This window comes from Myxocyprinus asiaticus, chromosome 43, assembly GCF_019703515.2.
Source record: "Myxocyprinus asiaticus isolate MX2 ecotype Aquarium Trade chromosome 43, UBuf_Myxa_2, whole genome shotgun sequence".
NCBI lineage: Eukaryota > Metazoa > Chordata > Actinopteri > Cypriniformes > Catostomidae > Myxocyprinus > Myxocyprinus asiaticus.
The window spans coordinates 6002662-6146840 of NC_059386.1; the positions used below are offsets into that span (position 1 = coordinate 6002662).

General features: G+C 38.5%; 1 protein-coding gene across 1 annotated transcript; it reads right to left on the reverse strand.

Annotated features, from left to right (window-relative positions):
• Window positions 1-5790: 5790 nt before the first annotated feature.
• On the reverse strand, window positions 5791-101571 carry LOC127433393 (phospholipid phosphatase-related protein type 1). The gene is made up of 8 exons (XM_051685259.1): window positions 101384-101571; window positions 57029-57125; window positions 34076-34264; window positions 24582-24714; window positions 13891-14141; window positions 9795-9971; window positions 9320-9451; window positions 5791-6495 (listed from the first exon to the last, which is right to left on the reverse strand). The coding sequence occupies exons 2-8, from the start codon at window positions 57086-57088 to the stop codon at window positions 6463-6465; spliced, it is 975 nt and encodes a 324-aa protein (XP_051541219.1). The 5' UTR covers window positions 57089-57125; window positions 101384-101571; the 3' UTR covers window positions 5791-6462.
• Window positions 101572-144179: the final 42608 nt, after the last annotated feature.

A 144179-nucleotide genomic window follows, 5' to 3' on the forward strand; every position in this document is an offset into this window, starting at 1 on the left:
GAAGTTTCTCATTTGTGCAGGTCATTCAATAATGACATGTGGTATTAAGTCACTACAGGCAGACTAAAAACACTAATACTAAAATGTCTTAATATATCAAGAAATACAGTGCCAAAAAAAAGTATGTGAATTAGCTGGTTTTCTGCATTAATTGGACATTAAAATATGATCTCATCTTCATCAAAGCCACAAGTATAGACATACACAATGTGCTTAAGCTAACACACAAACTTATAAACTTTCATGTCTTTTTTAAACACATCACATTAAACATTCACAATTCTCCGGAAAAAAAAAAAACAAGTGAACTCTTGGATTTAATAACTGGTCGATCCTCCTTTGGTAGCAATAACCTCAACTAAGCATTTCAGGTAGATGCGTATTAGACCTGCACAATGTTCAGAAGGAATTTTGGACCATTCTTTTTTACAGAACTCCTTCAGCTCAGTCATATTCTTTGGATGTCTGGTGTGAACAGCTCTCTTGAGGTCATTCCACAGCATCCCTATTGGGTTAAGGTCTGGGCTCTGACTGGGCCACTCCAAAAGGTTAATTTTTTTAAGCATTCTGTAGTGGATTTACTTCGATGTTTAGGGTCATTGTCCTGCTGCATCACTCAACTTCTACCGAGCTTCAGCTGGTGCACAGCCACCCTAACATTATCTTGTAGGATATCTTGATAAACTCGGGAATTCATTTTTCCCTCGATGATGGCAAGCAGTCCAGGCCTCGAATTAGCAAGTATCCCCAAATCATAATGCTCCCTACACTGTACTTCACCGTTGGGATGATGTTTTCATGCAGGTATGCTGTGCCCTTTTTACGCCATATGTACTGCATGTTCTTTCCAGACAATTCAACCTCAGTTTCATCAGTCCACAAAACATTTTCCCAGTAACATTGTGAAGTGTCAAGGTGGTCTTTGGCAAAGTTCAGGTGCGCAGCAATGTTTTTGTTAAAAAGCAGTGGTTTCCTTAATGGTGTCCTGCCATTTTTCCCATATAGTAGACTCATGTAATAAAATATCGATATATCGATTATTGATCGGCATGTTATTTTATTGATATATTTTTGAGGCATCGATATACTAAAATTAGCCAACATTTAAATTAGAAGCCCAATTGGCATGCTTTCCAACTCACTCAGTTTGCCTCTGTTTAACAGTCTGGCATAATAGCATTAGGAGACCAAAAGAGGGCGATATACCATTTACCGAAGCCAATCACGGTCATGATCACACACACACACACACAAACACACACGCAGACAGGAGGAGCTGAAGCAGTGCAGATTACAGTCGAAAGTTTCAAATGTTTTTGTACTTCTTCAAGAATTAACAAAGTGACGTGCAGCTTAGTGAAACTGGTGTAACTGCGCCAAGGTTTATTATGCAATTTCTCTGTATGTAGCCATGAATAAGTCTTTTATTCAAGCAGTCAAACCACAAAAAGACATACTTGTTACTCAGAATAATAGGCTCTATGAAAGATATTTATACACAATATATCATTCAGTTATACTAGAGTAAATAACCTTTGATAATGGTTTGGGTCAAATTTAATGGAAAACTATGCGACTTGCGCTCCGTGGCACTTAAGAATGTTGATGGTGAACACTGGCGGCGTTTCTACTGCAGTGTTTCTACCTTTGTAGAAAATTAATAATTGTTTTGAATTTTAGAATGCACCATGTCGTCCACCAGATCGGTCCGATGTGCGACCCCGTTTAATTAACCCTGCAACTAACCAGTGGCGAATTCTCAGGGCCAGCAAAGCCTTCTCTGCTGGCCTAACATGCCAAGTAAATAAATATTTTTCATCCTTTCATTCTCAATCACCTTTTTGCCTATGTATTTTTAATTGCTTTCCACTCTTAATTCATCTACAAACAAATAGAGAAAAACGAAAAGTTTATCCAGTCAGAATTTATTGCTTGATGTTTATAAGCAAAGTGTGACAACTGTTTCACAAATCGCATGCCCAAAGCCCGAAGCCCGATGCCCGAAGCAGCATGTGACTTTGAGCTCCACCCAGTCAAGCCTTCAGAATTTCCACAGAATCCCTCAACAGTGCAAATGAATGGGCAACTAAAGTCAGATTGCCAGATTCATCAGTCAATCAGACTGATTTATTTGTTCTTGGTGGGTGTGATCTTTAGGACATGTCCCAGTCGAGGCCTTCTAGCTGGCCTTGAGTGACGCAATAACGCTTTAAGTGATGTAATTTGAAAGCGAAGAGCGCGAGATCTTGCTAACAGTTGGCTGTCATCACTGCCACTATCGCCATTGAGGAAGAGATCCTTATGGATTTAAAATCACGAGATGTTCTGCATGATCGTGTGATTGCTTAATTTATTAAACAGGAAAGGATGACTGATTTTCAATTCAAGCAAATTGGTAAGTGCTTTTTGCATTGTTATAGCAACATCAGGAGTTTTCTAAGTGTATATTAGGCTGCTGGAGCATTCAGTGTTGAATCAAGTTTTGAAAAGTAGTGCTGTGTTCCATTCAACTCGGAAAGTCAGATTTTACAACTTCCTACTAGGAAAAGTGCAATGGAATGCATCTTGAAGTCAGAATTACAACTTTTAGGCTCATGCAGAAATTCTTAACTCTAATTTCGCCAAGATGCAGATGCATGATGTCACACAAACATGTCGACACTCAGGGAGATATACAAAGTAAGTGATAAATATTCACTTTATTAAGTAATATCGATAAATGAGTTCATTTCCACATTACATGATACTAAAGCTTGTTTAACAAACGCCTGTAGAAACAGGTGTATAAAACATTATAATCTCTTTTGATAATCGTACACCTGAAGCACAAATGCTAGCGCTGCAGCATTTTTTAGCAGTTGGGTTGCTAGGAGACATCTCTAATTAGAGTCAAACCCCTGATAAGCTAATGGGAGCGTTGCAGTTACGAATATTGGGGAATGGAATACATTTATGGTCGGAGATATCAAATAGGAATATCCCGCATCCAACTTGAATGGAACGCAGTATAACCGTGTACCCTGACGAAATGAAATTTATTGCAAGCAACATTTAAATCGCAAATATTATTAGATAGAATTTTCCAGGTATTATAGGCCTCCTTGGTAGATTCATATGAAAAATTATGATTTTTGAATGTCTGTTCAGGAGACTTTCATTTCACAAAACAAAGTCATGCTGCAGTTAAAATTAGGCTTGCTTGAGCATTAAGTGTTGTTTCAAGTTCTAGCTTTTGTGCGTGGACGTGTTTTTAAAATGTCAGTTGGTATTACTAGTTAGCTGCGATATAATGTATGATGCCCAAAGGCATAGGGGGTCTTATTCATTGTGAAACTGTGTTTTCTTAATGGCATGAATCACACTGAAGGCCTAGACTTTAAATGCACTGCCCGCCGCTGCCACTAACAGTTTACCAAAGTTGTGTTGATAAATATGTATGTCTGAGGAGACAAAGACTATTGTGCAATGATCAGCCCTATTTATATCTGAAAATAAAATTATATATATATATATCGATAATCATCAGGAAAATCTTTCAATTATCGATGTGTAAAAAAGGCATCAATACCAAGCCTAATGTTAACTAGTTCTAATAAATCCTTCAAGTCTTTAGATGTTACTCTAGGGTTCTTTTTTTTACCTCACTGAGCATTCTGTGGCGTGCCCTTCTAGTGGACGGCCACTTCTAGGGAGAGCAGCCACAGTAATAAATCGTCACCATTTATAGACAATTTGTCTAACTGTGGACAAATAAATATATCTAAGCTCTTCGAGATAACTAACCCTTTCCAGATTTATGCAAAGCAACAATTCTTGATCTTAGGTCTTCTGAAATCTCTTTTTTTTTTTGCCAGGCATGGTCCATGTCAACAGAGGTTTCTTGTGAATAGCACATAATAATTCAAAATGTTTGAGTGTTTTTTTATAAGTCAAAGTAGCTCTAACCCACGCCAGGCTTGCCAACTCCTGACTAATTAGCTTTTATCATTATCCTAGGGTTTCACATACTTTTCCAGCCTACACTCTGAATGTTTGAATGATGTATTCAATATGTTCCAAAATAAAAATAATAATGTGTGTGTTATTAGTTAAAACAGATTGTGTTTGTTCATTAATGTTACTTAGATGAAGATCAAACCATGTGCACATTTCTTGCCACTGTATGTTGGCTCGGTGAAACTGACTTAATCTGAATAAAAGACATGAAATTGCTTGTAAAATGTTCTCAATACCTGTCCAATTAAGGCTTAATTGTTTTCATTGTTATTGTTTAAATTATTTGTTCAATGTTTTTAACTGCAAAACCTGTTAAAGACACCTCAGTATAGTTATGACGATTGAAGATCAGAAGCCGTCCAACTAGATCAACAAGCGTTTTGCTTTGAAAAGTTTTAGAGAATTTACATCTTATTGAAATGACATCCAAAGACTTAATCAGAATAGGTAGTCTGGCAAGTTTTAGAGATGACAAGCAAAAGCGCAAAGGTGCAGTACAGGTACGAAGTAAAAAAATAAAAAAATAAATTATAATATGTTATTATAATAATTGTTATTTCTTGGAAGAAAAAGACAAACAGAAGATGACGCGGTGAAACCAGTTACTAGAAATAAGACTGCAAAGTGGAAAAAACGAATGCATGCAAACTTTGCTGGTGGTATTTATTTTGAACTAAATGTTTAAAATATTTTAAACACTTAACTCACTGCATTTTACTTTACTGTGCAGACTGTTTTCATCCCTTCTTTGGCCAGTAGTGTCTTTTTTTTTTTTTTTTTAGATTAAAAACTTGGTTAGCTAGTTTCCAAAGTTCTTGAGTTCCTTACTTTCTAAGTGAACTTTCTCATGACAGCAAAACATTCAGAAGTATGGAATGGATTTTTCATACCTCACTCATCTATTTTAAGAAAGGGGGTTTTACCCAGCAGACAAACTATACGGTACAAAACCAGTTTTTACTGAAGCTTTCTGAAGCCTTAATGAGTTTTTGGCAGATAAATGGACTGTATAAGCTATATAGCCACAGGTTTATTCAATTTTTATAAATATTTAACACAAACATTTTAATACCAAGAATTGTGAATAACATGATTTTATAACATTAACATTTATATTCCATGTCTGCTGTGATTAAGGACAGTTTCAGGGGTGTTTCTAGGGTTGGAAGAGATAAAGGGCTTAGCCCCTAGAGAAACCATTTCCGTTATTCATTTTGAAATGTGTTAAAATGAGTATACTACACCAACATTATGCATTTATTGCATTTTGAACACACACAAAGTTATGAATCCCAGTACTCTTGTTGTCTGTATTTGTTTTTACCCTCTTTCTTCATTTTAAAGAAATCAGACAAGTAAATAAAGGGTGTGGTGCTAAACGGTCTTTCCTCACTATGGCTGAAATACGATTTTGGTAAATTGCATTATTTATTGGACTGAATTTGTGCTGCTGAGCTACCAGTGAGTTACCTACTGGATGTTGCCCACATCATTGATGCATGATCTTTTATTATCTCTTTATGGACTCATATATTGACAGAAATTAAATGTAGTAAAAATGCTTTGTTTTTCTTTCCAAAATGGTTGCTGGACACCACTCTCTGAATTTAACATGCTATTATCCTATATTTAACTTCTTTTAAAGCTTATTAAATCTGTTCCCATCCGAAAATGTAAACGTGACCCAAAGTCCCATAGAGCTATTCCTTAAAATACCTTAGAAACATCATTAACTTCAAAAACAGGCAACAAATCATGCCTTCCTTTAAAAAATGAAACCCACTCATATTATTGGACTATTTATTTGACAGACTATACTCAGGAAAATATATTTAGCATTTCAAATGAAATGCAAACTTTAAAGAAAAACAAAATACAGTCAGGAATAACATTTTATTCAAACAATTTTGTGTATTTCATGCTGAGCACATGGCCATTTAAAGATGCCCACGGAGAATCAGATACAACGACGTGTAACAATTCGACATGTTTCTTTTTTACATCTTACACCAAAAATAGGTATACCAAAAACATTCCTGGAAAATCAGCAGGCAAAATTGATCAAAATGCTTTATACAGATAACAAAAAGAATACAAAAATGATCTCGGTCAAAAAATGTACAGGAAAGAAATCAAAATAAAATCTTTGTACAAACACCACAGAACAACATTAATGTTTCAATTACATTATATATAGACTGTATATATATATATATATACTTTGTGATGTAAAACATGACAAAGAAGGCATAAATTTGGACATTGAGCAGTGTTGACGTTATGAGGGGAAGCTACAGCACTCTCTTATACAAAATGTACAAAACAGCTGCTTCTAGGTACAACTAGTTACAACATAATACTGTCTTTTTCATTTTTTCTTTTTTTACAGTATGCCACAGTACAAAAAACTCTTTGTGCCTAGAAGTGTTGAGGTGAAACGAACGTGACGAGGTGTTGCCCCCTTAGTCATGTGACTTCAGTCATGGACGCCGAATGGTTCTGAAATACAAATAAAATTACATTAAGACAGTGATACAGAGCATTTACGATTAACATTTGTTCCAAATGTGAGAAAATATGGTTTTGGCGAGTAAAAAACAGTCAACAATGCAAACATGCATGTTTAATTTAACAAACTTGAACCAAACACGACATTTGCTTAGGAAAACATCTTTGCCAATGGAAGTCCATCAGGCGAAATACCTAATTATGACAGATTTCCATCGAGATGGCTGTATTTTGCCTGACTTGTGCATACATTTTGTAAAAATGGATATTCCAACCATTGAAGCAATTCAAGCTTGAAGTTTTTGCAAGTTCACCATCAGCACAGCCCAAGCCGTTACTACAAGCAATGCGCACTGGCAAATTAGACTCACTGAGCACATCATGAGTAAGGAACCATTCTCACAGGATGAATAGTTGCCTTCAAAACAGCTTGACGGAGTGCAATAAAATGGGTTCTTGAGACACGTTTTCCTAAGTTAAACTACATTCATCTTGGCACAGCATCTTAAAAACTGCCAATGATGTTCGCCTGGTGCATGTCTACATGGACCAACAATAAAAATAAATAAATACAAATGCAATGGAAATGCACTGTGATCAGCCCTGAAGTTAACCTCAGAAAGCCAATTTTGTTGAATTCAATGCTATACGACCATTTTCGATTAGACTGATTAATAAATTAATAATTTGATACACTTTTATATGTAATCAATAGACAGCCCTAATTTTTTAGTCAAGTAATGAAAAATATAACTCTTTGGAAGCTAAAAAAATACATGAATGGCTGGTAAATAGTCTCAATTCACTTGCCATTGAATTACTGTACACATTATATAGCATTGTTTCCGATGGTGGTAAGCACTTGGCTGGTTGCCTAAATGCTGATTAACTATCAGGCACATTTATCAAAAACCACAAAGCCACAGTGTAGAACATGTAATCTCAATTCCCCTTGAACAACCATTTCGATTTTTTCACTAGTCCAAATCCCAACAGGACACCTGGTTTTCTTTGTTTATCATCCACATCCACATTGATTGTATGGAACAGCAAGCACTAAATTGCACCATGTTGTTATTTTTGTCTCGCAAGTAAAGGAGAATTCCTCTGGCCCACATCAGTTCCTCAAGTACTAGAGGTATTTTGTTGCTGGCTGTCAATAGAGCCGTCTCACTGAATTGTCAGAATCGTTTTGCAGAAGAAGCATTGTATTTCCCTGTTGTATAAGGAGACAGAATGCAACTGTCTGGGCATCGGTTCATTCATGCCCCAGTTTTGGGGAAAAAACGACAAACTGCTATAATCACTCTGTAAGGAAATTGTGAAAAATATCAAAGCATGTAGTTGGATGTTTTGGGTTTTATGAAGCATTTTTGAAGCTTGCAAGTTTTGCTGCTTGGGGGTAGGAGGGCCTACTGGTAGGTATGGGGGTAGTATTATGGGTAGGTTTAGGGTTAGACTTAGGGGCAACTCAATAATTATAAATGTTATTACACACAGGTATTTTAAATGTAAGTACAATGTAACAATAAGTATGTGCACAATAAGTACATTGTAATAAATGCAGATTTTTTTTTTTTTTTTCCCCAAATACCAATATTAGTTAACTATGTGTAAGACAAATCATGTATGACATAAGTAAAATGAGTAGATGTTGGTAGGCAATATTTAAAACTAAAGGATATTGACTGAACTGTTAGATTAATGATTAAGTCCATCCCGAACTGACTGTGGAAGTGCACGTAGATGCAGTGTCCTTTTATTTGGCTGATGAAGGCTATAACTGTCATTCATTTGTAGTGTATGTATTCCTTTTAAGAGAGTGTAGACCATCCTATTAGAGGTAGACCGATATATTGTGACAATAGTTGCTTTTTGGAACTATCGGTTATCTGCAAAAATCTGTCGATAGTTTTTTCATCATTTCAAAATAAGAGTCCCCAGTGTGTTTTGGACTTGTTTATTCTTAAAAGTCCTAGTTATGCACCAAATCTGATTTTTCTTTCTGGATATTATTGGGATTTTGGTTGAACAAAAAAACTGCATCTGGGATTTTATTCATTTTGGACTCTTTGTCTTTGTCTGTCATAATAAAAAGTATAAGAACTTTTTTTTGACATTCTATAAATATATTTTAAATTAAATTGTTTTAAATTTAAATGGTTGTCGGCCTTTCCCACCACCCTAGTGATCGGTATCGGCAAAATCAACTATCGTCGACCTCTACGTCCTATGACCAAGATGATGCAAGCAGAGGTCAGTAAGGTGTGCCTCGCAGTCCAGCTGGAAGTTGGTGGCAGTGAAGTATCCCTTGTTGTATAGTTGGAGTCGGCAGAAGTTCATCCTCTGTAAAGTCCATTGTAATAGACTGAAGTGATGCAGACAGTGATCAACGAAGCGGCCCTTGCTGTCTGGCTGGCACAGCCTGCAGTTAGTATTTATCACTCAGCGACACATAGTGTTCATCTGCTTTTGAACGCAAGTGTGCATCCTACTGTGTCAGGCTTCTTTTGTTCTCCTCTCAGTAAGTGTGCCTGCACAGCTGGAGTTGCGATTACTGCTCTCTGCTGACTGCTACTCGTAAAAACATGAAGTAGGTACTGCAAGCTAGAATTGATCTGATGGTAGGAAAATACCTATTAGGGATTTTGTGCACGGTCAGGGGGCATGATTAATTGTATAATTGTAACTGATTAATTGCGGGGTTTTTTTTAATAATTAATACAATTAATGTTTTAAATCGTCAGACTTAAAGAGAATGGGTTTGTGAGGGCCAGCTCTGGGCAGGTCAGATGAATGCAGAGGAGGATGTTACCTGTGCACTGAGGGTCTCCAAGGGGCTCTCCACACGAGGGAATGTCATCAAGGGAAGACCACGGTAATCCTCCTGCTTCTGTTTGGTGGAAGTGGAGTGGGTCCCTTTGAAGTTGTTCACTACACAGATTCCCTACAATGAGAAATGAACTTGTTGGACATTCACCTTCTGAATGCAAGCCAAAGCCAAGAAAAAAAAAAAAAGATAAATTCTGATTATCAAGTCGCTATCCTGGAACTTCCATTAATACAAAAATTATTGGATTATTTACATAGTAGTAAAATTATTATGAATCACAACAATTTGTTATCAAATTTGAGATTGCTTGATGCATCACCCTACAAGGTGTAAATAGGAAATATGTAAGAAACAAATAAAAAAATAAAAAATAAAAAAAAGAATAAAAATAGGTGATAAAATAATATATTATTAACCAATAAAGGTAATAAAATTTTAACAAAGCAATGAAACCCACCAGAAAGAGAGCTACAGAGCTTCCTAATATGAATCCAGCGATGACGTCTGAGCAGTGATTGCGGTACTCAGAGACCCGATTGAGACCAGTGAGGAAAGCAGCACACAGGATCCCCAGACAGAGCACAGGCTTTGCCAGACGACTGCTTTTAGTCTTGATAGTGCTCGTGATGTACATCTGAAGACACGCACGCGCACGCATGCACGCACGCACGCACATGCACACGCACACACATTAAGGAAGTGTTTATTTACTGGCTTTATTCTGCGTCAGGTGACAGAGGAAATCAACTTATAAATAACAAATACACAGTGCATGCTCCACTTCAGGGAAATGATGGCCAATTAAGGAGAAAGTAATCGGAGTAAATAACCTCCAATTGCTTCAGAGAGAGAAACCCTCAACAATTTACCATCAGAAATGTGGCTTTAAAACACATTGAAGTCCTATTCACACTATAATCAAATTTAAAAATGAGTCCACATCGACAGTTTTTTCAAGACTCTTTTTGTTCACCTGGTGAAAAAAAGAATCATTAACTGACCAGTAAGGTATAAGCTTTGGGCTCTAAAAACTGCATTCCACAATGAAGTATGCTGTTAATATTGTTTGTCTCAGACTCAAGAGTATAAGGAATATTAGGGCTGCCACGATTATGAAATTTGGCTGACAATTTTCATATTTCTTTAAGATGCAAGTGTGCTTAAGTCTTTTTTACATATTTAACTTCATATATATAAATCAAATAATAAAATAGGGATATATGATTTCCTTTTAGGCTAACTATATGAATGACATGTAAATAATGGTTTAAATATCAACATATTTTGAAATACTTATAATATGTACTGTCTCTTTTTTTGGTCAACTTACGTTTTGGTCAGTTTTACATTTACACTGTTGATTTTGGAACTCATTAAAAATAATAGTGTAATTAAAAAAATATATTTATACACTGATGGCCAAAAGTTTGGAATAATGTACAGATTTAGCTCTTATGGAAAGAAATGGGTACTTTTATTAACCAAGGTGGCATTCAGCTGATCACAATGCATAGTCAGGACATTAATAACGTGAAAAATTACTATTACAATCTGAAAAAAATGTAACAGTAAAAAATGTTCTTCTTAAACTACATCAGAGTTCTCATCAAAAATCCTTCACGTGCAGCAATGACAGCTTTGCAGATCCTTGGCATTCTAGCTGTCAATTTGTCCAGATACTCAGGTGACATTTCACCAAACACTTCCTGTAGCACTTGACATAGATGTGGCTGTCTTGTCAGGCACTTCTTACACACCTTACAGTCTAGCTGATCCCACAAAAACTCAATGGAGTTAAGATCCATAACACTCTTCCAATTATCTGCTGTCCAATGTCTGTGTTTCTTTGCCCACTCTAACCTTTTCTTTTTGTTTTTTCTATTTCAAAAGTGGCTTTTTCTTTGCAATTCTTCCCATAAGGCCTGCACCCCTGAGTCTTCTCTTTACTGTTGTACATGAAACTGGTTTTATCGGGTAGACTTCAATGAAGCTGTCAGCTGAGGACATGTGAGGCGTCTATTTCTCAAACTAGAGACTCTGATGTACTTATCCTCTTGTTTAGTTGTACATCTGGCCTTCCACATCTCTTTCTGTTCTTGTTAGAGCCAGTTGTCCTTTGTTTTTGAAGACTGTAGTGTACACCTTTGTGTGAAATCTTCAGTTTTTTTGGCAATTTCAAGCATTGTATAGCCTTCATTCCTCAAAACAACGATTGACTGACAAGTTTCTAGAGAAAGCGGTTTCTTTTTTGCCATTTTTGACCTAATATTGACCTTAAGACATGCTAGTCTATTGCATACTGTGGCAACTCAAAAACAAACACAAAGACAATACTGAGCTTCATTAAAAAACCAAATAGCTTTCAGCAGTGTTTGATATAATGGCAAGTGATTTTCTAGCACCAAATTTGCAATTTAGCATGATAACTCATGGATAAGGTGTTGGAGTGATGGCTGCTGTCTAGATTTGAGCAAAAATGACTTTTTTCAAATAGTGATGGTGCTGTTTTTTGACATCAGTAATGTCCTCACTATACTTTGTGATCAGTTGAATGCCACTTTGGTGAATTAAAGTAACAATTTCCTTCCGAAACAGCAAAATCTGTACATTATTCCAAACTTTTGGCTGCCAGTGTATATGATATAAAATATATTTTTTTATTATATTATGTTATATAATATTATTTTATATTATATTATGCAACATTAAAATATTTCTGTCTTAATTTCTTCACTTTCACACGTTAGTTTAATGGTCTTTGATTAAAGCCACAAGCCCTTATTTCTCATGAAGCAAATCCTTTGAGATTTCCTTTCATCATTTTATCACCCCACAGAAATAGAGTAAGTGTGTGTCTCATCCTCTGTGTCACTCTGCGTCATAAACACTGCGTATATGAACCCGCTATGACCAGGAACATTTGCCATTACACAATAGCTTAACCCTTTAAGCTCTGAAGGTGTTTTTAAAGATTTCCTGTTTCAGTGAAAAATAAAATAAAATAAATAAAGAAATAAAGAAAAAAATGTAGCCTAATATTTCCTTTTTTTTTCTTCCTATTTTTCATATTTGACTTTATATATTTTTGGGTGTAAATAAGGTGGCTCCGAAAAACTCTTTTGTTTTGTTCCCAATTATGTCAACTGTATCTGAGAAAATGTGTATGTTGATACGACAAAGCAATCAAAAGTTATAGCATTACAAAAATTATTTATCCTAGTGTACAAAAATGTCTCCATGTGTCAAAAAGCCTCCCCAAACAAATAAAACAATAATTTTACATAAAAAACTAAATACACATGCAAACACAACAATGACTAAAGGTTTGCATAGTATGAAGACATGATTTTAGTAATGAGATTTCACAGAATGAGTGCCTTTTGACTTGATGAGTCTGCATTATTGAGTTTGTGTGATTTACTTGGCGCCATCTTGTGGTGGCCATGTGTAACACTGTGCTTCGTGGGGATTATCTAATGATCTATGCATCCGATTACATTGTGTGTGGGCTCATTTGAAAGACATTTATTTAATAATCGCGACAGGCCTAAGGAACATAAAAAGACATGGAGTAACAAACATGAGGGAAATAAGGGCTTTTGCAGTATTTATACATGTTAATAGCATGATAGTACTGCTTTTAACTATTCTGCCCTAAGTGTCTGGGTGCCAGAAACAGTCAATTGTAGAGACCCAAAATTTGGTAGGGTGGTCAAAATCCCAGCAGCAGTCATAAAAATTGTTCTGCCATTTAGAATTTTCTGAAAAACTATTTTCGAACTCACACACATTTAGGAATACATCATCCACAGACCCTGTATGCATGGGAAGATCATGTTTAGATGTGATGGCTGTGCATGTAAAAGCTGTGAACTGTTATCATGGTACTTTGGTGACAATTTGTCTGTTTGTTCCATAAAATAAACATATTATGTGCTTGAAAAGACGTTGACAGCAGCTACTAATGTAAACAAACATTTCAGCACGCATCGGAGGAAGATCGCGCTTGATGTATTGACTGTGTGTATAAGAGATATAAACTTTTTATCATGGTAGTTTGGTAACGAGTTGGATATATGTATATAAAATAAATGTACTGCGGTTTAAAAGACTGTATGAGAAACTGTTTGAGTGAAAATATATTACAGACGTTTGACCAGTGCAGCCTGTGTCGGCACAGAAACCGATTTGAATCTGGCAGCTTGTAACATAACAGGCTGTTGCAGAAACACATACTGTATGTGTGACGCTACTCTGCGGGGCCCAGTTACAAACCGTCACATGTCACATATCAGACTTTATTCCGATACCAGTGTCGGTATCGGGACATCCCTAGTAAAAATCGTAACTTAAGAACACTTATTATTTTATGGATTGTAAAAGCTTACCAAAAGCCTAGTTCTATATTGTGAGCAAAACATAAGACTTTAACAACCCTTCAAGTATAAACCATTTGAAAAATGACTTTCCAATTGAATTACCAGCACATACAGTACTAATACAACAGAAGACAATTGCAGACTATATTTCTGATTCACAATCCAGTTTCTTACAGTGACATAGACTGCTGAGTAGACACTGAGCGAAGCATCTTTGGAAGGGAAGGATCTCCTGGCTCTCTCCACCAACACATGGTTCCCGGTGCAGATGTTGCCATTGGCGATGAACTGGTGGTTTACGTGACAGTCCATCCCCGTGTAATTTGGCTTGCAGACGTTAAGGAAATACGGCGCCAGACTGCCAGTCACTACCTGACCAGCGTTGACAAAGATGTCAGTGGCAAACAGGCCAAATGCAAAGACACCTGTGGTTAGAAACAGCAAAAAACAAAATAATAATTCAGCCTGTTGCTTCCAATCAAGACACAAACACATAAGCAAATCAGACAAGGGCTTAAAGGATGTCCTTGAATACCAATGTAGCCTTAATGGAACAATCTGTTATTTTTATCTTTACCCAGAAGTAATTACAGATGCCCTCTGGAGCAAATGCAATATTTGCATATGCCATTTGGCAAAAATAAAACTACTTTTCTACACTTTATATAATGCATGTAATTATGATGTCCTCTATAATTATGTAAACTCTCTCAGAAGTATATTTTCCAACTCTTTGTTTGATCTTATAAGCAATAATGCTAAAGGAATAGTTCACCTGGAAAGTAAAAATTCTGTCATCATTTACTCACCTTACTAGGGCTGTTAATCGGTTAAAAACTGTAATCAAATTAATTACATAACATGCAGATTACTTAATCGAATGGCAAATTTATCTCAAATGTCATTTTGCTGAGAAAGCCCCCAAATAAAGATAATTCGATATATAATACATAATAATTAAAATAATTATACATATTTTATGTATGGCTTATAATAAATATAATAATTCAGATACTCAGATTGAAATATGTTACATTATTGTGGCAGAAGAGTAGAGCACTGATTAGACAATACAAAAAGTTGCATTAGAAGTCAATATATTGTTTGTTTTATTCCCATATCATTGAACAAGCCTACAGTCGACAGCAATCCATTTTGCAATCAAATTAATCATTTTAAAATCCTGTGTGACCGGCTCTCATTCTGTGGATGTGCTGCTGGACAGGTTTATTGAGGCGAATGGACTGCCCTCTGCTGAAGCAGCTTGTAAAAACAGTTGTACTTAAAGCTTAATTTGCTCCTAGTCGTGATGTCAAAAGTACCGGTACTTCAGTACCATGTCGATATTAAAATAAAAAAGATTTAACGCTACCAGTGTTTCTGCAGTACCTGTAGTACCGAGCACAGACTCAATTCGGTCCCCACACGCCGTCTGACTGACAGATGGCTGCTTTCAAATACTCACACGCCTATGAGTGCGTGCCATTACTACTTTAACACCGAAATTGACAATCAAATCAAAACAGTGATACGTCCTAGTGTGATTATTAAACCGCCAGTTTGATTAAATATAGTCTGCATGTGCTGCGCGCTTCAGCACGCTTACACGCTTATACGCTGAAAACACAGATTGATCACAACACCACATTTTATGAGCATCACGCTTGTTGTAGTAGATGACAGAAAAGTTCACTTTTACTGTAAGGTGAGCAGCACCTGCAGACTATATATTTATATAATTAAATTGCAGTATTTTGCACTTAAAAATCATACTGGATCAACGTCTTAGCCAGAGGACTGAAACAAAGGTCAAAAACACAGAACAGAAAAGATTCAAAATAAAAGCTTGACGGGAAAACTGAAGAAATCGCAACATAAATATATAACTAATGTATAGTACAATCAGGGCGCCCGTGGGTTTGTGGGGCCCTAGGCGAAATCATGAAAATGGGACCCCCGGTGTGAAAATTGTCAGAATTTTAAAACCACCATAGAACCACAGCAAACGCAACGAGCAGATTTTTTTTTTTATAGAAAGCACTAAAAAAGAAGCACTATACTGGAAGATGACAAATAACATGTCCAATAGCTTTTTTTGATGTTAGGTTAAAATGTACATGCATGAATAAGGGAATGTGTATTTAGGTGCTGTGACAAGTCACCATTTTATCACCTTATTTTGATCGCCTGTCAACTTTTTTCTAGAAGTAGAAATAATCCAGTATCTCAATGAATATGAGGTCATGGGAACTGCAATTATGATAATTACTGGGTAACATTTTACAATAAGGTTTGCATTAGGTATCATTATCAATGTATAATACAATTTTCCAGCATTTATAAATCTTGACTAATGTCAATTTATAAAAATACAATTGTTTAATATTTGTTCATATCGTATTAACTATTGTTAACTTATGCAATTGTTAATGTTAAAAATTGACTTGTATAATGTACAAAATTAACATTGACCAAGATTATTAAGTATTGTTCATTGTAAGTTCAAGTTAATGTTAACAAATACAAGTGTAAGTGTTACCCATTTAAGTAACACAAAAAATGCTGTTTAAAATAGTTTTGCTTGAAATTCCATTTCAACTACCCACATATGTTTAAATGTTTATTTAGAGCAACAAAATCAATGAAAACAAATTTGGGGGGGGAGAGCAAATTATGTATAAATAAAATTACATATTTTAAATAGGGCTTATAAACACAACACCCTGAAATACATATTTGTAAACAAATGTAAAGAATAAACACATACCTCTTAGAGAGCAGACATTTTTGCAGATAGGATGGTTTGGTTATTTTCCAGACTAATTGCTCATATTTTCACTCTATTGGAGTTTTTGCATCTTTATATCGGCAGTGTCTGAATTCCTTCCCTGGCAGATTATTCTTGAGAAAGTGTGAAAAGCCCTAATAATTTATCAAGTGCTGTTTCTGCTATCCTTTACACAAGATAAGCTTCAAAGACTCAAATAGCCACAAACCAATATTTTTCACAACTTATTTCCTGTGTTTCTGTCAGGCGTGCGCATTATTCAGCAAGGTGTGGGATCTGTGTCTAATAATACTGTGAAAAGAAGCTGCGCTCCAGATCCCAGTAATGCTTTGCATTATGAATAAATTATGCAGATTAGTGTGTACTGATTAGCTTTACTTCTTGCTGATTTTAGATCCACTGCTGTTATTTTATTTGTTGTAAATTTCAGTTATTTGTCTTTTGTGATTATTCAGAGCTCATTTTATACTTAATATTATGTTTTTAGTTTTCACCGTCATTGTGATTTGTATGTTAAATGATGAGGTCCACACGTGTTGCCTGCTGTACAGAGTGCGTCCGTGGTAGAAACTATTGGACTGCAGAGAATTTCATAATAGTCAAAGTTTCTTAATCTTATAACTTGTTCAATTATTTTATACGTGTTCGAGGGACCCCCAGGCACGTCGGGGCCCTAAGTGGTCACCTGTATCGCCTGTAGGACGGGCCGTCTCCGAGTACAATGCAGTATGTACTGTAGTGATAATAATATTAAAAATGATGATAATTAAGCAATATTTCACAAGCACGAGTGCTGTTGTACTGAATATATGTGTTTATCAATGTTTTCATTAATAATGTGATGCTCTATTGTGCAGCACTTGTATTTGACAAAAATAAGACTAATTTTGTATTTTGTATTATGCTGTGCGGATCTTTACTGAAGTACTTCATTAACTGAGTAAAAAAAAAAAAAAAGAAAAACTTTTGATGAAAAAAAATGCATTGGTATGTTGAAATGTTTAATTGTTAAATTTTCATTTGATTATTTGATTAATTCATTTGATTAGACACTATTTTGATGATGAAATTGATTACATTTTAATACATGGAATGGAAAATGGAATTTAGAAAAAAATATATAAAACTGGTTTCATAGGGTTCTGTTTAAAATAAACAAAGCAATTCAGAATTTGTTTAAGGAAACATGCAACTCTTAATTTATTTTTTACATTGATACATTTAAATTTGTTAAATAGGCTAAGAGTGTGTTCAATAGCATATTACCTTTTTTTTTTTTTGTATTGAAATTGGTATCGAGAATTGTGAAATTTTACTTGTATTGGTACTGACTATAGAATTTATGTAGGGTCAGGGGGCATGATTGTGTAAATTTGTTAAGACAACATTTTTTTATATAGTTAATCACATTAAATGAACATTAAATTGACAACCCTAGCTGTTACAAAAAATTAAATAAAAAAATCATTAAAAAAATTAAAGTGAATGGGGACAGGTCTTACCATATTAAGCCCCATAAAAGCAAGTGCATAAGTGCTCCATACAACTTGTGAGCTATATTCCAAGTCTTCTGAAGACATAAAATGAAATTGAACTCATTTAAATAAAGTCGTTATTTGGGTCATTGACAAATAAGGTGATAAAAATGAGAAATATCAAGTTTAAAACACATCAAGTTCATAGAAATGTAATCTTTGAGTCCATGTCGGTTTCACACATTTCTGAAAAACATTTATTGCATTTTCTAAAAAAAATAAAAAATGTAATGTGTTGTAACCATCAAGAAAGAGGTACTTTCCTTGCACCTTGAATACATGAAAGTGTACACAACTTAATCATTCATTTTAAAAAAGATTTTCAAACATATTTTTTAAGGAAAAATTATTATTGAATCAAGAATATCAAAAAGTTTTACACCAAATGACCTAAACAAAATATGCCTTTTCATAAAAATGTCAAAATATTGATATTTAATGACGTGACACAAGAATGATAAAAAAAAAAAAAACTAAAAAAAAAAACTTCACAAGCGGTCTTGAGGGTCTAAAGAGATTCTCTCTGTTGTTTTTATTTATTGATTGATTTTTTTGCATGAAAACGGCTCTCTCAAAAATGGTCTTTGATGATGGCTAACATACTGTATACGATCATCCACATGCTCGAGGTTGGTTTATTACATAATCGCAATTAATATATAAAATAATTACTTAATTGCATTTCATGTTTATAGTGGATATGAATTTGTACTCATCATCTAAGCATCTGGAAAATGTTTAATTCAACAGAATTTTCACTATACAAAATCAAACTAAATTAATGAACACCTTATTTCTATAGGACTAGTTTTAATATTCTGACTGCATCCCTGAGTAGAGCAATTTACTGAGTTGGGACTGTGCTAGTGAAAATGTTTATTACCTACTTCATAACAGATCTTGTTTTACTTTCATCAGGCTTGTTATGTTTTAATTCATCTTTAGAAATATCTGAAGGCAAACAAGGCCAGTTTATTTTCTCAAATAAAAAAAATCATTCAAACAGAACATTACGTAGGAGGAAAACTTTTTCCATAATTTGTCCATAAGTCTTGATGTTGCAGACTTTAAATTCTTTATTTACTTGCCCTTATATGCACACGGTGTAATGCCGTTGAATATCAAATGTAATAAATAAAAAGAGGGGCATTTATTTTCTGCTTCCACATTTTAATTTTCTGGGGCATTTTTGTCACTTTTGCCCCAAGCCCCCCTTAATTTCTGACCTTGACAAAGTACATTAATTGTTTAGTGTGGATTGCATTTGTAATTAAATTTTGAATGATTTAACTGAGCTGGACATAATCAAATAAAAAAGAGCAACACGTCACTGACCCATTCACTGAAAAATGTTTCCTTTTCTTAAGATCTAAAATCAAATATGAAAGCATTGACTTGAATGACGTTTAATCACAAGACACTAATGCGCCATTTTTGTAGTCCATGCAACATTTGTAGTCCATTCCAGAGCTTTAGCGGAGGGTAAACTACAAAGCTATTGCTTCAGAACATTTGGAACAATAGTCAGATGGGCAACTTTTATTATATTTTATGGTGCTTTTTGTCATTTTGGAGATTGAATGACCATTCCTTATTCACTTTCAGAAAATAGTTACCAGGATATTCTTCAAAAATTCACCTTTTGTGTTGCATGGAAGGAGGTCATGCGGGTTTGGAATGACATGTGGGTGACTAAATGATAAACTTTTCATTTTTGTGTGAACTATACCTTTAAGTGACTTGTCTGAAAATGTGTCTTGGAGTGAACTAGATTATAATTTATGGAGCCTCTCACTGTCTGAAGGGTGGCCATGAACAATATTGAAATGAAAAGACCAAAAAAACAAAACAAAAAACAGACCACCACTGGAAAGCGAAAGAACAATACAGGGCTGTCTGGCTACGATTGCTTGGTACTGTGAAAAAACCTTGACATGGTACTGTACATATAACTGCATTACCAAGTCCCAGTGGACACCATTACTACAGTCCACATTGCATTATGCATCAGGGCCAGTAAATCAAGTTTTCTCTATTTTTATAATTTTCTTTCTCATCAATGCTGGAGTGCAACATGGTGGGCAACATGGCAAATGTGTCCTAAAACCAAGATCCTGTAAACATCACAGCATTAAAGAAACCACAAGTAAATGTTTTATCATTAGGCTTTACTGATTATGTGGGCCATAATGTCTGTAGCAAACATTTAAAATTGATGTGTTTTGGAGGTAATGTTGTGTGTTTCTAATCAATAAAACATCCACAGCTCAACTGAGTCCAACTTTTACCTTAAAATCTGTCTGGTAAGTCATTATACCACAACAGAATCCAAAATTTAGTGGAACTCCTGACAGCTCATTGATAGCTCAGTAGATAGTGGTGTTTGCAGAAGGAAGCATTATCCAAAATCCCTTACATACCAAAGTTTAAGTATTATGAACTGCAATGAACAAATAACCACTAAGAACCACTAAAAGTTGCATGAAAACCACTCAGAAGACCTTATCAATGCAAACTAATGCCCTGGCAACAACCCAAAGCACCCTAGAATTATGGTGTTGAGTTTTGCGTGGGCACTAACAGGTCACATTTACTTCATATGCAAACAATCTAAATGTACATACTAGGGCTAGGCAAAAAGATATAATCGAATATCAATGATATCTGACAAATTTCCCAATGACGACTGCAACCCTCATTGACAGACGATGATTGACAATATGGGGAAATGACAAAACCATGGAGCTGGGATGTCGCCAAATGTATTAGCCCAGGGTATGAAATTAGCACCCGCCACTCGCCAAATGATGCGCATGTCTGATTCGCTGTTTGTTAAGAGGTTGTCTCGTGGAACAGGCGAATGTAAAGACTTCACACTTTCTTTACTGTTTCAGTCGTCTTACAGTATATACCTATACTGTGGCCAAAAATATTGGCACCCTTCTTAAATATGAGCATAGAAGGCTGTGAAAAATGTCTTTATTGTTTATCCTTTTGATCTTTCATTAAAACTATTCACAAAAATCTGTCTAATGGATATTAAACAATTGCAAACACAACACAAGTTTTATTAATAAACAAATATTTTTGTCAAATATATGTGTGGCACAATTATTGCCACGCTTTTATTCAATACTTTGTGCAATCTCCCTTTGCCAAGATAACAGCTCTGAGTCTTCTCTTATAATACCTAATGAGGTTGGAGAACACATGGCAAGGGATCTGAGAGCATTCCTCCATACAGAATCTTTCAAGATCCTTCAAATTCAGAGGTCCATGTTGGTGGACTCTCCTCTTCAGTTCACCCCACAGTTTTTCTATGGGGTTCGGGGTCAGGGGACTGGGATGGCCATGGTAGAACCTTGATTTTGTGGTCAGTGAACCATTTTTGTGTTGATTTTTATGTGTGCTTTGGATCATTGTCCTGCTGGAAGATCCAACCATGGCCCATTTTAAGCTTTCTGGCAGAGGCAGTCAGGTTTTGATTTAGTATCTGTTGGTATTTGATAGAGGCCATGTATCCAAAAGAGATGTCCAGGACCTATGGCAGAAATACAGCCACACAACCTTAAAGATCCACCACCATATTTAACTGTGGACATGAGGTATTTTTCCATATGGCTACCTCTCTGTGTGCATCAAATCCATCTCTGGTGTTTGCTGCCAAAAAGGTCTATTTTTGTTTCATCTGGCCATAGACCCTGGTTCCATTTGAAGTTCCAGTAGTGTCTGGCAAGCTGAAGACGCTTGAGTTTGTTGTTGGATGACCGCAGAGGTTTTTTACGTGAAACCCTCCCAAAAAACTTGTTGTGATGTAGGTGACGTCTGACTGTAGTTTTGGCGACTTTCTGCCCACAAGATCCAACTTATTTCTGCAATTGTCCAGCTGTGATACTTGGAGAATGTTTGGCTACTCGAACCATCCTCACCATGCATGGAGTCAATATAGACACATGTCCTCTTCCAGGCCAATTCTTAACATCTCCAGGTAATTGGAACTTCTTAATTATTGCCCTGATGGTGGAAATGCTTTAGCTATTTTCTTATAGCCACTTCCCATTTTGTGAAGCTCAACAACCTTTTGTCACACATCATGACTTTATTCTTTGGTCTTACCCATTGTAATATATGAATTTAGGAATTTGGCTTGTGTGTTACCTCATATTTATACCCCTGTGAAACAAGAAGTCATTGCTTTCTTTGTAGTCAATTTCATGTTCCTAGTCACTCAGGTGTCCTAAAAAAATGAAAAATATAAATATACAACAAAAATATACTTCAGATATACTTTACTCATAAGAATTTCTAGGGGTGCCAATAATTGTGGCAAGTGTGTTTTGGGTAAAAATATTTAATTATGAGATTTTGCAATTATGAGATTTTTGAATGAAAGATCAAAAGGATAAAAAAAAATAAAAAAAAATAAATAAATAAAACAAATCATTTACCAAGGGTGCCAATATTTTTGGCCACAACTGTGTGTATATATATATATTACAGCTTTCAGAATTAACACGTTAACGCATGTGATTAATTAAAAAAGTTTAAGGCTTTAAAAAAAAAAAAAATCTTTAATCACGTTTAACACATACAGCTAATAAAGAATAAACCAGCATAAACGCTGGTTGGAAGGGCGGAAACTTTGTAATGTATCATGAGACATTACACTGATGCACACTTCACAACATGCACACTCACAACAGTGCATCCGTGTTAGTGATAAAATGATGGAGAAAGCACCTCTTTGATGTGCTATTTGATGTACAAAACAAGCCCAGATGGAACTTGTGATAGAAATCAGGTATTTTTCAGCCTATGTAAGGCACATTTTAATTACTAGAGAAGCACGTCAAGTCTTAACTATCACCAAAACACAAAATTAGATGTTTTTGTCTGCAAGCACTTTTCATGTGGAGTTCAAAGCGGCACTGGACGTGAACTGAATGTGGCTTCATGATTGATGTAGGAAAGTGGATAGTCAGAGTCTACTGGCAGATTAATATTGTGGAGGATGAGAGTTTAAGATATTAAATGTCCACTGCAAAGAAAAAGGAGACTAGATCTTTCAATTAGTCAAACTCCCACTTAGAGGAAAGAAAACAAACAAACAAACAGATAAGTTGCATCTGTTTAAGTCGCACTTATAGCCTAACAGAGGTTGCATGTGGCAGGCATTAGGACCCAGGAGTCACTGACTTCCCATCGGCCGCTCAGCATGTCAAGACGTGCTCTGTGAAGATTACCTCAAGATATACGGATCCTATTACATTGTATTCGGGCTCATTTTAATCAGGAGCATCTGCTAAAAATAATCTTGTGTGACAATTTTTCATATCCTGTTTATGCTTCATTAAAAAAACAAAAAAAAACAAATACGCCACATCTGTTAATAGACACATATATATTTTGATGTAATGCATCGCAAGCCATCAACATATCACAACTGAAGCTGCAGAATTTAGAGTTTAAAATGATCTCACGTTACGTCCTATGAGATAAAACGACTATTCGGCAAGGAAAATGTTTCTGTAGAAATGTTTTTCTTGTTGACCAGTGTTGGGTAAGTTACTTAAAAATAGCAATCCACTACAAATTAATAATTGAAAAGTAACCACATTACTAATTACTTTACTTTAAAGCTACTTCCCAAAACACTTCTATGCACAACAAATTCATAATAATATGTATATTTCTTCCTTGTTCAAGTCATACACTCATCACCTCATATTTCTCCTTGACAATGACTCGTTACGGTGCCATAATGTATTCTATATTAATAATATATTAGAAATAAGCATAACCCTATAATGTACTTAACTTTAATTAAATTAATTGAAAGTCAGTAACTGTAATCTGACTAGAAGAATTAAAATGAAATGCATTACACTACTATTTTATTAAAAGTTAACTAGATTACTGTAACTAATTATTTTGCAATTGTAATACACCCAACACTGTTGTTGACGTTGTCGATAACGTAGATGCGTTTCAGCCCTACTCTATAATAACCACTTCTAAAATGCAAACCAAACAGAACATGCTTTAAAATGGGTAGACTTTATGATGACATTCTAAATGCTTAATATATTAAATATTTGTTTTATTTATTCTAATAAATAATTATTTTCATATTTTATCTTGGGAGCAAAATGTCCATCAGTTGAATCATTCTTTTGGAAGAGCCTTTTGAAGTGATTATTTTTAAACACTTCCGTTTGGAACACCGCATAGCAGTCGTGATTGTTCTCCCTTCTTATGTGCCCTACAAAGGTGTTATTTATGCCATTTGAAATGCAATGCACATTTTGAATGTGTCTTACACACCTGATTCAACTCATCGGTTAATAAATAGAGTGCTTCAAGACCTAAAATGGGTTTGTCAGATAATGGAGACATCAAAAATGTGTATTGTTGGGGGGCCGGCTGGAAAAAACGTGTATACCCATTGGTATATTTTATCACCCTGCTCATGAGATTTTGGACAGAAAAATCCATATCTGTCGACCAAAGAACACTGACACTGATCAAACCAGAAGACTCACCGATAAACCTGATGATTCTGCGGATAAGAGGGTTTAGATAGCAGCATTCCCCCGTCACAATGGTTTTCTCCTGGGCGATGAGAGCTTCTCTAGTGGACTTCATGATATACATGGTGATCTCACCAATAAATATCTACACACAGAACAAGTAATGATTAGATTCAAGCAAATGTGTCTTTTGTAAATGCAATTAAAATGCGTAACTGAACTTGTTAGCACTTCTTTTTTTTTTTTTTTTTTACATTTACTAAGGGATCATATTATGCTCTTAGGCATTTATTTTTTTTCCCCCTTGAAGTCAACTTATTATGTTAGTCAAGGTTTCTTGCACCAAACAATTGAGTCATTTAGTTTTTCCACTGTACCTTTAAAACTTCTATATGCAAAAGGCCTCTATTGATTGGCTTCACACATGAAAATGGACATTCACAATGTTGTTCATGGTCATATAGACATTTTTACATAGTCAATGAACAAGGAGGATAGACATTATTTTGAATTCTTTGAGCGGAAAACAAAAGCTTTTCTGTTAAAAGTGTTTTAGAAAGTAAATTTTAATTATTTAGTATTTTCAATAAGTTAATCAGTAAAGCCAGTAATCTGATTAAAATTTTAGAGTAGCAATTAGCAATTTGTAGTTAATGACTTTTGTGAGCAACTTACCCAACACTGTTCATGATACATCCCCTTTATGAAACAAAAACAGGCTTTCAAAAAAGTCTGTGCTTTCGTGCTGTGAAATTGCTTGAACCTCTAATAATCAATTCACTGTGCCCTTGTTTTATTTTGAGTGCACCAACTGTAACTAAACAAGAAGTTATGCACTAATGGTAATAATAATTCTAATACTGTGAAAAAACAAACATAATTCATGCATATTTGCAATCTGGCACAGTATTAATTTGTTGAACAAAAGATATATCCTAAGACATAAAATGTCAAATATTACAAATATTTAAAGTCAGCACAAAACAATGTTCACAACCCACTTTATTTCTGTAATGTGGCGTATTACTTAGTGAAACAGGATATTCAACAAAAGAAAAAATAGTCGGGACTTTTTACATCAGGAATTGATTGGATGGTAAAAAATTGGTTTATTTGACAGTTGTTTGGAAGGTAGACTATGAAAAATAAGAGGCTTGGCAACAGCAGCTGAAAAGGAAAGTTGTTTTATAAGTTATTTCATTTTCATGAAAGAGTAAGTGCTGCTGTCAGTCGATTGAAATTTGCAATCACGATTAATCGCATAATTTGTCGTAGTTAATCTTGATTAATCGCAAATTTATAAGTGCTGAAATTTGACTCTAAATATCCTCATTTTCCTGTCAAAATGCATTTCTTTCCTTCTTAGGAAAGAAAACAAAACACTATGTTACAATATAATGCTTTATTAACATTTTCAAAACAAAACTTTTCACAGTATAAAGATAGAAATGCACTAAATTAGCACTAATTCAGGTAACATTAAATGTTTCCCAAAGTCTAAGTGGGAGTTTGACTAATTGACATAACTATTTTCCCCTTAGGTTGCATTTTCATTGCAATGGGCATTAAATCTCTTAAACTCTCATCCTCATGATTCGTGTCAGGGCCGCTTTGAACTACATATGAAAAATGCTTGCAGATAAAAATGTCTCATTCAAGATTCCACCCTTCTAACAAGTGTTTATGCTGTATTAACGGTAAATGCGCTAATTGTGATTAAGAAAAAAAATAACAGGTTAAACCTTTCAATTTAATTTAATTTCAACAGCTCTTTTAAGAAAACAAATTTTTTCCCTTAAAATAAATCACACATGTTAACAATAAGCTTAGGAAAGTAAAGGGTCAATATTGATTTGCTGTTGACTTCAAAGGTATATGTAAATTTTATGTAGACATCAACTGTCAAATTCGAGCCCGACGAGAACAGGGAAAAAAAAATAATAATTTATTAAAACAACGTTGGCTTTCAGGCCTGGTTCGGGTTTGTAGTAATGAAAGACAACAAGCCCGAACAGATTAGTTAGGGCTTATTATTTCTAAAAAGTGGAAGGACAAATCAGCAATAAACTGCAATAGTGAAATATAAAACTCAGAAGACATTTTATAGGTTACTTTAAAGTCAGATATTTTCAAGCCACTGACCAATTCTGAAGACACCAAATGTAAATGTGGTTTTATATTTCATTTCATTTGTCCGTCAAATAGAAGAGTGGAAGATAGCTCATAAGAATATTTTATGCCATATAGGGAAGGGAAAAGTTAAAGACTCTCAAGACTTCCATCACAGACTGGTATTGCAGTATTTTATATCTCCTGAGTAAAACTCACTTCAGCCCTGTTTAAAGCTGAAACCACATAATTTGATTTCTGTGCTTGGAACGATGGAATTGGATCGCAGTGTTCACCTTTTACAACAGTACAGATGGTACTGATGAAAACTCCACTCTAGCTATATCTAAGTTATTTCATATTTCATAACACATACAGTATTTCACACACACACACACATGTTGGTGCAGCTATCCCTATGAGGACTCTCCACAGACATAATGATTTTTATACTGTACGAACTATAGATTCTATCCCCTAACGCTACCCCTAAACCTTACCCTCACAAAAAACGTTCCGCATTTAAAAAAAAAAAAAAACATTGTTTAGTATGTTTTTTTAAGCGATTTGAATTATGGGGACACTAGAAATGTCCTCATAAACCACATTTATAGCATAATACCCTTGTAATTACCAGTTTGTAACCTAAAAAAAAGTCCTCGTAAACCACTTAAACCTGCCCACACACACACACTCCTTCATGGCAATGGTATTCCTGATGGCAGTGACCTCTTTCAGCAGGATAATGTGCCCTGCCACACTACACACATTGTTCGGGAATGGTTTGAGGAATATAATGAAGAGTTCAAGGTGTTGCCCTGGCCTCCAAATTCCCCAGATCTCAATCCGATTGAGCATCTGTGGGATGTGCTGGACCAACAAGTCCGATTCATGGCGGCTCCACCTCACAGCTTACAGGACTTGAAGGATCTGCTGTTAATGTCTTGGTGCCAGATACCACAGGACGCCTTCAGGGGCCTTGTAGAGTCCATGCCTCGGCAGGTCAGCGCTGTTTTGGCAGCACGCAGAGGATCAACAGCATATTAGGCAGGTGGTCATAATGTTTTGGCTCATCAGTGTATATGCAAAACCCTTCATCTGGTTAATATATAGACTATAAAAGGCTTAATTTGTAAAATAATTGAATATATAGAGCATTGTAACGGAGCCAAGTCTCCGACAATGCAAAAGAAGAGTCTCCTTGTGTGTTTCAGGCTTGTTTATAGAAGTCCCATGTTATGCACCAAATCGTAATTTTTTTTCTGGTTATCATTTGGATTTTTTGTTGACTAATAAACTGCATCTGTGATTTTATTTATTTTGGATTCTTGTAGCCTCAGTGTCTGAACCCGTCACAGTACGGAAAGACCGCGATTTGTTTTTTATACTATCGTCCGATTAATCGGTTATCTGCCTTTTCCACCACCTTAGTTATCGTATCGGCAAAATCCACTATCGGTTGACCCCTAGTATGGAAAAACAGACATTTATCTTTCAAATAAGAAAATTTATTTGTGTTCTGCAGAAGAATGAACAGAAAAATGAACTGTTCTGCAGTTCATTTTTGGGTGAACTATGAACTGCATTTAATTGTCATAAAAACAATGTCAAATTGGTCCTAAAAATAGGCTTGATTTTCTTTATGCAATATAGTCATAAAATCATATTATATACATATATATATATATATATATATATATATATATATATATATATATATATATATATATATAATTGTTTTTTTTATTATTTGATTTTGGGATAAAATGTGGCTTTTTTGTAAAATGTATTGTCATATTAAGGTTCATATTATCCATTTCAATTGGTCCATATAAAACTTCTATAAGATAAATATGGACATCATTTCTGTTTGTATGGCTACAGTGAATTATCAGCACCTACTATTTCACATAGTTCAGGTACAACATACAAGTATCTTACTCAATTTTAATATATTTTTTTTCCATATTGCGTATTGCAGTGCCCAAATAGGTATCAGTACACGTTTTCAACTTTCATTATTTCATTAAATATCCATGATATAAAAATAATAGAATCAAAAATCCTCATGGTGTATATGATCTAATCTGAAAGAGTTGTGACTTTTATAACCTCTGACTGCTTCAGAGCACTTTTGATAAAGGCAGTAAAAAAGGGACCAACTTTTTATTCATAATCTTTTAGAAAAAAGAAGGAACTTCACTGTCATTGAATTTTAGTGGATGATACTTTATGGTCCATGTAGCCATAAAAAAAAAAAAAAAAAAAAAAAAAAAACACGGGTCATGTTACAGAATGAAACCGTAACAATTTATTTCTATGGAAAATTAAATCTAGTCTCTTGAGTGATTAAATTTAATTCCCCACAGAAAGCATAAGAAAATTACTTGGAAAGGAATAGTCATCCTTGAACAAGAATATATTCTGTAGCAGCCATTTGAAATGTCTCCTAGTATTTGTTGTAAATGTTGATGTCGCAGTGCCCTCTTGTGTTCATGTCCAACACTCATAATGTGTTGAAATCTCACTGGAAACCACTAATTGTAACACACAGTTCACATCTTTCTACTTTAACCCTCTATTGAACAGTGTTGCCTCTGGCTAACAAACCCATTTTCTTCGCTTTGCAAGCATGTAATGCTTATAAGATGGCAATTAAATGGTTAATAATAAAGTGGCTTCATTATTAAAACAACAAAATGCTTCTTCTCGGTCACAATACATCTTTGTGGTCATTTTAATATATTTTCTGGCATGGTGCACTGTGTGGTGGCTGCACTGCAGAACTGACCTTAAGCAATTTTCATGGATTTTTAAACCATCAGAAATATAATTCTAATTTGTTAGTGAGTAAACTTCCTTTTAAAACATTTAGTCATATTTGCTATTTGTGTTTAAATTGTTGCCTTGAACTAACATTGTGTGACAGTGGAATGGATTTAGCTCACCTGTGCAGTGATGTGATCATATGTTGTTTTTTATTTAGATGTTTTTGTCTATATATATATATATTTTTATTATTTTCTTAAAATATTATATTATGTCATATAGCAGATAGTGTAAAATCTATGACACTAATATATAGTGAAATAAAATTGTTTAACAGCACTGCTCTTTTTTTTTTTTTTTTTTACATTTTTAGTATTCTGAAATCCACAAAATGTATAGTCTCTCAATTTCATTTCAAATATTTAAATAAAAAAATTAATTATAAAATAAAATAAAATAAAAAAACAGTCTCTGATTACTTAATCCATAATAAAACAGTTTACATCATGTTTACAATGAAACCATCCACAGACAAAATAATACCTGGTTTTAGAGACTTATTTTTCCTGACTCGTGTAAGCATTAACAGTGTGCATGAAGTATTGAGGATATCACGGTATGTGGATAATATCAGAACCAGATGCGTTTTTCATACAAGTTGGAAGGATCCGATCCACCAGTTAAGTTTATCTTCATATTTATATTCTCATAACATCTTTGTGAAATATTACCCAACGTTTCTATATGCACCGATCAGCCACAACATTAAAACCACCTGCCTAATATCGTGTAGGTCCCCCTCGTGCCACCAGAACAGCTCTGGGCTTGGACTCCACAAGACCTCTGAAGGTGTCCTGTGGTATCTAGTCAAGTCAAGTCAAGTCATTTTTATTTGTATAGTGCTTTTCACAACACACATCGTTTCAAAGCAGCTTTACAGAAAATCATGCATTAACAGAAAATGAAACTGTAATATCTATAATGTCTTAGAGTGATCATTGTGTAGTTTGATAAAATAGCTTGATAGGTATCTGGCACCAAGACATTAGCAACAGATTCTTCAAGTCCTGTAAGTTGCGAGGTGGGGCCTCCATGGATCGGACTTGTTGGACCAGCACATCCCACAGATGCTCAATCGGATTGAGATCTGGGGAATTTGGAGGCCAAGCCAACACCTTGAACTCTTTGTCATGTTCCTCAAACCATTCCTGAACAATGTGTGCAGTGTAGCAGGGCGCATTATCCTGCTGAAAGAGGCCACTGCCATCAGGGAATACCGTTGCCATGAAGGGGTGTACATGGTCTGCAACAATCTTTAGGTAGGTGGAACGTGTCAAAGTAACATCCACATGAATGCCAGGACCCAAGGTTTCCCAGCAGAACATTGCCCAGAGCATCACACTGCCTCCGCCGGCCTGCCTTCTTCCCATAGTGCATCCTGCTGCCATCTCTTCCCCAGGTAAATGACGCATACGCATCCGGACGCCCACGCAATCTAAAAGAAAACGTGATTCATCAGACCTGGCCACCTTCTTCCATTGCTCCATGGTCCAGTTCTGATGCTCACGTGCCCATTATAGGCACTTTTGGCAGTGGACAGAGGTCAGCATGGGCACTCTAAACCGGTCTGAGGCTACACAGCCCTATACGCAGCAAGCTGCGATGCACTGTGTGTTCTGACACCTTTCTATCATGGCCAACATTAAGATTTTCAGCAATCTGTGCTACAGTAGCTCTTCTGTGGGATCGGACCAGACGGGCTATCCTTCGCTCCCCACATGCATCAATGAGCCTTGGCCGTTGCTGGTTCACCGGTTGTCCTTCCTTGGACCACTTTTGGTAGGTACTAACCACTGCATACTGGGAACACTCCACAAGACCTGCCATTTTGGAGATGCTCTGACCCAGTCATCTAGCCATTGCAATTTGGCCCTTATCACAGTTGCTCAGATCCTTATGTTTGCCCATTTTTCCTGCTTCCAACACATGAAACTCAAGAACTGACTGTTCACTTGCTGCCTAATATATTCCACCCCTTGATAGGTGCCATTGTAACGAGACAATAAATGTTATTCACTTCACCTGTCAGTGGTTTCAATGTTGTGGCTGATCAGTGTACACTTATGATTTTTGCGGTCACAATGTTTCGAATTTCTTTATTTATATTGTTGGTACCAGAGAAATGCAGAGCTTAGTTTACCGGTGTCTCCATCCATCATGGCGGCAGGGGCATTTTTGATGATGTAAAGAACTTGTCTCTTTAAAAAATTGTCCAATTGAACTTGATGTAGGCTATTGGGCATTTCCTGTTCCTGTTCCTTTTTTTTTTTTTTTTTTCAATTAAATATGTATACAAAAATTGCATTACATGTGTTGTGCAATCAAAAAAAAAAAGAAAAAAAAAAAGAACTTTCACTATTGTCAGTTTTACTGAATCTTCCCTTGTTCATATTACTCAAAAAATACATGTAATCAAGTGAACATAAAATAACTGTGTTGTTTTAATGCTTTCAAGCTTGACTTAATCTATGTGTTGGGACAACATTAATATGTTTTGTTTAACTAAAATTGGGCAGGGGATTTCTAATTCCCAGCATGCTTTGCATGGCACCTGACACGGAGGGTAAATGTTAAAATTAAGTGTTACATAATGTGTCTTTGTGCAAGATGAATGTAAATGGGGATAGTTGCTAGTGTTTCATGTTTTGTTGTGTTGAGATTTAGAAGACTTTCTGTTATGTTGGAGATTTGGGGGTTATCATTATGTGGAATAGTGGATCTTGAGCCTGGGCTGAGGAAAGGTACTATACAAGTTAAGAATGTGTATATTGCTTTACTCTTAGAGCAATTGCTTTGCTAGTCAAAGCATAGTGTTTCCCGTTAGCATGCATTCAACATGCTAGCATTCGCCCTACTGGCTAGTTTATTACGAAACGAGATACATTTTAAGTTAATTCAACATGTCTAATTTAGGGTTTACTCAATTCAATTAGGTTTCCTCTACTTGACGCAATTAAGCTGAGATTACACAGTAATTTTAATTTAAGAAATCTAATTTCAAACACTTGGAACCACTGTCCATGATTACATCAAGTTCAGCCAGAGTTCAATATAAAGTTAAGTGCTATCTAAGTGAATGAGTTAGCTTACTCAATATTTAAAGTTAAGTAAGGAATAACTGAAGACAGAAGATAATCACTCTGCTTATACCATGGTTACCACACATTAAGACATCGTTCATATCATCAGAGCCATAGCCTAGCGGGCTGCACTCATGACACGTGGTGCTAATGCATCGCGGGTTACCAGAGTTCGAGTCCTGGCTCGTTAGGTCCTTTCCTGATCCCATTCCCACTCTTCTCCCTCTCATTTCCTGTCACTTCTCTACTTTCCCTATCCCATTAAAAAGCCAAAAGGCCATTAAAAAAATAAAATAAAAAATGACCGTTCATAAGACATTTTCTGGTTTTCGTCTGTAAAATGCTTGAGTGGAACTACATTCTTCCACCACGGATTCAGCGTATTGATTTGATACAGCCCAGGCCTATTTTGCTAGTTCGAAGAAGTCACTTTAGAACTATCAATGGAGGATTGCGCTGCTTGCACTGCTTTACTGGAGCACTTACTGGAGTAACAACGTAGTGCGTTTGTTTATGTGTGAGCATGAGCAAAAGCGAGAGAAAGAAAACAGAGATTGTGTGTTGAATTACCTCTGTTTGGGCTCTCGTCAGCAGAAACATCGCTTTAAATCGGCAAGATGTAACGTTAAGTAAACTTCTCAGTGTTGCCATTCTTGTATATAGCTTTCCGGTTGCTACACAACTGTTTTAATAAGTCGCAGGGTCAGTTGACATCAGGGCTCTGTGCCCGGCTTGCGTGTATGTGTATCTATGTATGTGTGTGTGTCCGTGTGTGTGAGAGGGAGAGGGGGAGGCGGAGTGCAGTTGTGCTTTCCACAGATATTAAAGTTGTTTTGGATTATATAGAAACTGTTGTATTGACAGTTTACACCAAGGCTCTGTTTGTTGGTCATGACTCGAGTCTGTGTGTGTGTGTGTGCGTGTGTGTGCGTGCACGCGTATGAGTATGTCAGCATAAGTGTGTGTGTGTGTGTGTGTGTGTGTGTGTGTGTGTGTGTGTGTGTGTGTCACTAGGAGATGAGAGCGAAAAAGAGTGCAAGGGCGCTGTTCAACTGAAATTGAAATAAATGTAGGATATTATATAATTTTGTTTGTCATTCTTATCCGATGTACTTAGCCAACATCTGTTGTTTTATATTGCGTCGTGGTAGCCTGTACAGCTATTTGAAATAACTAAAATAAGAAATATTAGCCAAAATTGTTTTATTCATTACTGTGTACTGTTTCATATTGTATTTCTAAGAAAAAGTATGCAGTGTAGAGTATATATTATGCAGTAAGCTAGCATTCTTTTTCTGAAAACAGACCTTAGACTTGAACCTGCATCATCTACATGAGCACCATGGCTCAATGTGTCAGGAACATGTGCACTAATCACTGCACCATGGCTCTGACTTCATTTTAGTCAAAAAAACTGCTAAAGTTAGTCTGTCAGATTCCTCTATTAAGCATTTTTAAGAGGGCACAGATATATTTGACTCTACTCACGATGGCTGTGGGTGCAGCTGCCACCACACAGTACAGGATGAGTGGAGGGATGAAGCTACTCTCTTCCGCTCCAGGGTAGGGCTTCATAAGGTCAGCGTCGTTACAGAAGAAGCCCTGGATATGGATCCCAAATGTGTCCGTGCATTCAAAGTAGTACGCCAGAAGCACTGTCCCAGCCATGATGACCAACTGCAGGAGAATGGGAGAAAGAAATGAACTTTAGTTTGGTTTATTCATGATTTTTGTACATATAAAACTTTTCATGAATACAGTCCTTTTTTATGGTCCATGGCTTTTTATTTTTTTTATTTATTTTATTTTTTTTTATGCATTAGAGGCACATATCCCATGGTCTTTGTTGCGAGAACTATTGGATGTGTTAGATCAAGGGTGCAGTGCGCACACTTCTATGGCATGAGATCTATATCATAATGCCATTAAAGTAAGATCTACCATGCACTGTAGGCAATATGACGACTCTCGATACCAAAACTAATAATTTCTGAAACGTAGGATGGCAGGGGAGGAGTCAATCATATTCAAAAGAAAAGCGATACCTGATTGGTCGGAGAAACTATAACCCAACCCTACCCCCAAACTTAACGCTATCCAATTAGGTAGAGCTTTCCTGAGATGGACCTGTCGATCGTGATCGCGTAATGAGCACCCCTGTGTTAGATAACCATTATCTAACATAAAATGATCATGGAAAATATATACGAGGTATAAACATTTAAATTAATAGTGAATGCAAAGCGCTCTAGTTTCACTTTAATTTAACAACCGTGTAATGGCAAATGTTCGTTGTCACTGATGGTTCTGTCCTGTGCCCGGGTTACTTTTGAAGTCTGATAAAATATGAAATACATAACTTACATTTTTTAAATATATATATATATATATATATATAGTCCTGTTCGTTGTGAGGATAGATGTGATGTAAATTCCAAACTAGTTTTTGACAAAATCTGACATATCGACAAAGGATTTATGTGCTAAAGGTAAACGAAAAAATATTATGTTGTCACTTGTGAAATGTTATCGATAATTTATGATTCCATCAGCTATATCGGTAATCATTTTTATGTGCTAAACCTTTTTTTGCAAAAAACAAAAAACAAAACACTACATAGTTAAGTCTTAGTCTTTTTTTCCTTAAATATGGTTTTATGTTTTCTTTGTTTACGTAATGTGTGATATGTCTATCTCTGTATGTGAAATGTAACGGTCCGGTGTGTTAAAATTATTATTTGCTTAAACATCAATATTCCTGAAATAATAATAATAATAATATTATTATTATTATTATTGTTATTATTATTATTAAAATGAATATTGCATTTTTACTATGCAGTTTAGTAATATATTTCAGTCGTAAATTCTTCAGTTTCACACTATTTAAATCAAGCATTTATTTTGATGGATCACTGTGTCCGTTTATCACTTCCGGATAAGAAGTTCACTACATGGACGCTCGATTATTACACCATAATAGGCTGCAATTTAATTAAATAAATAGTCTGGAATATGCTGTGCGCTTCACATTAAATGAGCGTTTTGCTTTCTGTATTCTAATACACAGCGCACCTAGTCATAATGTGGTGTTTTTACATAGCTTATTAATGTATTAATAATGTAGGAATGCTACTTTACAAATGATCAATTAACTATAAACTAATGCTTTACAAATACTGTATAACCGTGTACTTATTATAAAGTGTTACCTGCTTTTGGAGCTTGAAGTGTTGGTCCCCATTGCCTTGCATTGTATAGATATATTCACCTCATATCACCATCAAAATATCTTTGTTTGTGTTCCATGGAAGAAAGTCAGTCACACGAGTCAGCATAAGGGTGAGTAAATTATGAGAGAATTATAATTTTTGGGTGAACTACTCCTTTAACCACTACACCACACAGCACCCTCAAACTATACACACCAGTTGTCTTAACAGAACAGAACAGAGAATATCAAAGCAGGTTGAATGTCCGCTTTAACTTCCACTTCTCACACTCTGTATCAACACAGTCTAACCCCAGCAGCAATGTTCTGAGTCAGCAGCTCACTAGTATTTCATGAGGCTACACATCAGCATTCCTCATGCTTGACTTAAACTGTAATATAAAGGACGGTATATAGAGCTGAAGGGAGAATATGTCTAACCCAATTAGAGTCACTATACACTGACAGCACTTTTCTTTCCAGTATGTTCATTCAAGAAAGCAGCCTCAAACTATATATTGAACAAAAGGTTTATTCAGTTTACTGGAAAGGGCACCTTACAAAAAAGTACTGCAGAGCATTTCATAATTCATAGCACAGTATCAGGTATCAGATGGTTTCAAAATGGTTTAAAATATACCATGGTACTGAATGATTACCACATTTATATTCATGGTATCTACAGGGTACACCAAGGTACTGCAAAGAATACCATGGTGTTATTTCATGTCAAGATAACCACATTTTTAGAAACTTCCCCCAATGAAATGTTTGATTTAGTTAATATTTTTAATTTTATTTTTTTTAATAAACACTTTCAACATAAATTGTATTTCAGACCATGGTTTTTAACCATTGAAAATGGGTACAATTAAACAGTTTACAGATGGAGCCACATTAAGAGCCCCATATAGCTGGGATTTAACCATATAGGGTCTTAAGAATTAAGATACAAAAATGAAAGTTTGTTCTGAACCAGTATTGAAAAGAATATTAACCCTTCAAGCTTGGATGGGCCCGCCGTCTTCAATATATTAATCACTACAGTGTTCGTTTGAAAGCTTTGAAGCTTTACTTTACAATGCATTATGACCAAAACTTAACAGGTGCTTTGAAATTTGCAGACAAATCAGAAGTGTTCCGTTTTTATAAATTAAATAGAAATTTTGCACTGTACATCTTACTGCAGTCAGTAAAAACATCAAACTGATCAAATAGCAATGTGTCATATGTTGTTGGAAAGCCCTCAAAGAGTAGAATACAACCAGCCCATTTATTTTACTCACTGACAAAAATATAGCGAGTAATAGCTAAGTATATGTCTTTGACAATTATGTTGGTGTTGCTTATATGCCCGTTTTCGCTCATAACTTCACGAAAACATACCGTTACTTAGAAGAGGTGATTACCTTTCAAACGAGCCCACACACAAGGTAATCAGATGCATAGATCATTAGATAATCCACACAAAGCACAATGTTAAATACGGCCACCAGTAGATGGCACCAATTAAATGACATAGACTCAATGATGACTCAAAAGGCACAGAATGAAACTCATTCTGTGAAGTCTCATTACTGTTTGCTATGCAAACCTTTAGTCATTGTTGTGTTTGCATGCGTAATTAGTTTTTATGTACAATTATTATGTTTTATTTGTTTGGGGAGGCTTCTGGACACATGGAGATATTTTTGGACACTATGATAAATAATTTTTTGTAATGCTATAAACTTTTGATTGCTTTGACATATCAACACAAAATTTGACAGTTGACATGATTGGGAACAAAACAAAAGCAGTTTTTCAGAGCCACCTTATTTTTACACAGAGATATTTAATGTCAAATAAAAAAATAATAATAATAAAAAAAAGTACAATTATGTCTCAATTTTGCTTGTGATTTTTCAGCAGTTCCTAAGGCTGAGAGTCTCAGAATCTATCATAATCTATATCATAAAAAAAATGGAAAGGTTTTCTTTACAATGATACCAAACACTTGACTCTCTTGATTTTGGTTTTGTTTGTTTTTTGGTCAAGTTATAAGCCTTTAATTTTGGGTATGCCACTGAAACGGGAAATCTTTAAAAACACCTTCAGAACTTAAAGGGTTAATATACCTTTTATACTTCTTGTAACGTTGGTGTCTAAGAGTGGAAGAGGAAGAGAGGAGATGCAGGAGTTGAATCTTTAAATCCTTTAATTATAAACGCTGGAGTGGAACAAATGCTGGAGTGGAACAAACGATAGAGCTAACTTCACAAAATAACAAAACAACATTGCAATACATAAACGCAATGTGGCACTTCATAAACTCAACGCAACACTTCAAGGACTGACAAATGATGAACAAAACCAGAGGGTATTTATACACAGAAAACTGATGAGGGAATGGAAGGCAGATGAGGATGAGGATGAACAGATGGATGTGATTAGGGCAGTGAATTCTGGGAAATGTAGTGCAGGGGAAAACTTCAAAATAAGAGTCCTTGAAGAACATGATGGAGACAGACTGTGACACTTCTGGAGTTATAGGCACTCAAAATTAAGTTTTTTTTTTTTTTTTAGAATTACAACATTGCCATATAATTCAACAAGGTGTGCTGTCTGAAGTCAACTGATTTTAGTAAAATACATACCTTTCTCTGTGTAAAAATAAAATAATGACACTGCCACCTTTCTAAGGTTTTTATTTTTTTTACCTGTACCAGTAATAGGCAAAATTTCTATTTTTGACCCCCCCCCCCCTACAAAATAATGGATTTTGTAACACAGTCAATATTGATCCATAGCATTTAAGATTTCGGCTTTCATGATAATTTATATTTGCTTTTCACTAGTAAAATAATATTATTAATTAATTAATTAAAAAAATAACAAAATTGAACCAGGGACCTGGTTGAGTTGACACAGTATTACAATAGTAGATGCTGACATTTTTTTATTCTAATTTGGTAATTTGTTGGTATTATTTTGGTAGTGCATCATGCAGTAGTTATATAAAATTCCAGTGTTGAGAAAGCTAAAAAATGTAGCAAACTAAACGACCAACTACTCTATGTAAAACTTAAGTAAAAGCTACACTTCAGAGCTATGTAACAAGCTACATGATAAAAGCAGCTAACTACACTGACAATACTTAATATTTGTTTTATAAATGTGTGAACTATCCAAAACATTAAGCTACAATTTATTTTAAAACATTTTACATTTATTTTAATACATTTTAATAATTTCTGGACCTTTTTCACTGCAAGGACACATTTTTTGTCATAATTTAGTAGGGTAAATAGAGATTTTTTTAATATATATATATATATATATATATATATATATATATATATATATATATATATATATATATATATTAATGCCCAACCGGTATATCGGTCGGCCGATATTAGCCTTTCACCGATATATTGGTATCAGCGTATATGTTTACCGATATGCGGCGATATGAAAACTTTTTTCAGACATATAATGCAGAAAACAATGCTTTAGAATTGGTGTCATAGCGTAGTTTGTCCAGCAGACAAACTACAAATTTCTCTGAGCTGACGGTGGCTCTGCAGACAGGGCGGAGTTGAGCGGTCTCTTCACAGTAAGTTGCTAACTAGTTTGTGAAATACATACTGGAAAGTTAATAAACAATGGCCCCATCATTTTCACTTTTCAATATTACTAATATAATGTTAACCCTGTCCCTGACAACCATGTCACTCATGTTTATCTTTGCTATTGTTTGCTATGTTAGCTAGCTATAGTTTGTCAGTGCAGTCAGTAATGTAACAGATTGAAAGGTAAACAACAGAGCATCTTTTTGCAGCTCAGCAGACAACGGTGCGGTGGTGGATTGTGTCTGTTGAGTGTTGATTTCACGCTATATTATTACCTAGTTGGTGAGACGCAATGCTGGTCCGTCTTTTACTCTCTGTGACAATAAGCTTATAGCTAATCACGTAGCTACTTTCATTGTTGTCAGCTGAGTGGAAGCTAATGAGTAAACATGTATTCACCAAACTGTTTTGTTCAGGATTCACAGTTTGGTACCCCCTTCAACCGAACAATTCCAGTCGTTGCATTTACAAAATGTAATATTTAAAAGTCTGGTTTTCCAGCGTTGAAAGTTTCCCCTGAACTTGCATAGCAGAATACGGTGTAACACCGCTGCCGCTGTTTATCTTGACTCGGCAGTATTAATATACTCAGCATTTGACTGATGCTAAACAGTAATACTGATGATTATTTAACTATTTATTTTATTTTTATTTATTCTTTATTTTAATGGTCAGCATTTGACTGATACTAAACAGTACTGATGTTTATTTAGCTATTTATTGTATTTTTATTTATTCTTTATTTAAATGGTCAGCAATTGACACATATTAATCATACAGTACTGATGTTTATTAAGCTATTTATTGTATTTTTATTTATTCTTTATTTTCTCAGTGTTCATTTCTAGAATTTGTTGACAATGTATAATAATAATGTCAAATATTCTTTGATAAAAATATTTAAGAAAGCAGCCTTCTGAGTACCTTTGCATAGTCATATCGGTGCAAAATCAGTGAAAAATCCACATAGAAAAGGTCAGTTTTCATTCCAGCTCAAAAATTAACTATATCGGCCACCATATCGGTAATCGGTGAACTTTCCCTCTCTAAAATCGGTATCGGTCTCAAATTTCATTTTGGTATGGCTTTAATATATATATATATTTGTATATATACATACATACATACATACATACATACATATACCTATAAATATGTTCTATATAGAACCATTTTTAAGGGTTCTATCAAAAGAGCCAGGTGGAAAGGTTCTATATAGAACCGTTTAGGGGTTCCCAAAATGCTACCGTAACATTTGGATTTTGTTTAGTTTTTAAATTTAATTTTGGTTTTATTACCAGAAGAACGTTTAATGGATATGAGAACTGAATAGTTCATATACTATAACACTAAAAATGTGAAATAACCATATAAAATTCATTTAAGCTTTAAGTAAAGCATTTTTAATAGTTTTTATTTACAACACAAGCAATATTTAGCACAATTCAAAATGAATTGTCATATGACAATAAATCCACATGTTTGTCATAATAAGCTAAAAGTTAATTAGTATTAATATTATTTATATAATTTATAAAAATCATAAACATTAAAACATTTAACATTAACTATAAGTTAACATAACCATAAGTAAGATGAATAAACAAGTAAAAAAATGAAGTAAAAAAAAAATGCCTTATGAAAAACTGTTAGCACTGGGGTAGATACAGAAGCATTTTGTTGCCACTGGTCTGACTAAAGGTATGCTCTCTCTCTAAAGCATTCAAGCATGAGTAACGAGATCTCATTCAGTTCCATTCTGTGTCATTTGAGCCATCATTGAGTCTGTATCATGTGCTTGGCGCCAACTCCTGGTCGCCATATGTAATTACAGTGAACAAGCCTCTCTGCCCATATTTGGATGACTTCCACCTCTGGTTGCAATGATCTGAACCCTAATACCATTGGTTTAGCGTTCCATGATGCAGGACAACGTACTACATCATTTCCAATTAAGTCCTCTGATCCAGGAAAGCTAACATGTTTTTAGCCAGATAGCACATTGTGCTTCGTATGGATTATCTAATGATCGAGGGATCAGATTACCTTGTGTGGGGGCTAGTTTGAAAGATAATCACCTCCTCTAATTAATGGAATGCATGGATATTTTATGTTCTGTTTATTTTGCGTGACGTTATAAGCAAAAACTAGGCTTATAAGCGACACCTGTTTACATGTAACATGTATCTAAAAAGACATGTACTATTACTCGCTATATTTGTGTCTGTGAGTAAACCAAATAGGCTGGTTGTATTCTACTACTTGAGAGCTGTCCAAATACATATGATACATGGCTATCACTTTGATGTTTTTAATGATTACAATAATATGTACAGTGCAAAATTATGAAACAATTATCAAAACGGAACACTTCTGATCTGTATGTTAATTTCAAAGCACTTGTTCAGTTTTGGTCATAATGCCTACATGCACTGTAAAGTACAGCTTCTAAGTTTTAAACGATACATATTTTGTTTTGGTCAAGACTGTAGTCTTAAATTCTCTATGACATTGTATTAAATGTGGTATGAGAGAATGCATTGAAGTAGCTTTAAGGTTAAGTGTGTGATTTCTGTCATTAGCAGCAATAAACAGAATTACAAAAACAATGACAATTTTTAAGTAATGTTTTATGTTTTGAAATTACATTTCTGAGAGGTTGTTACATTTCCATTTATGCCTTGGTGGTTTAAAAAAAATAGTTTCAGGAATCCTTTAGAAACCCTGTATATTACCACTTTCAGTAAAATGTTTTTATTACAAAAGTGCCATTAATATGCCTTTTAGTGTCTCATGTCAACACATCTCATGTTTAATGCATAAAGGGTTGATGAGATCAAAATTATTCTGCTGCAGATGTGATTTTATGGAGGATAATTACAGCTCAGTTATTTGGATCTCATTATCTCCCAAACCACATTTCAATAATCAGCCTGGCACAACACATGCTGCCTCTGCTCTCCTACAGGGGGCAGTATGGCACTACAAAGAAGAACAATTTGGCAGAATATAATTCAAGCAGAGTGTGAAATGAGAAAGATAGTGAATGAGAAAGGGAGAAAGAAAGAGTAAGCACAGAGGTGGGCTAGAGGGCAGAGACAAACATAGAGGGACAATTTGACTGAGACAGACACAGAAATTCACTCTGGCTCTGTTCTAACCACTAGTGAGCTACCTTGCTGTCTACTGTCTACATAGGCAGATACCTTCTAAGGCAGCATCCTAACTGAAAGATTAGGTTTAGGGTATAGGGTTAGGTTAGGGTTATCCTTAGGCAGCAACTCTGTGCATCATATAAATAGCTCTCGTCACACAAAGCACACAGGAGCCTCGACTTACAATTGATTTCAGTGAGTTTGGTGATGCAATCTTGCAATATTCTAATAAGCATAAGATACACAGCAACAACAAATATGTGGTCAATCTAAGGACCAGAATATCATAAAGACTTCAGGATGGACTCTTTTGACTTGGGCCAATAATAAAAATCCACCTAGAACACCCTAGGAACTACCTAGCAATGTCATGGCAACCAAGTTGAATTTGGTTCCCTATACTCCCTTAAAGGGCCGGTACTAGGATATGACCTTTAGGCTGGGCAATAGGTTCTCTATTTGTCAGACCAGGGGCATCCCCGCTGATCGTTTCCACCAAGGCTCCCCAAGCCCCCCATTAGACCCGGCCATGATCCCTTATAGATAAGCAAGCACTTTCCATCAGCTTCACTTGACATCCACCCAGAGAGATCAAACTAAACTAAACAGAAGCTGTGCTACAGCTGTTACAACCACAATCAATCATAACAGGCTGTATGCATCATAAACTCAACAAGCCAGCCAATTTACAGTACTGGTGGTTCACTGGGACATGGCCTTAAAGCATACATGATGAACGACTTCAGAGAACACTGATTCATCATTCTGATCAGCACTGAATCAAACCAACTAAAATGCATACATGGTTCACTATTTTTGGACACTGTGCTGTAACAATTGTTGAAAGAGTAGCACAGTGTGCTATGTCATTGTCATAATAATACGAGAATTAAGTTAGGTTAATTTTGAGGTCATGCGATTATGTAGACTTAATTAGGGCTGGGCGATATTCAATATTCAAAATATATTCGCAATGATTTTGCTGCCGGTGTAAAATTAAGCAACATCGCTTGAATATTGCATGATATATCGGCGGCCGATATATTATTGGCCGATAACTGGTAATACCAAAATATTACTATCATGTGATAATGGAATTACCACAGATATTTTCACCGATAATTTGTTACGGTTTATTTGCTTGCAGCTGAAATTCTCTGAATGGGCAACCTTAAGCAACAGAGCACGTGCGCACACACAGCGTGTCTGTTTTAATGAGAGCCAAGCTCATGTCGCTCTGTGAGGATTATTTCAACATCTCTACACCTTGTTACATTGTTTTGTGGCTGGTTTTAGTCATCTGCTGTAAGCTACGACATGTAATTTCCCATATTCTGTTTTATAAGGTAATAAACGAAAACGTGACAAAAGCATGTATGCAACTTGGGGGCAATCATTTTCGCTTATTAATACATGAAACAAACAGAATGTGGGAAATAGCACATTGTTACTTACAGAACAGCATTGTGGTAAAAAAAGTCCAAACACAACCTAACACGGTACATTTATCTTGAAATAATTCTCACAGAGTGACTCGAGATGGATAAAAACACTAGCTTGTGAGTGAAATGAATGTGCTTGTTTTTTACAAGATGAGACTTTTCTAACATTATAACTCAAGACAATTATAGTTACATTATAACAAATGACCCCACCTATTCCCATTATTATTGTTGAGTTCACATTTCATAAGTTATACACTGGAACTGTCACAAATGAGCGCTGTAACAAGCGTCAATGAATGAGACGCACATGAGCACAATGCGCGCACATACAGAATATGACATACACAAACAACCTCTGTATTCAAAGTCTGGCTGATAGAACAAATATTACACCATGTATATCGAGATTAGGGTTAGTATTGTGTGTTTTGTTGTTTAATGTTTGTTACATGCTGTTTATCGCCTCATTTTGGTTTAATGCATTATTACAACTGTTTAAAGTTCATTATCCTCTCTCTGTTAGTGAGTCGTCACGGTTACGGTTATCAGTATCAGCCACAATGAGCTGTAAATTATCGGTTATCGGTATCGGCCCAGAAATATCGGTGCACCCCTAGTTTATGCGCTTTAAAGCTACTCTATGTACGTTTAAAAAAAAACAAATTTTTTTTATTAAAATGAACAAAATTTCTTTGATGACTGAGTACACCAAAAATCTGTCTTTCAAACGGTGTTTTGCCTTACCCCGATTCACTTCGGTAAGCCTATAATTATGATTTATATTTTTAGAGCTGTCAGGACAAACTTCCCAGGAAATTACATATTTCCATCATTTGTCCGTGCGTGTTTATGTCATGTCCATAAATAAAGAAAAGAAGGTTGGGCTACTAAAGCGTGTGTATGGTGCGCTGGAAGGTGTGGTAGTAGCTTAAAGCTGAAAGCTTGTAGCCACAACAAATGAGCAACACTGACCACAGATCATTCAAATAAGGTAATCCATTGTAAAAATAAAGAAACCTCGAACCGAGAAGAGTCTGCAAGCAAAAAGGGAAAGCGACAGAGCCTGTAATAAAACACGAATCAACATCAGCTTGGCTTTTGAGAGGTGGCATTTAACAATTTAGAGGACACCGTGGTTAAATCTTGCTAGTTTGCAAAATGTTTAGTTTGCAGAGCATCACCTCTACAGTGCATTGTTATAGCTTCACAAAACAATGTTTATGCCGGTAAAAATGCCAATCCCTAAACCAGTTACTTCCTTGGTTTATTTGCCAAGAATAGTCTGCTAGCTAAGTTATAATAGTTTCCACTGTTTGACCTTATCTGCATGACTAGCAATTGTTATGTCTAAGTCAAAGCAACAGCGGAAGACATGCTACTTACCTGCTCATAAGACATATTTTTTGGATATCCACGAGTTTTGATTTCGGTAGTGACATTCGCTCTGATAAGATGATCACCTTTACAAAAATCTAGAGTAAATTATAAATGTGTTTATCTGCTAAAATATAACTGACAACTTTGAGGAGTACACTAGCATACAGATGACAAATGAAATGTAAACAGACATCAGTCACAAAACTCCAATTTTGATTTCATCTGCTCTTTTTAAGCTATTTACATTTTATTTAGGTTACTCATGTTAAGTAAAAAATGGCCTTGGCCGACAGCAGATTCAAAGAAACGCATAATGATTAGCTCTGATTTGTTGCAAACATGAAGAGTAGAACCCAAACAATTTATTACTCAAAAAAGCATGATATACTATCTAACTAACATGACTTCACTTCAGAATACAAGAACTCTTGATCTACTTGATTTGAGTTTACAATTAAGCCACTGATTTGTTCCAAACCTGAAACTGGACGTAGTGTGTTCTTGAGGAAGAAGAGCGCTGTTTACTCAGTCAAATTTAATTCAGCTCATACATTTTTAAGTTTATTTTATCTCCTCAAAAATATTCACGAGTGGGTATGCACTAAACTATCATAGTGTTAATTAGATCATTTAGAGCATTTGTCGTCTATTCAGTGTTTAGTTGAACACTCTTGGCAGCGGGAACAGCTGCGTGTCTTGTGTGTGTGTCAACCATTTTTGCACGACTGAATTTGAGCAGTTTTTAATCATTCTTCCAGGAAGACTGCTTTCAAACTGCCTCAGATTAGTTAGGGAGCATCTGTGAACAGAATCTGCAATGTTCAGATTTCTCTACTGGTATTCTATAGAGTTCAAGAGCAGGTTTTGGAGGACCTACTATGTATCAAATGCTAAGTTTAAAATGGGGGTGTTACATTAGAATTGGGTTCATTTATATGGTATATATTATGGCAAAATGTTCTAAAAATGTGTTTTCACTTTGTTGCTGTTAACTGACAGTGAAAAAAAAAATAATAATATTCAATCCACGTTAATAGAGAATTTACCAATTATGGTTCCAATTCCACTTTATGATTCTGGTTCCTTAATGATTCCAATAGTAATTTTGAGGAAGAATGGACAATATTTGGAAAACTACTTATCACATTTACTGCCCTCGGCATCTAGTTGACAAGGAAACATTACTTTCCTTGTTATTTCTCCTAAAATGGGTGAAATCTAGCTAGTCATGTACGCCATATCTGCAAAAAAGGCATCTTTACACTCGGGCTGAGTATTGATACAGATTCACCAGCTTTTAAAGAAAAAGGGACAAGCCCTTGATTGTCCTGCCCCAATGTCCAGCCATTGTTCAAACAAACAAGTAGTCCTGCCCCAAACTCACACCACTGGTTGGGTCAGAAATTGAAATGTAGGAACACTCAAACCAATGTGGTGAAAGAGGCACAGAGCCATACTGTTTGTACTCTTCAGGATGTCAACCTACAGATGGCTTACTTACAGTCTTTCCATCTTAAACTGGGATAGGAGTAATTATTTTAACATCTAAAAATTTCACACTTCACCTTAAAAGATTTAAAAGACCTACATTTATTCTCACTCACACAGAGACACAAATGTGCAGCTCGAACCCCCCGGTGAATATTTCTTGGCTGGAGTTTTAGGATGAATTATTAATTGTGTCTGATGTTATTGGGGAATAGCTGTTTATTACAGGCGACGAATCTCAGAGTGAAGTGGGCAGAGTGTGTGATGTTTCACTGATAGAGGCCAAAATCACTTTTTGTCACACCTGCCAATGCTGGGTGAAATGTGAAAATAATAATAAAAGAAAAAAAAGTGAAGACCCATTCTGATTTTTTTCCTTAGGTTGCATTTTTGTGGTGGTTTAATGCAAGAAATACCCCACATGTGTGTTGCCAGTGACACATGGAATTCTGGAGATAAAAAACACTTTAAGAATCTGATATAAACTTAAGAGGTACATTTTTCACTGAAGTAAAAGTTGTCAATGGAATTGGTCAAAAAGACTCAATTTGTCACAAGTACTACAAGAATAGTTAATGGAGTTGTTCAATTCTCTATGATTCCCATCCCTACAGAACACAACACTTTAAAATATATGGGGCAAACTTAGGGTGTTTCTCTAAGATAAGAAAGCAGAGAATGGACTTGCATTCTTACAAAAACCAATCTTGCAAAGTTACCTTGGAAGAACGAACTTGGAAGGACAGGAGAGACACTGATGTGTGCATTTTCTGTTTGTCTTTTTGATTTGTAACTAGTAGCACCTAATAAACAAGCAAAAACATATATTATATTTTAATTCTAGAGCAAATAGTTTTCCTAAAAATGTATGTCCACATATGTGGACAGAGAGACTATGTTGTGACATTTTAAATAACACTAAGCTACAGAAAGTCAGATTTATTTCATCAAATTGTTTATGTTTCAAGGAGTTTTGGTTATTCATGTTTTTGAGACATTACAGCTGTTTTTCTGTAAAGCTGAATAAATTATTCTTATTCAAAGTAATGTCCAGCATCATCCAATCACTGCCAACCATGTTAAAATAAAATGTTGCATTATAATATTCTGAATCTATGCACTGATTACCATTATCCCATGTCTGCCAAACATATTGAGTGGTCCAAACATCATCTGCAGCCTGAAACAGAACTTTTGACTAGGATTTTAGGATTGAATCCACTTAGATGCATAGAAAGCTATAGGATGATCCCTTGCTACCTATTTAGTGAATGACTTAACCTCCAGTGTGCTGTCTGTCTTCACTGGTCTTAGAACAGTTTGAAATGCACCTTATTTTCATCCTAACTCCATATAAAGCCTCTGAAGGCAAAATGTTTCAGCTTTTGAATGAACCCATTTATTCTCAATGTGAAAATGCATAGTAAATATAGGTATATAGGAATGCATTAACTAATGTTAACGAATCGAATCATACTGCACAGTGATTACAAAATAAAATATAACAAAATGTATATTAAAATGAATCGAAATGACCCACAGATGTGTAAGAGTTGAAAGTTATTCAAAATACTTAACGTGTTAAGTATTAACGTGTCTTTTTTTTTTCTCCCCTTCTCTCCCCTATTTGGAATGCCCAATTCCCAATGCGCTCTAAGTCCACATGGTGGCGTAGTGACTTGCCTCAATCCGGGTGGCAGAGGATGAATCTCAGTTGCCTCCGCGTCAATCTGCACATCTTATCACGTGGCTTGTTGAGCGTGTTACCGCGGAGACCTAGCACGTGAGGAAGCCCACGCTATTCTCTGTGGCATCCACGCACAACTCACCATGCACCCCACTGAGAGCGAGAACCACACATTATAGCGACCACGAGGAGGTTAACCCAACGTTGACTCTACCCACCCTAGCAACCGGGCCAATTTGGTTGCTCAGGAGACCTGGCTGGAGTTACTCGGCACGCTCTGGATTCGAACTCACGACTCCAAGGGAGGTAGTCAGTGTCAGTACTCGCTGAGATACCAAGGCCCCAAGTATTAACATGTTTTTAACCACTGAGGGAAATGCGGTATGAGTTTCCACATATGTAGACATCATGTTTATCAGCGCTCTGACGTGTGAAAAATGAACAGATTTTTGAATGTGGCATATCAAACAAAACTAGAGACTCTCCTCTATACAACCAAACAGGTTTCAATGAAAAACCTTAAAGAGACTTCTTACCAGAGGCACTTTTGTTGGCACTACGTCCGTAGGAACGCTTCAAGGAAATCGATGGCATTCTGTTGCGTCACGTGACTAGGTGCGACAGATGTTAACCCTTTAAATGACAGTCTAGAGTCTTGTGAACAGTATTCAGTCATTTTTTATTCATTTAAATTATGTGTTGTGTATAGCAAGTCAAAATACAATGTCAACACATGTGGACACAGGGTCGCACTATTTTAAACTGAAGTAAGTATGTCATTTCTGGGACACTAGAGCCACCGAATGGAATTGCAGAAATAAACAATGTTTTCAGAACAGCTTTCTGAATATGCTCATCATCTGCCATTGAACAAACAAAGAGATAGGACTAGATTGGATAGGACTTTTGAAGGACTAGTGACACGATGAAGTTAACACTTGTTTCCCCCATGTGTTTACTACTTTATTAAAATGATGCTCAACAAAACAACAAATGTTGACGGAATATGACGATTCTCACAAGCTAATAGACTTTCGCGAGCTTACAACAGGAAAGTCTTGAGGGAAAACACGACAAATGTCCTTCGTCTGCCACCGCAGTGCCGCAATGACTTCTGGTACTACAAATGGGTTCTTGCACACAAGTCACGATTCGATACGTACTCGATATTCGGCCTAATCAAGAAAAGATCTGGGTAATTGGATCTTAGTTGGAATTGAACTTTGGTAGTGGACGACGATGTCGAACGAGTCCATGAGAACGTACGAACACAAAAGAACACACATTGAGAAACAGCTTAAATTTCAAATATCTACTTTCCAGTGTTTCTGACACCGCTTAAATCAATTTTTGTTTATCCAGGTGTTGTCCTTTCCACACAAAGTAACATTTTATACACATGAAAATTATGGAGGGCCAAATTACACAAAATTACATTATTAATAAATATTTAAATATATCATTAAATTAGTGCTGTCAGGCACTAAATGTTTTTATTGCAATTAATCACATAAATTTTCATAGTTAATCGCGATGAATCGCAGATTTGGAAAATATTCCTGCTTAAATTTTACTCTATATACAGTATACATCTTTTCCTGTCAAAATGCACTTACTTCCTTATTAGGAAAGAAAACAAAATAATATGCAATAATGCTTTATTAACATTTTCCAAACAAAGCCTATCCACAGTATAAAGATAAAAATGCACTAAAATATCACCAATTCAAGTAACATTAAACTTTTCGCAAAATCTAAGTGTGAGGTCGACTAATTGAAAGAACAAGTCCCCATAGGTTGCATATTCATTGCAATGCATATTAAATCTCTTAAACTCTTATCAACCACAATATTAATTGGCTGGCAGACTGTGGCTATCCGCTTTGCTACAGCAGCCATGCAGCCGCATTCACGATTTACATCATTGCATCAACGCCAGCCTCAGTGCCGCTTTGAACTCCACATGACAAGCGCTTGCAAACAATGTCTTATTTTGCATTTTCGTGACAGTTAAGACTTGACATGTCTCTGTGGTAATTAAACTGTGCATTACAGAGGCTGCAAAGTACTACATTTCTATTATAGAAATGGGCTTTTTTCGTAAAAAAATAACTAGGTCCATTCCCCATCATTTGATCACTGACACGGCTGTTATGTGTGTGTTTGTGGTGGTGCATCAGTGTAATGACTCCGGGTGGACACATCACAAAGGTTCCATCCTAATCCAACCAGCGTTTATGCTGGTTTATGCTTTTTAACAATAAATCGGTTAATAGCAATTAATACAAATTAACGCAATACATTTTTTTATTAATTGCATGCGTTAATGTGTTAACTTTGACAGTTCTACATTAAATAGATTTTAGCATTATCTTTGGGACATCCTCTTCCATAATGACCTTCTCTCACAGAATCAACATGTCGTGCATTTTCTAGTTGAAAATACTGCTCAATGCTACTAAAAATGGTCCACACACCTAAGCCAATTTTATTTTCATTTACAGCATTTTTTCTGGCCATAAATTTCAAATATGACCTAGACATGTTCTAGACAGGATTGTGAGATTCATCCCTCTATACACTCTTAATAAACCCTTTTCACATTTTTGGCTTTTGGAACACGGAAGTAAATATCGCAGTTTCAACTTCAATAGCAGTGAGTGGGACGACACCACAGCAAATATTATTTTTTCTTACCAATTTGCTCTAACAGGAAAATAAAAAAAATCCACTATTACATTTATATTACAAACGTATTACATTTACATTTCAACAAGAGGAAAAGAATAGAGAGCAATTGGTTTACAGCAGTCAGAAGAGAGAAGATAGCAAATTTACTGTCACTCTCTCAGCAGCTGTTTTAGAAACCCCATCACAGATGTGATAACTATTTATTAATTTTTTTACTAATTCCAGGGTAATACAACACAAAGCATAATGTGATAAATGTACACTAAATAAGGCAGAAATCACAGGCTGTGACAAATGTTCTGTAGACCTATAATGTCTTAAGTTGCCGAATTTTGTCCTCAGTATAAAGAAACATTGATCACACTGTGTTACATTTGTCTTGTAGGCCACTATAGCCCACTGGCAAACACTAAAATTGCATGTTGGCCTTTGAAGCAACACAGTAATCGTGCATAATGTTACGTCATAAGACGTATTCAATGTGGTGTAACATTGTATCTGTTTTGGTTGTGTATATTGGGGTGGGAATATTTAGTTTTGCATGTCTGTTTGTCCCTGGCTTTTCTCCTCTCTCTCTCATTCTCCCTCTCACTCTAATCACTACCAGGTGAGAGCACTAACGAGGAGCTCTCATCTGGCTGTGAGCTGCTGGAGGATAAAAGCTGCTGGAAAGCTTCATTCAACGTCTCCCCTCTCCTGGCTCAGACATGTTGTTGTATTCTCTTGTGAATTTGTTGTATATCACTTGAGACTGCATTTGTGCCTATTGAGTGAACAGTTGTTAAAAGGTGTTAAAAGGTATTGTTCTAAGTCAAGTGTGCCTTGGACTGATTACTTTGGGAGCATTTGTAGGGAGGTGGGTGCCATTTTGTTTAATATCTGTTTGCTCTTGTTTTGGGTAGAAAGGGAGTTAGAGTACAATTGTGTTGTTTATTTCCATTAGAAGTATACTTCGCCTGTCCGTGTTCCGCGACGGTCCACGCACAGTCCGCGTGACATAATTTTCATCATCAGGAGTGTCCGCAGATGTCCGTGCACAGTGTCTGCGTGCAGCTAGATTTTTCTGTCCGCGCGGACAAATGCGCATGCACAAGGTTGACTGTTGAGATAGAAGAGTCCTCTAGGTGGCAATATGCACAGTTGGGCTGTACTGTCAAGCAGTAGTCAAAGAACATATCCTTCTCCATCATTTTGTTGTTGTTGTTGTCGGATGTCCTGTAAATGACACGTCTCGGTGCTACCCTCTAACGTCTGGTAGCATATAACAAAACAATTGTACTGCGCATGTGTCGAACGCATCCATTCGCGCTCATCCACGTGAGGTATACCTTCAAAGCTGAGCGCACAACTGTGCACGAGACAGAACGGAACAGGCAATGTGAAGTATACCTGGGCCTTTAGTTGACTCCCCTTTAGGAATTAGTGAACTTTTGTTTGTTATTTTGGCCTTTGTCCTCTCCTGAAGCCTTTTTGCCTCCTTTCTCATTAGTATCAAATAAATGCCTTATGTTGCATTCTAAAAACTTGACTATTTTTGAGTGCTGGGACGAAAGAGGGGAACCACAACCTTTTTGTTACAGTTTTCCCAACCTAGACTGGGACTAATCATAACAATACTGTATGGTATAATTACAGTCTGTAATGCCTGAATGTTGCTTTCAACTAGGCAAACTAGGAAAACAGGTCAACAGATGGCTGTGGTGTGATCCAGGTATGCAGCACCAACATTACTAGCCAAGGTAGACAAGAGGTTGCTCAGATTGCACTCAGAAGAATATAATGCTGAACTATTTGTACGTTAAAGCTACACACAAGGTCCACGATTTTAAATTGCCAGCCAAATATGTGTTGGTTGTAGGATTAGAGTAGCCCGGCAGAAGGAAATTAAGAAGAATTAAAACAGAATTACACCAAGATGGCTGTAAATTCCTCTAACCATTAAGAAGCTAAGAAAATTCAGACTGAAGCCAGCAAGTCTAAGGCTGCAGCATCTGTTTTTTTCCAACCATCTTGAGAACAAAAGAGATCTGCAGACCACAACAACCTCTACTCGTCCATGTTATATATCAGGGAATACCCCTATGACATGACCAGCTAACCATCTCAGCAGAGAGACCCTAAGAGCAGAGGTGATGGGCAATAAAAGACACAAAGTTAGAACAAGCTCTCCTTGTGAGACCCTCCTGAATTACAATGAACAACACAATGCCAATTCTATGACTCTTTATTCTGGAAAATAACCAATTTTCTAGGCTCCAAATTAGTCATGAGACATCCTCTTTGGTCATTTCCTGGAGATGGCATCCTGAATCCATGAGTTGCTTGAAAATATGTGACTTTACACTTTACAATGCTCATACCAAGTTTTATAAGTTAAAATGTATCAAAAACCTTCACATTATCCTTAAGTGTAGTTAGAATTATAGAATGCATTATCCTGACCTCATGCATACATGATTAATGTATTACAATACATTATTTAGGATTTAATATGTGGTGAACTAATTACAAAGTTAAAGTATGTCATGTTTCATATGTAAATGATTGTCTGTTTATGTAGAGAATGTTGATGTTAACAGATGTCATGTCTCTTACACCGATTTCATTATATAAAATGTATGATTAAAACATGTACTTTTTCAAGCAGGAAATGGGAAAAAGGAACATTAATTCCCTTTAGAAGGAGGGACAGAGAGATGATCCCATGTGACCCAGCAAAAGACACTTCTGACTGGCTCAAGACACCTTTGGGGTGCAGTCAGTGTCGACTAAAAAAACCTCCCCACCTCGGACAAAACACTCTCTTCTTGCTCTTCCTCTTCAGCTCTCTTTGTCTTTCTGTTTCCTCTCTTGACCTGATGGCTTTTAGCTTTCTCCGGCGCCCCTCAAGTTCCGTACAATGTAGAGTCCAGGAAGGCTCGGAATTAAGAGTTCCGAGGAAGCTCTTCTCTTCTCTGCGCTACGACTCACCAACATGACGGGGAGTTGCGAGTCTCCCTTGCGGCAGGCCTCGCTTCAAAGCCCTGCCTCAACATCCCAGCAACAGACATCCACGATCTTAACAGAGGTCCAAAACATAGACGGAACCACCGGAAATTTTTACTGACACAGCCAAAGAACCAAAGCAACGCAAGGAAACGCAATGACACACGAGTACATCTCCAGACTTTTGTTGAAAGTACTGGTGGTCTCTTTAATATAATTTGAAGAATCCGATTGCAAATCGAGTTAGACTCAAAGAAGTATCGAATGGTTCTCAAGGCATTGTCTATAGACTCCATAAAGTTCAATTAATCTGTATAGATAATTTCATTCCCCTTCTGTTACAATTTACTCACCAACCTGTTTGTCGTGTTTGTCTATGTGTTTAGATTAGCAATAAAGTCTTGTATGTTTTCAAAGATAATTAGACTGTGGTATATTTTGATAATCTCGTCACTTGATTTTAAAAGATTGCGCTCCGAAGCTCGAACCATATCTAAACATATTTGTGATATTATTTTCAATAAGCCATGAGAATAGTATTACTTCAATAAGTGAATTAATTATAATTCCCTTATTAAAGCTAATTCCTTACAATAGAAATTGTGAGTGGATACAATGAGCCGTTGTATTACATTTTAATGGTGGAGAATTTTATTCAGACAAATAATCTATTTATTTGACATTTATCCTTCTTATAATGGTGGTGAAATGCAGCTAATTCCATTATAAAATTTCTTACATATTATGGTGAAGGTACGCAGATACTTTAATACATACCGTGTGCATTTATACTACGAAATTTCTCTACATACTGTACAATGGCGTAGACGTACGGACGGTTAATTTAATTCCTAACACACATAAATGTCCTATATGGTCTTTTGCCTTGTTATTTCTTAATCAGTGGAAAACAGGCTCCATAACTGACAGTTTAAATAGGAACAGCATGATCGGAAGATGGCCTGTGTCCAGTTACAGCCCAGTCGGTAACTAGAGGAGAGGTTAGCTGGCATCTGTCACCATATTGGATACACTTCTCAGTTCAGGAGCTTTTTCACAGGAATAATCTCACTAAAGGAAAGATCTGAGCACATGACAGTATTTCTCATTGCCTTAACGTCTTCACTAAGTGAGCATTCGGCTGTGTGATTGTGACTGCGTGGCCTAGTTTCTGTCTCCGATGTGTCTTGAAAGCTGCAAGCTCCACACACACACTTAGTGGAAAGCACTGTGAAACAGAGAATGTGCCATGTTAAAGGCACCTTTGTGACAAGCGTGTTTTTTAATATATTTTATCTCTGTTTGTATGAAAGTACCAGCTGAAGTCTGTTTGTGAAGCTCCTCGCATCGATACATATTATTTATCTCTTACAGTGTTTGGCAAGCTGTCTGGCACTTTTCTGCTAATGTGTAATCCTTCTATTTTACAAGTTATAAAAGGAAAGAACCGCTGGCACTAAAATTCCAGTGCACACTCTAAAAACAGGCAACTAAAAACAATGTCTGGGTAGTTGACATTGACAAAATATCAAGATTTTAGGTTAAAATGCATATATTCTATGCTAATTTACATAAGGGGAATTTTAGGTGCTGTAACCTGGGTGCTCCACTATTAAAATCACCTTTTAGCTTTCTTGCAATTCACTTAAAAGGTATAAAATAGGTTCCAGACAGGTTTCCCAAACAGTCTCTCTGGTTGCAATTGGCCAAACAAACAGATAGTGCCGCCCTAAACTCACGCAATTGGTTGAGTCAATGGCTATTTACATGAACCCTTATAATGCGATTAAGGCAGTACTTGGATGTGTAAACAGAATACGGTATTGTGGTTTTGATCGCACTATACAGACATTCGTGTAAATCTCATCAACGGAATTACTCTCAAAAATGTTCATTGACAAAGTTTTTTTTTTATTTCATTAAAAATAATAAAGATGACACAAAAAATATGCATAATTAGGGCCCTATGATTTCTGTGCTGCAGAAACCACTGACAGAGTCGTGGAATCCAGTCATAAAAATGGAATTAACTATAAAAGTGGAATGTCATGGAATTTGACATATTTGGAATGAAATTAATGTATACAATCAACAGTTCATGAATGTGAGAAGTCACTGCTTCTACACTAACTGCATCATCATCACGTGCACTCTGTGTGTGTATTAATGACAAAGAACATATCACTTTATTCACTGTGAAATGGGTAGCACATGCAGACTATTGAAATTGAAAAAAAGAAACGCGACAGAAATGTATTACTTCTGTATAGTAAAATGTAATTTTCAATGTAGTAGTAGTACTGGTAATGATAATAATATTAATATATCAATAATAATAATATAGCACTGTTCCAATAGGGTAAGTGAATGTTCTGTCAACTGTCCCAAAACACTCTCACACAGGCTATCAAGCCATCCTTATTGTTGAGCCCTGCATACTAACAAAAAGCTCACCCTCTGAGCACACAGCTAAGGGAATCTGGCATCCAGTGTTCATGAATTCATACAAATGGCACAGCGGCTCATCTCCAGTTCACAGACCCTACAACAGTACTGTGAGAGAGATATGCATGACTCTTCTCTCTAAAGGAGACAAACGCTTTGAAGTGCAGACACACAATTCCCAGTGATTAAGCAGGATTTGACAGAGATTTTAATTAAATGCCCAGCCAATGCTATGAACACTGTTTCACAAAGAAAATACGTCTTTACACCATATAAGGAACAGCACAATATCCAGAGAATACAGCATAATAGCAATTGAATGAATACATTCTACACGACTTACCTCAACAAATATGAAGCATGGTATGATGGAATAACTACGTTGTGTATTATCTGAAGCCATTTTGCATTGATTGAGTCAAAGATCCACAGTTGGCAATCTAAAGGAAAGGGAAGAAATAATTGTAAAATTAGTAGAGAATTTAATAACAATACTGAATTTACAAACATCCTGTGAAATACAGAGACAGGAGAAATAACAGTGACTGGATGAGTGATTGACTTATAATCAACATGAAACAGCATTTGCAACACATTTTATTTCCACAAAGTGACATATTTCCGAGTGAAACAGGAAATTTGAGGAAAAACAAAGTGTAGGATGGGAATTTTATCCTTTGCGAATTAATTTAAAGAGGCTTTTTGACCGGAACACGGAGGCTGTGGGTCAAGTTCACCCTCGAGAACATCATTACGTATTTCAACAGTAACACTTCTTTTTGAAAGCTATTTGCTATCATTGCCATAACATTTATTATGTGAACATTAACCGCCTTTGAAATTACTGCATTGGCAAGATTTTAGAAAGGCTGCATCACCTACAACAGTAGTTGAAAACAATGCCTAAAAAGCTATTTGGCTATTGGTTAGCATTAAGTAGTAGCCTGCATGGCCTAGGGCACATCAGCAAAAAAGGAAATTTGTTTCATATGTGGAGCAATTTATGACATTTTGATGGAAGTACGTTCACTGATGAATCCTGCATAACAACACCAAGAATGTGCATTAAGCAAGTGAATAGAGTCAATTAAGGATGGGACACACAGACAAGGTCAGTATAAAAAGTCTCCAGTTACACATGTAACCTCAGTTACCTGAGATGAAGAGAACAGACATTGTTGTAAGAACTATGGGAAGTGTCTTTCAAAACGACCTTGCTGAAACCATTATACAAGCACGCCAATCCTCTGATTGGTAATGGTGTCTGAGCCCCGCCCCTTCAGGCATGCAGTTGGCCTATATAAGAGGGCGCTCAGTCACCATTTCCTCAGAATTTTCTGACTGAGGGACAAGAGTGAGTCACTTGTATTATGAAACTCTGAAGAAGTAGTGCGGCCAGCTTTCGCAATGTCTCGTTCCCTTCATCTCAGGGAACCAAAGTTACATGTGCAACCGGAGACGTTCCCTATCGATTCAGTTAACTTGACATTTCTGTAAGCACTATGGGGAATGATATCCCATCACACCACACTATGTGACATCACACTCCCAGAGTTATAACACTAAATAGAGATATTAATAAGAGTCACAGGCCACAGGCCGATGACTTTTAAGTCATATTTAAGTGTATATGAATAGTTCCACGTAGCGGACGCCAGATGGAAATTAATGTAGTCTGATATTTATATGAACCATATAGCTATACACAGTATGGTTTATTAACCCTCTCACAACATGGTTGGAAAAGTAGGTTTTATTTCTCATGGGAGTGCTTATGGACTTTTAAAGGGGCAGTTCAACAGCATATAATTAGGTGGCCATGTTGATTATAGTCGGTAGCCCACCCATAATAAGGGCTTGGTCTCACCTGCTTGAATGTAAGAAGCTCTCTATACAGAGAGGACTTGTGAGGAGATGGACGCCACGTCCAGGTTATAAAATCTCATGAATGCGTTTTGTGAGGACCATCCTGCTGCCAAACATATGTCCTGTAAGGACATGCCCATGCCCATGACGAGGCCATGCCTCTGTTTGAATGCACTTTGACACCAGTAGGGCAATTTGCGACCTGTGATTCGTAATCGAGGGCGATCGCATCAACAATCCATTGAGAGAGCCTTTGTTTGGAGAAAGACATTCCTTCTGTACATCCTCCATAACAAATAAAGAGCTGATCCGACAGCCTAAAATGACGTGTGCGCTCGACATATGTATGCAATGCCCTCACCGGGCATAACATATGCATAGATTGCACTTCATTCTAATTAAACGGTGGGGGAATAAAGGCTTGCAAACGAACCACTTGAGCCCTGAAGGGCACTGATAAAACCTTAGGCACGTAGCCTTTTCTAGGTTTAATGGTGGCTTTTGACAGATCTAGACCAAACTCCAGGCATGAGCTGTCAGTCGACAGCGCCTACATGTCACCCACCTGTTTAAATGAGGCCAAAGCCAATAGTAGTGCGGTTTTTAAGGAAAGCACCCGCAGCTCAACAGATTCCAATGGCTCGAACTGGGAAATTGTGAGTGCCTTCAGCACAAAGTTTAAGTCCCAAGTCAGCACCATAGCAGGGCGAGGGGGGTTCAAATGTCTCGCTCCCCTAAGGAAATTTATGACTAGATTATGTTTGCCTATTGAAGAGCCAGCCTCCAGGGTGTGGTATGCTAAGATAGTCGCTACATTAACCTTGAGCATTGACAGGGTAAGACCAGCTTCCAGCCGCTCTTGAAGGAATGTCAAAATCTCAGCTATGGGGCAATTCAGCGGGTCTTTACAGTGTGAAGAGCACCAATTTGCAAACATGCGCCATTTATTTGCATAGAGGTGTCTCGTGGACTGTGCTCTAGCCTGTAAAATAGTGTTCCTCCTGAGCCAATACTTGCTTGTCTGATGTGCTCCGTTCAGGGGCCACACATGTAGGTTCCACAGCTCTGGCTGGGGATGCCAAATCGTGCCTTGTACTTGAGAGAGAAGGCCTCTCCTCAGCGGTATTTCCCATGGCTTAGTCTGGAAACCAGGACTGATTGGGCCATTTCGATTCAATTAACAGAACTGTTTCCATATCCACTTGGACTTTGCCGATGACAGAATGAAGGAGGTGCACCGGGGGAAACACATACTTGATTTTCACTGGCCATTTGTGATCCAGTGCATCCATGCCCAGTTCTCCGTGGAGGCAAATAGGTCAACTTCTGCTTTGCAGAATATTTCCCAAATCCTCATCACTGTCTGAGGATGAAGTCTACATTCCCCTGGTAATGCTCCCTGGCAGGACAACAGATCCGCTCTGAAATTCAGACGGCCTGGGACATGTCTCACACGCAATGAGAGATGACGCCCACTCCACTGGAGGAGGCTTTGTGTCATGCTCATTAAATAGGGCAATCGGAGTCCGCCCTGGCGATTTATGTATCGCCACTACTGTTGTGTTGTCTGAACAAATCAGAACGTGGTGATTCACAATGTCTGAATGAAAAGCTCTCAAAGCTAGAAAGACAGCCAGTAGTTCTAAGCGGCTGATATGCCATGCCCGTTTCGCACTTGTCCAGGTGCCAAAAGTCGGGCGTCCATCACACAGCGTGCCCCAACCTGTGCTGGATGCATCTGTGGTCACCACTTTTCTTCTGAAAATTTGACCCAGCAAAACACCCTGTTGGTAACAGGCCGGTGCTGTCCATGGTGCTAGAGCAGCTAGGCAATGGCAAGTCACCACGATGCGCATATGACCGTGGCTTCTGGCGTGAAGTGGAACGTGTGGCTTGAGCCAGTACTGGAGAGGTTTCATGTGTAACACACCTAATGGTATGATGGCAGATGCTGCCACCATAAAACCCAGCATTCTCTGAAATGACTTCAGTGGCAATGTTTTCCCTAGTTTGAACTGAAACAGACACAGAAAAATGGTCTGTACGCACTCATTTGTAAAGTGCAGTCTGGGACAGTCTCTAATGCATTTTTGCGAGGAGACTATAAATCTCTGCGCCCAATAGAAAGTGACCGAGCGAGGTGGCCGGCATACAAACTGAATCGTATAACTGTACTCAATCGTTTTTAACACCCAGTCTGACACGCCCGTGAGGGCTTGCCATGTGTCCGCGCAGCGGGACAGCGGGCTTACTGATTCGCTCGCTATAGGATCGCTATAGGAGATAGAGCACCGCTCACCATAGGATAGCGGTTGAGTATAATGTGTGGGGTATATGATACGTGAAGAGGAAATGTAACTTTTTCTGAGAATGTGTGAACATCCCGTGTTTGTACAACAGGCACTTTTTTCTTTTTTGTGAGAACAATCTTTGAGTAATACACACAGAAGCAACATTTTGAACAATGTCCCGTTCCTGATGAACAGTATTGGGAAAGAGGGGAGAAACACTGTGTGCCTCAAATCGAGCCTTCTTCAGCTCTGGCCTGTGAATAATGGCAAGCTCTGGGCTCTTCTTCACAGGGCTGGGCATGTCAGGAATATTTCTGCTGCCCAGACAAGGTTTTTCCATCGTCGCATTTTCACGCTGAGATGGCGGGTGCTTACGCTTGGGCCACGGTTTACATGGCTTCACAGAGGGCTCAGTAGTAGCTTTCGGCTGCGCTGGGGCAGCAAGAGATGGATTCTTTGCCAGGCGCTGACTAGAATTAGATCGGAAGCGTGCCAGGAAAGGGAAAGTGCTACTTCTCTTTGGCAGAAAGTGTTTCATCGCTTGAGACTGCATTTGCGCTGCGATGAAGCGCTCTGAAAAGCCTTCACATGAGTCACATCAAATAACTGACTGTCTGAAATGACTCCCAACGTTAAATATAAGTGAATTGACCCTACGCCAAGCCCCGCCTTAAAAACATTTCTGACCAATTATGTCTTAGCAACTGTTGCCCTGCTGCCATTACTCTGACTATCGTTTGCTTTTTACAATGACAGCCTATGGGAGCAATGTGTGTTTGAGTAGTTTTAAGCAGGATTTTATTGAAATGATCCCAAAAAAATTAAGAATGTTGTTGCTGGGTCACTTGTAATGACACGAGGTACCTAGAGAGGATACATGCAGTGTTTTTAAAAATAATACAAAATTTATAAAATAAATAAATAAATAATATTGAGAAGGGCATCATTTTGATTTAAGTGTGTCATTCCTCATTCCCATATGAACATGTATAATATAAGCGAGGACACCTACATTTCCTCCAAGGTAAATTAAAGCTAATAATTTAATTAGGGGCGTACGCACCTATTGTAATTGTTAGTGTTCTTATTAAGGGCCAAGCACCGAAGGTCAGTAGGAACCTATTGTATCCGTTAGTTTTCTTATTAGGGGTTCAAGTCCAAAGGGTTGAAACCCTATTGTATTTGTAAGGATTATTATTATTATTATTCTGCCTTAAAACTGATCATGCAGACCAAACTGTAAGGCCTAGAGACTTGAAACTTTGGGAAATGGTAGTACTCCAGCTGGCTAACCATACGCATGGACTCATCCCAATCGGCCAAAGGGGGGCGCTACAGTGAACAAAAAATAAATAAATAAATAACATTTTGGGCCATAACTCTTAAACCATAAGGCCTACGAACAAAATTATTTTTCCTGTGATTCCTTGCGTTATGGCGAATCTTTTGGAATACCATCAAATCTTTTCTCCGCCCTTTCATTTTCCCGCTATTTTGGATTGTTTAAAAAAAAAAAAAAACTTAAAATTTTGCATGCAGTGTCTGATCAACTGATCAGACTGAACAGTGTCTGACCCAAGGTGCCATCAATGTCTATGAGGACAGTCTCATATCTTGAAAAACATGGCCACCATCGACCAATCAACTTTTAGCAGCTATTAGATAGGGTTAGAAAAGGCAGATCAGAATGAAACGTGGTAGGCCTATTTGTCTCTTGGCACAAGAGGTCTGTGCAAAATACGAAAAAAATTGGCCACCAGGAGGAGATATTGTGTTTTTCATGTGTGTAAATCGTTGCATATACCGCTGTTTCACTCAGACACACGTTATTCATACCATAATATAGATTTCCTCATTTTGAACAACTTTGCCTCAAGAAGGATAGGTGTGAATCAAATCATTTGTTAAATATTTAAGATTATTTAAAAAAAATTACTTCTTCAAACTAGTCCTAGGCCGTTCGCCCAATTGGAACCAAACCAGAGAAAAGAGATTCTCTGGAGTCCCAATATCAATAATTATTAAAAAAAGTTTGAACTTTCGATTCATCGTTCAAAAAAATGTTCAAAGTGGCCATGGCCATCCATAAAATCTGATCTGACTGTTCAGACTGAGAAACATTAAGAAAAATCTGATTTTAATCAGATTCCAAATCTCCTATGAATGTGGTTTGGATGAGATTTAATGTGTTTTTGTCCTGTTCAGATTGTATTTGGTGTTTTATGCACACCAGTAAGCAGTTTCATATTTGTTACCAATGTACAAAAACACAAAAACTGTGTACCCAGTTGAGCTGATAATATATTTGTTAAAGTGTTTACACATGGTTATATTTTCAGTTCTATAAAAACATTGCATTAGAGATTAAACACAACAGTTCACGAAAACACTTTTATAAGTTAGAGAGCCACATATGTTTTTTTATAGAAATACATATTTGTCTAAAAAAAAAAGTGCTTGTGGACTTACAAAATTTTGAACTGCAAATTGTAACTTCACAATCGATTGAAATGGGCCTATTGGATCATATTACGTGCAATTCATCAAAATGTTGTTGTTTACTTAGTTGAATCAACATATACTATGGAACATAGAGGTCTGGCCATAAATTCCTTCATAAGATCAAGCTGAAGAACAAACATGACTTATACTCTTTAACTAGGGCTGAAACGATTAGTCGACATTATTGGCAACGTCGACAATAAAAAATTGTCAACAAAAATTTTTGTTGTTGAATAGTCGTTTGATCTTAACGTAACATAAGATCATATGAAACTCTAATGACTGCAAACAAGAGCAGCACTGCAGCTCGCGCCTGACTGAGGAGAGGAAGAAAACACATCTCACAGTCCAGACGCACTCTAAACTTTCCAAACAGCTTCAGGTGATGTACATCGCAAAAATACAAAATAAGTAAATACAGAAGCACTCTTGTTGTGGAATAAGCAGAGCCAGAGCTGACGCTCAGCTTAAGCAAAACTTGCGTGTCGAGTGTCTTTAAAGGAAATACCCCGGCGTTACATCTTTAATGCAGTTCTATTTAATGCGTTCTAGTTTAAACTAAAGTTAAAATAATAAGGAAACTGGCATTTCTCTGTGCGGTCAGCGCCTCTTCTATGAGTTGCGTGAAGTGTCCCGATCTAAGGGGGAGAGATTGAAACTGCACCCGGCTGATGCACACTCTGTTGCAGGGACGCTCACCCCTCGAGCACGCACGCTTAATGCAGCTAGATTATAACGTTATGGCAACTTATTGAATCATAATACGTGTCACTGTGCATATCTTATCGTGAAGAAAATTGGCAAAATGCAGTTTTATTAATAAGAGAGAGTTTGTTTTTTTGTGAGTTAAAGATGGATTGAAGTGAACAGAAAGGTGAGAGAGGGTAGAGTCTTCGCCCCATTATACACTGCAAGAATATACATTTTTTATTTGTTTTTGTTTTGGCTTGTTTTCCAATATAAACATCTAAAACTCCTTTAAAACAACGTACATTTACGTTAGCAACTATACTGCAGAATTTTTTTTTTTTTTTATCTGAGAATGTTGAATATAATATTAAATATACAAATATTTTAAAATATCTAAAAATCAGTCACCTGAGAAGCAGCATATAAGATATTTAGACTTGCTTTTAGAGAATAGATCTTGAATATAAGTATATTTTGTCTTTACTGCATTCGCAGAAGTATAACCAAGTGAAAAAATACACTTATATACAAAATACACTTCTATTTAAGATACATTCTCTTAAAGCAAGTCTAAATATCTTATGTTACTTCTCAAGTAAATGTATCTTGTTTTAAGGATTTTTAGACCATTTTAAATGGAAAAAAAGACAAATACACTTGATAACAATAGGATTTTTTTGTAGTGAAATATTTACTGAATTAAACATAATAAAAATTATTTTTCCCTTTAATTCAGTGAATGTCATTTAGAGGTATTTTTAAAAGATGATTTTGTCCTCTTTATTGTTAGCAAGCAGGTTTAATACAACCTTTTAAGTCAGGGCACAAGCTGAATAGTCGATTTAGAGCTAATGATTAATCGTTGCAATAATCGCCCGAATAGTCGAATAATCGTTCTAATAATCGTTAGATTAGTCGATTATCAAAATAATCGTTAGTTGTAGCCCTATCTTTAACTAACAAATACATTTTTTATCAACTTTACTTTGAAAAACAAAAAACAAAACATAATAATAAAACTAAGGAGAAACATTTTGACCTGCTAAAGCCCTTTCACAATAGCAACCCACATATGAAAACAATGGTCACATAAAAATGTCATGTTTACTTAATAATGCATTTAAATGTAATTTTCTTTTTGGAAAAAAAAAAAAAAAAAAAAAACATAAAATATCTATTCTTCCATTTACTCTATAAAGTATCATCCTATTCAGTGAGGAAAACAAATTGTCCTGCAAATATTAGCCAGTGCAGGAGCCAGATTTGTGTGTAGGTAATCACTGGCTAAAGGAGTTGATGCAGTTCGTGATTGAGAGGGCTGACTCACAGCTGTATAGAACCAAATCAGTATATTTGCAAGTCTAGTTTCACATTATCACTTTTTTACGAGCCCTACAGACCCTGAACAGATGAGACACGCCAGTTTGATACTTCAAGAATAGTGAATAAAAAGCAAACTTTTCAGCGCATTTTCTTTGAACGTTCAGTTTTCATAATTGATTGCTTTTGTTGCCTAATGTGCATACAACATTTCTGTCACAACTGCGGTGATAATTTTTTACATGTGTAGATTTGACTACACTAAGCACACAATTAAGCAACTGCATATAAATATTTGATTGAAAAAGATGCTATGAAATACTCACCTAAACGGTGTGATCCACGTTTAGCAAAGCAGTGTAACTAAACTATCGCCAGAAAAGCTTAAACACACCCTCCAGTCTAAATAACCGATGACGGCTGAATGCTGTTGCTTGCATCGAGTGTTGTTAAACTCACCGCTGATTGCTGAGGCTTGCATCTACGAACACTGAGCTTTGCACAGAGAGCGCTCTGGTATTTCAGAAGGCGAAACAATTTGATCAAAATTCAGTCGGCGTGCCAGACAAAGATGATTGGCAGGCCGGATTTGGCCTGAGGGCCACCAGTTGACTAGCCCTGTTGTAAGCTGTTTCATCAAACCCTAACTTTTCAGTGGGGATTCAAAATTGTTGCTGTTGTTGTAAAAACACATTGCATTTGAAAACATACATGACAATTTTAAGACCTGATAGTCTACTTGAGCTGTTGGTGCTTGGACCCCGATGATTGTCGCTTGCGGCTATATTTCTTCTTCTTCTTCTTCTGCCATTGAAGTCTATGGCAGCCCATAGAATCATAAATAGGAAAATTAGGAAGTTTATCTGACCCAAATTTGGGTCTCTAACTCATACCCTCTAGTGCCACCAACAGTTCAAAGTTTCACTTACGTTTTGGCCTATAACTTTTAAACCATAAGGCCTAGAATCAAAATTATTTTTTTCTGTGATTCCTTGGGCCAAGCCGAGACGGGACAGGTAATGTAAAATTTTAGCTCCACCCCCTAGATTTATTTGAATTTTGAATTATACGGAAAACCTACTTTTTATAACTCATCCTAGACTGTTTGTCCGAATCGCTTGGAATTTGTCGTGTATCATCTAGGGATACTGTTGACAAAAAATTATCACCGCGAGAATGGAAAAATGGACGTGACGTTATAATTATGCAACGCTTTGGTGTATTGACATGAAACTTACTATGTGTCATCACAAGCATGACCTGAAGCTACCTGTAGCGTTTCCCCACTGTACCACCTAGTGGTCAGAAGATATGAAAAATTGCTATTTTTGCTCATAACTTCTGATTAGTTCGGCCTAAAATTATGGGGCTGGTTTCGTTAGATTCATTGGGTCATGCTGGGTATGGTGATACCCAGTTTGCCATGGTCGGCCATAATGCCTGTCCGCCATTTTGAATTTTCATTCTTCCTTTAATTTTATTTATTTTTTCCTCTTCTTCTTGTTCTTCCGCTCGAGTCTGCAGCAGCCCATAGAACCGTACATAGGAACGTTTTTGAATTTGGGCACACTGATAGTGGACACGCTGATCTATAAATGACCCAAAATTGGGGTCTCTAACTCAATCACACTAGCGCCACCAACTGTTCAAACGTTCACTCGCATTTTGGCCTATAACTTTTGAACCGTGAGGCCTAGAAACAAAATTCTTTATACATCAGATTCCTTGGGCCATGCCCCACAAGGATATGTGGCATAAACGTTCCGCTCCATGCACTCGTTTTTCCGCAATTTTTAATTTTGAGAAAAAAATACTTTTCGAACTCCTCCTAGACCATTTGTCTGATTTGCTCGAAATGTATTGTTTATCATCTAGGGACAGTGCTGACAAAAAGTTAACAAAATATTTTTGATAAACTACACCGTTCACGAATAACGCTTCAACGAATTTGACCAAGAACACGCCAAAATATAAGGTTTGTAATCGCTATCAAATGACGCTTTTCTCTTTTCAAGTGACTGTGATAATCGCTTGCCTTAATTCTGATTCACAGTCTGCACAGTTTTCAATCAAATTACTGTGTAATTTATTTTACAAAAAACATAAGATAAATATGTTTTACAATGTCACTCTTCATTCCAGCCCACGTAATAATATTATCCATTCCGTTTATGAGAATAACCGCACCGTTCAAGGCAATCTCCGATTCATTCCTATGGGGAGTTCTGCAGAGCTTGTCAGAGCGAGCGACCATAACCAAGAGGGGTGGAGCTGAGTGAAGGGTCAATTATTTAATTTTATGTTTAATTTACTTGAACTGTATAAAATAACCAATTTGCTTAACACTTCTATTCTGTTAACCCTTAAATGTATGGTAATTTTCCCAAACACTCTTACATATTCGGGTCTTTAGAGACCGGCACTTATATCTATCAAAAATGGATGTAAAATATGCCCAGATAGTGTAAAATTTTTAAAATATTTTCAAGACAAATAGAAAAAAATAAAATGAAATATGTATGTGATGTTTTCTTTTTCATAAATTAAAGAGATAATGCAACAAATCAGGACAAATCAAGAATATGATTCATTATTTTCACACTGAAATTTAATTGGAAACTGGCTGTCAAACACATACTGAGCTACACATAACACATAATCTACACATGTGTAATGTATGTGTAACTTATGTGTATCTTATGTGTATTTTCTTAAGCACTTGTTGAGTCTAAATAGATGCACAACATACATTACTTCAATAGTACACCCAAATGACAATAGTCATATACTTTTCATGTGTTGTACTTGCTATAAGTTTACTTCGATGTTGTTTCTTCATAAAAGCAATGTCAAATGTAAATCAAGTCAAACACTGAAACATCAGTGCCACTTAAGTAAGAAATTGCATGTATATTATGTATGTGTATACACATATAAAATACTGATAATTCACCACTGTTGATAGTTCATTGTTGCACAGAAAGTCAACGTGATATTGTATTTATTTGTATGAAAATAGTAATTATTTATTTTGTAATACACAAAGAAACAGATATCCTGTGATAGTAAACTTAAAAAGATATTAAGTGTTTGGGTATTTTATTACCAGCAAATTTGTGTGATTTAGTTAAGAGTTAATTTTGACCCTTCAATAAAAAGGTTTTCGAGCGATGTGGGCTGGTGGGCTTCATTACATTTATCTATGATTGGGAAGGTTAATGTTATTAAAATGAATTGTTTTCCAAAATTCAACTACCTGCTACAGTCTCTCCCTATAGATGTCCCCCTCTCTTATTTCAAGCAATTTGATAGCATAGCAAAGTCCTTCCTTTGGAATGGTAAATGTCCCTGATTACATTTCAGTAAGTTGCATAAGCCGAATGAAAAAGGTGGGCTAGGCCTACCCATGATTTTGTTTTATTATTATGCATTCGGTCTCAGACATTTGGCTCATTGGTCGCTTCCACCTGAGAGAGCCCTTCCCTGGTTTTGTACTGAACAGAAAGTTATTGCCCCTATTTCACCATTGCAAAGCCTTTCTATCAAACTAATCAGAGAAGTTAAGTTACACCCAGTTATCTCGCATTTGCACTCGGTATGGACAAAAGTATCCAGAGTGTTTAATTCGGACATTTATTTAAATGTTGCCTCGAGGCTGAACCCAAAATTATGTATTAATAAGTCCCCTTTCTGCTGGTCAGAGTGGACTGTGAGGAAGGTTAACACACTCGGTGACCTATATGAGAGTGGAGTGTTGAGATCCTTTGAAAATTTGGTTCAACATTGTGGGATTCCCAGATCTCAATTCTTTATGTATTTACAGCTGTGCCACCTGCTCTGTACTATTTTTGGGAGTAGCATACACCCCCCTAAAGCAGCAGGAGTGGAGATTACTGCTTTTGGAAAAGGTCATGAGGCATCAGTGTATTACTCCCTGCTAATTCAGAGTCTGGGGGACGGAGCTTTAACTTTTAACTTTTAGCTTTTAACTTTTAGCTTTTCTATCAAGAGATTATGGGAGAAAGATTTAAACTTGGTATTGGAGGAGGGAGTGTGGGCTAGGATTCTAAAAAATGTCAAGTCTGACCAAAAAATCCAAAGCATGAGAACTCGTGGAGTTGGAAGGGAATATTAAATGTGCAGAGGCAGATCTGAAGCGCCGAATGTCATCTGATGGCCTCAGAGAATTGACCCGATTGAAATACAGATATAATACTATTTTGTCCGGAAAGTGGAGTTTTGGTTATTCAGGGCAAGACAGTCATACTTTGAGTCAGGGAACAAAGCAGGAAAGCTTTTGTCTAGATATATAAAGCAGAGAGAATCTTTTCTACCATTCCCTCAGTGAAATCTGCTGGTGGTGAAATTTTTTTACCTCAGTCATTGATATTAATAATGCCTTTAAAGAGTTCTATCTTGATTTTTATAGTTCCACATCTTCCTCTACTGATGAGGATATTAGACAATTTGTGGAACCATTAGAACTCCCTAAACTGACGACTGAGCAAAAAAAAACAATTCTTGATTCTGAGACAAACTTGGGAGGAGCTTGACGAGGTAATTAAGACCTTACCTACAGGCAAGGCTCCGGGGCCAGATGCCACTGAATTTTTTAGATCTTATGCTACAGAACTGGCTCCAATTTTGTTAGAAGTTTATACGGAATCATTAAAGAATGGAAAGCTTCCCCCAACCATGACACAAGCCCTGATCAGTCTGATTCTCAAAAAGGACAAAGATCCAAGTGAGTGAAAAAGTTACCGTCCAATTTCCCTGATCCAGCAAGATGTAAAAATTTTGGCAAAAATTTTGGCTAACCGATTAAGTTCTGACATCTCTTACATACATAGATCAGGTGGGGTTTATTTGGGGCTGTAGCTCTTCTAATAACATTAGGCATTTCATCAATATTATGCGGTCAGAAGCAAATGATCAGTCTCCGGTCACTGCCATCTCACTTGACACCGAAAAGGCATTTGATATGGTAGAATGAGATTATCTTTTTAAGAGTTTGGAAATGTATGGGTTTGGGAGTATATTTATTGGTTGGATTAAGTTACTTTATAGACATCCTGTAGCAGCGGTACAAACAAATGGATTAATATCAGATTATTTTACTCTGGATAGGGGCACTCGGCAGGGTTGCCCTCTTTCCCCATTATTGTTCTGTCTTGCCCTGGAACCATTAGCAGCTGCTATAAGAAAGGAGGATGATTTTCCAGGGGTGTCGTTCCCAGAGTGGTGTGTGAAGATGGGGAGGGTGGCTACCTTTGAGGAGGGGTCGAGAAGAAGGATGGGAGTTAGGAATTTTTTAAATAGGAAATGGGGCAGTGATTTGGTGTTTTTGGGGGACTCTCGAGGAGGGGTGGTGGAGAGAGTAATTTAGAGTTTAGTTTTTAATTATACTTGATTATTGTATTTTCTTTTTTGTTGTTGTTTTAGTTTTGTGTTTTTTTATGTGTGTGTGTTGTAGCATCTGGACCAATCAGACAAACAATTATTCATTATTTAATGAATAATCCAACAGAAGTCTCAAGACCGTAACAAGCAAAGGTCCAAGTAGGCCCAAGCAGACTCCGAGATGTCTGCTTTCCCACTGATCATTATCAGCTTTTACTCCCCCTTTGCTAACACTGGTCCAGCAACTAGTGGACCTCAGAGACATTTCAGGTAGGGGAAGGTAGCCACATGCAAGAGCAAAGGAATGTGGGGAAAGTAACTCACTCCATTCCCCCATAGGAAAGACACAAAGCCCATAAAACAGACTTCTCTTCATTAATTTATAGACAAACTGTTCTATAAATGAACATATCCCCAGGACATTATTACGGTCTCATATATTGTCTTTTGTACCATATACCGTTTTATGCATGCTTTATGACAGAACCACTAGATAATGTACAATTATTGGTATCATGCTTCCTATCAAATTAATCCTTGTGTGACGCCCTGCACATTGGAGTATATCACCGCCTTATAGCATGCATTGTGTGCTTGTTATATTAATCAGAGCATAAAGGGGCACAAACTGGCAGCTTACTCCAATCATGCAAATGAGTCAGCTTCCAAACAAAGGAACTTTTCCTGCTGGAAAATTGCACCTTTCTCATTGGTCAAGCCAAACCCGAGAGGAGTGACCTCCCTCAGGAGTTAAAGGGCACTGTCAGAGTGACCACCCTCTCTCTTTCTCTCTCCCTCCCTCCTTCTACTGGTTGCTGTTTGTGTGGGATCCGGAAACACCTGGTCTGACTGCGAGGTCGCGGGCCGACAGGCCTCAACACATCAAGCCATGTGTAACTTCCTCGACCATGACAGAGTCAAACTAACACCACAATTTCATCATCATTTCTTCATTCAACATAGAAGACATTGATTGCAACTTCAACACCATCGACTCAAGGAACCATCAAGACTTTCTCCTGAGACTGCATCCGGGCACTCTTTCAACAGCCAAGGCATTGCAAGTATTGTACAATTAACTAACTAAACAGAATCAGAATCAGAATGAGCTTTATTGCCAAGTATGCTTACACATACAAGGAATTTGTCTTGGTGACAGGAGCTTCCAGTGTACAACAATACAAAAACAATACAAAAACAGCAGCAAGAGATAGATAATAATGATAAATAAAAAATAAAAACTAATTATACACATACATACAGACACACACATACATACTTTCACACATGCACATGGGTAGTATAAATCTAATACAATCTGTTATGTACAGTGTAAATACAAATCTGTTATGTACAGTGCAAATGTTTTGTTTTTTTCAGAGACATGAAATGGCAGAAGAGGTTGGATGTGTTGGATAAATATAAAAAAGACTAAACTGTGTATTGCACATAGTTATTGCTCAATGGGGCAATTTAACTGTTCATGAGATGGTTAGCCTGAGGGAAAAACTACTCCTGTGTCTGACGGTTCTGGTGCTCAGAGCTCTGAAGCGTCGGCCAGAAGGCAACAGTTCAAAAAGGTAGTGGGCAGGGTGAGTGGGGTCCAGAGTGATTTTACCAGCCTTTTTCCTCACTCTGGAAGTGTATAGTTCTTGAAGGGGGGGCAGGGGGGCAACCAATAATCCTCTCAGCAGTCCGAACTGTCCTTTATAGTCTTCTGATATCGGATTTCGTTGCTGAACCAAACCAGACAGTTATTGAAGTGCAGAGGACAGACTCAATGACTGCTGAGTAGAACTGTATCAGCAGCTCCTGTGGCAGGTTGAATTTCCTCAACTGGTGAAGGAAGTACAACCTCTGCTGGGCCTTTTTCACAGTGGAGTCAATGTGTGTCTCCCACTTTAGGTCCTGTGAGATGGTAGTGCCCAGGAACCTGAATGATTCCACTGCTGCCACAGTGCTGTTTAGAATGGTGAGGGGGGTCAGTGTTGGGGTGTTCCTCCTAAAGTCCACAATCATCTCCACCGTTTTGAGCGTGTTCAGCTCAAGGTTGTCTTGACTGCACCAGACAGCCAGCTGTTCAACCTCCCTTCTGTATGCAGACTCATCGTTATCTCGGATGAGGCCGATGACAGTGGTGTCATCTGCAAACTTCAGGAGCTTGACAGAGGGGTCCTTGGCGATGCAGTCGTTGGTGTAGAGGGAGAGGAGTAGTGGGGAGAGCACACATCCCTGGGGGGCACCAGTGCTGATTGTACAGGTGCTGGAAGTGAGTTTCCCCTGTCTCACAAGCTGCTGCCTGTCCGTCAGAAAGCTGGTAATCCACTGACAGATAGACAAGGGAACAGAGAGTTGGTGTAATTTATTCTGGAGTATAGCTGGGATGATGGTGTTGAAAGCCGAACTGAAGTCTACAAAAAGGATTCTTGCATATGTCTCTGGTCTGTCCAGATGTTGCAGGATATGATGCAATCCCATGGTGACTGCATCATCCACAGACCTGTTTGCTCGATAAGCAAATTGAAGGGGATCTAGAAAGGGTCCAGTGATGTTCTTCAGGTAGGCCAACACCAGTCTCTCAAATGATTTCATGACCACAGATGTCAGGGCAACAGGTCTGTAGTCATTAAGTCCTGTGATTTTTGGTTTCTTTGGGATGGGGATGATAGTGGAATGTTTGAAGCAGCATGGGACTTCACACTGCTCCAGTGATCTATTGAAGATCTGTGTGAAGATGGGGGCCAGCTGGTTAGCACAGGATCTAAGATATGCAGGTGAAATGCCATCTGGGCCCTGTGCTTTCCATATAGTTTGTTGTCGAAAGACGCGGCTCACATCATCTTTACAGATCTTAAGTGCAGGTTAAGTAGCAGGAGGGGGGAGGAGCGGGTTTGCAGGAGGTGTTGGTGTTTGTGTGAAGTGATGGTCAGAGTGGGTGTGGGGTGTGAGATTGAGCCTTTCAAATCTACAGTAGAACACATTCAGGTTGTCAGCCAGTTGTTGGTCAACCACAGGGTTGGGGGCAGGAGTCCTGTAATTCGTAAGTTGTTTCATGCCACTCCACACTGATGCAGGGTCGTTAGCTGAAAACTTGTTTTTCAGCTTCTCAGAGTATCTTCTTTTAGCCACTCTGATTCCCTTATTCAGTGTGTTCCTGGCCTGATTGTACAAGACTTTATCCCCAACTTTGTAAGCATCCTCTTTGGCCTGACATAGCTGCCTGAGTTCCACTGTAAACCATGGTTTGTCATTGTTAAATGTTAAATAAGTCCTAGTAGGAATTCACATATCCTCACAAAAACTGATATATGTAACAGTATCTGTGAGCTCATCCAGATTGGTGTCTGCAGCCTCAAAAACACTCCAATCAGTGCAGTCAAAGCAGGCTTGTAGTTCCAGCTCTGCTTCGTTGGTCCATCTTTTTACAGTCCTTAATACAGGCTTAGCAGATTTTAATTTCTGTCTGTAGGTTGGAAGAAGATGAACCAGACAGTGATCAGATAGTCCCAAAGCTGCTCTAGGAACAGAGTGATATGCATCCTTTATTGTTGTGTAGCAATGATCCAGTATATTTCTGTCTCTGGTTGGGCATGTAATGTGCTGTTTGTATTTGGGCAGTTCATGTGTGAGGTTTGCTTTGCTAAAATCCCCAAGAACAATAATAACCGAGTCCAGGTATTGCTGTTCGGTGTCTGTGATTTGATCAGCCAGCTGTTGCAGCACGGCATTCATACACACTCACCAAAATAAATGAGGAAAACTCCTGCGGCAAGTAGAAAGGCTTACAGTTAATAAAGAGTGTTTCCAAATTAGGACAGCACATATTCTTTAACGTTGTTACATCTGTACACCAACTTTCATTGATGTAAAAGCATGTTCCACCACCTCTCGTATTCCAGAACAGAGGTTTAGTATAAGCTGTGAACCCCTTTGTTAACAAAGGCGCTTTGAAGTAAGAAACTGATGGTTCTTTCAGATGGTTAAATGACTCTTTTCATAGCTTCATTCCCCTGTTCTGTTCCGGTTTCATTCACTTTCACTTTTCCATATCCCATGTATGTGTGATTTGTGTGTATGTGTTTGTTTAGAATAGTTATGTGTTTGTGATTTAGTTAAATAAAGCTTTTGTGTACATTCTTGCGAGTTGATTCTGGTCTGCTTGTAAATCAGCGTCAATTGAACGATTTGATCTACATGCTGAGAAAGAGTTATTTTTCTGTGGCCACGAAAAATATCCTTTCTGAGAGTTGATAGACGATCAATACTGAGTGTTCGCTGGACGAACACATTAATTGATTGTAATATTAATTCAGCTACATCAAATTAATTCTATTAACTGATCCAAATATTTATAATTAATTATAACGAGTTATAACGAGTTAATTATTCATATTTCCCTTTTGAGCTAATATGCTACAGTGTCTATATTTTATTGACCATAGGGGTGTTCCTGGGGGAGTCAGGGTGGGGTGGGAGATTGGTAGGGGGAGGGGTTATAGTGGGGGTTTAATGTTAAAAGTGATTGATTCATTATATATATGTTGTTTGTTTCTTTGTGTTAACTTATGAATCAATAAAAAATTTAAGTTACAAAAAGACATCAAGTCTGCATCTAGAGATGCAAGGGTGTGCCTTATGCAATTCAATATATTACATAGATTCTATTGGACCCCCTCTAGATTGTATAGGCTTGGTCTGAAAGACACCCACCTGCTGGCGATCCCAATCAGAAGATGGACACACAACCCATGTTTTTTGATGGAGTGTTAAGATCTAAGAATTTTGGTTAAAGGTTCAGAGTTTTATGTGTGACGTATTGGACACTCAAATTTCATTTTGCCCCAGACTCTGTATTTTAGGCAATGGAGCGGTCATCAATATAGTGGATAAACCAGGGCCGGCCCAGGCTCTGTTGGCACCCTAGGCAAGATTTTTGATTGGCGCCCCCCAGATCAAAATCACTGAGGATGCTTCTGAAAATAGTGGGGGTGCTCTGTATAAAGTGGAGATGTATCGTAATTACACATTTTTGAATAGATTAAATCATGTTTAAATGCTACTAAAACAACGTAAAGAACAGTTTTTCATGTACAAAACATTTATTGCTTCATTTTTTTGGTTTTCACACATGATCTGTTACTGAAAATGACAGCAAAATGCTGCGCCTGCAGATTAAGACATACATTGATGCAGCATTTTGTGTGTTCACAAAATGCAGGGATTTTTGTGTGTTTGCTGGGATTCAAGGAAATCTGCTTGCCAATTTACAGTATTAGTCTTACATATTCAGTTGAGCAGGGGTGTGCAATTATTTTGGTACAGGGGCCACATCAGCCGTTAAGCAGAACATGGAAGAGAGAAGATAAAACTTTCTGCATAGTTGTATCTTTTAAGTCCAGAAGTAGTGGATGATGCAACGGATGATGCACAATTTTCTGAAGTGTTTACAGACTGATGGGACCATTCTGTGATTGCTTGAGGTTTTGCTGCTAGTTTTCTATCATGTGTTCGTAAAACTGAATAAAGTCTAAATAAAATGATTAATTGTTTATTTTACTATACTTCAATGCAGTGGTAATTTAGTATTCAATTTAACACTCTACATCAGGAGTCTGGTTTAATAGTAAAATAAAATATTCAGAAATTATAGATTCTAAAAGCTTATTTTAATGTTTGCCGCAAAGTGGACAAAGTTGTTTTATTCTCAAAACATTATCAATCTGTTTACACACTCATGGGTCACGATGTGGGTCTCTTCAGTGGTTTGTTTGGCATCCCATTCAGCACACAACTGAATAAAACAGGCTGCATGACACCGATAAATGATTACTGCCAGAGTAACATTCAAATACAGGGGTGAGGGACTTCAGCATTTTACAAATAACACAAAGAACAAACATATTCCTCTCTCGCTTGGTTTTGCTTGCATGTCCCCTCCGTGTGTGAATGATGCGAAGATCTATTGGGATTTTACTAAAGTTCATCACTGAAAAGGTTTGCTCGCAGACTTGGCACTAAGCAGCACACGCAGCCTCACAAATGGACATGGAGTGGCTGCATCAGACATTTCTTTAAGCAGAATATTGCACTATTGAGCACTAAGTTTTTTATTATTTTTTTAGAAGAGGAGAGAGAAAGCGCGCACACTCGCATACATGGTTGCCAGATTGCATAAATTATGACATAAGTGAAATATTTCCAATTTGTGCAAGTATAAATCTCTGATTGGGGTGTTGCATCTATTATCTAGAAACCCTGAGCATATTAAAAGCTTGTGGATGCGTGATAGATCCCAAAGCCAGATAAATGAAAGATCTAATAAAAAACATTCATGATAAATTGACCGTGGGCAGTAGTTTGCCCTGGTCTGCAATTGAGGGTGCTTAGCATGAATGCTTTAGACTACAGTCCTAATCATTGTCTCTTTTAAAAGAAGACACTTAGGAGTTTGGTAAAGTGAAAGCAAGCAGCAATATAACTGAAATTAAAACAACATTATAGAAGCTTAAGTTTATTTTAAAGAAAATACACTGCACTTAACTTGCACTAAACTTAAATAAAACAAGCAAAAATGGCCCACAGTGTCCGTGCCTGTTAAGAGGTTCTAAATAAGCTATTTCAAAGTAGTAAATAAACATAAATGGCTGACATGAACAGTCGTTACCTTTATATTGCTCTTTTGTTCTGCTCCTCTTCTTTGTGCCACTTCCTGCCTTGTGCACCTGATAATTTGGTTCTTTTTTCACTAATTTTGTCCACATATGATAAGGATCCGATTATAATATAATCATGTAGTGCTAGTGCTCAATATATGGGTATAGGGGCACACAGTCATCACGAGAGGGTGCACTTCCGAAATAAAAAAAACTCTCGTGCGGTGCTTATCTGTCATTTTGCGCCCTAGGCAACCGCCTATGTCACCTAAGCCACGGGCCGGCCCTGGGATAAACACATAAAAAAATTGTGTCCTAACCAGTGTTATGATCGGCAGACAGATTGTTCTAAGGGGATGGAAGTCAACTGGAGCATCCTCATTTCAAGAGTGGTGCACAGAGATGGGGAAGGTGGCGGCATTCGAGGAAATGTCATGTAGAAGGCTGGGGAACTTAAGATTCATTTGATAGGAAATGGGGCAGTTATTGGGCATTCTTGAAGGGCTTTCGGGGAGGGGCGATGCAGAGAGAAGTATAGTTTTAAATGTGTGTGATTATTATTATTATTATTATTATTATTTTTTTTTTTAATACTCATATGTGACCACAAGGATGTTTGTTGAGGGTCAGGGTGGGGTTGGGGATTGGGAGGGGGAGGGGTAATAAGTGGGGGTTAAATGTTGATTCTGTGAATATATGTTTTGCTTTTCTTTGTTAAGTGTATGAATCAATAAAAACTGTTAAATCAGAAGAATGGGGTGATCCCAGTATCTACGCCTTTTTTTTTTTTAATCCTTTGAGCAAAATAACAATAAAGTCATTGTCGCTGTTGCTTGAAAAGAAATCCATCTTTTTTCAGCTCGCTAGACTCTCATACTGTGATTCCATGGTTGTTTTGCAAACTTTTAATTAGTTGTTCCTCTCGAATCCAGGGCGTGCTGTGTGACTCCAGTCAGGCTTCCTAAGCAACCAGTTGGCCCGGTTGCTAGGGTGGGTAGAGTCACGTTGGGTTAACCTCCTCTTGGTTGCTATAATGTGGTTCTTGCTCTCAGTGGGGCGCGTGGTGAGTTGTGCATGGATGCCGCGGAGAATAGCCTCCACACGCGCTATGTCTCTGCGGTAATGCGCTCAACAAGCCACGTGATACGATGAGTGGATTGACAGTCTCAGACGCGGAGGCAACTGCGATTCATCCTCCATCACCTGGACAGAGGGGAGTCACTATGCCACCACGAGGACCTAGAGCGCATTGGGCATTCCAAATTGGGGAGAAAAGGGGAGAAGATTCATGGCATATTTTCAGCAAACTTGCCGCAAATTCGCCACTGATAATTTTCACATGCAAATGAGCTTTGCGGCAAACTTGCGGCAAATTGTCCATTGTTGCCAAGGGTTTGCCGGAGTTTCATCACTAGCAGCGAAGAGCTGCAACTTCTGGCAAACATATGCGGCGAATCAAAAGCTCATTTGCATGTGAAAATTACGAGCATCAAATTTGCTGCAAATTTGTGGCAAGTTTGCGGCCAGTTTAGATTATTTGTAAAGGCTTGTATAGAAGATACAGTACGATTTGAGTTCAATAAACTTAATGCTTTAGATTGTGGGATATTTCAGATCTTTCTTTTTTTTCTTCTTCTTTTGAAATTAAACAAATAATAACACTGAGTGAATACAGTTAGTAACATACCTCTACACTGGTGGAGGTGATATTTCAGGTGAATGTACCTGCATACTAAGGTGACTGTCAGTGTGAATGATACATGGAGACCAGCAGATAAACAATGCTTGTTGTCATATTGCACTTTAACACACTATAACAGTTTATGCAGTAAACGTAATGTTCATCTATAGACAAATTAAGTGAAGGACACGCATCTGTGTTTTATATACACTGGCGGACAAAAGTTTAGAATAATGTACAGATTTTGCTCTTATGGAAAGAAATTGGTACTTTTATTCACCAAAGTGACATTCACCAGATCACAATGTATAGTCAGGACATTAATAACATGAAAAATTACTATTAAAATTTGAAAAAAAAAAAAAAAAAAAAATCAGAACTTCTTAAACTACTTCAAAGAGTTCTCATAAAAAAAAAAAATTAAAAAAAACATCAATGTGCAGCAATGACAGCTTTGCATATCCTTGGCATTCTAGCTGTCAGTCTGTCCAGATACTCAGGTGACATTTCAACCCACGCTTCCTGTAGCACTTGACATAGATGTGGCTGTCTTGTCAGGCACTTCTCACACACCTTACACTCTAGCTGATCCCACAAAAGCTCAATGGGGTAAAGATCCATAACACTCTTTTCCAATTATCTGTTGTCCAATGTCTGTTTCTTTGCCCAATCTAACCTTTTTTTTTTTTTTTTTCTATTTCAAAAGTGGCTTTTTCTTTGCAATTCTTCCCATAAAGCCTACCCCTGAGTCTTCTCTTTACTGTTGTACATGAAACTGGTGTTGAGCGGGTAGAATTCAATGAAGCTGTCAGCTGAGGACATGTGAGGTGTCTATTTCTCAAACTAGAGACTCTGATGTACTTATCCTCTTGTTTAGTTGTACATCTGGCCTTCCACATCTCTTTCTGTCCTTGTTAGAGCCAGTTGTCCTTTGTCTTTGAAGACTGTAGTGTACACCTTTGTGTGAAATCTTCAGTTTTTTTGGCAATTTCAAGCATTGTATATCCTTCATTCCTCAAAACAATGATTGACTGATGAGTTTCTAGAGAAAGCTCTTTCTTTTTTGCCATTTTTGACCTAATATTGACCTTAAGACATGCCAGTCTATTGCATACTGTGGCAACTCAAAAACAAACACAAAGACAATGTTAAGCTTCATTTAACGAACAAAATAGCTTTCAACTGTGTTTGATATAATAGCTAATTATTTTCTAGTACCAAATTAGCAATTTAGCATGACACAAGGATAAGGTGTTGGAGTGATGGCTGCTGGAAATGGGGCCTGTCTAGATTTGATCAAAATTGACTTTTTTCAAATAGTGATGGTGCTATTTTTTTTACATCAATAAAGTCCTGACTATAGTTTGTGATCAGCTGAATGCCACTTTGGTGAATTAAAGTACCAATTTCCTTCCGAAACAGCAAAATCTGTACATTATCCAAACTTTTGGCAGCCAGTGTATGTATAAATATAATATATATACATATACAGGTGCATCTCAATAAATTAGAATGTCGTGGAAAAGTTCATTTATTTCAGTAATTCAACTCAAATTGTGAAACTCGTGTATTAAATAAATTCAATGCTCACAGACTGAAGTAGTTTAAGTCTTTGGTTCTTTTAATTGTGATGATTTTGGCTCACATTTAACAAAAACCCACCAATTCACTATCTCAAAAAATTAGAATATGGTGACATGCCAATCAGCTAATCAACTCAAAACACCTGCAAAGGTTTCCTGAGCCTTCAAAATGGTCTCTCAGTTTGGTTCACTAGGCTACACAATCATGGGGAAGACTGCTGATCTGACAGTTGTCCAGAAGACAATCATTGACACCCTTCACAAGGAGGGTAAGCCACAAACATTCATTGCCAAAGAAGCTGGCTGTTCACAGAGTGCTGTATCCAAGCATGTTAACAGAAAGTTGAGTGGAAGGAAAAAGTGTGGAAGAAAAAGATGCACAACCAACCGAGAGAACTGCAGCCTTATGAGGATTGTCAAGCAAAATCGATTCAAGAATTTGGGTGAACTTCACAAGGAATGGACTGAGGCTGGGGTCAAGGCATCAAGAGCCACCACACACAGACGTGTCAAGGAATTTGGCTACAGTTGTCATATTCCTCTTGTTAAACCACTCCTGAACCACAGACAACGTCAGAGGCGTCTTACCTGGGCTAAGGAGAAGAAGAACTGGACTGTTGCCCAGTGGTCCAAAGTCCTCTTTTCAGATGAGAGCAAGTTTTGTATTTCATTTGGAAACCAAGGTCCTAGAGTCTGGAGGAAGGGTGGAGAAGCTCATAGCCCAAGTTGCTTGAAGTCCAGTGTTAACTTTCCACAGTCTGTGATGATTTGGGGTGCAATGTCATCTGCTGGTGTTGGTCCATTGTGTTTTTTTGAAAACCAAAGTCACTGCACCCATTTACCAAGAAATTTTGGAGCACTTCATGCTTCCTTCTGCTGACCAGCTTTTTAAAGATGCTGATTTCATTTTCCAGCAGGATTTGGCACCTGCCCACACTGCCAAAAGCACCAAAAGTTGGTTAAATGACCATGGTGGTGGTGTGCTTGACTGGCCAGCAAACTCACCAGACCTGAACCCCATAGAGAATCTATGGGGTATTGTCAAGAGGAAAATGAGATACAAGAGACCAAAAAATGCAGATGAGCTGAAGGCCACTGTCAAAGAAACCTGGGCTTCCATACCACCTCAGCAGTGCCACAAACTGATCACCTCCATGCCACGCCGAATTGAGGCAGTAATTAAAGCAAAAGGAGCCCCTACCAAGTATTGAGTACATATACAGTAAATGAACATACTTTCCAGAAGGCCAACAATTCACTAAAAATGTTTTTTTTATTGGTCTTATGATGTATTCTAATTTTTTGAGATAGTGAATTGGTGGGTTTTTGTTAAATGTGAGCCAAAATCATCACAATTAAAAGAACCAAAGACTTAAACTACTTCAGTCTGTGAGCATTGAATTTATTTAATACACGAGTTTCACAATTTGAGTTGAATTACTGAAATAAATGAACTTTTCCACGACATTCTAATTTATTGAGATGCACCTGTATACACACACACACACACACACACACACACACACACACACACATATACATACATACACACTGATCAGCCACAACATTAAAACCACTGACAGGTGAAGTGAATAACATTGATTATATCGTTACAATGGCACCTGTTAAGGGATGAGATATATTAGGCAGCAAGAGAACCATCAGTTCTTGAATTTCATATGTTGGAAGCAGGAAAATGGGCAAGCATAAGGATCTGAGCGACAAGGGCCAAATTGTGACAGCTAGGCGACTGGGTCAGATCATCTCCACAACTGCGGGGGTGTTCCCAGTATGCAGTGGCTAGTGCCTACCAAAAGTGGTCCAAATAAGGACAACCGGTGAACCGGTGATAGGGTCATGGGTGCCCAAGGCTCATTGATGCACGAGGGGAGTGAAGGCTAGCCATCTGGTCCGATCCCACAGAAGAGGTACTGTAGCACAAATTGCTAAAAAGCTTAATGCTGGCCATGATAGAAATGTGTCAGAACACACAGTGCATCGCAGCTTGCTGCGTATGGGGCAGACCGGTCAGAGTGCCCATGCTGAACCCTGTCCACTACCGAAAGCGCCAACAATGGGCACATGAATGTCAGAACTGGAACATGGAGCAATGGAAGAAGGTGGCCAGGTCTGATGAATCACGTTTTCTTTTAGATCATGTGGACGGCCGGGTGCATGTGCGTCATTTACCTGGGGAAGAGATGGCAGCAGGATGCACTATGGGAAGAAGGCAGGCCAGTGTAGGCAGTGTGATGCTCTGGGCAATGTTCTGCTGGGAAACCTTGGGTCCTGGCATTCATGTGGATGTTACTTTGACACGTACCACCTACCTAAAGATTGTTGCAGACCATGTACACCCCTTCATGGCAACAGTATTCCCTGATGGCAGTGGCCTCTTTTAGCAGAATAATGCGCCCTGCCACACTGCAAAAATTGTTCAGGAATGGTTTGAGGAACATGACAAAGAGTTCAAGGTGTTGACTTGGCCTCCAAATTCCCCAGATCTCAATCCGATTGACCATCTATGGAATGTACTGGACCAAAAAGTCAGATCCATGGAGGCCCCACCTTGCAACTTACAGGACTTAAAGGATCTGCTGCTAACATCTTGGTGCCAGATACCACAGGACACCTTCAGAGGTCTTGTGGAGTCCATGCCATGTCAGAGCTGTTTTGGCGGCACGAGGGGGACCTACACGATATTAGGCAGGTGGTTTTAATGTTGTAGCTGATGTGTGTGTGTATATATATATATATATATATATATATATATATATATACACATACACACACACACACACACACACACACACACACAGAGTACATATTTTTTCCATTTTTCATTTATCACAAATAATAGTCTATTCTGTTATATTTCTCATAAAAGCATCATGGTAATACACTTGTTTATTTATTTATTTTCAGACATGGTCTGTGATAAGTCCATGTTTATGACATGTCATAGTAAAACCATGGTATTTTTTTTTAAGTACCTTGGAGTACCATGACAGTATCATGAAATATGTACATGATCAATCAATCAGTATTATTGCATTAGCCTGATAACGTGGTGCATGGTGCAAAGGCGCGATGAGAAAGTGTGAGCGCGAGGTGATTGACTGTGTTCCGCGAATGCTACAGGGTCCTTGAATAATGTATAACACGTGAGTAAGAGCAGCCAGTAGAGTTTCTGGTGCCCCCCTAGGGTATAATGGTGCCCCCTAGGGAGATGGTGCCCTACGCAGACTGCGTAATATGCGTATAGGGAGTTGTGGTACTGTGGTAGCCTAATGGTATTTTTCTGAAAGTGATTAGTCTAATGGCTTATTAGTTTCCACAAAACCAAACTGGCTTTGGCTGAACCTGACAGCTCCTTCAGTTTATGTGTTTATGTCAATATTCTATAAAAGACGAATTGAATTTATATCACTGAAAGTGACGTGACTGCACTAATTATAATTAATAAATCTGCCAACACTAGTGCTACGTGATGTCGGAAATGCGGTAGCAATCAAGAATTATTCTTTTGATGAACTTACAACACAATACATGGAGTGGACTTTTTATCTGACCTGTTACTCGTCTGAGGTAACGGCACTTCAATATGCAAATTCAAAACTGCATTTTTTGATTCCTTGAAGGGCACTCCTGTGGAGGGGATCGCCCCCGATCTGCTGTAGCGTGCGCTCTTAAAGGCACCTCCACTTAATTTCCTTTAATACGCCCACGATTCACAAAGAAATCTCATAATAACACATTATTACTGTTATTGTGAGATTATGACTAGATTTTAATTTAGTTTAAACTATTTTAATTTAATTATTCAAATTTCTCCCCTTTTTCTGGGCGACCAGTACTTACGCCCCTGCTGCTCCTGTTCTGTGCACGTCAGTGCTGTACATTATCATTTAAACCTCTTTCTAAACAAGAACTCATGAGTGGTAATAGACAATTTCAATGTAGGTAAAATGGTGCTTTTAAGATTATTTGTGGTAGTTCTTCGAAATACAGTGCATCTACTCACACGTCCTTCAAATTTATCTCATGGGACTGAAGCATCGTGCTTTGGTATGTGTATATAGCCCCTGATTTAATTTTAGAATGTTGTTCATGCTATTATAAATAGTGCAAAGAACAATTTGTAGTGAGCTGTTTATTATGAGATTTAATTTTACCTCCCATTTTTTCGTAATTGAAAAAATTAGTCTGGAATTGACTCTTGTAACCAATTCTATCGATTCCAAAACCAGGAATCAGAATTAGAGTCGATTCCCAAATTTCTGGAATCGAACAGCCCTAGCTGACAGGACATGACCAGCTGTGCGCCATCCAGAGGCGGATGACTGTAAGATGACAGTCTTTTCTCTATCTGTTGGCATGAATACTGAACGCATTTGTGGTGAAATGGATTAATCCATGGATTATTCATAAACATACCTATTTTGAACGTATGGACACATGTGAGCTCCAGTTTCCGGGTGAAATGTCCACAGAGGGGCATAAACAACAAGTTGAAATGCACGGTGGTTTAAGTTTTAAATGATGTAATACATATTTTATCAACTGCCCCAAACCTCAACCCTAATCCTAACCATCAGTGTAGGGCTGCACGATTATGGCAAAAATCATAATTGTTGATTATTGCCCTTGATATTGTAAATTAAATTACCGTGATGTCACAAAGTAGGCAACCGTTAAGTTGTTCAGAGTTGCAGATTTCAATGGTGGATATGAGCTGTGCTCCAGTTTCTTTTAAGCATCTTTTAAACATTAAATATAGTGACAATGTTTGTTAATGTTAGGCCTAATAAAAGTTCTTTTAAATGGATATTCAACCAAAAAAACATCCAGTGAGCGGCAGTTCTGTGGACGGAAACACCTTGTTGATGAGAGAGGTCAACAGAGAATGGCCAGACTGGTTCGAACTGACAAAGTCTACGGTAACTCAGATAACCACTCTGTACAATTGTGGTGAGAACAATATCATCTCAGAATGGGTTAGCAATGTTTTGGCAGCATGAGGGGGACTTATACAATAATAGGCAGGTGGTTGTAATATTGTGGCTGATAGGTGTATAGTTGAGAAGATAAGTTTGCATTCACTTTTGTCTAATAAATGTTCACACCCCTTTCATAATTTATACAAATATAAGAGATAAAATATATTTTTTTTGTTTAGTACTGCTTTTCATAATCTACGATATACAGATATTTACATAAAGTATAGTATGCATATAGTAATGTGTTGTCTTCTTGAGCATCAATGAATGTTTGCACCTTGTGTAATAGTTGTGTGCAAGTCCCTCAATTGTCTTAAGTGTCAAAAGCTTGATTATATATATATATATATATATATATATATATATATATATAAATTATTTTAATTATTTTAAAATATTGCCTTAGTCTTTCTTTACTGTTACCGGATGGCCCCAGAAAGAGATACTACAAATTAAACGAAATCCCAGATGCCGTTTATTGTGCTACTCCAATCCCAATCAATAATTACCAGACGAAAAAAGTGTTACACAATATGGGACTTTTAATTATAAAGAAGCCCGAAATACACATGGGACTCTTATTTTTAAATGTCTGCACTCCCAGTTGTGAGCTCTCTGATGGCTGATTCGCTGAGAAAGTGAATCTGATTCAAACTGCTAACCTGAGCTCCTGAGTTCAAACCCTCAGTTCTTTTCGGGTGATTCACGAAAAAGATCCAGTTCAAAAGAGTCATTTGTTCACGACTAGGGCTGAAACAATTAGTCGATGTTATCGACAACGTTGACAAAAAATAAAAATTGTCGACAAAAATTTTCATTGTCGAATAGTCGTTTGATCTCATTTAACGTAACGAGATCACATTAATCTCTGATGATGTGCGAGAGCAGCACTGCAGTTCACGCCTGACTGAGGAGAGGAAGAGTTACACAGCTCACAGTCCAGATGCACTCTAAACTTACCAAACAGCTTCAGGTGATGTAGATCGCAAATTATGAGGAAATTATAATGCAAAAATACAAAATAAGTAAATACAGAAGCAATTTCGTTGTGAAATAAGTGGAGCTGGAGCTCCGCTGAAGCAAAACTTGCGTGTCGAGCGTCTTTAAAGGAAACATCTTTAATGAGTTATATTTAATGCGTTATAGCTTTAATAAAGTTCAAATAATACAGAAGCAGGTCATGTAAATAACTACAAACTCCTAAACTGGCATTTCTCTGTGCGGTCAGTGCCTCTTCTATGAGTTGCATGAATGTCCTAATCTAAGGGGGAGAGATTGAAACTGCACCCGGCTGATGCACACTCTGTCGTGGGGATGCTCATCCCTCGAGCACGCACGCTTAATGCAGCTAGATTATAATGTGATGACTCACGACTTATTGAATCATAATATATGTGTCACTGTGCGTTTCTTATCGTGAAGAAAATTGGCAATACACAGCTTTATTAATAAGAGAGAGTTTGTTTTGTTGTGAGTTAAAGATGGATTGAAGTGAACAGAAAGGTGAGAGAGGGTAGAGTCTTTGCCCCATTATACACTGCAACAAAATAGGTTTTTGATTTGTTTTTGTTTTGGCTTGTTTTCCAATATAAATATCTAAAAATCATTTACCTGAGAAGCAGCATATAAGATATTTAGACTTGCTTTTAGAGAATAATATAAGTATATTTTGTCTTTACTGAACTCGCAGAAGTATAACCAAGTGGAAAAAATACACACAAAATACACTTCTATTTAAGATATATTCTCTTAAAGCAAGTCTAAATATGTAATATGTCGCTTCTCAAGTAAATGTATCTTGTTTTAAAGATTTTTAGACAATTTTAAATGGAAAACAAGACAAAAACACTTGATAACAATAGGATTTTTTGCAGTGAATTTCTTTACTGAATTAAACATAATAAAAAAAAAAATATTTAAGTCGGGCACAAGAATCAGAATCAGAATGAGCGTTATTGCCAAGTATGCTTACACATACAAGGAATTTGTCTTGGTGACAGGAGCTTCCAGTGTACAACCATACAAAAACAATACAAAAACAGCAGCAAGACATAGATAATAATAATAAATACAAAATACAAAATAATTATACACATATGTACAGACACACATACATACATATACACATACACATGGGTAGTGCAAATCTAATACAATCTGTTATGTACAGTGTAAATACAAATCTGTTATGTACAGTGCAAATGTTTTTTTTGTTTTTTTTCAGAGACATGAAATGGCAGAAGAGGTTGGATGTGTTGGATAAATACAAAAATGACTAAACTGTGTATTGCACATAGTTATTGCTCAATGGGGCAATTTAACTGTTCATGAGATGGATAGCCTGAGGGAAAAAAACTGTTCCTGTGCCTGACGGTTCTGATGCTCAGAGCTCTGAAGCGTCGGCCAGAAGGCAACAGTTCAAAAAGGTAATGGGCAGGGTGAGTGGGGTCCAGAGTGATTTTACCAGCCTTTTTCCTCACTCTGGAAGTGTATAGTTTTTGAAGGGGGGGCAGGGGGCAACCAATAATCCTCTCAGCAGTCCGAACTGTCCTTTGTAGTCTTCTGATATCTGATTTCGTTGCTGAACCAAACCAGACAGTTATTGAAGTGCAGTGTTGTAATGCAAATGCAAAGCACAGTAACTAAAGCTGAAAATTCAACCAAAAATGTGAATATATATTACATAACCAGTTATGCAAATTTTTTAAACCAGAAATTAAATACTTCCAGCTAAATCCATCTAATTCCATGATGCCGACTTTGTGTGCTTTCAAGCAAAGCCAAGCGTGGCAATTCTACTCTGTTGGTATTCGGTTCTTGTTGGAGTCATGCAAACCATTCGACGAGGATTTGTGTTTATGGTGGAAAGAAAATGCGAAGCAGTACGAGAAACTTGGAAGCTTATCATACCAGTATGTGCATTAAATATTTGAACACTGGAAGAGTGCATTTTATAAAAAGCCAACTCTCACCATTTGTTTTTCTAAATAATGATGTAAAATTATAACATTTTATAGCCTTTATGTAGACACAGAGTTTATGTATTTGCATTACCCTAATGCCATCAATATTGGTTTCTATGTAAGCTCCAGGTGAGTGCAATTGTTTTTTGCTGTTATTTTTAAATATTTTATTTATTTATTTTTTTATTATTAATAATGCATATTTATTTATTTTTCCCCCAAAAGAAAAGCATAGCTTGCTGAAGTTAGCTAATTTTGAAGCCATTCTTGGTCATGTTTGTGAATAAAAGAGAACATACATTTCACGTACATGTCATTCTTGATTTTTTTGTTTTTTCTGAGTTAGGACTGTGGTTCCCAACCCTGGTCCAGGAGTACCCCCAGCACTGCACATTTTGGATGTCTCCCTTATCCAACACACCCGATTCAACACATCAGCTCGATAGGAGAGGCTCCATGAGCAGAATTGTGTCATTTAAGGGAGACATCCAAACTGTGCAGTGTTGGTGGTACTCCAAGACCAGGGTTAGGAACCACTAGGTTTGACTACTCAACTACAATCAAGAACTCAAATTACTTAAAAATGCCTATCCCTAGTCAGTGATTGTTTTTATTTCATCTCTAGAAGCCGCTGTGATACTGTCGAACCCTCCAGCGCAAAACAACGTTGGAATAATAATAAAAAAACTATAGGCAACTATCAGCTTTAATCCCTGCCGATAGTTCCAAAAAGCAACTATCTGTGCTGATACATCGGTAAAACTGATATATCGGTTGACCTCTATTTGATTAATTTTTCATTCGGAACGTGATGGACACAAACCAAAATCAGTGCCAAAACATCTTCACAATACTTAACATGAGTTCAAACAAAAGACTGTTTGTTAGATGATTCAATGACCCACATGCTGAAGCTATTGCAAAATAGAAATCAGTTAAATGCGGCATGTTGCTTCTCAACCATAAAAAACCTAGTTAAACAATAGCCGTGTTTCCACAATCAGGCCAAATAAGGGCACGTTAGTGTGTGCCAGTTGCGTTCCCACGGTCACTTCCGGGGCTTCATCATGCCTGCTTTAAAGCTTTTTTAAATGCCGATGTGGATGTACCACAGAACATACTGTCAAGTAGACTGACACAGATTTCTCTGATTGGCACATTTCTACCGCTGCATGGTATAAACACAACTTAACCCTAGGTATCGCTAAACCCCAAATTGCTTTGGCTGGATGGCAATTTCTATCTAAACAAATGAAAAGAAATGAATGCTGTTAATACAGCAATCGCAACGACTGAAGTAAGGTATAATATCACATGTGGAATGCATTTACTAAAGTCTTCAGAGAGCTAATCTACACCAATATCATTAACTGCTGTGACAAATACAGGTCATCTGTTGTGTGAAAAAATACAGTTGCCTGTATCTTCTCTTAATTCAGTGTGAGATATTGTACCAAAATAAGAGTCAATTAACATAAAACACATGATATTTGCAAAACTGTCTTGCACTGATACAAACCTCCCTTGAACACAAGAGGAAAATTTTCTCATGCAGCTTTAATGAGAGGTATCACAGCATCATTCAGAAGTCAAGAGTTAGTAGGATATTTTTAATGAATTTTGCATTGTTTGAAGCGGCTCCTTTTGATTTTGAGTACTAGGTACAGGCTTTGGCCTAAATTTTATCTTAACAGTATCTCAGTTTGTATCAGTATTTGTATTTGTATCAGTATCTCAATACTGTGTAAGCTTAAAATTTTGCAGCCCATTTTACTTCTGTAAAGTGACATGTATGGACCCTGAGTGATGTCAGCCAAAAATGATAGTTGTTTCAGAGGTGGAGCAAGTTCTTAAATTATGATGAAAAATTACAAAGACAAACATTTTAGTTGGAATAACATGAACTGATGAATCGTACACATTATCAGAATCAGAATGAGCTTTATTGCCAAGTATGCTTACACATACAAGGAATTTGTCTTGGTGAAAGGAGCTTCCAGTATACAACAATACAAAAACAGCAACAAGATTTAAAAAAAATAATAATTAAAATTGAAAAAAATAAAAAATAAAATAAAATAATAGATAAATATTGAAAAGAAAAAAGTATATATAGAATACACAACAGACAATATATACACACACATATATATATATGTACATATACACACACACACACACACATACATATATACATAAACATACATATATATATATACACACATATACATACATACATACATACATACATACACATACGTAGTGCGAATCGGTTTTATACAGTGCAAGAGAATGTAATGGCAGAAGAGGTAGGATGTGTTGGATAATATAGAAAGACTAAGCTGTGTATTGCACATTAATTATTGCTCAATGGGGCAGTTTTAACTGTTCATGAGATGGGTAGCCTGGGGGAAAAAAACTGTTCCTGTGGCTGACGGTTCTGATGCTCAAAGCTCTGAAGCGTCGGCCAGAAAGCAACAGTTCAAAAAGGTAGTGGGCAGGGTGAGTGGGGTCCAGAGTGATTTTTCCAGCCTTTTTCCTCACTCTGGAAGTGTATAGTTCTTGAAGGGAAGGCAGGAAGCAACCAATAATCCTCTCAGCAGTCCGAACTGTCCTTTGTAGTCTTTTGCTATCCGATTTCATAGCTGAACCAAACCAGACAGTTATAGAAGTGCAGAGGACAGACTCAATGACTGCTGAGTAGAACTGTATCAGCAGCTCCTGTGGCAGGTTGAACTTCCTCAGCTGGTGAAGGAAGTACAACCTCTGCTAGGCCTTTTTCACAATGGAGTCAATGTGTGTCTCCCACTTCAGGTCCTGTGAGATGGTAGTGCCCAGGAACCTGAATGACTCAACTGCTGCCACAGTGCTGTTTAGAATGGTGAGGGGGGACAGTGTTGGGGGGTTCCTCCTAAAGTCTACAATCATCTCCACCATTTTGAGCGTGTTTAGCTCAAGGTTGTTTTGACTGCACCAGACAGCCAGCTGTTTAACCTCCCTTCTGTATGCAGACTCATCATCATCTCGGATGAGGCCGATGACAGTGGTGTCATCTGCAAACTTCAGGAGCTTGACAGAGGGGTCCTTGGCGATGCAGTCGTTGGTGTAGAGGGAGAAGAGTAGTGGGGAGAGCACACATCCCTGGGGGGCACCAGTGCTGATTGTACAGGTGCTAGAAGTGAATTTCCCCTGTCTCACAAGCTGCTGCCTGTCTGTCAGAAAGCTGGTAATCCATTGACAGATAGATGTGGGAACAGAGAGTTGGTGTAATTTAGTCCGGAGAATAGCTGGGATGATGGTGTTGAAAGCCAAACTGAAGTCTAAAAAAGGGTCTCTGCATATGTCCCTGGTCTGTCCAGATGTTGCAGGATATGATGCAATCCCATGTTGACTGCATCATCCACAGACCTGTTTGCTCGATAAGCAAATTGAAGGGGATCTAGAAAGGGTCCAGCGATGTCCTTCAGGTGGGCCAACACCAATCTCTCCAGCTCTGCTTCATTGGTCCATTTCTTTACAGTCCTTACTACAGGCTTAGCAGATTTTACTTTCTGCCTGTAGGTTGGAAGAAGATGAACCAGACAGTGATCAGATAGTCCCAAAGCTGCTCTAAGTACAGAGCGATATGCATCCTTTATTGTTGTGTAGCAGTGATCCAGTATATTTCTGTCTCTGGTTGGGCATGTAATGTGCTGTTTGTATTTGGGCAGTTTATGTGTGAGGTTTGCTTTTTTAAAGTCCCCAAGAATAATAATAACTGAGTGCAGATATTGTTATTCCATGTCTGTGATTTGATCAGCCAGCTGTTGCAGCGTGGCATTCAAACACACGTTTGGCGTGATATACACACTCACCAGAATAATCGAGGAAAACTCCCACAGCGAGTAGAAAGGTTTACAGTTAATAAAGAGCGCTTCCAAATTAGGACAGCACATCTTCTTTAACGTTGTTACATCTGTACACCAACTTTCATTGATGTAAAAGCATGTTCCACCGCCTTTCGTTTTCCCTGTTAACTTCGCGATGCGATCCGCTCTGAACAGCTGAAAGACCGGCAGATGTAACGCGCTGTCCGGAATGGCTTCACTCAGCCAGGTTTCTGTGAAGCACTAGGCAGCAGAGTTTGAAAAGTCCTTGTTTGTGCAGGTGAGGACGTAGTTCCTCTGTTTTGTTAGGGAGAGAGCGGAGATTCGCAAGATGAATGCTCGGTAGCGCTGTTCGAAATCCGCTCCGACGGAGCCTGACCAGAGCACTTGCTCGTCTCCCTCGCCTGCGTCTCCCAAACAACACAGCCACGCCTCCAACTAAAATGTCCAGCAAAACATCTGAATATTCAAAATCCAGGAAAAGATTGACTGGTATATGCTTTCGAATGTTCAGCAGTTCGTCTCTGGTAAAACTGACTGGAAAAAGATTACTAAACACAGGACAAACAAACAAAAACAACAAAACAATAGGAGCGCTCCACAACGAGGCGTTGTCAAATTAAGACAGGAACATATATTAAGAAAGTAGCCTAAATGCTGTATGTGCAATTTTGATTGCATGTCAACTTGAATCAGTTTTCTCTTTTGCCATCTGTGCAGTAATAATACACGCATATTTATTGATTAATAAATTCAAAATTAAATTTCTGTCCTTGTAATACATGCTGAGGCTCTGAAAGCACTTGACCTTGACATCTTAGATGTAGATACACATTTATCTGGCAAGACGAAGCAGAAAGCACAGTATACTCTCTCAGGAGGGGGCTTCTCATTTTTAATCCCAAATTGTCAGAGTCGTACGTTTTTTACTCAACAACTGCAAGGGTAAGTTTCAAATGTCCTAGCTGGGTCCCTAACCTAAACCTTTAAACTAAACCTACACAACAGTGTCATAAAAAGCACATGTGAGGTGATAGAGCAAAAATCTTGTCAGTTTTTCTAGTTTTAAATAAACAAAACCAATGTCCCAACGCTGAAATCCTACACCTAAACCTAACCGATAGTGCCATAAAAGCAAATGTGAGATGAAAAACACAATAGCTGAAGCAACTACGTAATTTCTATGACACTTTCGGCTCACTTGCCAACTTTGCTGGACTTGTACCCCAGTCTTTCGTGTCCAACACTCTATCAGTTGAGCTACCGTGCAACATCAAATTTAGTTGTTCATGTAATGAAAGCGTCAATGTTATTTCTGTGACACTAGCGCCACCAAACGGAATTGCAAAAATAAAAAATTATTTCTGATTATGCACCTCTTCTGCAGTTGAACAAACATTCAGATAGTCCCGCCCCAACTCACACCATTGGCTGAGAAGCATTGTTGGTGCAGGTCTAAGCGGGTCGCTCTAAACAAACACACAAATGTTTATAGTGCCACAGAGACAGGTTTTACAGTTTTCGAGAAAATTGATCTATGAATGGCTTGTCTCTCCATATTAAGCTGGGATAGGAAGTATTTTAACACTGAAAAAGTTACATACTTGTGTCATCTTTAATTCATGTGTTATAGTAAAAGTATTTCAATGTCATAAGATAGCACTGTGTGAGTAACAGAGCAAATATACGTGTTTATGAACTGTTAATATGCCGTTTTACTCAAGATTTGTGTGAAAGTGAATAACACTGATTGTTGTAGCGCCTCTAGTGTTCATTTCACCAGAAAACATGTTTACTTACGTGGTACACACAACAGTGCTTTTCCTCTTAAAATCAAGTTTAGGTTTAGGCTTTAGATAAGGTATTACACTTTATGGTTATGGTGAAGTTTGGGGTTTGAGGTTTGGATTAGGGGTTAAACTTCAGATAAATCCTCAGAACACTGCTTCAAAAGCCTGGTGTTTCTCTTCCTTCCGTACACAACAGTACAAGTCGTACGTTTTGTACGAGCCAACTTTTAGTACAACTTATTATGAGATCAGGTTGGGCTATCTTACCTAGCCATCGTAGGGGCATTCACATTGCACAACTGCGCTGCAAAATTTCTGACACTGCGACTATGCCAAAACTTTATCGGAGGCTAAAATTCATCGCATCGGCCTTCGGTGAAAATGTCGATGAAAGACTACCGATTGTGCCCTACAACAAGAGAAATCTTTTACATCCTCCAAAATTTGTCTCAGATGGAAAAATTGTGGCCAACATTGTATTTAGTAAATACCACTAATTGTATCCTAAAAGCTGAAGTATGTAACATTTTCAGTGTTAGGGTTAGGGACAACTATAAGTATGCCATTCATAGGTACATTTTCTCGAAAACTGTAAACACTTTTTCTGTGGCACTATGTGTTTGTTTTGAGTGACCTGCTTAGACCCATCCCAACAATGTTACTCAACCAATGGCGTGAGTTGGGGGCAGGACTATCTGAACAACTGCAGATGAGGGGCGTATTCAGAAGGCTATTTTTTATTTTATTTTTTTCAACCCTTTTTCCCCCCAATTTGGAATGCCCAATTCTCAATGCACTCCAAGTCCTAGTGGTGGCATAGTTACTCGCCCCAATCGGGAGACGGAGGACATTATAGCGACCACGAGGAGGTTACCTCCTCGTGACTCTACCCTCCCTAGCAACCGGGCCAATTTGGTTGCTTAGGGGACCTGGCTGGAGTCACTCAGCACACCCTGGATTCGAACTCATGACTTCAGGGGTGGTAGTCCGCGTCTTTACTCGCTGAGCCAGAAGGCTGTTTTGATTACATTGTTTATTTTTGCAATTTTGTTCAGTGGAGCAAGTGTCACAGAAATCACATGCTTCAGCTTTAAAATATACTACTACGCACTAAAAGAAAATAAAAAAATAAAAAAATAAGCTAGCTGGTTTTATTTTGTACTTTGTGAAAAACACAGATGCCACATAAATGACATAATCAAATACTACATGGCAAAGACTCCTGTTTGCAGGACATATGCATGAATGAGTGTGAAATACTGAGAGTTTGGTTAGGTTGGCCTATCCTCCAATTCTCCTGTAAGGTTTGAGGAGAGATGACTCCCTCTGGCTGTGTCCATCTTTTCCTCTCTCTTCCTTCTCTCGTATCTGAGCCTGTGATCCATATTCTCCCATGAGGCAATGACTGTGACATATCTCCGGCAAAACATCTGTGACTGCATCAGGGTTATGTGATACCAGTAACAGCACACTAATGGACTTGGGGGGGTTTCATGAGACCAATCATTTATCAGATAACTGATGAGGGAACAACTTGTATATACATCCTCAGTTTCAAAACCAAGTGAGCTGTCCTGCTGTCTACTGTCTTCCAAAGCAGCACCCGAACTGAAATGGAACCGCATAAGTAACTGATCTGAAACGCTCTACATAGGCATAAACTCCATGTGTCATACAAATACTGCCAGGGCTCCAGACTAACATTTGGTAGCACTGGTGGGTAAGTTCAAATATTCTAACAGTAGGACTCCTGAGTTAATAGAACATATTTACAGACACTGTAATAAACACAAAAATGCATACACATAAATATTGTCTAAAATAGTATTACAATTATTTTTCTTAGTTTTATACTTTTGAAATGAAGTCCGAACCCGACCCGTACCCAAGACCGTGTGACCTGATCCTACCGGTACCATCAAAATTTAGCTCCGAACCCGACCCGTACCCAGGGCTCCAGACTAAAAAAATGACTTAGCTCCTAAACTGAAACATTAAGGAGCAAAATGGCTGTTTTTAGTCACCAAATTACAGAACTGATGGATTTAGATTGCTGTTCAGAAACAAGATAGACAGCCAAACAAAAAGACAGATAATAACCCATTAATCGAAGGTTTAATAAACAGTATATATAGCTGAGAAGATAAGTTTGCATTCCCTTTTGTCTCATAAATGTTCACACCCTTTTCATAATTTATACAAATATAAGAGATAAATTATTTTTTTTATTTAGTACTGCTCTTCATAATCTACATATTTACATAACGTATAGTATACATATAGTAGTGTGTTGTCTTCTTGAGAATCAATTAATGTTTGTACCTTGTGTAATAGTTGTGTGCAAGTCCCTCAATTGTCCTAAGTGTCAAAAGCTTGATTTTATATATACACAGATCAGTCACAACATTAAAACCACCTACCTAATATTATGTAGGTCCCCCTCGTGCCGCCAAAACAGCGCCAACCCGCATCTCAGAACAGCATTCTGAGATGCTATTCTTCTCACCACAGTTGTTCAGAGCTGTTATCTGAGTTACCGTAGAATCTGACAGTTCGAACCATAAATAAAATAAACTCAAGAGACTGTTGTGCGTGAAAATCCCAGGAGATCAATAGTTACAGAAATACTCAAACCAGCCCATCTGGCACCAACAATCATGCCACGTTCCACACTGAGATTACATTTTTCCCCATTCTGATGGTTGATGTGAACATTATCTGAAGCTCCTGACCCATATCTGCCTGATTTTATGCACTGCACTGCTGCCAGAATCGCTCTGCGCATAGTATGCATGATGTAAATTTTGTCATGATCCAGGCCCCATGGCCTGACCGACTCGCGGATGAGAGAGGTCAACAGAGAATGGCCAGACTGGTTTGAACTGACAAAGTCTACGGTAACTCAGATAACCGCTCTGTACAATTGTGGTGAGAAGAATATCATCTCTGCGGGTTAACGCTGTTTTGGCGGCACAAGGGGGCCTACACAATATTAGACAGGTGGTTTTAATGTTGTGGCTGATCAGTGTGTTTGTGTGTGTATATGTATGAATTTTCATTATCAAGAAGCCCCAAATACACATGGGACTCTTATTTTGAAACATCTGCACTACTAGTTGTGAGCTCACTGATGGCTGATTCGCTGAGAAAGTGAATCTGATTCAAACTGCTAACCTGAGCTCCTGAGTTCAAACCCTCAGTTCTTTTCGGATGATTCATGAAAAAGATCCGGTTCAAAAGAGTCATTTGTTCACGACTCTCTTGCGCTGGGGTTGTTGTTGTGTGCGGTGCACCGAGCTCGTCAGAAACAGAGTGGGTGAAAAATGGCGTGAGACACACTGGTGCTCTAAAGATATATCCAATAACTCACAAGATGATATCTGACGAAACCTCCTGTGAACGCACACAACCAGACTGTTGCCAATGGTGACTAGACTTTAAATGATTGTCACAATCAATTATTTTTGGTCGCATTTGCGACCATTTAAGTCGCAGTCTGGAGCCCTGGTACCATTAGATTTTAAGCCTGAAACTGCTCACTCTTTATAATTTCTTCCCCAAGCAAGTGCTGATGCATTAGGCTGTATTTTATGTAAGCATCGTAGACAACATTCAAAACAGTATAGTAACAGTAAACATATACAGTTTTATCAAGGCATGGCACACCCTCAGCAGAAGGGAAATAAACATTGGCTTACAGTTTATCAAATGCTGAAACTATGCTTGGTGAAGAACAATCTGGAATCATGTGTAACGTACAAGTCCTGTTTGCAGCCTGAACTTCTTCAGAACGTCTAATCTTTATAACACTTGTGCTAAAATCAAGTTAGACGAAGCGCAACAAAATGAAACAGGATGCATGTGTTCGATTTAAAATTTGAGTCTTTTTTTAACTTGACAGGGCCCTTACAAAAATCACGAGTTCATGGCAAATTTGCCAAAAACTTGCCGCAAATTCGCCAATGATCATTTTCACATGCAAATGAGCTTTGCAGAAAACATGCAGCAAACTGTACATTGTTGCTAAAGGTTTGCTGCAGGTACACCACTACCGTTAAAGAGCTGCAAACTTCTGGCAAGCATTTGCGGTGAATCACAAGCTAATTTGCATGTAAAAACGAATGATTAGCAACTTCGCAGCAAGTTTGCGGCTAGTTTGACAGAACTCTAGATTTTCTTTTGTAAGGGGGTGTCTAAAAATGCAACAGTCTAGCGCAAGACACAAAAGAAACAGAGTGACGCGGTGCAACAGTCAAAGACGCCCATCCAGCACGTGTTTACATAGGAAAACAATTAATACAGTGCAGACATAAGCAAAAACATCAGTGTGGATGGTCCTTAACTTGTCTGTGTTTGTGAGTGAGAGCGAGTGTGCGAAACAAGTTAGGTAGGCCTATTTATTTTTTTATTAATTACAAACCCAAAGTCATACTTGAAAAACTGACACGAACCCATCCCGAAACCAGTCGGTTTGTGAATATGTGTTTTATTTGAGATGCAAGTGTTGGATCGAGGTTGGCTAACACGCTAAAGCTAGCAGCACAACATCACGTGTTTAAAACATCACTTCCTTCAGCTGAAAAATGGTGAATGCTTCCGTGTAGTAAAAAACAGTGTTCCATCTGGGACAGTACTAGCATTTGAAAATTCATACACTAGATAGCGGAGTCCATAGTATATAGCAGAAGTGCACAGTGTATACCTTGTCATTTGGGACACAGTTATAGAGACCCTAGAAACTACATACATACATGCAAAAAACACTATTAAAATCGTCTCAATGTATATGGAAAAGCTCTCATAAAATGAAATGTGACACTGTGATGAGTATTCCTATAACCTGCTTTAAATATGTCATCACAGTAATGAGAAAATCAAGTCAAACAGAATTCAGTTAAAATCTCTTCTGTGGCACTAACGCATAAATCCAAAGTGTCTCGCATGGATAATTCTCGCTTTAAACACTTCAAGAGATGTGCACACACATTCCAATTCCACAGCAATTAGCAATCAAGGAAAACCCATTACTGGGAAATTCAGCAGTGGCTCAATTTTTTCTATGGGGAAACTGCAAATTTCCTTTGCATTTCAACTGCTTGGTAATTAAAATCTTGACTGAGGCATTTTTAGATTGGCTGCCTTTGAGAATTAACCAAAGCACTTGAATAAGACTTTCAGGCAGAACGAAAGCGGTCACAGCGGATCTCAAGAGTTATTAATCTTCTTGTCTCTCTGGTCTACGTTACAGCAGACTTCACACCTGACAGATATCTGAGCAGGCACAGTTCATAGCAATTTCGATTAAATGGTGCTTTTACAATGAAACGATCAAGTATCTGTCTATATATCATGTTGTTCAAACACTGCCAGGACAATCCACAAATAAACCCATGCCAAAATTATAGACCTCTTGATGTATGCTCAAAGACTGAAGGGGTCTCATTTTTAAAGATGATCCTAAAGGAACACTATTACATGGTACTGAGGTTAGACATCATTGGTGAAAGCTCACATTCGCTGCATCTTGAATACAAACTTCTACCTTGTACATTTTTGAGAGAGTAAAATGGGCGAAAAAATCCCATAGAGCAATATCTTTTTGCTTTGGCAGCCACGGAAATTATATTTGCCTCGCTTTCTGCGTTTTATAAGCATTATATATGTTAATGTGAAATGAAGACATGCACAGTACAACTGAAGCCTGATTTTGTGTGCATCGCACAAGCCACCACTTGTTCTATCATGCTGTATCTCTGGAGTATGCATGTGTAGGTGCATTTAGGCTTTTGTTTTGTTTTTTCATAACAAATACATAAAATTTTTAGATGAACCAATACTACTCAGTGGTACTCGTATCAGGCCGATACTTGGGGGTAAATACTTGTACTTGGTATCGGTGTCATCAATTCATATTTCTGAGCATGAGTACATTTACATAATAATGTGGTTGCACAGGCTGTGCATGGCACTTCTAAGACCATCCATCATTTGGCAGATAAAAAAAACAGCAAGAAATGAAAGAAAACCATTTGAAACTAGCACATGGGTTTTAATTTCACATATTTTAACTGTACATTTTCCCTAACATATATCAGCTTTAACAAACAATTGTGATTTTCTTTATAAATCCCATGTACTCTTTAATCCAGAACTAGTCTGTGAGATTACATATAATCTATCACTTCTCAGACATGTTTTTCCTGAACATGAACAGATGTTACTAAACAAGTCCCATAGGCTTTTCACTGACAAGCTATATCCTCATTTCCAGAGCAATCATTGGCTTTTTGCTTCAAAAATCAAATACACTTTTATAGGCAAATACATGGGAAAAGTAACCAAACGTAATAAACAGATGATCTGTGGAAGTTGAAAGATGAAAATATATGGCACTTTTAACTTTTAAAGGACGATGATATTTGGTTTCATTCTTTTTTTCTTTCTTTTTTGATGAGTTTTGTCTTCTTTTTCTACAGAGTTCCATCCAAATGTCCATCCTAATCCAAATTCTTTCACCACTCCAACAATATCTTACTGTATCACCATCACAAATAGAGTTTGTATTATGCAGTGACATTTTTTATTTGAAGGATTACAGGTTGAGCATTCTAGAATGTAAGCAGTTAAATTGTAATCTGTTTAAATTGAATTCAATTTAAAGTTTCATACCCTGACTAACAGAAGTAATTCAGGCAACCATGGCAACTAGAGACCACCCTTTAAACATGCAATGCAAGGTGAAGCCCACTAACTTGAGGGTTCCCCCATCATGTGACCAGCTGTCTTCAGGATATAATCCTGACCTGAATGCTTTGTTTTGCATGCATTAAAGCCCCAAATGACCATTCAAATTCTGCAGAACACAGTGGTTGACAAAAAATGCATATCTCATTGCAAAAAAGCATATGAACCCATCTATCTGACTCTGTTTACAGCAGTACTGGCATCCCAAATGGCATCAAGAAAGACCAAACAGCATTTATTTTTCTTTGCCAACAATGTAATATCACTGGACGCACGTACGAGACAATGGCAGGTTGCAACTACCACATGCTTCATCATTTCACCCCTCCGACCTCCTCTAAAAACTTACCGCGCGATGGATGTGTGTTATTCCTGTATTAATCCATCAACATTGATTAACGTGGACACAGAAGACTGCTACTCCATTTTCTGTGTTTTCCGCAGCGTTTTGGTGGCGCTGGGTTTGATGTTTAATTGTAGATCCGTGATATAGAGGCGATCGTGAATGCTCAAGGATTTCTCTCTCTCTCTCTCTCTCTCTCTCTCTCTCTCTCTCTCTCTCTCTCTCTCTACACACACACACACACACACACACACACACACACACACACACACACACCCCGAGAAGAGTGTGAGGCGGAGCCGGGATCGCCTACTGTGGCGTTGCAATAGTTATTAATATTAATTAGGTTGCGCCCCGATCGCCCAGTAGACTTTCGTCGTAAGCTAATTTATTTTCATAAGTTTAGCCTTCGCAGTAATAGGATTGTCTGTTTAGCGATATGTGTACGCTGGGAATCTGATTCACTTTAGCGAATCGGTTCATTTGGACGGTTCATTTCGACGATTCAAAGAACGATTCACAACTAAGTCATCACTGATAGTGCACCTACGTGTGATTGTTGAAGAAAACTAGTTGTTATTAGGTTATATAGATTGTATCAAATGTGTTTTGCATCATTAACATTGTCCAACTTCTCCATATTGATAATAATGTTTATAATCCTAATATTAAAGCTGGAGTATGTACTTTCTGTGCCATTAGCGCCACCAAATGGGATTGCAAAAATAAATGTTGTTCTAAAACAGCTTTCTGAATATGCCAACCCCCCGTCTGCCCTTAGTCAAACAAAGAGATAACCCCGCCCCCAACTCACGCTATTGGTTGAGTAACATTGTTGAGGCGTGTCTAAACGTGTCGCTCAGAACAAACAGATCAATTAATATAGCGCCACAGAGACACAGTATGTGCATCCCAAACCGCACACTTCTGCACTATTCTACGCCATTTTGTAATGTAAATAGTGCAAATAGTATGTTTACACTGAAAATGCAGCAAAAAGAAGTGTACCCAGCTGATGCACTTTTTCAACCGTCAACATGGAGTGTGGAATGTTGGACATTTCATTCACCCAGCGCACGCGGCTTGCCGTATATAGCGGAAGGGGCGGAGTTACCTGGCTGCGCAGCTTGTCTGACAAAACAGTTGTAAATAATGGAGAATGTAGCAGCTAGCGAAACTTCAGTGGATACAGCACTTTACAAATGTAGGTTGAATGCTTTACCGTCACCCCAAGCTGTGTGAATATGTATGTTGTTTAAGATACAAGTGTTGAACTGAGGTTGGCTAACGCGCTAAAGCTAGCAGCAACACATCACGTGCGCTTGAAACGTCACTTCCATCAGCTGTTAAACGGCGAATGTTTCCGTAGAGTAAAAATCAATTAAGTGTTCCATTTGGGATGATACTACACTTTGAAAATTCATACACTACATGGCTGAGTTCATTGTACATTTTCTAAGTGTATAGTGTGTCGTTTGGGACACAGATAGTGCTTACAGGTTTCGCGAAAATTAACCTTTGAATGGCTTACATTTGTCTGCATATTAAGCTGGGACAGAAGAACGTATTTTAACACAGAAAAGGTGACATAATTCAGCTTTAATTAATCCCATTGCTGTTAGCGATATTGTTCCTATGTCACACTTACACTTAAACAAAGTAATCACTTTGTGTCAAGTGATGCACCAACTTCGCGAATCGGTTTGATCGAATCATCAAAAAGAATCGATTCAAAAGAACAATTCGTTCGCGATTCGGACATCACTAGCACACACACAGCGCTCACTCAAGCGTTATCAGAGAAGACACAATCAGGAATCCCCTCTGGCTTCCAAAAACCAGCATATGAGCATTGCTGTGATTTGACTGGTCACCACCCAGTGCAGTTGACTCCATTTGCGTCCGTACTTGAATTATTTATTAGGAAAGGGATAAGAGTGCATCACACGCGTTTAGGCGATGGATTGCTGAGATAGTAAAATAAGGACTGGATTACAAAATAGGGCGTTCACAAAATATGTATTCTTGTTAAAATAGCAACGGAATGGAGCAAAAGGGTCTCGAGACGCGTTTTATATATATATATATATATATATATATATATATATATATATATATATATATATATATATATATATATATCAGCTATATATATATATATATATATATATATATATATATATATATATATATATATATATATATATATATATATATAAAACATTTAAATAGCGCAAATTATGGAACGCAAGAACGTGTCCTACGTGAACGCCCCTCTTACAGACTGAGGGTTCACTCGGCAGCTGGCGTTAGATGATAAGTTGTCGTGGCAGGCGATATACACGCATCTGTTTGCGGTGCGGATGTGCGGTCAGGCGTTTAATGTATTAAGTTTGGACAAAGGGACTGAAGGAATGTTGCTTTGTTGTGTGTTCCCCCTCAGGCCAGCAGCTCTCAGTGCGTCTGGAGGAAAGACCCTCCTTTGTGTTTAATAATTAACTAGTGAGAGAATGAAGAAAATATAAACATTAGGTGCAATTGTGTTATGAAACACATAACTCAGCTCAAACATTTTGATTGTCATTGTTCTAGTTCATCTTAGAATAAATAAAATAAAATCCTGAAGTGAACATACTTTCAGCCCAAAACATTCTTATGGTAACATAAAGTACATTTCTGTACTTACCTTAATTCTGTAAATTACCTTGATTACCAAAAAGCAATTGAAAATTTGCCCCAATAGTGGGCATGTTGTTACACTATATGTCATTAGATGTCACCACAGAACATGCCATTAAATAACAATAAACATTTCAGCTAAATTTAAACAATATAACAAATACAAAACACAAAACAATTCATGATACAGCAAAAATGTAAAGGGTAACACAAAAATATCCATTTGTGTTGAACAAATTTTTGAACACCAGAAACTGTAATTAATCATTTGTGTAAAATTAAAACCTCAAAAACCCATGTGACAACCTGCCCCAATAAAAATGTGACAGTTTGCCATGACCTGACATTTATGAGAAATACTCTTCTTGAAAACAAATTTTAAATCTACCTTTATTATATAGCTGACTCTTGCCTGAATGTACTGTATGCTATTGTGGTTTTATTGTATTAACTTTTTGTAATAGTTGTGTACCCAACAACTATTACAAAAATATGATATTTGAATTTGAATTTATTATTTAAGGCAGTTTTAAACTAGGTGTTTGAAACCAACATACAAAAGCACTGCTGGAGAAAACACATTTGTGCAATTGGACTTATAGTTACTGAAATAGCCCCTGTGACAACTAGCCCCAGCATCCCCTATAATGTATATTAGAACTCAAGATGAATGACCTTGTGGATTCTGGGTTAAGGAATACTATGTGAGAACAAGTTGGAAAAAATAGAAAAATAGATGTGCTTCTTTTGTGTATTACATTTAAAAGTTTCTTTTCACTGGTGCTTCACAAAGCCTGTTATAATTGCCAAAAAAGGCCTGTCCAAGCAGACAGCGTCTAAAAGTATAATCTTATGCCATACAAACACTTCATACACAATTTTCGCAACTGATATTGATTCTTTCATTCTAAATGCTTGTTTAACTTTAAAACACCTTCTTGACAAAGCACACAGTGAGTGTTGTATGCACAGAGCCCAACTGCTATTGACTTAGATATTCAGTTCATATCAAGTAGTACACACTCAGTGGACCTTGTACTGAGGGGTTGCCATGGCGATGGGAGGGACATAGGTATCTTGGTATGGGCTCTAAATCAATGTGTAGACAGTTTGGCTGAGACAATATTTTGTAAATGGGACTTTAGGGAGACCAGCCCTCTCTGACAACGGGGATTGTGTCCAAGATATTCTCTGCCTCATTCTCAGTTCTGCATTTACCATGCTGTCACAATGTAACGGTTAGGAATCTCTTTTTTTAAATACACTAAAGAGTGCTTTTGTTATCTGTTTTTCTAATTTCACTTTTTGTATGTGCATTCACATATTTCCTATTTTATATTTTGCTTTCATATTAATTAAATTCTTTCCCAGCTAATGCTGTTTGTTTTACCTTCTAACTAGGTACAATGTGTAAATATTAATTTTATTAATTATATTTTAGTCACATTTCGGTCACATTTTTGCTTTTTAAAAATGAACAAATCAATGAATTTAATTAGTTAATACAGTATGATATTATATTGCATATATCATATTTTGTTACATTATTGTTTATTTGCATAATTTGTACTATTTACAAGTATTTACATTGATTTGTTGAACACGTGCTAAAAACCAGTACTGTCTCTTTAAAGAAACCTAGCATTTCTGTAAACAGTGTCTTTAAATTAGCACATGTTGACGACTCAAGACTGGACTGGCTTTATCTCATCTGTGCTTGCCAGATTAGAATAAAATGTTTATTTTTCATTGTTTTTGATCAACAACTGACTAAAAAACAGAAAGGGTATTAAAAAGATACATTATTCATTGACAAATCTGTTGCGTGGATCTTGTCTTTGGACACCCACGGAACAACTGTTACTCTCAACACGCAGTAAAAGGATCTCACTGCTGAATACTCCACCACTATACTACACAATCACTGGAGAGTGAAATCTGAACATTTACCAGCCAGTTGCCAAATATATACATTTTTAGTCACATAGCATGAAATTTGGTTGCAAATGTGGGTGATTTCCTCTCATTGTAGTAGAGGGTTGCGTGCAGAGTAAAAGATCGATCTTGGGATTTAAAGCTACACTATGTAACTTTTTTGTTTGTTAAAAAAAACAACAACATGTTATTAATGAGAGAGTGCAACAAAAATCCATCTTCCAAACCATGTCTTTACCCAAATACACTTTGATAAGCCTCTAATAATAATTTATATTTTAGAGCTGTCGGGACGGATTTCGCGGGAAATTGCATATATACGTCATTCACCCGTGCGTGTTGACGTCATATCCGCACACAGAGAAAATAAGCTGTAGCGCGTGTATGGTGTGGGAGTAGCGTGAAGCTGTAAGTTTGTTGTCACAGCGAACGAGAAAAATTGACCATGGATCATTCAAAATGGCAAACCTCTGGGGAATCACCGGTTGTAAAAACAAAGAAACCCTGAACAGAGCAGAGTCTACAAGCAAAAAGGGAAAGCGACAAGAGACCGTAATAAAACCCGAATCAACATCGGCTTGGTTTTTCAGAGGCGGTGACAACTCCAAGATCTGAAAGGATTTAAAAGCGACCCAGAGATGGCTTTTTTTCATTTCTCAACAGGTAAGATATTTTATTGATATGGTTTAGGTGTAGTTGTGTAATCACACCCACACGCCTGTACAAATACAATAATTATACTGTAATTGGTGCAGAACTTTTCACTTGCTAGCACACGTGTGTATTTTTCTTTATAACAGCACTAATTTATATAAAAAAAATCCTTTAGTCCTAGGCTTGCCAAGGACGTGTGAGTCTTGAAATTATGTTGACCACTGTTTGGTAACAATGACAATCTATAAATTAGTTACTACTGTGGTCTATTTGGCCAGAATATCCTGCAGTTATAAAAACTTTACAACATTTGACCTTATCAGACTAGCAATCATTATGTCTAATGTTAACAAACGTTGCCTAACTTTTGTAACATCATTTATTTCAAAACATCAGTGTTTCCAATAGGTCAAAACAACAGCATAAGATATGGCACTTACATGTTTTCGGATATCCGTCTTTTCCTTTCTTTCATTATTTATTTGTCCATTCACTCTGATAAGATGTCCTGTATCCTTGTGAACACTGGTGCCTCGAAACACATTCATCTGCGCAGAAGAGCAGAGCCGAAGCACGACCAAATGATGTTCTTTCGCAAGATGCATGCAGTTTTATTTTTTAACCGCTAGAGGGCCAAAAGTTACATAGTGAAGCTTTAAGAATCGAGATCGAGATCGTTCAAATGAAGATCGCAATGTATTGGGAAATCGATGTTTTTACCGACCCCTAATAATGTTTCCATGCAAAGTACAAATCTGAATATTCCCAAAACAATTAGCGAATAAAGCAATATTTCCATGTGTTTAATAGAACAAAACAGCACTTCTGGGGAAATTGGCACAAAATAGAAATAAAAAGGGAAGTTGAAGCCACAGTGGCTCTTTTATTAAAGGCAATGTATTACTTGCAGTTTGGAGCGCACAGACAAAATGCTCTGAAGAACTTCACATTTTTTAAGCGTTCAGCGGCAGATACCTTATGTCTGGGAGCGAAAGTTTGTAACACAGTTCTAGGATGTAATAGTAGACAATCATTTTGATGATAGGCTTTGGCATTTTCAGAACCAGAGCAACATTTCGTATAATGCAATGATATTGTTGATATTCTCTGAGACCTCGTTTCCAACTGGTATTAAGATGCATCTTGGGTGATCAGATCACATGTGGTCAGCACTAAATACAGGTCTAAACGGGGTCTAAAACTTTTGTGATCGGATCACAAAAACCAAAAACGCATGTGACCACATAACATCTGAGGTGTAAAGGTTAATCTGTCCTGTATGTGTCTCGGCAGCAGTGAAGTGCCTCACCTTTCAATCAACCTTCTTTTCTGACTTTGTTGTGCTTTAATATCATGCAGTAACACACTGGCATAGTGATTCATGTATGTTGTCATGAAACGTCATGGTTACTTGTGTAACCTCCATTCCCTGATGGATGGAACGAGATGTTGTGTCGATGTAGTGACACTAGGGGTCACTCTTGGGAGCCCGAGACACCTCTGGTCTTTGATAAAAGGCCAATGAAAATTGGAGAGTTGTATTTGCATGCCACTCCCCCGGACATACGGGTATAAAAGGAGCTGGTATGCAACCACTCATTCAGGTTTTATGCTGAGGAGCCGAGACGAGGTCTGGCCATTTCAGCAGGTAGTTCAGCGTTGTGGCAGGAGGGACACAACATCTCGTTCACTCCATCAGGGAACGGAGGTTACACAAGTAACCATGACGTTCCCTATCTGTCACTCACTCGACGTTGTGTCGATGTAGTGACACTAGGGGTTGCTATACGAAACGCCACAACTGGCTGAACTGTGTTACATGAACTTGCGGTGTGTGGTGGGCAGACTACTGTGTGCCTCATAGCCAGCACACCAGGTTGACATGTAACATCCCCCAACATAGTTATGAGTGTCAAACGGCCCTTTGGGGACAAGTTGACTACCCAAAAGATAGAGACAGGCTAACCCAGTTGTGGCCTCTTTTCCCCTTCTCTTTTTCCACTCCCTAAAAAAGAAGGGGGATTATCCGACTGGGCCACCAGGTCTAGTCGGGGGGTGTCCCTCCCAAGGGGAAGACACCGCGGAGACCACACCTCGCCCAAAGAGAGGGGGGATATTTAAGTGGAAGAATACGTCACATGGTCTTTCTGACCATGTGGAGGGTCTTCAAGGTAGATCCTACACAACAGGGGAGGAGTTACTACAAACATGGAGACTGGGGCAGAGGGGCTCTGCCCAAGGAAGATGCAGTTTGCCAACAGGGAAATGAATTAGCGGAAGATATATATCACATGGGGTTAGCCTTACAGGGAACCACCACATGCGGAGCACCTACCCCAGAACAGGACTCTTAGGTAGCACCTGTACTGGGCCGGCAGCGAGTCTCTCCGAAAACTCGACTGCCACAGGGCTCGGAGGATGTCAACCAGGGAACAAAGCTTGTGAACACTACTGGGAATTAATGGTGCATGTCTTCAGCTCAAAAGGAGGTGGAAGGCGCTATGTGCAAGCGATACTCCCGGCCGGCTATCCCGGGCTTATCTGCTTGTATTGCGTGCCACTACATGGGATGAAACTGGTTCCACCCGGAGGTTGTAGAACCTTACAAAGGTGTTGGGTGTAGCCCAGCCTGCTGTTTCTGCAAATGTATGTTAGAGAGGCACCCCTAGCCAGGGCCCAGGAAGCCGCTACACCCCTGGTAGAATGGGCTCGTAGTCCGACCGGGGGCAGCATGTCCTGGGCGTGATATGCCATAGTTATGGCGTCGATGATCCAGTGGGCGATCCTCTGCTTGGAGACAGTGCTTCCTTTCCACTGTGCACCAAAGCAGACGAAGAGCTGCTCAGAGATCATAAAGTTCTGCGTGCAATCCAAATAGATGCGTAAAGCGTCTAAAACGAAACGACAGGGCTGGGTCTGCCTCCTCCTGAGGCAGCGCTTGCAGGTTCACCACCTGGTCCCTAAAAGGGGTCATGGGAACCTTGGGCACATAGCTCGGTCGGGGTCTCAAGATCACGTGAGAGTAGCCCGGACCGAACTCCAGGCACATTTCGCTGACAGAGAACGCTTGCAGGTCTCCTACCCTCTTGATGGAAGTGAGCGCGGTCCGGAGGGCAGTCTTCAAGGAGAGTGCCTTAAGCTCGGCTGACTGCAAAGGCTCAAAGGGGGCTCTCTGCTGACCCTGAAGAACTACAGAGAGGTCCCATGAGGGAACAAGGCGTGGTCTGGAGGGATTCAGCCTCCTTAGGAACCTGATGATCAGGTCGTGCTTCCCTAAGGACTTACCGTCGACTGCGTTGTGGTGTGCTGCTATGGCAGCAATGTACACCTTCAAGGTGGAAGGGGACAGCCTCCCTTCCAACCTCTCCTGCAGGAAGGAAAGCACTGATCCGACTGCGCATCTCTGGGGTCTTCCCGTCGGGAGAAACACCACTTAGCGAACAGACGCCACTTAAAGGCATACAGGCGCCTCGTAGAGTGGGCCCTAGCCTGAGTGATCATGTCTACCACTGCAGGCTCACTGGGGGAAATGCATATTTGCACAGGCCAGCGTGGCAAGGGCTCCCTCTGCGACCTTCGTGAAGATGCGAGGAGACAGGGACAGGCCGAAAGGGAGGACTTTGTACTGATACGCCTGACCCTGGAATGCAAACCGCAGGAAGGGTCTGTGTCGAGGAAGGATCGAGACGTGGAAGTACGCTTCCTTCAGGTCTACTGCCGCGAACCAATCTTGATGCCAGATGCTCGCCAGAATGCATTTTTGCGTCAGCATCTCTAACGGGAGTCTGTGTAAGGCCCGGTTCAGTACTCGCAGGTCCAAGATTGGCCGCAACCCACCGCCTTTTTTCGGTACAATGAAGTAGGGGCTGTAAAACCCCTTCATCTTGGCTGGAGGGACAGGTTCTATCGCGCCCTTCCGTAGGAGGGTAGCGATCTCTGTGCGCAAGGTAGCAGCGTTTTTGTCCTTGACCAAGTTGAAGTGGATACCGCTGAACCTGGGCAGGCACTTGGCGAACTGAATCGCGTAGCCGAGTCGGACGGTCCGGATCAGCCATCGCGACGGATTGGAAAGCACAAGCCATGCATCCAAGTTCCGCGCAAGGGGGACAACGTTGTTGGACGTACCGGCAGATGGGGCCTCGCGGTGGGGCGGAGCTCGAGGTTCCACACCACGTCGTGGCCGTGCTGAGTCCAGGGACATTGAAGCACTTACCTGGCTCCTTGTGACCACCCCCGGAACAATCTGGGACGGGGGAGGAAGAGGCCTGTCCTCGTAACCCGTGGAGACTGCTACATCGGGAGTGGCTGTGTGCCACAGCTGGACACTCAGGGGCAGAAAGACCACCACTGGAGCGCCAATCCTACAAGGAAAAACCCGTGGATGGTAGTCATGATGACGACTGTGCACACCGAGTATGTGACCCAGGGAGGAAGGAAACCACTCTTTTGCTGAACTGTTGGGTACCGCAGCCACTTGGGCATGCGGAAAAATCAAACAAAAAGCAACAAAAGATTTTCCACCCGGCCCTCCACCGGGGGATGGAGTGGTCTTCTTACCAGCTCCAGGTGAGTGGGTTTCTTTGTCCCTGGGTCACCCGTCTCATGGGCGCTTTGACGACCTCTGTGGGTTCTTAGCAGCCGACTGTGAGACGGGTGGCATCTGCTTCCTGCGGTGGGCTCCACGCCGGGGCCGGGTCGAAGGGGCGGGCTGCGGCGGAGTCGGTGCCGTGAACCTACAGGGCTTGGACGGGAGCTTAGGGCATCCACGCAAGGTGGCGGCGCTCTGCGGGCATAGGTGCACCGCGAGCGCCTTATCCACCGGGGGAATCGCCATATAGCCCCTGGCCACCCCGCCATCGTGGGTAGTGAGGGCAGGAGAACTGCGGAATCGGGGCCGGGCAGTAAAAGGTGCCTCCCACGATTTCATCAGCTCCTCGTGCACTTCCGGGAAGAAAGGAACTGGAGTGGGGCATGGCTGCTTTGAGCGGCGCCGCGAGCCCTGGAACCAATCATCAAGCTGCGAGGGTTCAGGGGAGAGCGGAGGGTTCCACGCTAACCCGACGCTTGCGGCCGACCGGGAAAGCATGTCCGTCATTTCAGCATCAGCCTGTGACTGGGCAATTGTCCCCGAGGGGGGGAGCCCAGCTGAGGCTTTTGCGTCCGACTGGACAAGCCCGCTCTCCGATGCTGCGCTCGAGAGCTCATCATCTTTGTGGGCTCCAAACAAGAGGCCAGACTCGCCGTGAGACGAGCCGGTGGACTCATCCGGAAGCCCGACTGGGGAAGACGAGCATGCTGGGGAATGGGAGGTCCGCGGGGGGATACCCGGTGGAGGCGATCCCATTGGGGTCCCCAAATCGCCCCCAGTGCTAGCCATGCTGGCCTCATACCCGTAGGTAGAAGGACCGAGGCGGTCTTTATGAAAGCAAGCCGCGACCGCAACGTTGCCATGGTCATGTTCTTGCAATGAGAACATGAACCATCCACAAACTCTGCCTCTGTGTGGGTCGCACCCAGACACGAAAGACAGCGATCATGACCATGCGAAGTTGAGAGATAACGACCGCAACCAGGAATAACACACAATCGGAAAGGCATCTTTAAAAAGACGTTCCGTGTGTGCCGCTCTTTTAGAGAAATATACTCTTTTAGAGGAAAAGGCTCCATCAGAAAATATACTCTCTTTTTTTTCTGCCGAAGCGCCCAGGGGCGTTCTCTGCAGTGCACAAGTGCAGAGGAGGGAGAAGCCACTGAAATGCGCCGTCAGATCCAGCAGAGGTGAATGAACAGTAGAATTCAGCTCAGTGAGCATGACCGTTTGGCTCCGAATAGAAAATCTGAATGATTGGTTGCATACCAGCTCTTTTTATACATGTATGTCCGGGGGAGTGGCATGCAAATACCACTCGCCAATTTTCATTGGCCTTTTATCAAAGACCAGAGGTGTCTCGGGCTCCCAAGAGTGACCCCTAGTGTCACTACATCGACACAACATCGAGTGAGTGACAGATAGGGAGCAGAGACCCTCCCCTCCAAATCTGAACACAAGTGGTCACAGGAGATGCATTTAAGTGACCAGGTGTAAACAGCAGTGTCTTAAATGACCACATGTGATCGGATCACCCGAGATGCATCGTAATATTAGGTGGAAATGGGGTCTGAGTGAAATATGTATTCACATGACTTGTTGTGGCAAACATGATTATTTTTATGCGCATCTATATTCCTATAAAAATTCTGTGGAATATATTCAGTAAATGTGTTTCCATCGTAGTTTATGCGCATGTCTTCTTATTGAATAAAAATGCATCCCCATCAAGCTAATGTATACGTTTTTATGTGCATTTTGGAGATTTAACTTGCATTTTGGTGTTTCCAACCTGCAAATTTTACGCAATATTCCAAAATTTGCATACAAATACATTGATGGAAACCCAACAGTAAAGCCAAACATTGTTGTGTTTCTCATAACCAATCGCAATGTGCCAGTCTCAATATGCTGAAGTGCAAATTAGATTTGAGAGAAACTGCAGAGGGGAAGAGACAGTATTCTGTTCCTCACACAAAGCTATTGTATGACTTAATATAGAGTCACATGGTTTTATTTTTATGGTGATTTTTTTTTTTTTGTTTTTTTTTCATATTTGGAGCTTTACAGCCCCTAGTCCCCATTCACTTTCATTATGAAAAAAAGCACCAGGAACATTCTTCAAAACATCTCCTTTTGAGTACCACAAAAAAAAAAAAAAAAAAAAATAATTATACGGGTTTGAAATTACATGAGTGTGAGTAAATAACAGGAATTTCATCTTCTGGCAACTATTCCTTTGAGGTGATGTGTGCCATTTTTTCGATTATTTTCTCCTATCCCAATTCCAAAGACTTATATCGAAGGAGGGACCAGTGGAAGAATATAACTGAAGACTCTCAGTGTTAGAGAGGGAATGATTGTTGACATTAGTGCATGTGAAAGTGAAGCACATGGAAAGATCTGACCTCCTGTGATGGATTACTTAATGACCCCTGCTGTGTTTCCTGTCTCTGACTCAGAGGAAGCGTGAGAAACATGGAGAAATATAAATATAGGGCCATAATAACAGATTCAGTGAGTCCTGAGTAAAACATCACCATGCCATTTTTAATTCAAATTCTCCTTATCGTATTGCTTCAAGGCCACTGACAGCAGATCTGAGAAAATATAATTAGCAATTCCTATTAAAGAGGATGCGTAAACATTTCTATTTTCCATTTTGCAAAATTGTATGTCTTGTCCAAATATTTAAATATTTAATCATTAAAAGTGCATGATTAAATACAATTTTACAATATTACAATTTTCATGTAATATTCGCCCTTTTTTTTTTTTTTTTTTTGCCAATGTGTGAACGGCTTGTAACCCAACTTAAAAAATGAGCCCTTCCCGGACTTCCTAGGTTACCTATTAAAGCCTGTAGACTGATTTTCATGTGAAGGGAGCGGGTCGGTTTTGCTGGGAAAATCCAAAGGATGTGATGTTTATGCGCGCTCCCGAGAGCCTTGCCTCAGTGCTTCTCTTCGGCTATCAACAGCGTCAACAGACAGTCTGCAACACTAGGTAACGTTATCTTAGTGATGGAATCCAGCAAACGGCCGGCTCCCAGCACAACACCAACTCCTTCACAAACACAGAGTAAGTCAAAAAAAAAAAAGTCTGGCTAAGCGGGAACATGATCGTGGTCGAGCGAAAACTAGAGTGAACATCGGCAGGGCATTTGATTCCTGGAGGGACCTACGTTAGGTTTTGGGGATCAAAACTGACCCTGAATTGGCGTTCTTCTTATTAGACAGGTAAGCTTACATAACTGCAAATCATATTAAATATAGTGCCATAAGGATTGATCTGTGTAATTTTAGCTAACTTTATCTTGCCTGCTAACGCTGACGAATTGCAAGCTACCTTGCTTTGTAACTTCAAATAAATTCAACGATCTTCTCTTTATACTAAAAGTCAGGTATACAGGATAAATGTAAGCAAATACGCTGGTTTCTTAGTCGTAGTACATCATATGACATACAAAACATACAACAGTGTAACATAACAGTGCAGTGCAACAGTAAACTGTCTGGAATAGTTCGGTAGTATGTAGCTGTATGTGTGTATCATTATGCTATGTTAGCTGATAAGTAGTTTTAGTTTAGTCTCAAAGTTTGTAGTAAAACAATCATAACTGTGTAATTTTAATTATGTAACATCTGTCAGCATGATGCCGGTGAATTATGTTCAGACTTTTTGTACGTTACATCATTGTTTTGGCCGATGCTCGCTTGCTCGCGTCCCTATGGAGTGTGTGCACGAGCAGGAGCTCAAGCAACAGGTAGCTAAAAAATGTGATTTAAAATGAAAACATATTAGTGTGGACGTGGCCTTAGGCAAATAAATGTTATTTATTATAATTGATTATTTACACTAGGGTTGTCAATCTATTAAAATTTTTAATCAAATTAATTACATGGTATGCTGATTAATCGAATCAATCGCTTAATTTGCTGAGAAAGCCCATCAAATAACAATAATTCAATATATAATGATTAAATAATTATAAATAGTTGTATTTAAATAATTATAAATAAAATATATTTAAAAAATAATTGTAAAAAAATATATTTAAAAATTAATACAGAAAATTAAAATACATTATTTAGGCACACAAGTTAAGCATTAAAAAAGACAATACAAAAAGTGTCTTTAGAATGCAATATGTTGTTTATTTCCATACTATTGACCATAAGCCTATTATTGGTCTACATGGGCACATTGCACAAGTGTTTGTAGCTTGCTAGCCTGCTTGGCATTGCTTATTCTTGTTCTTATACATTCATCGTTTTATCCTTTGCCATTTTACCACGTGCTTCGGGTTTTTCCGCTTTCCTACTGTTTCATCTGTGTGTATTATACCACGCGCACCCGTTTCCCTCATTTTTTTCTTTTTCTTTTTTCTGCTTTTTTCCACTTGTCTACATCTCGCATCTTGACTGCATGCATTCATTTTCTCCACTGTGTTTTACATTATTAAAACATCAATCTCAAACATCTGTTGATTAGGAACCATATCGATCTAAAATTCTCGCTGCTCAAGAACAACCATAACAACAACAACAACAACAAACAATTGCGGTAAGTCATGGCATCCGCTCGTGTTATTTCTTCCTGCATTACATGCCACATGTTTACTATAGATTCTTCCATCAGCAGTGAGGGATTCACATGTGATAAATGTAAGGAATTAGTCAGGCTGACGGAGAAGGTTAATGAGCTAGAGACACGCATCTGAATGCTAGGTCAATGAGAAAGAGAAGCCGGTAGATACTGTTTCGGATGCGGGCAGTACAGTGAGCAACACACACACTTTGGTGCCGGCTGAAGAGCCCCCGCAACAGGGTGATTGGGTGACATCTCGGCGGAATGCCCGCTCAGCAAAGCGACACCACTCTCCCGTTCCTGTTAGGGTTTCCAATCGATTCACCCCACTCAGTGATGCACCCACTGAGAATCATGTTGAAAGAGCCCTAATAATTGGTGATTCTATTATAAGGAACATGGAAATAGAGACTCCAACCACTATTGTTAAATGCATTTCAGGTGCCAGAGCATCTGACATCAGATCAAGTGCTGGCTAATGCTAAACTTAGATTTCCTAAAGTTGTTAGCAAATTGAATAGCATAGGATTTATAGACAATTGGAAGAGTTTTTGGAGTAGACCTGACCTGCTAAAGAGAGACGGACTCCATCCCTCCAGGGAAGGTGCCACTCTCCTCTCTAGTAATTTGGCTCATAGTCTTAATAATGATAGTATTTGACTAACTGGGGCCCAGGTTGTGAAGCAGACAAACTGGTCAATCCGAATGTCTGCTAGCTGCATTGAGACATCACACAGGTCACATAAACTACAACACATAGAGACTGTATCACCTAGATATCATATAGAGACTGTGTCTGTTCCCCGAACTACCAAACACAAAACTCTCACTAAATCATTGAGAAAAATGTGTTTAAGATCAAACTTGAAAAAAACAAAACAAAAAAAAACAAAAAAAAAAAACATTGAAGATAAACATTATATAAAGGTAGGGCTACTAAACATTAGATCTTTTTCTACCAAAGCACTAACTGTAAATGAAATTATTACAGATCATAGTTTGGATGCACTCTGTTTGACTGAACCCTGGCTTAAACTGGAGGAATATATTAGTTTAAATGAATCTGCTCCCCCAGGTTATTGCTATAAACATGAGCCTCATCTGAAGGGTTGAGGAGGAGGTGTTGCTACAATTTATAGTGAAGTTTTTGGTGTTACTCAGAGGACAGGATTTAAGATTAAGTCTTTTGAACTAATAATGCTTAATATGACACCGTCTTTTCCCCTTGCTACAATATATAGACTCTGTATATACTATATATATGGTTCAAAATGCAGCTGCCAGAGTGCTGACTAGAACCAAGAAATATGATCATATCAGCCCAATTTTATAGTCGTTACATTGGCTACCTGTTAAATTTCGTATTGATTTGAAAATTCTGTTCACTACATACAAAGCTTTGAATGGTCTTGCTCCAAAGTATTGTGGAGTGACCTTCTGACACACTATATTCCATCACGTTCATTACGATCACAAAATTCTGGCTTGTTAATAATTCCAAGAATATAAAAATCCACAAAAGGAGGTAGATCCTTTTCATATTTGGCTCCTAAACTAAGGAATAGTCTCCCTAACAGTGTTCGGGATGCAGACACACTTCATATCCCGAGGTTACCAGAGCCTGCCAGATCCAGCTCCGTTCCTACTTGGTGTCGGACTACACTGCTACGTGTCGCTGAGAGATGACGACAAACTACAGCCGGTGCTAGCCAGACATCACTTCAGTTTTTTGACTTTAGAGGACGAACTGATGCCAACTCCAACTGTAAGATATCGGATACCTCATATGCCACTGCCTGAACCTTGGATTTAGGATGGACCCCACCGAACCTCACCAAAATGCCCTGCAGGTTGAACTGCGATGCTTCTCATCATTTATCTCTGCCTGCATCACCTTTGTCTATTGATGGACTACACTCTTGAAATGGAATACATAGACTATAATTTAATTGCCAAAAAAAGCATTCATCAGCCAAGGACAATGCATCTATGTGAACTGCAATTATTCCAGGATGGACTTCAAAGACATTAGTCATTAATCTTTTAGTTAAAAAAAAAAGATATATATATATATATATATATATTCATTTTTAAAACACTGGACCTTAACTCTTACTTAATTTACAAATTTTAAACCATGACTTGCAGGGCCTGAGTAGCTCAGCGAGTATTGATGCTGACTACCACCCCTGGAGTCACGAGTTCAAATCCAGGGTGTGCTGAGTGACTTCAGCCAGGTCTCCTAAGCAACCAAATTGTCCCAGTTGCTAGGGAGGGTAAATACACATGGGGTAACCTCCTCCACGTTATTTTTATATAATTAATTGCACTGAATTAACACATTAAATCAACAGCCCTAATTTAATGGACATGCTACTGGAAAGCTTTCTCCAGGTATTACAGACCTTCTTGTCTAAAACCATCAAACATTTACAGAAATGGTTAAATAATGTTTCCGCTTGAGCTGTGATGCCCAATTCACAACAATTTTCACAGTCTATTTTTCTGTGTTTTTACCCTATGTGTTTATTTTCCAGAAACCCTGCTGCTATTCTGAACATATAATCCTCTTTATCTAATACAATACAGCCATCCTCATCCACCATTCTCCACAATCTTCTCTTTCACTGCCATCTTGGCTCAGCGGCCTTCCTCACGCACTGAACGTGTGTGCCTGTGATGAGAGCTCACAGATACTAAAAATAACCTCAGTGGAGAGAAGGTAGCCATGGTAACATCAAAACGGATGGCAAGGAATGATCCTCAGAAAACATAGCTGAGTTTGAATAGATCGTGCGGGACTGTCTCTGACACACACACACACACACACCATGAATCCCATTTCGTCTCTGTGTAGATCTGTGTTTTATGGTTTCTGCTTTCTCACACATGACTGGACAACAAGGCCAAGAGTGCTTGTAAATGAAGAGACAGCATTGCTTCTATTCTTTTTCACAGAGATGTAGCAGTGGTCTATTACAATATATTCTAATTTTAAGAATAAAAGTAATTTTGCTGGGAGCTATTTTCATATTTGACGCTTTCCAGAAATAGAGTACACTTTGATGTCCCATCACAAATTTTAATTACCAAGCAAGTAATGTTTAGCTTTATCCAACACTTTGCATGCAAACCTGTCACCATATTTGAAACTCCATAAAATTGTGACACCCAAGTGAGTGACATCATTTGGACCTTTTTTACAGCATAGCAAGAAGACAAGCAAATAATCTCATTACATTTTCCAAATATTTACTCAAATTGTAGAGTTGACAGCATTTGTCAAGCTCAGCTATTCAACCCTGTTACCCATGTTATTGCAAGACAAATTATCAAACAAATATTGTTTTTCTGTAATTTATGGAAAATCTAAATTTATCATTAACTACCAACCAACACATTTTCGTTACAAGTTGGTAAGCACCTCCTTTAACTGACCATTTGGTGAAAAAGACAAAAACCATGTACCATAATGGTTTTGGTTCTGAATTGACAAGTATAGTAAACAGTAATACCATTAGGGTCTGCAACTGTCCTGTATCCCCCAGTCGGAGGGCGATTTATTTCATGAAATAGTTTTACGTTCCCTCATAAAAACTTTAACGATCCTTCGCAAAGGTTCACGTTCCCTTGCAAAAGTCTGTGTTCCCTCGCAATACTTTTATACACCCCTTACAAAAATAAACTATGTTTTTTACTACAGAAACCATAGTTCAAATATGGTTTGTAATAAAACCATAGTAACCACAAAATGTACCATGATTTTACTACAATTACCACATTTTAACCATGATGTTCGTGGAAAAAACATAGTTATACAGGAAAACCAAAACTATGGTAATAAAAATAATGAATATTCTGCTACAGAAAAAAAATCAAAATGATCACAGTTTTATTATGGTAACAACATGGTTAATTTGTGGTACAAGTATGGTTTTTAAAACCATGGATTTCACTGTAGTAAACGTACAGTAACCATGTAACAAGTTTCCTTTCAAGTCGGTCGCTTCATTGCTGCATCAGTAGCTGACGCTATGGGAAACTCCTCCCAAGCTTGATGATCTCTAAGGCCTGTTAATAACGCATTAATGCAAAATTAGTTTAACGGCACAAATTTTGTTAACGCCATTAACACGTCATATGACCCTCTGAATAAACCGTAGCGGTTATGATGAAGATGTGGATGCTATATCACTCGCATCATCTTAAGGTGAGGCCTAGTCTCAGGTGCAGCAGCCTTGATGGCAATCAACCACACCGGGCAAAGGAGCTTTATCCCCAGTGGAAGAAGCAGTAGCGGCCCACTTATGGAAAGTCAGGTCGGCACATCTGTCCAAGCCCTGACGGCTAACATCCACCCTCGTAGGCAAGAACTACAAGCAACAGGTCAGGCTGGTTCAGCTCTGCACACCATGCAGTCTTGCAAGCCTACCAGGCAGACTTGCTCAAAGATATGGACGAGAACGGCCTGGACCCCGAGTCATTTAAAGAGCTGCCTTGTGCCACTGATCTGGTGCTCCTGGCTACTAATGTCAACATCCAAACCAGTGGCAGGTCTATGTGTAGCCTGGCATCTGTAGAGCATCATCTCTGGCTCGGTTTTTCAAAGATACACAATAAGACAAAGTTGTGTTGCTAGACGTCCGGGTGTTGCAGGAAAACCTCTTTGGTGATGCCATGAGTCCCAGTGGACAAAGGCGAGCTTCTGTGTCCTCTGGCCTGTTACGTGAATGGGTGGCATGGTCTTCCATGCATATCCAGTTGGGTAATGCACACAATCGAACTTGGCTACGTGCTTCAATTACGTTTTTTTCTCTCCCCTTTTGTCCCCAGTTTGGAATGCCCAATTCCCAATGACCTCTAAGTCCTCATGGTGGCATAGCGACTGGCCTCAATCCACACATCTTATCACGTGGCTTGTTGAGTGCATTACCACAGAGATGTAGCGCATGTGGAGGCCCATGCTATTCTCCATGGCATCCATGCACAACTCGCCATGTGCCCCACTCAGAGCGAGAACCACACATTTTAGCAACCACGAGGAGGTTACCCCATGTGACTCTACCCTCCCTAGCAACCGGGCCAATTTGGTTGCTCAGGAGACCAGGCTGGAGTCACTCAGCATGCCCTGGATTCAAACTTGTAACTCCAGGGGTGGTAGCATAAATGACGTTTTGTCCTCCACAGTGATGGAGTGGGATGTGCCACTCTTGTGCTCAGAGGTACAAAGTCTCCTAGCCAAAGACACAATAGTGACAGTGCTGGTGTGCGATGCACTGAAAGGCTTCTCCAGCTACTATTTTCTGGTCATCAAAAAAGGACGGTGGACTAAGGATCATTCTGGACTGAAGACGCTTGAACCGGACACTTGCAAAGATTCCGTTCAAGATGGTTTCTGAGAGATTTTGTCTCACATCTGCCCTCTGGACTGATTTGTGTCGATCGACCTAAAAGACGCATGCTTTAATGTGCAGATAGCCCCACGTCACAGGCCATTCTTGAGGTTCCTCTTCAAGGGTACTGCAAACTAGTTCAAAGACCTGCCCTCTGGGTTTTTCCTTGCTCCTCGCACATTCACGTAATGTGTCGTTGCAGCGCTAGCTACTCTGAGGCTGAGTGGCATCTGCTTTCTGTATCACGACTTTTCTCAAAGTCAATTGGGCGAAAAGTGTGTTGGTGCCCAATCGTTTATGGAAGCTTCATGTCTGGCCCCTGAACAAGGTTCGTCTGACAAAGATGGATTGTCACAGCCAGTGATCGACACCTGAACAAGGCGGCTGTATGCCTTGAAGTTTTCACCAACTGTTGTTCCTCCCAAGGTCAGGACTAATTAGGATGCATGACTGACTCCATCCACACTCAAATTGAATGTCGCTGCTATAGTGGTGGGCCACGCCCCCTTGGTTGGTTTGTCTGTGTGCAATCACCCATTGGTCGTTACATTCTTGGGACGTTTGAGATTGTTGAGACCCTCTCGACCCACTACTGTCCTGGTCTGGGATTTAGCACCTGTATTAAATGCACTTACGGGTTCCCCGTTTGAGGCACTTGATAGAGTAAGACTGTGCGCACTCTCTCTGAAGATCGTGTTGCTAATGGCTTTGGCTTCAATTGAACATGTTGAGGATCTTCAGGCCCTTTCGGTCCATGATTCTTGTTTAGAATTTGGACCCGGCTTGTAAAAAGCAGTTCTCAAGCCTAGGGAAGGTTATATCCCCAAGGTTTTGGCCACTCCCTTCAGAGCACAAGTGACAGCCTTACATGCTTTCTCTCCTGGACAGTGTTTCATGACCCAGTATGGCTAGTATCATTTTTATATTCTCTTACCGTGCATGGTTATTGGGTTTCTCTCTTTCCCTTCCTACTGTTCAATATGAAGGTTAGACTATGTCAATGTGTTTCAACTACCCTAATTGCTAGGAGGTGTTCCTTTGTGCATGTGAATCAGTAGCACAACAAGATGGTACTCATTTTCCAATAGAGACAGCTACTGACACCTGACAAGTGCAATCTGCCAATAGATTGCCGTCAATCTAAAGGGCTTCAGAGATCGTCACTCCTGGTTTCCCATAGTGTCAGCTACTGACACAGCATCTCGTTTCCCTCCTTTCAGGGAAATAAGGTTTACACTTGTAACCAGTACGTTTTTGTAGAAAGAACCATGGTTTAAAAAAAAAAAAAAAAAACATATACCACATATTAATCATGGTGGAACTATAGTAAAATTAACATTTTTTTTTTTTTTTTTTGGCAGAATGATTATAATTTTTATTATATAATAAAGCATAGCTTTGATTTGCCTGTATTATTACTCTGGTTTGGTTACCATGGATAATCAAGGTTAAATTATGGTTACTGTAGTAAAATAATGGTAAATTTGGTGGTTACTGTGTTTTTTTTTTTGTTTCTACAAATACCATAGTTCAGCTATGGTTACTGTTGTAAAGTCATGGTTAATTTTGTAACATGTAGATAAAAGTATTTGTGAAGGAATGCAAAACGCTTTGCAAGGGAATGCAAAACTATTGCAAGAGAATGCAAAACAATTTCAGAAAATAAATTCCCTCCCTTTGTATTGCAATGTAATTTTTTTTTGAAGATAATCTGGGTATTGGAGGCATGCAGAAAATTAGCATATGTTGCACTGTATACATACTAAAGCCTTTATTGCAGAAAATAGTTCTTGATTATACTGTAGTGAGGTCAAGTGACAATGTAGCATATAACTGTTTTTTTCTTTATGCAAATAAATAAATAACTTGCAGAACTGTCTGTGTGCAGTCTACTCCAGAACACAAACAGAGAAACAAGCTGAGCATTTGAAGTAAAATCAAAAACTATTTTTCTCAGAAAACATACAATCTAAAAATCTATTTTAATTTACAATAGACCACTAGCTAATGCTCTTAGACATTGATACAAACATGGTCATTGTGGGAAAAAAAATCTGTTTTTGTATCATTAACCTGCAGATATAATAATTAATCCATAGACAAAATCATATAAATCCATTGGCATACATTAACAGTATTACATTAACTGAGAACAACAGTTCAAAAGCCTGCATGATCCTCTCGCTGTTGATATTACCCATGGAAGGCAGCATTGTGAGACCCACTAATGACATATACAAACATAAAATTTAATTAATATTTAATGGCATTCCTCCTTTTGATGATGTAAGAGAATAGTCTCATCGTTTAAAAGGATCAAAGCATCAAAACTGACATATTGTATGTGCTTTGTATTCTGCTGTGAATGTTCACAGATAGAGGTTTTTGCCTACAGCATATTGTGAGGTAATTAAAAGCTCTACATATCCTTTCAGATTAATTCAGTGACCTAATCATTAGTGAGCATACATCATCTTTAAAGTGATATCAGTTAAAATGCTAATTCTTGATATCACCAATGGAATTACTACTAGTGGAAATGACTTTATATCAGTAATTACGTTTGCACTAGTAAAAACGTTAATTCTTGATTTCAAAAGGACGTCATTACTTGTAGACATATCCTTTCTTGATATCAACATTTTTATTTAAAATGTAAAAAACATAATTTTTGATATCTGTAGCTGCATTTTCACTAGAAGAATTTCACAAAACACAATTACAGATATTTACAGTATAATAATTTTTTTTATTTGTTGAAATTCCAATTTCACATATCTGCAATGTACTACTAACTATTAAAAACCATAATTTTTTCATGTCAATTATTACATTGTTACTGGTGCAAATGTCCAACAATTGAATTACAACTAGCACAAATGCCCTCCCCCCTCTTTTTTTTTTCATATCTGTAATTTGATTTTCACTTGTGGCAATGTAAATTTCACATTTCTAATGTTATTGTGAATGCCTTTTACGATATCTTTAATTACTCTTCAATATTTTATATCTGAAATCTGAAATAAACATCGCAACTAGTGGAAATCATATTCCAGATCTAGTGAAAAAATTTGTCCAGTCCACTTTCCATTAAGGCACATTTTCATTGGTTACTAAAGTGATGTTAAGCATTTACAACATATGAGTTCATATTGGCCTACTATTTATAAGGTATTGCATGAAAATCACCCTTCTCATGCATGTTGTTCTTATAACCACATATCAATGATTTATAATGCATTTGTGAATGATTTATTAGTCATTAATGAACAAATGGAACATTAATGTAAAGTATTACCCAGTTGTTGTGTTTCAATTGGTTTTGAGAATGGCACACTTGGCTTAACTCAAGCATCTTTAGAGAGCTCAAGGATATGGCTGTACAGGAGAGGTTGTGCCAAAAGTTCTTATATGGTAATCATTTGGTCGTACTTTATACAAATTACTAACTGTTGGCACACACACCCTCATTTCATCGTGTTATATTGACGGTAAGAACAAAATTATGTGTTCTGAAATTTTGTGTGATTTAAGTATGCAACTTTAATTATTAGTAAATGAGACCTACTGTGAGATAGAAAGAGAGGTTTGGAGAAAAGGCCAAAAAAGACAGCAGCCAAACATGGATGAAAGTGAACCACAGGAGAGCGCACCCCACAGGGCACTTTCCTAGAACCTGATGACAACCTTTCCAGACATGAACAATGAATGTAGAGTGCGCTCATACTCACGTCTGCTGCCCGCTCCAATTTATCTGATTAAAATCAGCATGAAAATACGAGAGAGCAGCACTATTAATCTTCATTATGGGTGAATCCAAATGAGGGAAGACATGCTTTTGACAGAGCTCTGAATAAACATCTCTGTGACTCATCAGCACAAATGAACTACACTCAACAAGCCCCATAACAGAGTCTCAATATATAAAAGAGAAATCTGGGGCTGCTAGCAATTGCAGACAAGACACCAATTTCAAAATATACAGTACTACATAGCTGTTAATGAGTATATTTAATTATTGGTAGAGCATTAGCACAGCTAGTGCCATCAGTCATCCTTTTTGGTCGATGCTGCATTCAATAACTTAGTCAAGCTAATGTCTGTACTTCCTCAAGGTGGAAATTGTTGCTCTGACATTAGATATTGGACTGAATGTGGCCTGACCCTTATCTTACCCATATACTATGATTTCACCAAGTAGAACATGTACCTGGATCATCCTTGTTGGTCCTCAAACAACATTCTTAACACTATAATGCTGCATGTATCATATTTGATACATGATTTTCTAAAGCCTTTCTATCATCAACTTGATCAAAACTTTGCTGAAAAACCTGTGGAATGCAATGTACTAGATGTATACTGCCTCCTGGTGGAAGTTTCTGTGCTCTTTTGGAAGTAGAAGACCTTGTAATATAATTTCCAAACTGGCCACCTTCATATTGTGATACACAAGTCTTTTCACTGTGAAATCTGTCAAAAGTTTCACAGAATTAAATATATGTATGGATGAAATATATAGAAGACTCAGTGAGGTCAAATGGCATCGACAATGCAAACAAGAAACTATGCTTCTAAACAAGAACCAAACAAGAAACTTAAGGCCGAGCAACGGTATACTGTCTCTAAAAATTCAGACACCTGCTACACTACTAAAACACTTTCTCTTAGGCCATATTTTGTTCTAAATGATTATGGAAGCCGAGGAGTGCCAATTAAAAAAGAATAAAGGAATAAATTATCAATCTATTAATTTGAAAATAAAAATGTGAATAAATAAACAAATTTATAAATGGATAAATAAATAGACACATTTAAATGTGTTTATTTAATTGATGTTTAAAAATGTACACTGGCGGCCAAAAGTTTGGAATAATGTGCAGATTTTGCTGTTTCGGAAGGAAATTGGTACTTTAATTCAACAAAGTGGCATTCAGCTGATCACAAAGTATAGTCAGGACATTACTGATGTAAAAAAACAGCACCATCACTATTTGAAAAAAGTCATTTTTGATCAAATCTAGACAGGTCCCATTTCCAGCAGCCATCACTCCAACACCTTATCCTTGAGTAATCATGCTAAATGGCTAATTTGGTACTAGAAAAACACTTGTCATTATATCAAACACAGTTGAAAGCTATTTGGTTCGTGAAATGAAGCTTAACATTGTCTATGTGTTTGTTTTTGAGTTGCCACAATATACAATAGACTAGCATGTCTTAAGGTCAATATTAGGTCAAAAATGGCAAAAAAGAAACCGCTTTCTCTAGAAACTCGTCAGTCAATCATTGTTTTGAGGAATGAAGGCTATACAATGCTTGAAATTGCCAAAAAAACTGAAGATTTCACACAAAGGTGTACACTACAGTCTTCAAAGACAAAGGACAACTGGCTCTAACAAGGACAGAAAGAGATGTGGAAGACCAGATGTACAACTAAACAAGAGGATAAGTACATCAGAGTCTCTAGTTTGAGAAATAGACGCCTCACATGTCCTCAGCTGACAGCTTCATTGAATTCTACCTGCTCAACACCAGTTTCATGTACAACAGTAAAGAGAAGACTCAAGGGTACAGGCCTTATGGGAAGAATTGCAAAGAAAAAGACACATTTGAAACAAAAAGAAAAGGTTAGAGTGGGCAAAGTAACACAGACATTGGACAGCAGATAATTGGAAAAGAGTGTTGAGCATTTGTGGGATCAGCTAGACTGTAAGATGTGTGAGAAGTGGCCGACAAGACAGCCACATCTATGGCAAGTGCTACAGGAAGTGTGGGGTGAAATGTCACCTGAGTATCTGGACAAACTGACAGCTGGAATGCCAAGGATCTGCAAAGCTGTCATTGCTGCACAGAATTTTATGATGAGAACTCTTTGAAGTAGTTTAACAAGTTCTGAATATATATATATATATATATATATATATATATATATATATATATATATATATATATATATTTAAATTGTAATGTAATAGTAAGTTATTAATGTCCTGACTATACATTGTGATCAGCTGAATGCCACTATGGTGAATAAAAGTACCAATTTCTTTCCATAGGAGCAAAATCTGTACATTATTCCAAACTTTTGGCTGCCAGTGTAATTATATTTAGCAATGAAACAGCACATTAATAAGTAATTTTAATGCACCTTTTAAAGTGCATTTTAAAAAAGTATTTGGCAATTGCTTTTCTTCATTCATTTGCCAACTGCTTTTTGCTGTTTATCATAGTGTTGCTTACAAACAATTGCTTTGCAGCCTACTGTTATATGTTATGCACATAATGTTTCAAAGTCCAATCCTAAATAAATAGAAAGACATCAGTATGACAAATAATGGTCAGGTTCTGTTGGAACATTTATTCACAAATGAATGAACCATACCATGGTAACCATAGTTTCTGCCAAAATACCATAGTTGCTGCAATTATTGTTACCAGACCTACTATAAAACTTAAAACTGTGTAAAAAGCATTCAGAATCTTTCAACTTTTCCTGACAAAAAAGTTAACCATCAGTTTTATCTTTTTTTTTTTCTTTTAGTGTATTTTATTAACCATAACTGTAGTAACTATGGAATTTTATGATTCCCTATCTGTCACTCACTTGACGTTGTGTCGATGTAGTGACACTAGGGGTCACTCTTGGGAGCCCCAAACACCTCTGCTTTTATGAAAAAAGGCCAATGAGAATTGGCGAGTGGAATTTGCATGCCACTCCCCCGGACATACGGGTATAAAAGGAGCTGGTATGCAACCACTCATTCAGATTTTCTCTTCAGAGCCAAGCGGTTCCATTCATTGAAGCTGAATTCATTCGCGAAGTTCATTCACCTCATCTGCTGGATTCTACGGCGCATTTTAGTGGCTTCTCCCCCTCTGCACCCGTGGAGTGCAGAGAACGCCCCTGGGCGCTTCGGCAGAACAACTAAAAGAGTATATTCTAAAAAGAGTATATATTCTTTCTAAAAGAGCGGCACACACGGAACATCTTTTTAAAGATGCCTTTCCGTTTGTGTGTTATTCCTGGTTGCAGTCGTTATCTGTCCGCTTCTGACGACCACGATCGCTGTCTTACGTGTCTGGGTGCTGCCCACGCGGAGACATCGTTCGTGGATGGGTCTTGTCCTCATTGCGAGAACATGACCATGGCAATGTTGAGGTTGCGGCTGGCATTCATAAGAAAGCAAGCCACCCCAGTGGCTCCCCGCCTCGGTACTTCAACCTACGGGTATGAGGCCATGCCTTTTAGCACTGGGGGCAATTTGGGGACCTCAATGGGACCACCTCCACCGGGTATCCCCCCACGGACCTCCCATTCCCCAGCACACTCGCTTGCCCCGGTCGGGCGCTCGGACAAGATCGCTGGCTCATCTCAGGGCGAGTTGGACCTCTCGTTCGGAGCCCGAGAAGAAGACGAGATATTGAGCGCAGCATCGGAGAGCGGGCTCATCCAGTCAGACGCAGAGGCTTTGACTGGGCTTCCTCCTTGGTCGCCCAGTCCCAGGCCTATGCAGAAATGATGGACATGCTTTCCCTCGCGGCTAGACGTTTAGTTCCTGGGCTCGGGGCAGCACCCACAGCCGCGCCCCGCCCCCGTTCCTTTCTTCCCGGAAGTGCATGAGGAGCTCACAAGATCGTGGGAGGCACCTTTTACTGCCCGGTCCCGGTCTTTCAACTCCCCCGCTCTCGCTACCCTCGATGGCGGAGCGGCCAGGGGGTATTCAGTGATCCTCCAGGTGGATAAGGCGCTCGCGGTGCACTTGTGTCCGCAGAGTGCAGCCACCTGGCGCGGGCGCCCGAAACTCCCGTCCAGGGCCTGTAGGTTTACATCGTCCCTGACGGCTAAGGCCTACGGTGCCGCTGGACAAGTCACCTCTGCCCTGCACGCCACGGCTCTCCTGCAAGTACACCAAGCCAAGGCGCTAAAATAACTGCATGAGGGTAGTTCTGACCCGGGATTGATGCAGGAACAACCGACCTCAGGAGAGGTTGGAGGGGTGGCTGTCCCCCTCCACCCTGAAGGTGCATGTAGCCGCTATTTCGGCACATCATGATGCAATAGATCATGGGGAAGCATGACTTGATCATCAGGTTCCTGAGTGGAACTAGGAGGTTGAATCCCTCCAGACTGCACCTCGTCCCCTCATGGGACCTCTCTGTAGTCCTTCGGGGTCTACAGGGAGCTCCCTTTGAGCCCTTGGAGTCAGCTGAGCATAAGGCACTCTCTTTGAAGACTGCCCTCCTGACTGCGCTCACTTCCACCTGCAGGTGTTCTCTGTCAGTGAATCGTGCCTGGAGTTCGGTCCAGGTTACTCTCATGTGATCCTGAGACCCCGACCGGGCTATACGCCCAAGGTTCCCACGACCCCTTTTAGGGTTCAGGTGGTGAACCTGCAAGAGCTTCCCCAGGAGGAGGCAGACCCAGCCTTGGTGTTGCTGTGTCCAGTGCGAGCTTTATGCATCTGTTTGATCGCACGCAGAGCCTTAGAAGCTCCGAGCAGCTCTTTGTCTGATTTGGTGGACAGCGGAAAGGAAGCGCAGTCTCCAAACAGAGGATCGCCCACTGGGTCATTGACGCCATCGCGATGGCATATCAGGCTCAGGATGTGCCACCCCCTGCGGGGTTACGAGCCCACTTCACCAGGAGTGTGGCGGCCTCCTGAACCCTTGCCAGTGGCGCCTCTTTGGCAGACACCTGCAGAGCAGCAGGCTGGGCAACACCTAACACCTTTGCGAGGTTCTACAATCTCCGGGTTGAGCCGGTCTCGTCCCGTGTATTGGCAGGCACGAGAAGGTAAGTTCTGGGACAACTGGCTTGTGTACCGCTTGCGCACAGTGCCTTTCTCCTCCCTTGAGGTGAAGACATGCACTCTTGACTCCCAGTTGTGTTCACAGACAGTGATCCCTGGATGACTTTCCTCCTTAGCCCTCTGGCAGTTGAGTTTGCGGAGAAACTCACTGACCAGCCCAGTATGTGGGCTAATGAGCCCCTGTACTGAGGTAGGTGCTCCACATATGCTGGTTCCCCGAAGGCGACCCCATGTGATATCTTCCACAAAATTGTTTCCCTATCGGCAAACTGCATTATTTAAAGCACATAAGACTGGTGTTACTATGGTATTTAAAGCACATAAGACTGGTGTTACTATTAATAAATTGATTGTTTTCATTTTCCATCTGTTATGTAATTAAATATATGTTAAATAACATGTTCATGTTCATATTTATGTGCAGTGTGCAAGTATGTACTACACCATTATAGAGTACGTAAGTTTGTCAAAGGAAATGATACACCAATTATAAATGCAGAATTCTTTTTAATTTTACTTAATAGAAATTACTGTAACAATGCTTCAAAATCTGCAATTTTATAATGGGACTCAGTCAGTTGCCTATTCAAAAATGAGGCTCTGTGTTTTCCCACTGGTCACAATTTTGACCATTTAAATGCTTATTTGTACTTTGAGCATGATTCATAAGACCCAGAGCTATCTTATTATAAATTAATAATAGGCCCTTTAAACATCATAGGTACCAAAACTTGGTACATATTGGAGTAAGTCTGCACTTTCATTAGTTGTTGACAATTATGTGTAAAATACATCAACAGCGCTTTTTAGACCCTTCAGATTACAAAAAAGATTTTGAGATGTAACCGATATGATTAAATAGATTAAAACCACCACAATCCAATTAAATATGTTTCAGAGACAGTTGATTCTGGCATGAGGCACATAATAGGGGATATTCGTCTGATAGTAAAACATATGCATAAGCCTGGAGTGGCCTATTCAGCATCCACCATTATAGAAATGGAAAATGCATTTTAGTTTGTTTGCAATATATTGTTCCTACTTAATTTCGCAACATGATAGTATTATATTTTTAGAAACTATTATAGTTTATTATCTCCACGTCTGTCTCTTTGATTAATTAATAGTTAGCAGGTACCTTAATTAATCACCAGAAACGTCTTTACATCTGCCAGATTGCATGGTAGTTTCCATTTTGCTGTGTCTTGGGCCAATCACCCAACATCAGTGATGCTCTAGTTTCGGAATGGGAGAAAATCCTCACAACCAGCTTCCAACATCTAACGGAAAGACATCCCAGAATAGTGGGAGCTGTTGTAGCAGCAAAATAATTTCTACATAGTTCAACAGTCATTTTAGTTTTGGGAGCAAGGGCTAAACTCTAGCATCAGTCTTCATATTGCTTAGCAACACACAGTGCCAATGCTGCCTTGCTGATTATTTGTAGAAATATAAAAATCCTGGTCAAGGGCATCAAAGGAGGTTATAAATAATGGAATTTTTGCCTCCACAGCAAATGAATAATGTAATTTCTAATGCTGCTCTCTCCTTTAGTGCCTCTAGAGAGATTCATCACCAGACATTGTGTACTGTGCTGTGTGTGTATCAGCATCACGCTGTACTACACCTGTCGCTTTTCACCTCACCAGACCTTTGCATGGTGCTAAACAACATGCCACTCTTATGATATATATATATCATTATATAACATTAACAAAAGGGTGACTTTCATGCAATACTTGGCAAAGAGTGAGCATTTTAATGTTATGAATGCTTAATAAATACAATTATTCATACTTGTATTAAAAACAAAAACAAAATTAATAATTTATGTCATAATGCAGCAAAAATAGACTACTCTAGTGAGATTTAAAGGAAGGATTATGTCATATTACTATGGTCAGCTTTCTGTATGTCTTGACTTACTTGTGTTGTCATTTTCCTTGTCATGTTGATGTCAAAAAAATGGTGCCACTCCGAGCGGGAACTTGTCACATGCGTTTTTTTTTATATTATAAAACAAAGTTCCCATCCTGGATGCTGATTGGTCAATACTGTTTTCCAGCTGTGATAAAATATACAATATAGTAACAGTCATGACATGAAACATCTGTTCACTTAGCTACTGTGTACAGTATATCACTGTGCAGCACCTGTAGAGGCCAACTCTTAACCTTAGTTTACATGTGAGGGACTATATCTGCTTCTGTGTAGAAACCATTTAAAGAAAGGCACTTTAGGCCGTGCTATATTGTGAATATGGTCACAAATGAAGGAGTTGCAGAAACTGCTGTGTGTCATGTCTAACAATGCCCTTTAGCTGTGACTAGCTGTGACTGTGTGTATTACTCAGCCTGATCTCATGAACATACAGGCTCTATTTTCGTGAGTGCGCAAAGTAGTGAGAGTGCGAATTCTAAGTGCAATTTTCATGCCAGCGCAAAGTGTATTGTATGTGAATAAAGTAGCGCAAAGTGCAATTTTCCTAAGAATTTGGTCGTTGCGCTTAGACGTTTCAATACCACCTCTTAACTCAGTGCAAAATTCAGTTCCTGCATTTGCAGTTTGGAGATTTCACCAGCAAGTGGTAATACAGTTAATGTCCAAATTCTGAAAGTACAGAACATCAAATTATACGCCTGCAATCGCTGTTTGAAGCCGTTTGTTGAAACAAAAAAATATGAGATTTGTGTTAAACTTTCTCGAGGTTTATTTTTTCAATTGATATTATTATTTTTCTTGTTATGTTTACACATATTATTATTCTTGTATATTTACAATTGTATTTATGATTTAATTTTGACTAGTAATTTTCCACCAGTTGTCGTAGAGTGATTTTTAAGTCAGAATAAAATGTTTGGATTAAAATAGATTTTTCTGACCTCTTCGTTATTTTTTATTATATTTTCATTTCATTTGAAGTGTAATTTGAATTTTAAAAAATGTTTTGTTAAAAAATGTTTGTTTCAATAAATGAATTACATTTTTCAAAATCAAAATCGACTGTTAGAAGTGAAGTGTGTGCCGATACAATCACTGTTTATACTAGCCATGATTTGTATGTCAATAGATTAAAATTAAATTATTTATAATAATTACTTAAATTAACGGCACATACATCCAAATTCTGATGAGAATCACATTTTTATTGCCTATAAAAGGAGCGTGTCGCTGTCATAGGAATAGGCCTGACATTCATCATGCACAGCACAATGCACAGATGAATGTAATTTTAGTTTCGTCTAATTCATTGCATACAGTCCATTTACACTACCAACTTCTTTTTAATGTGCTGTCTTTGTTTAAATCGTTGTTGATTGAGGGAATGGAATATATAGTAGGACGCAGACATTGAATAACCAGAGAAGAACCTCAGAATTAAATGGCACTTGGTCACACATCTGGCGATTTCGCCAAACTCACTTGCGTCTAGACTTAGCGCATGCTTGTATGAAAATACCAAAACTTCATGGCCATGCCCATTGACTTTGCGCTTATGACTAAAGGCATTGCATTCAAATAGGGCCCTAAATTTTGAAATTACTTGCAAAATTAAATGTTGTGCTGCAGTTTCCCAATGTCCAGCGGTGGGCGCCAAAAGCAAGTGAAATGGTGCCGTCATAAGATACGTTTTAATGGTGAATGGTAGATAGAGGTTGATAGAGGAGTAAAACATACCTCCCTTACCTAAAACTTTAACCTAAACGATTGTTGTAAAAGCAAACGAGAGATAAACAAAACAGACATCATTTTCCTTTACCAACACCTAAACCTAACCGATAGTGTCACAAACACAAATGAGAGGCAAACAAAACAGACATTTTTATCCTAAACCAATACCTAAACCTAGGCGATAGTGTTCTAAAAGCAGATACGACATGCATAGTACATTTTCTGAAGCAACCACATCATTTTATGTCGCTTCTATGACATTTTTGTGTCAGCTTGCATGCTTGACAGTGCTCGAACCTCGGTACTCCATGTCCAAAGTCCAACACTCTATCAGGTGAGCTACCACAAAAGCTAATGAGTGTGTAAATGTACAGTAAGTGGGTTTGTAATCAGGGGTGGGTTTACAATTTCTGAGGCCCTGGGATTTGAGCTTGCGAACTAGCGAACTCCAGGGGTGGTAGCCAGCATCTTTACCACTGAGCTACCTTCTTTTTTTTTTTTTTGTGCAACAGGGTGTGCAAAACTACTTCACCCAGTAACATTTTGAAATTCCGTTGTTACAGTATATATTAATATTGTAACCCAACAATTATTTATTGTTGTCCAGTTTATCATTATAATATGATACAGTATGATTATTATTACTTTGAGGTTTTATTGTATACAATAGTAATATATTTCTGTCTTATTTACTTTACATTGTAAAAAATTGTGGGCAACATTCATAACTGTAACAGTAAACATACAAGCATGGCAGCCCCTCAACTCACTATAGCAGAAGTAAAAAAACATTGCCGTTTATCAAGCGCTAAAACTTTGCTTGGTGCAGAACAATCTGAAATAATGTTAAGCATTGTAACGGCATTTGCAACCTGAACTTGTTCAGAACGTTAAATATTTGTGACACCTGTGCTAAAAACATTCTAGACACAGCGCAATGACTGAAACATTACACAGGTGTCTTGACATATGTTTTTGAAACCTGAAGTTCTTTTTAACTTGACACAGTGTCTAAAAATGTGCCGGTCCTGCGTGAGACACTAAAGAAACAGAGAGACGCGGTGCAGCAGTCAAGAACGTTCATCCAGCGCGCTTACATAGAAAAACAATGGAAAACAGAGCAGACGCAAGCAAAAACACTTTCGGTGTGAACAGCCCCTAACTCATCCGTTCGTGCGTATCTGTGTGAGTGAAAGCGCGTGGGCGAAACATGTTTGGAAGGTCTGTTTTTTTCAGAAATTACAAACCCGAACCCAAAGTCCTACTGACCCGAACCCGGCGGCTTCATGAACCGCTATAAGACTGCAGTCAGACAACAGGGTATCCGCGCGTGTGCTCAGAACAACATTTCACCCCTCAAGCAGTTTTTGCTGAGCTTTCCTACCCGGGGCGGGGGGCCCCCTGACATCCGGGGCCCCACGCAATTGCGTGGTTTGCATGGCGGTTAAAACTGCTACTGTCTGTAATACAAGTGTTAAAATATGTAGTTTTTCAAAGGATGCATTATAGTAAAAGTGTTTTGATATCATACCATAGTAGTGTGTAATACTGTGAAAAATTAGTGTTTAGAAAGTCATAATCAGCCATTTTAGTCATCATTTGTGTGAAAGTGAATAAAACGCACAGTTGTTGTAGCACCTCTGATGTTAATATTACAAGGAATCTGTGGTGAAACGTTGAATGCTGCACATAAAAGTCAGTTTGATAAAATGTAGTTATAGTAATGTCCATTCTATGAGAATAGGTTGGTCTTACTGCTTAATTCATTGCAATTGGCAAAACTAAAAATGTATTATTTGCAGGGTGCACTACATTGTGTAAAAAAAAAAAAAAGTACTTTATTTAGTATTCTTCCAAAAGGCACAATAATCAGATTGTATTTCACACATATTATGAGTAATCATGCATTAAATGTGTGAACACACTTTAACTCTTTGGCTAACTATGTACTTTTGACCTCTGTGCTGCTCTGGCCACAGTTTAGCTGAAATGAAAGGAAAGTAGTTCTTAAAATGAGCACATTATATAGCCTTATAAAGATGCCAAAACGATGAAGAGTCCACCCCGGGGGCTTAACCTGAATCTATCAATACAAACTAGCGTAGTCACTAAGTGGAACAGAAGCAGTGGTGGAAAAAGTACTGCTACTGAAGAAAGAATTCACTTAAGTACAAATAGAAGTACTAAGAAATATTATGACTCAAGTAAAAGTAAATAAGTTGCTTGCCGAAAAACTACTCAAGTAATTAAGTTACAAGTTACTTTATTAAAATTATATTATATATAGTATATAAGCTTCCATTTTTAGAACACAAAGACATTTTTGTTCTTGAAAGAAACTTATGCTTCCTTTCACCAAGGTTGAATTAAATTGATCAAAAATACTGTCAAAATCATTAATTGCCAATTATTATTATTTTAAGTGATATTTATTCAAATTATTTTTTACCCATGATGGCAAAGTCACCTATTCCTTACAAAAGCATTCTAAAGTGCTAAATTGGTACTCAAGAAAACTGTATTATTATTAGAACAATTGAAAATGGTTCTGCTACCATGCGGAAATCACAATACAGTGGGTTTTTTGACTTGTGAGTTCTCACAAGTTGTTTTACACTTGCAAGTCAAATTTTGGTAAAAAGAAACACATTTCTCCTGAAATTCTATTTTCTCCATGCATTACTGTTTTGAAAAAAGAATCTCTAACCAGGATAGAGAGGGAAGTGGACGGCCAAATGCACAACAAAAAGACAAGTAAATCACAGTCTCTAGTTTGAAAAACAGACTCCACACAGGTCCTAAACTAGCAGCTTCTAAATGCCAAAGACCTGCATTGCTGCAAGAGGATTCTTGGACAAACAGAAAATTTTAAGAATACAACATTTATTTAAAAATAATAGGCATTTGTAACATTCTAAATGTCTCTAAATTGTCTCTAAGCTACATAATGTGCATTGTGACTGAAACACATTCCTATTTCAGGTTTATTCTCATTCACGTATGTCCAAGTATTTTGCTATTAAGTTAACATTCTGTACAAAACTAATATAATGCAATATCATAGAGGACAAAATTTATCCTCTGTGATATTGCAGCAATTATCCAGATATGGAGTGAGATTATTAAGCAAACTGTTATCAACTCCTACATGCCAACTGAATAAAATAAGGCAAAAATAAACATTTCACACAGTGTTTAGTGAGAGATATGACTGATTCAAACACTAAAAGTGGTTGTTCTGTATATGTATTATTGTAATAGAGTTGTAATAATAAAGTCTTAATTAACATTATGGTTATTTTACATATTGAGATATTGTTATTAAGTAAATTGTAACATTTGGTTACATTGTGATTTCTCATTGTGAGATTGAACAGGGAAGTGCAGTACAGCACCGTGAGCGAGAGTGTTACTCGCTAGGACAGTTAATTTTGGACAAGAGGGGTGAACGGTTACAGAATTTAACGTGGGAGTACAATACTGAACTGATGTGGATTGATAGAAGCAGACCCATCTGTGCGTGCGATGGTGCGAGGAACCAGACGGTGGGGGAAAAAATAATGTTCATTGAAATTTAAAAGAAGATCGCAATGTATGTAAATGTAACTATATCAGATATTATTAATAAAACATGGGAACTTGTTGCGTGGTCATTTTTTTGCCCCCATATTTTGAATTTCGGGGATATTTTTGTCAATTTCAGTGGCATTTTTGCCCCTGAGCCCCCATTAATTTCAGACACTATTGGCATTGTATCTTTCTAAGGTATATAAAAAGTTTGTTTTAGACATATAGTAGCAAGTAAACAAGATATCCTCACATATATATCAAACTACATTGTGTTAATGTTTAACACAGTTAAAACACTGCCTACCTTAAAAAGTTTGATCAGTGGTTAAACGTGTTCAGATGGTTCCTGAATAAACGGCTCCTTTCCAGAATAAAATGAAATATGCAGAAAATCACTGTTCTTGTATACTGACAGGGCAGAAAGTCTTGAAGAAGCTAGAGTAGAGAGGACACTGGCGGCAGTTTATGAGATCTGCTGTGCCCTGCAGGCTTCCTTCATGCGTGCACAACGCGTTTTAGTTTATAAACAGATTTAGCGCTTATAACTTTCTTCCAAAAATTCTGAAATATTATGTATTTTTTTGTACTTTGTAATTGTGGTGAAAAAGAATTGTAGTGAAGTTGAATACTTAATTTTTAATCAACTCAAGTAAAAGTACTATTATTTACAGTATTTATACTTTAAAAATTTGAAAGATTTGAAAACATTACTCAAGTACTGTAACAAGAGTAGTTGTAATTTGTTACATTCCACCTCTGAAAAGAAGCACTTCTGGGCAGCAGTGTGGAACCCCGACAGATGACTGACTCCATGCAGGCTAAACGCCCTGCAGTCAGTGCCAGCCAGCATCAATAATTAGTTCAAGACTCACCGGTGCATCTGTACAGATCAATAGAGGCTTATTTTTAAGACACCTTCTCCCCTAATGAAAAAATAAATAAATAAATAAAACAGCTTAAACCAGCCATGTTTTGCTGCACACTTTTCCAGATAGAATCATAAAATAAGGTGACAGACATAAAGGTCACACATTTATTGTTGTTTCAAGTCAACGCCATTAAGCTGGAGAACAATTGTATCATGCTCTGAATGTATAATTCATGGTATTGCTTTATTTATGAGACTGCTGGTCATTGTACAAGGGTTAAAATATGTAGCAATTACCTGAGCTCTCTGAATGCTTTTGCTCTGGACATTTGGCAAAGGGCTTGTGAAATTAAATTGCAGTTGAGTTGGCTCATAAAATCAGAATCAAACCTTGTGAGCTGTTAAAGTGAGAGTGTAGCAAAATGGTAATAGTAATTGTTTGATAATAAAAGCTGCATGCACAAGATGACATACACAAGCAGGGAGAGAACTGCAACTGTTTTAAGAAAGTCTGTGAGTGGCAGATTAGTTATTGTTTATGTAAGTGCTTAATGAAGGTCTGTCTAGGGTTAGTTTACCCAAAAAATGCAAATTCTGTGATCATTTAATTACCCTCATGATGTCCCAAATCAATATGACTTTCCTACCTGTGTATTCTGACTAAACCAACCCTCTATGGACACACTGGAGAAAGAATTGCCATTGGCTATATATTAAATTTTTACTTGCCAGAATTTTGAAATGGCATGTAAGCATAGTGCTGAAAAATATGGTACAGTGGTGTCTTAACATATCCACCAATGAGCCAAAACATGATGACCACCTGCCTGATGACACCTGGTCTTTCGCGTGCCACCAAAACAGCGCCGGCCCGCTGAGGCATGGACTCTGCAAGACCCTTAATGGTGTCCTGTGGTATCTGGCACCAAGACATTAGCAGAAGATCCTTGAAGTCCTGTAAGTTGAGAGGTGGAGCCGCTGTGGATCAGACTTTTTGGTCCAGCACATCCCACAGATGCTCAATCGGATTGACATCTGGGAAATTTGGAGGCCAGTGCAACACCTTGAACTCTTTATCATGTTCCTCAAACCATTCCCAAACAATGTGTGCAGTGTGGCAGGGCGCATTATCCTGCTGAAAGAGGTCACTGCCATCAGGGAATACCATTGCCATGAAGGGGTTTAGGTAGGTAGCACGTGTCAAATTGACGTCCACATGAATGGCCGAATCCAGGGTTTCCCAGCAGAACATTGCCCAGAGCATCACACTCCCTCCACTGGCTTGTCGTCTTCCCACAGTGCATCCTGGAGCCATCACGTCTCCAGGTAAATGGTGCACATGTACACAGCCATCCACGTGATATAAAAGAAAATGGGACTCATCAGACCCGGTGACCTTCTTCCACTGCTCCAAGGTCCAGTTCCGACACCGCATGCCCATTGTAGGTACTTTCGACGGTGGACAGGGGTCATCATGGGCACTCTGACCGGTATGCAGCTACGCAGCCCCATACGCAGCAGAGTGCGATGCACTATGTTTTGTGACACATTCCTCCTGTAACCATCATTACAATTTTCTGTGACTTGTGCCATAGTACACCTTCCGTCGGTTTGGCCAGATGGTATAGCCTTCGTTGCCCTCACGCATCGATGAGCCTTGGGCACCCAACACCCTCTCACCAGTCTGTGGTTTGTCCCTCCTCGGACCACTGTCGATAGGTACTCATCACTGTTGACCAAGAGCACCCCACAAACCTTGCCGTTTCAGAAATGCTCTGACCCAGTGCTCTGGCCATAACAATTTGGCCCTTGTCAAAGTCGCTCAGGTCTTTACTCCTGCCCATTTCTAATGCATTCAACACGTTGACTACGAGAACTAATTGTTGGCTTGCCATCTAATCTACCCAGACCTTGACATCTGGCCTTGTTATGAGATGATCAACATTTTTCAACTCATAGTCATAATGTTTTGGCTCATCAGTGTATACAGTATTCATAAATGACTTCACAAACTATAGTACAGTATGTGAAAGTGGATATTTTATTTCATAATTTGATTTTGATCATTTTAATTAAACATGTTTAAAAATGTTTAAAAAATCCACATTCTCTCAATGTATTTGATATCATGAAACTGCAAAAGATATGAGCTGTAATTTAAATTTCATGTCAACTACACATTTTTAAAAGGTTGGAACCTAAACATAGAATCCCACATCTAAGTGCTACTATGTTAGAAGTACTATTTACAAAAATAGGAGGGGGGGGGGGTTTATGGAGCAGTTTTCTCCAAAGCCCTGCATGGATGCTGTAGAAACCTATTTGTCAAATTCTTAGATATTTATTTGTTGAAGTTGAAAATATTTCATAATGTTTGATTGACCTTTATTACACATTGTGTTAAATGTTTGTTGTTTATACATATTTTGTACCATTACACATTGAATTTACACTGATATGAAGAACAAGTGCTAAAATGGTTCTCAGCGTCCTCACAGAAGTGTTTCGGTTGAGCGCACGAGGGAGGAGTTGAACGGTTTCTTTACCACATTATACGTGTCGTTAGAATTTCTATTTACTTTTTGATAAAAAACATTTAAAAAATGACTAAAAGAAAGGGAATTAAAGAGATATTATTTAGTGAAAATGGATTGTATGGATCTCATCTTTGGACACACATTACACAGAAAGAGTCAAACAAAACTTTTACTCTCATAATGTGTATTAACTTGCGTGTACAAATTTTTATTATTCAAGTTCTCAAATTCAAATCCAAAAGCTCTTGAGTTTTGCAACACTTTTAAATTAATTGAAATCCAACAAGATGCTTCACATTGGTTTGTAGAGTCATTTGCTGTAAAGCTGAGAATATTTTGAAAAACGTCCTTGGGAAAATTTTACCAAAATCAGAGTAGATCTTGTTAAATGCAATGTAATTATACAATATCACAGCTCAGTTAAAGCAATGGTGGCACTGCGAAAACTCCTGACTAACTACATCCAAATAAGGTAAATTTCCTTTAGAGTGCACACTCATGCGACACAACACGGAGTGGAAGGATCTCGTTGCTAAACTTCTTCACCAGTTTTCGATCACTGCTGAATGAAATCTAAACATTTATAAGCCAGTGGCTTGTGACAGACATTTTCGCCTAGTGTGAAATTTGGTAGCATTTAAAAAAAAAACTGTGAACACAATTTTTTGCAAGTAACCTAATAAATCTCATTCTTATTCATACAGTAGACGTTTCACCAGAGACCATCTCTTTTTGAGAGCTCTTAACAGTGTGAAAACGTCTCTTCTGCAAGGAGTTCCATGCAATATAAGTGAATGGGGACGCTGTCAAGCTCCAAAAATGACCAAAAAGTTTTAAAAAGTGTCAAAAAACACAATGAAAATATCATAAAAGAAGTCCTCTGAATCCATACAACGGCAGATGCACTGGAGAACAGATTATATATTATCAAACATTTAATGTGGTTTTTAGATGTTTATAATGATTGATTATGATAGATGCAATCACAAACGTGTATATATAAATATGTGCGTCACCATATTGTTTACATTGCAATGCAGCATGGGATTCTGAGTTCATCAAGTATAGACGGTTCTAAAAACCTAGCCCTTTCACTTGTTGCACCAGAAATGGTTAGAATATGTGACGGACGGAACAGGAGAAGGCTCAAGTGGACTAACCATTTTATACATTCTTTGTTTGACATCAAAAAACATGGCCGCATTGCTGCATCAAAACATTTAACGTCATGGTTACTTTTGTAATCTCCGTTCCCTGATGGAGGGAATGAGATGTTGTGTCGATGTAGTGACACTAGGGGTCACTCTTGGGAGCCCGAAACACCTCTGCTTTTTTTAAAAAAGGCCAATGAGAATTGGTGAGTGGAATTCGCATGCCACTCCCCCGGACATACAGGTATAAAAGGAGCTGGTATGCAACCACTCATTCAGGTTTTGTGCTGAGGAGCTGAGACAAGGTCCCGGACATTTCAGCGGGTAGTTCAGCATTGTGGCAAGAGGGACACAATGTCTCGTTCCCTCCATCAGGGAACGGAGGTTATGAAAGTAACCATGACGTTCCCTATCTGTCACTCACTCGACGTTGTGTCGATGTAGTGACACTAGGGGTCCCTATAAAAAATGGCACAACTAGCTGAACTGTGTTATGTGAAGTGGCGGTGTGTGACAGGCAGACTGCTGTGTGCTTCATAGCCAGCACACCAGGCCGTCATGTAACCTCCCCTAACGCTCTTTATGAGCGTCGAACAGTCCTTCAAGAACAAGTCGACTGCTCAACAAATAGGGACAGGCTGGCCTAGCCAAGGCCCCTTTTCCTTCTCTTTTCTCCCCAAAAAGAGTGTCATTTGTTAACTGACTGAGAGCTCTAAGTGTCTACGTCGGGGGGTGGGGGGGGGGTGTCACTCCCAAGAGAAAGACAATGCGGAGACCACACCCTGCCCAAAAAAGGGGGGGGGGGGTACTTCAAGTGGAAATACATCACATGGTCTTACCGAGTCTTGTCGGAAGTATGTCATGTGGAGAATCGCATGGTAGGTCCTACCCAAGGGGGGAGGAGTTTCTACAAGCATGGCGACCAAAGCAGAGGGCCCTCTGCTTAAGGAAGACGTAGTTTATGAAGAGGGAAATGATTTTACGGAAGACAAAACACATGGGGTTACTTATGGGGAACCACCGCATGTGGAGCACCTACCTCAGTACAGGGCCTTACCAGCGCACTTAATGAGCCAGCAGCGAGTTTCTCCACAAACTCAACTGCCACAGGGCTAAGGAGGAATTCATCCAGGGATCGCAGTCTGTGAACACTACTGGGAGTCAAGAGTGCACGTCTTCCCCTCAAGGGAGGGGAAAGGTGCTATGCGCAAGCGGTACACCTGGCCAGCTGTCCTGGAACTTACCTGCTTGTGCCTGCCACAACACGGGAGATTGTAGAACCTCGCAAAGGTGTTGGGTGTTGCCCAGCCCGCTGCCCTAAAGATGTCTGCCAAAGAGGCGCCATTGGCCAGGGCCCAGGAGGCCGCCACACTCCTGGTAGAGTGGGCTCATAACCCCACAGGGGGTGGCATGTCCTGAGCTTGATATGCCATAGCAATGGCATCAATGTCCCAGTGGATGATCCTCTGTTTGGAGACAGCGCTTCCTTTCCGCTGTCCACCAAAGCAGACAAAGAGCTGCTCGGAGCTTCTAAAGCTCTGAGTGTGATCCAAATAGATGCGTAAAGCTCGCACTGGACACTCTGGGGGTCTTCCCGTCGGGAAGGCACTTCAAGACATACAGGCACCTTGTGGAGGGAGCCCTAGCCTGAGTCACCATGGGCGATAGGCCACTAAAGTCCTCTGCGTCCCGTCCAAGGGCCAGATGTGGAGATTCCAGAAGTCTAGTTGTGGTTGCCAGATGGTGCCCCGTCCCTGAGAAAGAAGGTCCTTCCTCAGGGGAATTCGCCGGGGAGGGGGGGGTGCTGTCGTGAGGAGTGAGGAGTGTGAGATCCGAGAACCATGTCAGGGTGGGCCAGTAGGGTGCTACTAGAATGACCTGCTCCCCATCCTCCCTGAACTTGCACAGGTTCTGTGCGAGTAGGCTCACTGGGGGAAACACGTATTTGCGTAGTCCAGGGGGCCAGCTGTGTGCCAGCGCATCTATACTGAGGAGTGCCTCGGTCAGGGCGTATCAGAGCGGTCAGTGGGAGGATTCCCGGGAAGCAAACAGGTCTACCTGTGCTTGACCGAATCAACTCCAAATCAGCTGGACCACCTGAGGGTGGAGTCTCCACTCTCCTTTGAGGGTAACCTGACGTGACAGTGCGTCCGCTGCGGTGTTGAGGTCGCACGGGATGTGAGTGGCTCGTAGCGACTTGAGGCGCTGCTGACTCCACAGGAGGAGACGGCGGGCAAGTTGTGACATACGATGGGAGCGTAGACCACCTTGGTGGTTGATGTAAGCTGCTGTCGCTGTGTTGTCTGTCCAGACCAACACGTGCTTGCCTTGGATCAACGGCTGAAACCT

Bases quoted from the DNA above. Each gene is read 5' to 3' on its own strand.
- LOC127433393 (XM_051685259.1), bottom strand. From the start codon at position 57,088: ATGGCTTCAGATAATACACAACGTAGTTATTCCATCATACCATGCTTC. The intron at 34,265-57,028 runs GTAAGTCGTGTA...ATTCTCCTGCAG, and splicing joins CATGCTTCATATTTGTTGAG to TTGGTCATCATGGCTGGGAC. The intron at 14,142-24,581 runs GTGAGTCTTCTG...TTCTAACCACAG, and splicing joins CAGAATCATCAGGTTTATCG to GTGTCTTTGCATTTGGCCTG.